We start from the raw sequence: 106737 nt of genomic DNA, 5'->3' as shown, positions 1-106737 counted from the left end.
ATTTAATATTTATATTCCAAATATTTCAGTATGACTACATATATCAGGATGCATTAAAGAGTAATTTATGCACAACTCCCGCAGAAAGAGAATAACACTTGAAGATCCCTGTACTATTTCCTCAGTGGTAACTTTTATATACATGCAAGGTTAATCCAATTGGACTAGTCAACATCTTTATATGAAAAACAAACCCTCTGCTTTCCATTTGGTAACTGGTAGGGTAGGAAGTACTCTTCTAATGAGAATGATAAAACGCTAAGGAAAAATACCTTGTTCAGTGTATGTAGAGAGAGTGCCAAACACACACCAGGAATCTCAACTTCTTAATGTTACCTCTTCCATTCTCAATCATCTGAGATAGTCATTTGGCACTGCCCTACTCTCTGCTGTTCTGAAATGTCCCAGCACGTACTGGAGCGATTCCATGAGTCATAGGAGCAGAGTGCCTGTCTTAGGACAAAGGTAAGTTGCGCTTTATTCAGTTCTGTATGAATATTTCTTCTATAAATTACAAGTGTGTGAAGTTATTTTTTAATTAACCAGTTGAACTATGACATCTAAAGGCCTCATCTTTGATGATGAAATGGGGAAGATGACAAAATTAACTTTAGTCAAAAAAGAAAGCCTTCCAGTAAGTAAGAGGAGGAGTTTTACTTTCACATAGTTACAGTAAAGTATGCAGGAGGAGTGGTTTAAAAGCAAACTCTCCAAGAATGGCTGTTGGCACCCTTAAGCAGGCTGTGTGCTCTGTTACTAATGTAAATGCCAGTGTGACTGCCTGAGAACAGTGTATTTGGACATCTGTTTGAGTAAGAAGTTTTTGGTAGTGAGAGTTTCATGACCAAGAGATGGAGAAATCAAGGCCTGGCCAATTACAATTGATTGAAATCCTATCGCTTGTGTTCCATGCCTCTATTGACACTCAAAAGTAGATGCTGTTTAAAAATATTTCATCTTTTATGTTGGCCCTGTGGTGTTGCAATTCAGAATCAAAAGGAAGTGGTGCTCTGTGTAGTTAACCAATGAAACTATTTGAACATTAGAAAACTAAATTCTAATAAAACACTTTGTGCTGCAAGACTTTCAGTCTTTGTAACTTTAAAGTAATAAATGTTTACTTGGGATAACGGGGAGAACATGACAGTCTGAGCACACTCTTCAACATGAAAAATTCCAACCCTAACCAGAGAAGCAAGGTGTGAAATGGTCACATGGAAAGAGCTGCCAAGGGGATAATGCTAATTTTGAAGCCATTGGTTAAATTTGAGAGAGAAGTTTAAGACAGATACAACTCTTTAGGAATCTGGAATGTATGCAGAAAGGAAAAGCTTGCTAAAAGCTAAGGAGCTACACATTCCCTCAACTAATAAATACAATACAACCTGATTGTTACCTATACATTTCTGAAAACCTAGGATGGAAATACAGTTGGTAATGTGCCTATGACGTGGTCATTTTTTCTTGAAATATATACCAGAAATGGATGTCGGGTTTTTTATGAAATCTAAGACAGACACCAGCAAATTTGTTAAAGATGCAGAATCACGTTTAGCATCCTTCATCAGGTCACTTCACCAATATGCACTTAAAACTAGTATTACCTGGGGCACAGGGAGATACCTGGGATAAGCTGTTCTTTTGGGGAGGGTAGAGTTAAGATCTAAATGAAAACTGTTCTTCACTTGCAATATGGCAACAACGCACTTTTAAGGCTGCAATTTTTAGCTATGAATATATATGTCCAAAGACCTAGCTTAAGGAGGTGCTGCATCTGAAAAACACGTTGCCACACACACTGCCACGGTGAATAGCTAAGGAACGAAATCTGGTATAGAAGGGGCGGGGGGAAATCGCTCGTAATGGGTTTAATTAAGAAATACTGTTAAATCTTTCTCTGTCCCAACAACTTGATGATAATCTCAGTTTCAATTCTGAAGTCTTCCATTTTCCTCTTTCCACAGTTGGTGTCCCTAGCTCCTACTTTTACTCATTTATTTTTCGTTATGACTGTAATGCAGTTACATTTCCAAATGACAGTGTGACTTTCTCATTTTCATCTTTTTAAAATTAATATAAATGTTCTGAATGTTCACATCTTGCATTTATCTGCATTGGGATGCCATTGTCCTGTAAAGTGCAAATTTTAAAAATACAATTGGCAAAAAGATTTGATAGTTTTACAGAAAGATTTGCTATCTCAAACTGTTTTCTATTTTCATCTAAATGACTGGGATGCTATCTTTGTAATTCTTTAAGGTCATATTTGTGAAATAAACAATACATGAAAGCTTTCCTGTCATATACACTATATGTAGTCTGGAGTGTTGAGCAAACTCGGGTTCCTGAGTTGTAATAACTATCTCCGTATGGTATTTACAATTTTGAATGTGTGCCACTACCAAGATAATAATGCTGTACAATTTTGAATGGTGGTAGTTTCTGTATGGCAGTCCAGCTGAACTATTTTGATGTACTGCTTAATTTTTGAATTTTATTTTTTAAGTTGTATAATTTATTTTCTTGCAAAATAAAAATGTAATTTAAAAGACTACTCATTTAGCAAGGTATTTTGGTGTCTCACCCTACAAAATTTTTAAGTTGAATTCAGGTGCTGCTCCTAAAATTGCCACTGTATGTATGAAATTTGCCTGACTTCAAGTCCCAGCAGATGTTATGATCAGAGTAATTAAAAAACAAAAGTGGAGACTTTAAATTCTTTTCTTGGTAAAAATTTTTACGAATGTAAGATTATATGTAGAGCTATTTAGTCTTCTGAATTCTATTAAAAGATGAGCTGTAGTCTTTCAGTCAGTGTATCAAAGCCTACCATGCCAAAAGTGGCTGGGAGTTGCCTAACTTAGTTTATGGCATTTTTAAAAAGGTTATGTTTCTGCAACTCACAGGGATGAACTTGGATTGCCTAATATTTTGGTTGATTTGTCTCTGAAGTGATTTACAAGGTGCATCACTGAAAGTTACTGGTGTTGCTGCGAGGACCTTCAGGGAGCTGATCCTGCAGTAAATTGTGATGTGGGAACAGTCACTTGCCTGAAGGAGTGCTTTTAATGTAATGGCTTTTCTTCTCTGATTGTTCTTGCCTTTTAATGTGAATCTCTTTTTACGTTTCAACTCTGTTCTTTAAGTGCACCAGCTAACCATCGGTGTTTTATGCTCTCTGGTACATGCAGAGTTTAGAACTATTTGTATGGAATAAACAGCTATTTTTGAGTGAGTGCTCAGTACTGTGCATGGCAATTGGCCAACTGGCAGTTCATGTGGGAAGAGTTTGATGGCAGGTTGCTATTATTTCCAAACTTTTTTCCCTCTGTTAGGGCAATATATAGTCTTTCCCAATGATTTTTCAGGAGAAGTTGTTCTCTAGAAGCCAATTATTGCAGGAGTTCCTTGGCTGAATTAACTCTTACCCCTGTAAATTGATCACAGTTTAGGTAGAATCGTTGACGTAAATACAAAAGGCTTAACCTGGTTCATTCTTCTAATAAAGTGAGAATGTGGCTTTATTTTCTTCTTTGCTTTACCTGTCAACATGCAATCAGAATTGTTTAGGCTGGAAAAGACCCTTGGATCCAACTGTTAACCCAGCACTGCCAAGGACACCACTAAACCATGTCCCTGAGTGCCACATCCAGTAAGTCCAGGGATAGTGACTCACTTCCCTGTTTTACTGCTTGACAACCCCTTCCATGAAAAAAGTTTTCTTAATATCCAATCTAAACCTTCCCTGGCACAACTTGGGGCCATTTTTTTGTTACTTGTTAGAAGAGACCAACCCCACCACCCTTGGCTGCACCCTCCTGTCAGGCAGCTGCAGAGAGTGCTGAGGGCCCCCTGAGCCTCCTTTTCTCCAGGCTGAACACCCCCAGCTCCCTCAGCTGCCCCTCACAGCACTTGTGCTCTTGATCCACTCCCTGGATATCTCAACATCTCTAGGTAGACATGGTGCCTGGCATTTGATCCTCATTTATTTTAGTGATGGAGATCCACTCTGGAAATTCAGTTGGATACTGTGCTTCAGCTCCTGCACAGCCTTAAACACCTGTTAGAAAGAACAGCTGGAGTCATGAATGGCAGCTGCTGCTTCTTCCCTCTGTGGATCCAGGGCATGGCCAAAGCAAATACCAGCTGCTGAGCTAAGCAAGAGCAGCACTTTTTAATAGTCTGTGACTGGACATCAAAAGTGACCTTGAAATTAGTACATCATAGTCAGTCTTGGTGAGAAGAGATGATGAAAAAATTAAATAATGTTAGCAGGTTATATCCCTGAAAAAGAGCTTTATACCGCAGGTGTAAAGGCAAGTTAAATGAGAATTTTCTAGGTTTTGTTCTACCTGTTTTCAGCATTACTTATTTCTGAAAAATATCTTCATCCAACCTGGATGTTTTTGCTATATGGTACATATATATTTTCAGAGTAAAACCTTCAGTTTTTCCTGAGACAGTATTTATCAGTTCCTATGTTATGTATGGTTTGAACTTGAAAACTGTGTCTAAATCAAAGGCTTAGATCACCTTAGAACATCAGCTACTGAGAGTCAAGGAAGCAAAGGAGTACAAATGCTTCCCTCGCCAGTGCCTGTCCCAATCAGCCTCTTGCCACATGTCTGGAGAATCTTTGGATATATATGGAAAGCAAGAAATATTTTACTTTTGAGAGCAAAGTGAAATCCTCTCTCACAGGCAAATGAATGAGATGTAGAACAGAAAATCGATTGAAATAGTTTTGACAAATGTTAGTTCTACAATATGAAGATCAAATAGTTAAAAAAAGTCAAGGTAGCAAATGGATGTTAACAGGTTGTTGAAATACTCTTGCTTTCTACTGCTATATCCAAAGCCTGGTTCTTGGCATTTTGGGGTACAAGTGGAAGGAAAGGTGCTAGTAAATGCTTGTTTATGTGACTGGCAGACCTCAGCTCTGGGGAATGCTTCATTCACTTGTGGGTTATTCTAGCAGTATGTTAACTCCTTCAGGGACTAAAAAAAGTGGTTGAGGAGAAGAGACGGATCAGAAACAAATAGAGAATTGCTTGTCCTAGACTGTGTGCTCCAGCACAATTCAGAGAAAGTAATTTTGTGTTCTGAACCTCCTCTGAGATACAAAGCTGGCGACCAGGAAAGATCCAGGCTTTTCCTGGCCTAGCTCTGTGCATGGTGGAGAGACAGGGTGAAGAGGGGCACTGTCAGGCTGGCAAACAGCTGTAGAGATTTCGGGCTGGCCTTCCAGCACAAATGCAGGTTCAGAGACGAGAGAGCGTGCGGGGAGAAGGCGCAGTGCAGCAGGGACCGTGGGACCGGGATGGGCAGCCTGAGCTCAGCTGGGCTGAGCTGCGTCAGTCACTCCGTGCAGGCAGCTGCTGGGACCCTTCTCGGCCACGCTTCAATTCCGAGCTAACCAAGTCCGGGGTTTATGCCATGGCCAGGCAGGAAGGGGTTTAGCGGGAGTTAAGGTGCTGACTCTTCTGAAAGCAGCACTCGGCTGCAGCACAAGGGCACGCCAGGCACAAAGCGTGCCGGGCTCAGCCATACTCGGCGCTTTCATCGCCACGGCCTTGTCGTGCGCAGGATGTTTCCGACACGGGATTAAATGTCCGCGGCTCAGGTCAGTTTAACCTGCAGCGCGGGGCAGGCGAGGGCCGGGCCGAGGAGGGGCGGTGGCGGACAGGACACACCCCCGGGGGCTGGTTCTTTCCCGCAAGGATTTTCCAGCTGTCTCCATGCGGTTCGCTACCAGTGACTTTCCTTCTCGGCGCGGCATCCCAGGCTGTGCACCCCGCGCCTGGCCCCCGCGCGAGAGGAACGCGCCTGGCGCTGCGGAACCGCAGAATCCGTTCGGTCAGAAAAGACCTCCGGGATCACCGAGTCCAATCCGTGACCCAGCCCCACCGTGTCACCCAGACCGTGGCACTGAGTGCCACGCCCACTCTTTCCTTAAGCGCCTCCAGGGACGGTGACCGGGCCGCCTCCCTGGGCAGCCCGTGGCGATGTCCGATCCCCTTTCCCTGCAGGAATTCCGCCTGATCTCCAGCCCGGCGGGGCTCCGGCTGCGCCGGTCCCGCGCACGCGGCACCAGCGGCCCTCGGGCACCGCACGCGCCAGCCCCTCTGACGCCGCCACCCGCCTTCCGCGCCAGGCAATGGCAGGGGCGGGTGTTGCACCGCCCCGCGCCGCGGGGCCAATGGCAGCGGGCAGGGGGAGGGGCGCCGCCGGCTATAGGCGGGGGCGGCGGCGGCGGTGAAGGTGACGGGGGCGCCGGCGGGAACATGGCGGCGGCAGCGGGGGCGATGCTGTGCGGGCGGCGGCCGGCAGCGGGGCTGCTGCGGGTGAGGCGATCCCGGGCCCGGCTTTACGTTCTCCCTCCCTACGCAGCCCCAGGCCCGCCGCCGGGCCCGGAAAGGCTCGGCCAAGGTCACACTGCCCTGCGGCGGGGCGGCTGCGCCCCCTCCCCTCACCCGTGCGGGAACCCCCGGGCCGGGAGGCGGCCGAGCGGAGGGAGCGGGCCCCGGGCCGGGCGGGGGTGAAGGGCGGCCTCTCCCGCCCCGCAGCGCCGGGCCCCGCACTGAGCCCGGCGGGACCTTTATCCGCGATCCTGAGCGCGGCTTTTTCCGCTGTCAGCGCCGCGGGTGCCGAGCCTTGCCCGGTACCGCTACAGCCATGGCGGTGTCCCGGCCGGGCCGGGCCTGCACTCGGCTTGGGTTCCTCTAATTAAGCAGTGTGCAGATATAAATTTCCACCTGCGGCTGTTGTTTCTCAGCCGGGCAGTGGGATGCTGCTGCCCCAAAGCCGGTGTGGCTGGCGGCGCTGCTGGCGCTGTGGGGGCAGGTGCTGGCACCGGCACGGCGGTGGGAGCTGTGCTGGGAGAAAGGAGGGCAGGTGGATCGCATCCGAATTGCCATATGCCAAGCTGGAGGTGCCATTTTACCAGCTGTGGAAGTGGGTCCTTCCTTCCTTCCTTCCTTCCTTCCTTCCTTCCTTCCTTCACGACAGAGCGTGAACACTCCTAGCAAATGCCAGCTGCACTTGGTAAACAATTGTCTGGTTAGTCCAGTTTAAATTTCAGGCCTTGTGCAGTAAGAGTATTTATGGTCGTATAGGTATTTATTTTACTAGGCTTTGTTTTTTTGGCTCTACCCCATGGAATCACTGCTGTTAAAGCCCTCTAAGGGACATAATTCTTTTTCAGGGAGAAGTTTTAAATTAAACTTCCAGCTGGCTATTATAACTTGAGCTGGGGACAAAACCAGGACAAAACCGGGACAAAAATCCCCGAACAAAACAAAAATCAAACAACTAATTCAGAACAGTAAAAAACTCCATCTTTTTGTTAGTTGAAGGCTGGTAAATGAAGAGGAGAAACAGGCTAAATTTTTGTGTTGAGACACAACCAGAAGGCATTGTGTAATTTATAAAAATTTGGTGTTCTTTTGGTGTCCTTAAACAGTTGTTTTTAATTAGTATTTATTTAGCTGTAATTCAGTAATTACAGATAGAAGGCCAGAAGTTTCCAGTGTGCTGAAATGTTGTCTCAGGAAATGGCTAAAGAAAGTGGTTTAAGCCACTAATGGAAGGATCATTCTGTTAATATGAAATAATGCCTACAGATATAATGTTGTATATTTGCACTGCTTAATTAGATGGAGCTACTGGCTGGTGAATTAAACTGCTCAGATAATCCCTTTTTCTTGGTTTTGTTTTATTATCCTATCTTGGTGTGGTGTTTTGAATATGATATCTTCATTTTTGTTTATAAAACACCAAGGGAGTGGGAGTTGTAGATGCAAACTGCCACTATTTAGAAGCAGTGGAGTTAGTGGTAGGAATGAATGAACAAAGTCCGGGGAAGCAGACAGAGGGACTAGTAAACTTTTTCAAGATAACAGCACTCACCCCTGGCTTAGATATATGCTGTAGGTGTACATAACAGACTTGGACAAAATGAATTTGGTGTTGTTTTTGAAGGAGTATTTGTTTATTTTTCAGAAAACATTTTATCACAGATGTTATGGTGAGACTGTACTAGACTACACTTCTTTGCAAAGGCATGTTATGATTTTTTTTCATATTTTTCCAGTGTTTCTTAGATACTAATTTTTGAAATTATCACTTCTATGAACATGGGTACATTACAGAATGAAACAGTATGGCACTGGCTTTCTTGATGTGAGATTCTGAGGCCTTTCTTGTTTTCAGGCTCTGAAGTACACAAGCCGTGGCTATGCATCACAGCGTACTTTAAATGTAAGTATAAAGCACTCTCTGACTAGTCAACTACTAGTTTAGATCTGTTTGCTAATCACTGACATTTTTAAGAAAATCATCACAAAAAAACTGGGTTAAAGACAGTGTCACTTGTGCCCAAGCCACATTTTACTGCAAAACCTGAAATAAGTCAGATTGCAGTTTATTTTGGTTGGCTAAGTGTGGGACAAAATTAGAAGTGTGTCAGCTGACGTAAGCTTCGTGTAACTGTCAAGCCAGAATGGGAAAATACAGCTGATATCAACTGATCCCTTTGAAATTATTTGTGTTTCCTGCAACTTGCTATTACAATGTGAAAGGTGAGGACAAGTGTGTTACTGTCACTGATGATGAAGAGATTACAGTAATAGACAGCCCTTCATAGTTTTAAACAAGTATTGTTTGTCTTTATTTTTTTCCTAGTGTTTTCTTTCTTTGCCTGTCTGTGTAAATGGAAAAACCCTCATGACCAGGCCCTGTAAAGCTTTGTGATTAACTTTGACTGAAACCTCAACAGCTGGAAGCAGTCATTGCTGCTTATTGACAGCTGTCAGGGGCAGCCAGAAGTCTGGCATGTGCATCTTTTTGGTGCCAGCTTCTCATGCTGCTCTCACAGGGTTATCAGGTGCACACGTGGATGTAGCACTAAAGCTAAGAGTTAAAATAAGAGTAAATTTACTACTAGCATAGGGCTGGATGTCATAAACTGCTGCTTGCACGTTCTGCTGGCTCCTGGGCTTTTGAATTTATCCAGGGGTGGAGACTTCACAACCACTCTGGGTAACCTGTGCCAGAGTTCAGCCACACCCCCAGCGGAGAAATGTTTCCTGATGTTCAGTGGGAACTCCTTTGTGCCACTGAAAAGATTTTGGCTCTACCTTCTTTGCACCCTTCCTTGCAGTATTAATATACTCACCTCCATGGTGAGGTGCTGCAGTTGAAGTTCTCTGTGGCACTTCAGCCACTCCTCCTTTGGTGTCACCAGCAAACCTGCTGAGGGCGCACTGCACCATCATCCAGTTCACTAATGAGGATGTGACACAGGGCTGGACCAGTACTGATCCCTGCTAACTGGCCTCCAACCAGACTTTGTACCTCTATCACCACCCCAGCCTGGCCATTCAGCCCTTTTCTATCCCCCTCACCATCTGCTTGTCTAGCCCACAGTTCATTAGCTTCTGTATGAGGATTTTATGGGAGACAAAGGTGAAAGCCTCACTGTAGTCCAGGTGGGCCATGTCTGCTCTCCCCTCCTCTACCAGACCAGTCACTTCATTGTAGAAGCCTGGCAGTTTGTCTGAGCATGGCTTCCCCTTGGTGAATCCCTGCTGATGACTCCTGATGATTTTCTTGTTAGTGTAAATGTTTTTTTAGGATTAGTTGTTTCATCCCTTTCCAGGGGTTAAGATGGCTCTCACTGACCTGTAGTTCCCTGGGTCCTCTTTCTTACCCTTCTTGAGGATTGGAGTAATGCTTGGCTTTCCTCCAGTCCTTGGGCACCACACACAATTGTTGTGACTATCTCAGCATTATTGAAAGCGACCTTAAAAAGTCACCTGCCAGCTCCCACAGAACTCATAGGGGCATCTGGTCAGGACCCATGGATTTATGTATGTCCAGTTTGCCCTGACTTGTTCCTCTTTCACCAAGGGTGCATCTTCCTTGCTCCATCCTTCCCCCAGTCTCTGGAGCCTGGGATTCCTGAAGGCTGCTCTTAGCACTGAAGACTGAGGCAAATCAGGCATTCAGCATTCCGTATTTCAGCCTTGTCCTTTGTCACCAAGGAGCCCCATATTTTCCTTGCTTCTTAGGTGCTCATGGAAGCCCTTCCTTTGCTTTTGACATTCCTTCCCAGATTTAATTCTTGGCTTTATGACCTCATCACTGCATGCTCAGACTGTGTGCCAGATTCTCAGTCCCTGTTTCCATCTCTTGTATGATTCATTTTTGTGTGAGTTTTGGTATCCATCCTGGCATTTTTACCCAACTTACTGCTCATTGGAATGGATTGCTCTGGAGCTTGGAGGGGTCCTCTTTGAACATCAGCCAGCTTTCTTTGTTCCCCCTTTGCTCCAGAATGTTCAGGATTCTTGCAAACATCCTCAATGCCAAGGCTGAGCTCCATGCACTCCACCTGTTCTGTCCCATAACGTGCAAGGCCTCTCCTCTGCCCCCTTGCCTTGTCTTCTTGACCTGTCCTTCCTGGAGAGCCCTTATCCCTCAAGGCAGCACTGCAGCCATGTGAGCCATCTCACACAGCTCCATGATCCCAAGGTTGTAGCGCTGCAGCTGCACACCAATCTCCTTATGTTTACTCTCCATGCTGCACACATTAATACAGATTTTAGTGCTCTGAAACACTTGCAGGGTGAAAGAGAGGCTGTGGCCTCAGTGAAATAATAACAAGTAGATATATTTTAAAAATACTGCTATATGTGTGCAATTGTGAGAGAAATTGTGACTTTTACTCTGTTCTTCTGCACTTAGGAGGTGGTGATAGCAAGTGCTGTAAGGACACCTATTGGATCTTTCCAAGGGTCTCTTTCCTCACTGCCAGCCAATAAACTTGGTTCCATTGCAATTAAGGGAGCAATTGCCAGAGCAGGTATGCATACACATTTTTTTTCCTGTGACAAAGAAAACCTTAAGTAGCTTGGTGTCTTTTCAATGGCTTGGTAATGTAAAAAACGTGCAGCATCCTGGATTTTTTTGCTCCTGTGGCATTTTTAAGTCTATCCACAAAAGCCATTTAAGTAAAGTTGACTGTCAGACTTTTATTCAATCTGAATTAAGGGCTGCTCCTAGGAGCAGAATGTAGCCTAGGGGTATGTGTGCTATTCCAAATGTGATTGAACGTGGTATTTGGTTTGTTGGGATGGGTTTTCATGACATGTGTAAGCTGATGCAAAGGCTGCTTGCTGCTGAGACCAGTGGCCTTTCCTTTCCCTACCTGGTTTTTATGTGGGTGCATGTACCTGAAGGACAGCCTTGTCAGCCTTTTGATGGATTCAGTCTAGCAAAAAAGGTTTTTTAGGGAAGAGGAGGGTTTATACTACAAGAACTTGGACACCAGGGCTGTTACAAGAGATGCAGCAAGAGAGCAGACCTCTGTGGTGGCAGCTTGCTGTGGCCTTGACTTGCCCTTGCTAAACAAACAAAATTGTCTTTAGACATAATTCTAGCACAAAAAAAGTTTTGGACATTTAACTATCCATGGAAATTGAGCTTCTCAGGTGATTCGTAAGACTTGGAAATGTTGACTTCAATGAAATAACTGCAGCTTGTCCTGCAGGGTGACCGAGGAATTATCTTCTGGGGGGATCACCAGTTCACCATGCTCCATGAATATGAGGGTAGAAATCTGGAATACACCCACTGAGGCCTGGGTTCTGTTAGCATATGTGTTGGATGTGGCAAGTTTTATTAGTCTTTGATAGAAAACTTCAATGGGAACTTTTGTCAAAAGGATCCTGAATCAAAACAATTTTGTTTTGTAGGAATCCCTGCAGAAGAAGTGAAAGAGGCTTATATGGGCAATGTCCTGCAGGCTGGACAAGGACAAGCTCCAGCCAGACAAGCAGTTTTGGGTGCAGGTAATCCTTCTCTTTGCACTGGGTTGAAGGTTTTCTGTCTTTGTGTAGCTGGGATCTACTGGGCTGTGAGTTAAAGCAGAGTGGTGGGCAGCCCTTTGTCAGGACAGTCCATGGATGCTTTTTGCCCTGTGATGGGTGAAGGGTGCACATTGCACTCATGCAAGTGGGATGTTATTGCCTAAAGTGTTTGCAGTACTGGAGACCAGGCTGGTAATTCCACAGTACTTTACATTAGTGATGGCTGCTCTGAATCTTTCACAAAACAGTGTGTTTTCAGTGTATCATTATTCTTAATTCTTACTGGATAAAGAGTCAGTGAGTTTCTTTCAGCTCATGACTATGTACAACTCATCTTCCTGTGGAGTCTGGAGCTGACACTGGAAGGATTCACTGTATGTTAGCTATAACATGAAAGTTATTGGGGTGCAGAAGTTATGTTCTTCTCCCTTCTTCTGTAGGGGTGGGATTCCATACCTTAGCTTGTTTCTAGGTAAGACTGTAGGTCAGGGAGGAACTATGTACTTTCTTGGATCTGTTGTACATTTTTGAAGGAAAAGAAACTACTTCCATGTTAGGCAAAGTGATAAATATGGCTCTTTTCATTCACAGAAATACGCAGTGTCTTGAGTTGGAGGGGACCTTAAAGATCTCATTCCAGCCCCCCTACTGTGGGCAAGGACTCCTTCCATTAGACCAGGGTGCTCAGAGCCCTGCCCAGCCTGGCCTGGGGTCTGTCTTGTTGCCAGTTGCTAAATTCTGCTGCTTATTTATGCTTTTTCAGCCTTGGGTGCTGCTTAGAGGCAGAGATCAGGGTTTTGGGAACAGGAGCACTTCTGGAGTCCCTTCCTTGATCTTCCATTTCCTTGCCTTTCCCCTGATCACAAGTCACTTGTTGGAAGGGGAGAAACAACAGGGGTTTCCAAGAACTATGAATAAGTGTAGATAAATTGCCTTGGCAGGCTAAACAGTGCAAGCTGGACATCCTGGGCTTAGATAAAAACCAGTGCCATATGAAATATTGCTGAAACACCAATAAAATACTGAAGTCTACCCTCCAAATAACAGCTGTACAAACTTCTCTGACTCAGGTCTGCCAATCGCCACTCCTACCACAACTGTCAATAAAGTCTGTGCTTCAGGAATGAAATCAATCATGATGGCAGCACAAAGCCTGATGTGTGGGAGTCAGGTATGTGGATTTTGTGCTGTTCTGTGGAAAAAACCACACTGTTAATGTTGTATATCCTGTCCTACCAATAGCTGTGCTCTTTGATTAGGGATTGTGTTTTGGCTTGGGATAATAAAGCTAATTAGCAAGGGCTTGTTTTGTTTTGTTTATGCAACCCTAATTTTATAGTTGTTTTAGTATGTTTGAGTTCAAAACAGAAAAGAAAGTAAATACTATAGTTAGAAAATTCAGATGTATTTTTAGAGCTGAAGAAACAACGTGGATTGTTTGGGGTATTTATCTCATCTCTCTACCCCCACCCCACCTACCAGCCCAGCCCCCAGAATATAATTAAGGGAATTTTCAAGCTTTCAGTTTTCAAAAGGTGAAGAAATTTTTATGTACTTAGTTTTTGGTGAGTTGACTTTCAGACAGTGTTAACATTTAAATGAATTAAATACACATATTCAAGCAATGTTGTTTCCAAGTACACTAAAGATCTTCCAGGCTTATTTATTGTTTTAGAAGAAGCAGAATTTATTGTTGGTGAATAAGCTTTTTCATTACAGAGTTTGATGAAGGAGAATTGCTCATCTCTGTCAACTTTCTTACAAGATTTTCTGTACAATGGGAAAAAAAGTTCTGTCACTTGATGGGAGGATAGGAGAATACATCATTTTCAGTAAGCCATTAAATGCTGTGCAGCAAAGAATGTGGGAGAAGTGTGAATGTGAAGAAAGACATTCAGTTTTGTTTTTAATTCCACACCCAAAGCATTTTGGCAGCATCTTTGGTTCTCTGAAGTGAAAATATGATCAGTTCAATTATATATTTTTTTGGCTTTAAAAGTAAGTGGCTCATAAGCGAAGAATACTTTTCTGTGTGTGTTTAAAACAAAAGTGTTTAAATTTTGATGTGCCTTCTGTGGAAATCACAGTGTAACTGGAGTTAAGCAACTGCTTTATTGCTTTGGCCTTGCCCTGCAGAAAACAGCACTTTGTCAGGGGCCTGCTGAAGTTGATGGAAATCTTGTCACCAGACTTTGAACCAGGCCCAGCATGTCTTTGTAAACAGCTACATTTGGATGTAGTCATTTATATCCAATGACTTCATGAGAGTGGTTGTGCCTTTGGTTGGTTTGACAGATGTAGGCCATGAGCTCTGAATAGAAGTGGAATTTTCAGCTGAATTAATCATACAAACTGTGCTGCCAGTCTCAGCAAAATCAGAGACTCAGCCAGTTATTAGTCTCTAGAGCTATTAATTATGGGGGGGTTGGTATTGGTTTGTTTTTCCTGGCTGTGGGCTGTGAGGTATCTGTGGTATGACAGTGATGGTTCCCAGTGGCTTGAGTCAGTGTACACCATTATAGAAACAATTGTATTGGCTCTCTCTCCAGGTCTTTCACTTCATGGAATTTAAATGCCAGGGATTCTTGTTCCTCTAGTCTGCTGCTGCTTCCATATCCTCCACTGCCTTTCCAATATATCTGTCTTTTCAATAGTTTTGTCTCCAGCCTTCTTTTTTTTTTTTCTTTATTACTTCATGTCATGTTTCTGCCAGGTTGGATTACCTATCTTCAGTTGTTCCTGTTTGCTTTTTAAATGCATGAAGGGTGTTCTTTTTATCTCCTTCTCTAAGACTTCTGAGAAGTATAAAGTGCCCATGCTTAAGCTTTTACTAATGCTGTTCCTGCAAGAAGTCATGGAGAACACACTGCATGATTATTAATTTCATCTTGTTTCCTCTGGGCAGGATGTCATGGTTGCTGGTGGAATGGAGAGCATGTCCAATGTTCCCTACACGATGAGCAGAGGGGCAACACCTTATGGAGGACTAAAGCTGGAAGACCTGATAGTAAAAGATGGGCTGACAGATGCTTACAACCATATCCATATGGTAAATATTCCTGCACAGTGCTCATGTATCAACCATAGATAGACCTGATGCAGATCTGAAAAGCTTGCTTACAATTGTTATGAAACTGCTTCCTCTAGCAAGCCTGGAAATGAGGAGGAAAAAAGTCTTCCATTTCCAGGTTTCCTGCAGTGCCAGCCCAGAATAGCAGAGTAGTTTGTAATTACCTGTTTCTGCAGTCTGAATAGCCTAAAGCAAGGATTAAGAGAAAAATTAATTCTGCTACTGATGGGTTGCTGTTGCTCCATCTGAGGGAGGGAGCCATCAGGTTGCTTGGTGTCTGTGAGGATATCTGCTCTGAGGGATCCAGCAGCTCATGTTTTTCCCTCCCCCAGAGTACATATCTCATATCTCCTGTGGGAAGGTTTGAGTCGGCTGGTGTGCTTACTCATCAGCAGGGTAACTTAAATTGGACAAACAAGGGCAAACTTTGGATGGGTTTGGAAAACAACTGATGCAAAGGCAGTCAAGAACAATCACCAGGGAAGAAAAGTTTAAAAAGGGAATGGCTGCTTTCAGCTTATGAATATTTCTGACTTTTACCCAGTGGTAATTCACAGCTGTAGGGCATTATTGATTGATCAGTTGGTGTTCTTTCTGGGATACAGGAAAATGTGTCATGAAGAATATTTACTTTGATCCATAGATCTGGTACAGACCTCACTTGTGCATGATTTATTCTTTTTGTTCTCTAGTGCTTAGGCTATGTGTGAATGTTGAAACTCGTTCCCACATTTCAGCTAAAATGGATTTTGAATGTGAGGATTTTATAGGAATCTAAAGGGTGGCTTTGATAGTTCCCTCATATGAGGAAAAATTCTAGCAGTTGGTTATAATACACCAAGATTTAATAGATTGGGACAGTATGTTGGAACCTTTTGTCTATCTTATAGCAGATGTAGGTTGTTTAGAAAGCCTTGACAGTCTGTGTGAGAAAATACAAGAAAGTCCATAGGATGGCTTTGGGAATTACTCTTGTCTGTGTTTTGGCAATAGCCTAAGTTGCTGGTGCTTTGAGGTTTGAAGACTTCAATTTCATTCATTGCATAGAAGTGAACTTGCTTACTTGAATAACTGGAGGGACACAATACTAAAGGGTTTTGTGTTGATTCATTGAGTCTTCCAATGGAATGAGAGGTGGAACAAAACCTTTCAAGGGCAAATCCTTCCAGTTGACTGAATGTTTTTTTTTTTTAAATTATCACTGGGTATTTAGACAGTGATGGTAATGAATTGTGAGTATATAATTGCAATCATGATTTGCCCATATAAAAATGATTTGGTTGTTTCGTTCTACTTATTTCATTACAGTTATTAGAAAAAAGGGATACATACTTTTATTTCTGCAGTTTTTAGAGTCTGAAGGCCCTGTGTGTTGTCCTGTTTTTGTAATCTTTGGAATAGACTGGGTAATAATAATGCAGTGAAAACACTAGGAAAATGATGTGAACATGTGGTACTGTGGGTGAAAAATGATCTTCAGTCTCTGAAGATGTCAGCCCTAAGCACTTTGAACTTACTTTTGCATGCAGTTTAACTGAAAAAAAAAAAAAAGCTTTATAAGGAAAGTTCGTTTATGGCTTTTGTTAATCTGGATCCAGAAGACATTTGCTAAATCTGACAATTATATTTGAAAACCAGAAGTTGCTATTTGTTCATGACTGTAAATCGGAAATGGACCCCAAGTATTAGTCACATTCAGTTCTGGAAATCTGCTGGTTGGGGTTTTTTCAGTTGTAGTTGAGCTTTGCATCTTCAGGAACACCAAACCTAACAGGCCTGTTTTCCTCCAAGGGCAACTGTGCTGAGAACACTGCCAAGAAGTTCACTATTTCCAGAGAGGAGCAAGACACTTATGCCATAGGCTCTTACACCAAGAGCAAAACAGCCTGGGACTCAGGAGTACTGAAAAATGAAATAGTTCCTGTCACTATTTCAAAAAAAGGTATTGTGGAAAGGTGTGATGAGATGAATTTTGTTTCTTATAGAAAGCTGTAATTTGTCTGTGTTCAGTGCAAATTAGATTGTTTAAACATGTGAATCTCAGGAACATTCATTTTGATCACCCAAGAATTTTCTGTTAGGCGGACTTTCTGGTCAACAGCAGTGACCTGTCATCTGGTTTTTGTTTTTCAGGTTTTTTTCAGTGTTGCATACAGTATCTTTTTCTTTTTTGGTCTAAGTGAAGGTTAGCTATTGAATTTAGTTATGGCTTAAGGACATCTATTTGTATCTATTTGTTTTAATTTACATTAAAGATAGGCTCTTTGTCCTTTTTGTTCAGCCACTGGGAAGTATAAATGGATTTTCTGCAAATGAATTTGATTAAGGAATAACTTTTTTTTTTTCAGTTCATGTAAGCACATTTCTTAATGTACATTTTTACATGCATTTGCACTTTTTTACTGAAATAAGTTATTTATATAAGGCAGTATTTAGTCAACTGTTCTACAGAATACTAAACCAAATCTGAATTTCAGGGAAGCCAGATACAGAAGTGAAAGAAGATGAAGAATACAAACGTGTTGATTTCAGTAAAGTTCCAAAGCTGAAAGCTGTTTTCCAAAAAGAAAATGGTAAATATTGTTAACAGAACTGCTTAATTTTGTGACAAGTGCAGGGATGCTTTGTCAGGGTGGAGAGTACTGTTCACAAGAGCCTGAATGCTCAACAACAGCCCTTTTATTTTTAAATGCCTGCTGAGGTGAAGAAATGTGCTGCACAACAGCATGAACTGGCTTGGATTAAAAGATGGTCCAAGAGCCTTAAACCAGTGAACACCTCTGTTTGGGACATTCACCTTAAAAAGAGTGACAGGTGGGTTTCAGTTTCAGTGGGCTTTGGTCTCTGCCAGGTGTAAACTCCTGTTGCTGTGCAGCTGTGGCTTTACAGAGTTGCCATTGCTTCCTGAATCTGTAATTGATAAACTTTCCTGGCTAAAACTGCCTCATTCACAACCCCTCCTGAGCTGGAATTCTGTGACAATGCCAGCAGTGCAGCTGCCATGGAAGGTGTGATCTAAGCTAGCATGGGATAAGGATACAAGTACCTGTGGCTGCAGTTGTTTCATCAAACAGGTATCAAAAATCAACTAATTTTTAGTTAACTCAGTGCAACAGGTTTCACCAAATGATTGAGACTTCATGGTCAGTGAACTCAGGGAGACACAATCCTTCACAGGATATACATGAGCTGTTTTGCATAACACTTTCACCTCTGCCTAAGGAATGCTTTTCTTTCTCTAGGAACAGTTACAGCTGCTAATGCCAGCACTCTGAATGATGGAGCAGCTGCTTTGGTGCTGATGACCACAGATGCAGCCAACAGACTGAAAGTCAAACCTTTGGCACGGATAGTAGGTATGATCTGCCTCACCTCTAGGAAAGTCCTGGAAAATACTCCCATAGTGTGCGCTCAGGCTGGGAGTCCTCTTTGGCTGGTTACTGGCAGTCCTGTTATGGCTGCATCTTCCCAGCACAATCCTTGAAACTTCAAGTGTTACACCAGCAGACTTTTGACCATAAACAGAATATTCTATATATAATAATAAAAATCTGAAAATGTTATTGTGTGACTTACTTAGGGCACTACATTTTAGATGCAGCTATTTCATAGACTGTGGTATTCAGAATTTCTCTATCTTGGCAGTGCTTGCTGCTTGCAAAGAAAGAAAATAATGTATGGTAAAAACACAAGGTCTTCAAAGACTTTTTCTGATTTTTTTTCATTTTTCAGCTTTTGCAGATGCTGCTGTTGATCCTATTGACTTTCCAATTGCACCTGCATATGCTGTTCCCAAGGTAAGAATAAAACTGAGTGGGTTTTGGAAAAAAAAAGCTTCCCTAGCATTCCACTGTTGGTTCATCCTGTCTCAGTGGGTCTTCTTGAATTAGGAGTGAAATTTTAATGATAATTTCAGAGAACAGATGTTTTGCAGAGGACCAAGGCTAGACTGCAGATCTTCAGAGTTAACAAATTTCTCACACCTATTTTGAAGGGAGTATTGTTCTGTATTGCTTTTAGCAACTTTTGTTTACACCTTTGAAGTTTTGCAGCTTGTATGGCCAAAAGGCAAAATAAGTATGATTGTACATGGGTAGACTCGTTCTAAAAGGAACTGAAGGGAAGTGTATGGTGTGAGGCAGCACTGGGTCATTTTAAATGGATTTTCTGTAGCAGCAGTCTTAGTGTTATGTGATGGAAATGCATCCTTGAATGGGCTGCTCTCCATTCTTTCTTTGGTGAAAACTCAAGTTTCTGGTTCAGTCCCTCAGTTTTGCTTTTTCCCATCTGACAAAAAGGTTCCTAAATGTGAATTTGTGAATCACACTATGGGGAGCCTGAGTCACTGACTTCAAAATAGACCTATTATTTCTTTAATTAGTTTCCTAATTTTTTCATAGTAGTAATTATTTTGTATTATTTCTAGATTCTGAAAGAGACAGGCCTGAAAAAAGAAGAAATTGCAATGTGGGAAATTAACGAAGCATTCAGTGTTGTGGTGCTGGCCAATATTAAAATGCTGGACATTGATCCACAAAAAGTAAATATTCATGGAGGAGCTGTCTCTCTTGGACATCCAATAGGGTAAGCAAAATAAGCTCTGGGTTTGCTCTGCACAGAGGCATTGTCTTCTAGGTAAATGAGTTTTAAGCAAGTAAGAGTATGTTTGAATTTAATCCTTATTATTGATTTGGTTGTGGGAGATGTGTTCCCTTCTTTGAAAGAGCTTTGCTGCATGTAGAGGTACTCTGTAATATACAGGCTGGCATGGAGGTGATTTCTTTTTCCCAAAGAAACTTTATCTATACATACACAAACAAAAATGCCATGTTGAAGAACCTTCCTCTCTAGCTCCAGTGCTCAATCTGTACTGCAGAGAACTGCAGACAAAAGGATTGTTTCAGTTTTTTTTGTTGGTGCTATGTTCTGCCAATGTCCCTGTGTGTAGGTCAAATTAAGAATTTCCTTTAAACTAAGCTATGTTCTTTTGTTTTTCTGATATCCAGAATGTCTGGGGCAAGAATTGTCGTTCACATGGCGCATGCTTTGAAACCAGGACAATATGGTCTTGCAGGAATCTGCAATGGAGGAGGAGGTGCTTCTGCAATACTGATACAGAAGCTGTAGCCCAAGCAGCATGAGAAACACAGCCTTAAAAGCTCTCTGATCAAAATTGAGTGGTAGCTGTTACATCTTATTTATCAATCAGTGGATGAATTCTGTAACTGCTATTTTAAAATTTCCTAAGGCATCAATGATTACTGATCCAGACAACTGGCCCTTTATTGCTTTATCAGTTAAACTTTTTATACAGTACAAGTAAGCAATGTCAAATTTTAATTTTGGCTTGACATCTGACAATAAAGAATGTTAACTATGGCTCCCTCTGTCACTGACTTATTTCTTAAAGGCCCTTGAAAAGGAATTCTCTTGGTAACCCCCAGAGAGCTGCTACTGGAAACGGCTGTTTTCTCCTAAAAGTCATTTGCAGTATGACAGCAGCTTGGTAATGAAGATACTTTTTTCTTATGAAAGTGATGGATAATTCACATCTTCATTAGAAGCAGAGTGCCTGAGCTGAAACATTGTGGTGGGTATTGGATGGCCCAGGCAAGAGTTACCTTCGGTCTCAAACAGCAAATTAATTTGAAGTGTCACCATCACTATTAAGCATTTTCTGCTTCAGACAGTTTTGGTGCTTGCCTGCCCTAGTCCCTCTGACAATTGCAATTAGAACCTAGTGTTTAATCCTGGACTCTTAATTAAAATTAAAAACATTAAGCAAGACAGACAACTTTTTATTAAAACAAAAATATTTATTCAAGCTGTAAATGCTATGCAGTATTTAGTTACTGGATGGGTTTAATATAAACATCTACTGCATAATCTTGGTTCCTTAGGAATCCTTGTATTGTATCTGAAACATTGCCCTGTTGCTGTACAGATCTCTTTCAAGAAAACTTGCAATTTTTTTTTTTAAAGATGTCAACAATTTGAGAACAAGAAATACCAGTAAAAAAAATTCTGTAGTTTTGGAGAAAGGTGTGCTCATTCAGCCAAATGTAGGCTGAGCTCCTCCTGCACCCCTTTTGGAGAGTTTAGCTATGTGTAATAGCTATGACAACCTGTATGTTAAACAGAAAAATGAGATGCAAATCCTTCCATGTCTGGCTAAAATTTTAAGAGTTAGATAATACAATTTCTCAGCAGTACAAATGAAAGGTGAGGGAATTGACTTTTACATTAGAACACACTGTAATTCTTGTTTAGCTGTTGCTTCAGTTGAAGTATTCATACTGAGGGATGACCCCACACAAAAAATATGTTGCTTAAAAACAGCTTTTGCATTTGAATGACATTCAGCAGCAAATACTGTAAACAGAGAAGGCCTGTACAAATTAAAGTTCTTTTCCGAATGACTGGCTGGGAAAAAGCTCCACCAGATGAGAAATGCTTTTTGAGGTTTTACTGGCCTTATGGTTAGCTATTGTTATTTTTGTTCTTTTGTTCAAAGCCTTACAACATGGGCTTGACAGTGATGAAATGACAGTGTGAGCACAGTTAGAGCTGAATATTTAAGTCGTTCAGATTCAACAAAACAATGAGAAGTGGCCAAGGTAGCTGCCCCATCTTAGAGTGGTGAGTGACAAACACCACCTTTTCACAGACTGGCTGAGTGCTTCAGAGGGGTAAGTAGAGAAAGCAGCAGAACACAGACAACGTGGTCTAACAGGAAATGTACAATCTTTCTTACATTTCATTTACACAAATTTACAGTTTTGCAATTTAAATGGCTCTATAATTATGCAAGTGCTTTTTCAAAAATAAACATATACCAACTCAATGATATTTACACTTTGCAACCTGCTTCAGAATCAGCACGACCTTGCTATAAAGTGAAACTTCAGTGCACTGAAAGTGCAACTTGCCCTTTAGAGTTAGCTTCTCTTCCCATGCAAAACCTCAGCACTGCTCCACTGAGCTTCAGATGGCCTCACTTCAACTTCTTTTTATTCATTCATCGTAATGCAAAGACAACAAGAACTTGTCCACATCCATTCCTGCTGGAAAAGAATTTGGGAGCTTCTTCTTCTGTAGGAGAGGAAAGTAACAACTGTTAAATACAACGAATCTAGGGGAACTGACGAGTCGGCAAGCATTCTTTTCTCCACCCACCCACCCACCCCTGCACAAATCTGCCCCAGAACTCAAGACACTGCTATGTGCCCTTCCCATGTGCCCCCCTCTATGAAATAGAGCATTTTCCAGTCTCAGTGTTGCAGGAGCATGCTAGAAGTATGGGAATTATAAAGTTATACTGCTTTTTGGTTATTTACATGCAAGGACACCTTTTTGTGTCTCACACCTTGGCTATTTGCCTTTAAATCCTCAAATCCAATGGTACTAAACAAGGATTCAAGAGCAGCCTGAATTCTAGTAAGGCCTACTTTGAGTTTGGCTTAATTCCTACATTCCACCTAAAAACTTGGAATTTAGAAACTCATTCATGTTTTAGGAGAAATAACGTAATTGTCATTGATACCTATTTAGAGAGTTAGTAGGAGTTACTTGTATGTATCTGAAGACTAAACCAATCTTCAAGCTTAGTTCAGAGTACGCTCAAGAGGCAAAGTTGGAAAAACTGAAAAAGTCTAAATAGGATGCCAGGGATTTGCAATAGCATCTCTGAACCCTTCCATTACAAACCATACACATGAAGGCACCTTATATATATTTAGAATTTTAACTGGAAGAAGTAGATGTTTGTACTTGCCTTGATTTTCTTTTTTTTGCATGGCGTTGGAGAGCTCTGAAGCTCTTTTCTATTTGCAGAACGGGAATTTCTCTCGCCCTCATTCAAGTCCTCGGGTTTCCTTTTCTTGACGGTGCTCCTGAGAGCCCTGAACTGCTGGGTGTTGTCCTTGAGGGGGGTGGCGGTGCTCGTCCTGGCGATGGCGGCGCGCGACAGGATCATGAGGGTGTGCGCGGCCATGCTGACGCTGTTCTCGCTGCCCGTCTCGCTGGCGGGGCTGCAGGCGGGCAGGTCGGGCGTGGCGGGCGGCACCATGATGCGCGGCGTGCCGCTCTCCTCCGCGAAGCGCCGGCACGTGGGCGTGCGCACGCTGTCCGTCGTGTCCTCCGCGTGCCTGTCCCCGACCCCTGAGGGCGTGCGGGGCACCGGCAGCTCTCCGTTCTCGGCGGTCTTGGCGGCGGGGCTCTGCCACTGGATGTCCTGCAGCATCTCCACACACTGCTTGCCAAAGGGGCTGGACAGGCCCAGGCCTTGGCCGGAAGCTTTCGCAGCTTCTCGCTTGGGCTCCTTCGAGGACAATGCCACAGACACCGACGATTTGCAGCTGCCAGCCCCAGTTGACAGCGACCCCTGCTTTTTGTTCAGCTCCTGTACCGAAGCAACTGTCTTCTCATTCCATAAGGCAACGCTCTGTTGGCCGTTTGAGAGTTTGGCAGTGTCCTGGTTCTTCTGCTTTTCATCAGTGTCCCTTCGTAGCTCATTTTCTTTGTTTGCTGTCGTCTTGTGGAAGGGATCTAACGAAAGCCCTGCAGCTGCCGCCTTCCGCTCGGGCTGTGGCTCCTTTGCAGACGCGCCTCTGTTGCTGCCAACTTCTGGCCTACACAGAATTCTGGGCAATGTTTTGTCTTTGTCTCTCTTTGGTACCTGTGCCTTAGCAGAGGAGCACGCAGAGTCAACAGCAAATGAAGGGCTTTCGTTTCTTTCTTTCTGGGATGAGCTCTTAGGAGGCTGAATTTGGGTGCTTCCTCCTGGAGTGGGTAGGACATTATCAAAGCAAAGCACTCTCCTGTGACTCTCACTCTGTCTGGGATTTGAGCTTGTGCTCTCTGCTGGTGCAACAGCTAAGTTCTCTTCCACTTTCCTTCCTGCCTCTGCACTGGTAAGCTTGTCGCAATTTCCAGCCCTGAAAACGAGACGAAAACATTTCACTGATGTGTTTATTCTTACTAGGCAAGTTAACTTCAGCTGGCTGGAAGTCCCCACCCATCCCTCTGAAAAGCTCTCTCCAGCCTAAATACAAGTATTTGATCAACAATAAAATACACGTATTTTATCTTTTATAAAGACCAAGAGTAAGGAATGACAACTGCAGAAAGCTCAGAGAAGGCTTTCTTGGCAAAAAGGTATCAAACAGAGTCTGCACACTGAACAATTAGGTAGGCTGGGGCTCTTCAGCCTGGGAAGAGAGATCACAGAGGGAAAATGCAACAGAGCTCTGAAGGAAGCTCACAAAAAGGACACTATCTGCTGCTTTTCTTCCAGTAGGAAAACTAAGGGCATGAAATAACACTGGCATTAGGTTCAAAACACAACAAGGACACTGAACACTGCATGTAACTAAACCTGGGAACTTTTTTACCTTGGGATATTGGTAGTTTACTTGACTTCAAAAAGAAACTGAGTGCATTCATGACAGGACAGCCCCTCCCAGAATACTACTTATGGCTCTGGGATCCTTGGAGCTGAAATTCCTAAGAGGCTGCCAGAATATATTGGACAATGTAATCACATGTGTGCCTTGTACTCTTCCCTATGCACTTGCTGTGCATGGGGGGGACACTGAGCAGGACAAAAAGTTTCTGGTGGGCATCTGGACAACAACATCCAAAGTGCCTGGGGTGTGGTCTCCACCTGACAACCTGCCCCATCATGTGAAAAAGCCACCACTGCACTGAGGAAAGAAAAATGCTTCTGCTCTGTCAGCTCATGCCGCTGTTCTGTCTGTGCCCTCTGCCTGGCTTATGCTGCATCTCCCTGCACACCTCCCTCTATGATTTCTAAGAGGAAAAGTCAAGTTTTTGGGATGCTAACTTGGTACCTTTGAAATGGCAGAAAAGGTCTGAGTGGTAGCAGCTTGTTGTATTTCCATGAAATTTGAGATGAGACAGAGGATAGAAAGTGGAAATAAGAAAATACACCTCTTTGCAGGGAAGATTTTGCTCTCTTTGCTATGCAAAACATACATCTAGAGATCAATTAAAGATAACAGAAAGCTGAATTACTGAAGTGGTATTATCCAAGATCTTGCTTCTGTGTTTTTTTTAAAAATCAGTACTTTTTGCATGCAGGTATATGGTATAACTTGATGTATAGTTGGGATTTTTTAATAAGTTGACTTTAATGGTCCTGTTTTATCTCCACTTTTCCAACATTTTAAGTGAGCTCTAAAGAGGTAGTTTTTTTTAAGTATGTGATATTTTTCCAATAAAAGATCATTTCACCTCTTATATTTAAATTGAGCTTCTGATCTGCTCCTACACTGTTTTGCTCATTCCAAAATCCTTTTCTTTCAGAAGTCCATTAATGGTGAGGAGAGTTACTACTGCAGCCTTGCTTCCTTCTCTCATTTGCCCAACAGAAAACTAGTGCCTACCCCAAGAAATTAAGTTATTCTCATCAACATAAAGTTAGCATGCTGTTGTCCTCACCTTGCATTCAGTTCTCATTTTTAAATGATCAAGCAGAGTTCTGATCTATACAGCTGAAATACAGATGCAGAACCCAATCTTATACACTCTACTGGATCTCTACTGGAGGTCAAAGAGAATGAGACTACACTACAAAACCATGAGTACCACTCATGTGAAAAGAAGAAACAAAGGTTTTAGTCATTTAAATCTCCCAGTAAATGTAACAGGCAATTCTCCTAGCTTAGACTCTGCTCAAACTATTTTTATTTGACAATTGAGACAGGAGACAATGAAGACAAAGCTGTACAAAATTAACACAGAAACATTGACGAGACAATTCTAGCACAGTCCCAGCACACATCTGTATGGATACTCCTAGCAGACAGGCAGCAAGAAAGGGGGTACTGCTCATGCCACTACTAAAAAAAGCTCCTCTCTTCACCAATACTGGATAGAAAAATTCACAACAAGAAAAAGAAAGCAAGTTTCAATACTTAGCACTACTGACCTCTGTGTTCGAGGATTTGCATGGCTCAAAGGCTCAGCTACACTTGGTACCAGTTTTCCTGGAACAAGAGATGAAGTGTTAATGAATGATAGGTAAATAATTTCACAGTTTAAGTGCAATGACATTTCACCTGACAGAGAACCAATAAAGAAAAGCCCAGCAACAAACTCCACAGTATACTGTAACTTCAAACTTCACTAATTAGTAGACCAGCAAAGGTCTCCAACTAAGAACAAAGAAGAAGCTTGCTGCCTACACTTGGATAACGCACAGCCCTGCCAAGACAAAACAAACTACCCTGGACTTCAAAATGCACAGTGGGGATTTCCACATAGCAGGAAATTAACTCAGGGAACTCTCAGCTATCCATCAGCAAACCAGAATGCAAGCAACGATACAATCCTAGATTTTATCTTAATTTGAAATTTCATTCTATTTTCATTTTTATGTGCAAGCCTACTCATTTTTAAAAAGGCACATAAGCTAAAGCACAAGTTTTCCTTATAACTCCATGTTTCTATTTTCAATTATTTTTCTATACCCCTTTTCAACACTGAGAAAGGAACATAACTCCAGTCTTATTACAATTAACGATTTAAAGAAGCAAGGTCGCAATGAAAAGAATATACAGAAGCATATGCCTGAAAGGGCAAAAGGAGAACAGGTAGTAGAGTGTATTTTTTATATAAACATCCAACACTTCTAATAAATATTTTTCATTAATAAAATTTTAGAACTGCTGACTCTTCTAATATCTTCATTACTATGTGGCTTGGTTCCAATGGCAGCAGTAAACTACTTAAAACCAACAAGATGAAAAATAACCAGAAACATAAAGAAAAGTAAACTTCTAAAACTGCCTGAGAGTCTTGAAACATTACATTTTGGAAATAAGCTTGATACAAAAACTGGAATTATGTCATATGTTGGAAGTTCTCTGTAAACTGCCCAAACAAGAGTCACTAACTGGAGGTACAGACCTCTCTCATGACAGCCCAGCAGCTGCCAGGAACAGAAGCAGAGATATTTATAAAACTTTTTTTTACTTAGAACTGACTTGTCCTTAGAACCCTCTGCTTTTCTTCTGCCCCTCTCAAGAATGCAAGGCAGGCACCTGTAGTATTCCTGTTTCTTGCTCCAGGAATCTTCTGTGATTTGGGAGGGATGGGAAGCTTTGGGACACTTCCATTGCACACTGGATTAGCCACAGGCATGTGAAGAACCTTGAAAGAATCAAAATATCCTATTACAATTTACCAAAGCACTTCTTATCACTGCAGCTTTAATCTTGAAAATCTTTATTTGTGATGTGCTACCTGGCAGGCAGGTGCTGAGAACGTATTTCCATTCTGTCCTACTACGGAGAGAGGTATCATTCCCACCATTCCTTGCAAAACTGGCTGCACTGGAGATGCAATTATAATGGCAGAACCTAAAAAATACCAAAGTGTTAAGATTGTACAGAAACTACTACAGAAAATACTTCAGTAAAAAGAAAAGCTTCTTAAAATTATTGTGGTCAAAACCCGTGGCAAGAACAGCTCTGGATTTTTACAAAAACTTCACTGTTCTTTGCTATAGATCACTACTTGAAAACAGGGTAAGCACCAGTTTTATTTTTAGTTTATAAGGCATTCTTTAGTTAAAGTCTGTTTTCCTTTGTAAGAGGTAGCTCAAAATAAAGTATGATAAACCTATCTTAACATTTAAACTTTAATTTAAAGTGATTTATAAAAAACAGTAAAAGTAACATTAAATATCATATTTAGCTGCCAGATATATGGAAATTATAAAATATGGAAACTATCCTGGCACATTAACTGAAAAGTGGAAGAATATTTTCAAAAGTGAAAGGAAACTGTTCCTCTCTCTATGACAAAAGCATTGAAGGTAAGAGTTACATCAAGAAATCAAATGGCAGAAAAGGCTGTCACCCTAAGACCTTGCATGTACTGGTCTCTGTCCTCAATTAAATGACTACACACAGAAATTCAAAGGTAACTGCAAAAAAGTTCATAGTTTTTGAAAGAAATCTAAATGTGGTGATTATAGCTGGTTTATAGCTGTTTTTTCATTTCAAAAAGCACTCAAGATGTTTATTGCTGTAGTAATAAAAATGCTTGTATAGATATTAAATCATGGAAAGAAATAATGTTACACTTTCATGTTTACTTAAATATACTTCTAATGCAGACTAGGTTTTGAAATATGAAACAAAACCAAGAAAGTGACTTGGGAAGGACTAGATACATCTACCCAGTTATCTACACAAAATAGGGATACCTATAACATAGAGCATTGCACTTATAACTGGAATCTTATTAAAATAAAAACCTGTTTTATTTAGCCAAAGTAATGGAATCCTTTCCAATGTAAACCAAAGTATGTTTACTACATCTAATGCTGCTAAAATTGTATCAGTTCAGCTTCTGAAATATGAAGCTTTTTTTTTATTCAAAGCAGCCTGATCAATGACTTCTCATAGAGGTAGTTTTATTTCATTTCTACTAGCAACTAATATACTAAAAAAAAAAAGTAACTCCTGGATATTTGCAAGTGGCAGACAGAGCAATTTAAAAATGGTTTTACTTTCAATGTTTACTTAGTGGAAAAACAAAAATACCAAACACCACATTTTCAGTACTTTTCTAATAATGAGATTACCCTGTGGGAAGTTTGGGGAGACAGTCTGGTTTGCTGGAAATGTATTGCTGGATCTGGGAGGAGTCCGCAACTGCTGTACAGCTGGAGCTTGGGAGGCCAGAGGCATAGAACTGCCAGGCAATACAACCACATTTGATGGTGTTACAGCTGCACCCAAGGCTGCTGGATCAGTCATACACGTGGCTATGTAAAGGTTGCTGGAATTCCCAAAAGCTGTGCTCGTGGCTGGCATCAACTGTATAAATCCCCCTTCGTTGGAAAGATGAGTTGAACTTGCAACTGAAAAGCCAGAGCAGTCTTCATTCTGAGTGTTAACCGAGGTCACCACAGGATCCTTAGGTCTAAGCACGAGAAGATTCTGCTCTGCCAGAGCTGAATCCACATTTTTTTCTGTGTCTTCCGAAGTCAGACATTTGGGCAGGCCTGGGGTTTTGGCTGGGGATTTGGCTGGAGATGACAATATTATAGTAGGCAAATTTTCTCCTGTGATGCTGGAAACAGCATTATTTAACTCTGTGTCTGATGCAATGAAGGGATCATCACTGATGATGATCTTGAGGGACATTATATTAGAAGGATCAACATCCATTGGTTGACTACTAGAAGATACACTGCTTATACTTTTGGCCTCAGTACCTGACTCCTCTGCTGAGGATGCAGTTTCAGGGAGAGGAGAGTGGCATATTTCAGAGGTAGTAAGATTGTTTTCAGTGGATACTACAGAAATGTCTGTACATGCATTATTACCAGATGAGAAATATAAATTATCAGTGTCTACTTTTGTAGAAGATGAAGGTTCTTGCATCTCCCCTTGTGTTCCCTCTGTGTTTGGCAGTTCTGAAGGGAGGTTAAAATCTTTCTTACAAGGCTTAACAAGTGTATGCTGATCGCTTGAGTAAGTTTTGTTAGATGTATCAACAACTTCAAGCTGCAGCTCTGTTTTGTCAAGATCTGTGATGTCCACCACAGATCCCGCAGCACAGTCTGCCTGTGTGCTCTGGTCCTGATGGTTAGAGGGGTGGCTGGAGTTCTCTGAAACACCAGGCAAGGCATCTGGATCACTGGTTACAGTCTGTTCATTTCCTATATCTGCCAGTGGGCTAGAAATGGAGGAGTTGTTTCTTCTCAGCAGTGCACTGTGGCCAGGGCCCCCATCAGAAGGGCTTCCAGGAAGTCTTTTTTCAGACAGTGATGTATCTGGTGATAACGGACATTTACTTCCTGAATCAGTTTTGTTTTCACCAGCTATAGTATCCTCTGCCACTGAAATCAAAGGAATCTGTGGAGTACCAGAATGAACGTATTCTAAATTAGGACTACTTTGAGAAATATCACTTGGTGGGCCTTTTTCAATTTCCATAGCACTCTCACTTTCAGATACTAATGTAGATGACTCTTTTGTAATGTAAGTGTCTGCACACTGCTCGTTACAGTTGCTGTCAGAACTTGGTCTCTTGTTAGGTTCAGTCAAATCAGACACCGAGTCAAAAGCAATTTCATGCTCTCTGATATGTTCAGGGGTAATGGCTGTAAGTTCTTCAGTCTGCTTCCTTGGTCTACAGTTTCCATGCAGCTGTTCACTGGATGGACTTTTCTTAGCCATATCATCATCGTTAATGTTGGTCTTCAAGGCACATGATACTTCTCCTAACTGAAAGCCTTTACAGGATAGTGGTTCTCTAGAATTATCACCTGCAAAAGACAGAATAAACCAGTTCCATAATTTTTAGAGCAGATGATCCTTTTAGAGCATTTTAGAAATAACTACTAGTTCAGTGGAAAACTATTTCCTATGAAACTAAGTGGGAATAATGTTACTCATCCTTACATTCAAGTTGAGTGGAATATATATAAAAAACATACATAAACTAGATAATCTGGAAAATCAGTTTGCACATTAGTAGTAAGTACATACATGTAAATATCTCAGGTCACTACATCAGATTTCCAGAAGCACAAAAACCATCTCATGATAAAAACCTCTTGGCTCTACTGCTCATATACTTTCACTAAATACCTGCTACTCATGAACTATTGTTAAGAATGGTGGAGACAAAGTAACATCCCCTTTGTCCAGAGTAAGACTCCTTTTGTATATTAATTAACAGATACATTACAGAATAGAGATAAAAGATTAATATGGTTAGGTGTAAAATATTCTCTTTATGTGTTCCCCAATAGACACTGCAAAGTATCCATTTATTGACATCCTGCTTGCACTAAGGAGCTTATCAAGTACAATTTTAAAGTACACTGATGGGATTACTGTCAAATGTAATAGATTGAAACTTTGTAACAGGACAGGTGTATCTGTATGTTCACACAATGTAGAAGTCCACATGGATATTACCAGTGAAAAAATAAAATTCCGAAATGTACAAATTGTCTGAAAATATTTTCATAATGAAAAGTTAACAGAGAAATCTTAGAGGGGAAAAAAACCCAAAACAAAACCATACATCTGTTAGTTTCTTCTGTTCCTAAAGAACTTCCAAATGTTTCCAGGCTATCCTCAGCCACCAGGATTTCGTTCTCCACTCCATTCCGACCAGAAATACCACCAGGTAAGTTCTTGTTTACCTTGCTCTTTCCTATTTTCAAAATAAAGCATGAAAAATGGTTAAATATGTAATTTTCTACATGTATGTCATCACTACCTTTTAAATGAACCAGAGTGTAAAGATCTCCTTATGGTTCATGTGAGGATACCCCTGAAAATTTTACAACAGCAAACAAGTATAAACTATCATCCTTCAGAGCTGGAGTGTCTAAAAAAACAGCAAGAAAATAATCACTGAGCCAGCACAAACCCAGAATATCAGCCACAGAAAAATGCTGCACTTACACACAACTTTATAGCTGTGTATAAATGTATCTAAGAATCTGATTCTGTATTAAGGCATACCAATGTCATTTCTCTGGCAAGAGGCCAGCTGAATTCCTTTGCCTTGTCAAGCAATGCTTGGGAAAGCGCATCATTCTGGATGCTTTACAGTAACAGCACAAGTGAGTACAATGTAGCCTACCATAATCAAAGCAGTCAAACAGAGCCTGGAAATCTGGATCTGATTCTGTCTGCTCCAGAATGTCCTGGATAGCCTCTTCTGACATGTGAATTTCACCCTGAGAAAAGACGCGAGATACAGAACTGTTAGTTACTTCCACAGCTTAAAAAGAAAAATAGACAAGAAGCGTTTTCTTTGCAGGTTGTTTTTAGTTCTATTACTTCTGCTCAGCACAGAAACAAAAAGAAAAATGCTGGGAACATTTCTGCCACAGATTTCAAAAATCTTAGTGATTGAAGTTGAAGAAATGAGGTTCTCCAAAACCCAAATATGTCTGTCAGACATCACCCCCACCATGTGTGTACTGGAGTATTCTCCAAACAATGGCCACCACTAACCAAAAAGGAGGACTAAATCTCAGGCTACACTGGAAGCTTATGCATGTGGTATGGATGCTGTGAGCCTGTACCAACAAACCACTGGTTTAAAAAAATCCCCAAATTAATCCTAATTTCTTAAGTTTGAATATATTATATATCTAGAAGCCAACACTAAGTAAATGGAAGTTTTATTTCATATGCCAATTACATGTTCTATGTTACAGCCTCCAACTACTTCTCTTTGTGGAAGGCATTTTGGAAAGCACAGCTACATGGGACAGTGCTCCAAGGTTCCTGATTCTTGTTCTGTGGCAGCCCAGGAATAAAATGAGTATCCAGTACATACTCAAGCAATTAAATACAAAGTTCTCCTGCCTTTCTGGAGACCCTCTAAGCACTCTCCAACCTTTGATACATATCTCCACCTTCAAGGGTGGATATTCCACGTCATATCCTTGATTTTGTCTCAGCAGCTCCAACCAAACCAAGAAGCTGCTTTATTTCTGCTCAGAAGAGTGAATACAGCTTTGTAGCTCTGTATTTTGACAACTGACCTAAAATCACCAAGCAACAGAAGAATAGCATTTATAAACCAGACACCTCTACTTCATAAACAGGGAACTGCCTCTCTCCTGTCTTTCTCATGAAGGCTATGAAATTTCCCTCATTAGAAGTCTTTTTTAATTCTATGATTGCCAGCTTGAGACTTACAGAAAAATGAAGAGAGAACACTATAATTATGTTTAATTTGTAGAAGCAGAACACACATTTCCTTCAAAAGCAAGAAAATACAAAATTTGAAGAAAAAGTATCATTATTTAGGCTCAAAAAATAATTTCTCTTGCTATACTAAATGATTCATGGTTATCTTGGAGTAAATCACAAAATCAGACCAGATTAAATGTATTTGGAGACAGCAAGGTATTTTAAATTTTTTTTTCTTTAAGGCTATTGATTAGATCCCCAGTCAGAAGCTGGTAGCCAATTACTGATACAAAAGATTGAGTGAGAGGCAGAAGTTCTCAAATCCAGCCTGAGTGTAGGGTGACCAGTTAATTACTGACAGAATCAATCCCACTCTCTTGGCTTCAACCCTGCTACATGCTTCTGCTGCCTTGGACAGGCATGGGAATGAATTCAGAATGCTAAACTGGCACAAAACAAGCTCCTGCAGAACACCAGTGTGCTGCCAGCTCAGCTCCCTGACCCTGCCCTGCACCACACAAGGTCAGAGTTCACACCTCTGCGAGGGGAGCTGCCCCTGCACAGAGGGGAGCATCAGGGAGGCTCAGCTGTGCTGCAAACAGAAACAAGAAAAGAAAGGATAGAAAGAGGAGAGAATATCCTCAGATGTCAGAGGTTTAGCATAGGTCCATCATTCTCACATGCCTGGGCCTAAAAACAATGTGATCAGGGCAATCTACACCTACCTGAAGTCCAAGGATTTCATCAATTGAAGTCTCCTGTTCTGTGGGACCACTGTCTGTCTGTTTAGGGGCCTGAGCAACACTGCCATCACTGCAACACATACATCATTAGTTCAAAAGTCAAAAACAATTTTAATAAGAATACATATTAAGTTTAGAGGTCCCTTTTATTACCTCCCCAGGATTTTGTTAATGTTTTCAGCGAGCTTCTCCTGAAGAGATTTGCTGCTCAGGATCTTTTCTCTGGCATTTTCAATAACCAGTTGCTGGAAAACAGTTTTGAAGTGGTCAGGTTTCTATTTTTAACATCACAAGAAAAGGAGCAAAAAACATCACAAGAAATTTTCTGACTAACCAGTAAAAAATAATTTAAAAATCAATTCAAAGAGAGAAGACTTTTATAACAGAGAGTCATCTGTGACTGCATTACATTGCTATGAAAATCAACCCAAAACATTCCTGTGCTTCTACTCCCCCGAAGGACAGCAAGGCTTAATGTGCCTTCTGGTTTCCATTCTCTGAAGAATTACTGTATTCTGACAGCCTACAGGTATCTTAGCAAAGCAAATAAACCAAGAAAAACAAAACTCTACATAGCCATGTCAACTTTATGAATTTAGTACACACAAGAGCTAGTTCAAATACAAACCAATACATTTATCTTTTAAATGTAATTTCTGTAAAACACAGGAAGAACAACATGTTAAAGATTAGTTCTCTTGAGTTTGACTTTGTTTCTTAAGTGTAAATACCTTCTGTAGGCATATACTCACTGGGAAGTTACCATCAATTAATTCTTCTAGGGGCTCACTTTCTTTTTCTACTACTGCTTCTTCAGAGTCCTGAGAACTTCTAGCTGCTGAAAGAGGTCCAGATGTTGCAATGTTTTTCCTCTTCTGAGATTCACTGAAACATTCCAGGCAATTTATGACACAGTTTATGAGAAAATTGCAAACAGTAGACCTAATGGTGAGTAAATCAAGTGCTTCTCTTTAGCAAACAAAAGATCTTAATCACTAGAAAATTAAGTACATATTGAAAATGCAGTAAAAGCTGGTACCTGTTTTACTATCTCTTATGCATCTATTGTGTCTGCCTTTAGAGAAGTTATAAATTTAGAGATTGTAGGTAAACAGCTCAATGGCAAACTGAATTCCATGCCCACTATTCAGCATTTACTGCCCCTCCACTACCTGTTACTCTAACTGGTGGTATCAGTTAATGGATCCTAATTAACGGCAACTCACAATCAGATTTGGGCATTACCACTGAAAACAAAGACTTCTCAAGGAGCACTTATTTTCAAAGAAGAAAACAAATCTTAAGTTCTGTAAGAATTTAGTTGATAAATAGGCAAAGTAATGTTTTTATAGGAGACAGAGTAGGCTCTTCTGAAAACATCTATCGGCAGGGGCACTAAAATTACATTTAAAAAAATCAAGACAGATTAGGAAAGACTTGGGGAAAAATGGACATCTGAATCAGAGAATAAAAAATGCAGAACTAGTATAAAAGAAGTTTTTCACACAACTTCTAGTGCAAATATTAATATTTTTCTGACTAAATTTACCCAACTCAATAGTTTTATGAAGTTAAATGCACATTTTTATCAATATTAAGAATTTTAATAATTGAAAAGGACATTTGGAAGGAACACCAAGTCTCAGCTCCAAGATTATTTGCCTAAGTCTAGTAGGGGAGTAAAGACAGTGTGTACCCAAAGAAGCCTCCTATCAGCCTACTGGTAAGCTCTTTGACTTCCTTTCCTCTGTGAAACAACAAACACTGGCCCACCTCAGCAGATCTTACATTTGAAACACTCCACCACGAAAGAAAACTTACACTAAAGGTTAGGACACTGTCTAATTTCTAAACAATTAAACAAAAAAACCACCCAAAACCAAGCAGACATCCCTGTTTACCTTTTTCGCCTTCCTGGAGAAAGCAAGTTTGAATGAAGCTTTCGTTCTTGTGATGTTGGAACCTGAATGTGTATGAGACCTCCTGCTTTATAGAGGGAAAAAACAAACAAAAATAGAAGTCATGATGCCAACACCTTCTCCAGTGACACTGCTAAAGCACTACATGATCTACATGTTTCTTACTATGTTCTAATCAATTCCTGGAAAGTCATACAAAAGAATTTGGTATTATCATGGAAATGAGGACCAGTCCTTTTAAACATATCCTGAACTAGACATCCACTTAATGTGGATCATCCCTATCTGATGAAACAAGTTATTTGGGTGAGCATGAGAGCACAGAACAGAATAACTACAAATTAATGCAATTCTGATTTCTGAACTCACATTGGCAAGCAAGTATGCAAGAGCCATCTCTCTTTTGGGCACTTATTTTCTTTTAATCACCTGAACCAGTCTGGAGAGCTGGAGAACAAAGCATGAATTTTCTGGAACTTTTTGGTGGAAGATGATTAGCCCTAATTTTAGAAAACTTCCATTGATAGCCATAGATTTTTCACAGAAAAATAAGGTTTAAAACTTTTTGCAACTTACTGTTGATCTTGTTTTCTTGAGCTTGTGATTGGTTCACAAACAGTGTACTCAGTCTTGCCTGTGGCATACTTTGATTTATTGCTGGCCTGTGAATTGCTTGAGGAGGCACAACAGAAGAAGAGGAATTCTGCTGCCCTGACTGATGGGCTACTGACAACAGTCCTGAGTTTGCAGGAGCTGACTGCTGAAGCATTCTCTGTCTTTTCATTTCTACAATTCCACTTCTTGTACGTACTGGAAATAAAGACAAGATGAAAACACAAGATAAAGGAATTTTTAAAAATTGCTGATATTCACACAAAATCTGTTAAAAAAAATCCAAACAATGGAGCACCACCCAATCCAGTGAATCTCAAATCTGGGAACAATCACTATCTGTATCTCACACACTCTTTTCTTATACAGTACAAATGCTACAGAGAACAACTTATTTTTAAGTAAACCAATTTTTCTTTGTTGACAGCGCATTTTCAGCTTTTGTAATGAAAGAAACACCTTTAGATACAAAGTGTGTTTTTATATTTTAGTTGGATATATGTTTGTATATATAACAAATGCTACAAGACTGTAATATGTTTTTATGTTCCCCTCCTACAGAAATCCAACCACGTTATAATTAGACCAGCTACAGTTTTAGTTCATCTATGAACCACAAATTAAGTCAGCAGTTTCAGGAGTGAAACAGCAGTTTTTAAACCTTTTAACCATGGAAACTTCCAAAAAAGTTTTTTTTTTTTTAGCAGAGAAAATGCTATAATATAGAATTTATGCCCCTTGCAAAAAGCTCAGCTTTTCTTATTTTCCTTTCCTGATCATTAAAGTATTTCACAGACCCAAATGAAGACAACAGACAGGCATTACTGACAGCTGCAGAAGGCCCCAATTTTTTGCCAAAACAGGTAATTTTAACATAAAACCTACTGATCCCGTGGAATTGACTCAGTTACTTACTCCTCTGGTTAGAAGAAAATCTGAAATCTGAATTCTGCATGCTCCTAAAAAATAAAGCAAGTGACAGAAATGAATGGAGCATAATGGAAGCACTCAGCTACATACACGGTGTGACACTACCTATCTCGTGATTAATGTCACTCTGATCCTAACCACAAATTCCTTCCGAAAAATCCATTGATTGCTCTTTTTATTCTTTCCAACAATCATCACAGATCCTTCAAGTACAGCTTACTGTTTCATTTTTGATCAAGTAACCACAAAGATATCAGATTCTAAATGAGTCATAGTATATTGTTTTACTACAAGAAGATCACACGCTTACACTAATGCCGTCCTTATTTGCTAGCCCCTCCTTAAAATCTTGAAATGTCTGCTCAACTATCAGCTCTAACATACCCATCTTTCTCACTGTCTCTAAAAGGAAACAGAGAGTTAAACCACTCTCATACAATGATAAGGGGAGTTGGTCAACACAGGGACTCAATCTCAGAATGAAATATTACTTTCTTGATTTCAACACTACATTACCTGATCTGAGAAAGTGTATAGTCTAATTTTTTCCACAGAGATGACATCATTGCTGGAACCTCATTTGTTGTTTCTGAAATGAACCACAAAAACAAACTGACGCCCAAAACCAATATATGCTGAGAGAAAAGTAAAATCACAAAATAATTATTATGGAGTGTTTCAGACATCATCTAACTTCAGATGCCTAGCTGCCTTCTTAATGTTCTATTAGTTAGAGAGTCCTAACTCCTAATTTAAAGAATTCAGATTGATATGGACACAGTTCTGGTTTAGAAGCCTTGATGAAACAGAATTAATGACTATAATTCTTGGTGGAATTTGCACATGGTGTTGACTCCTCAGCAAACACATGCTAACCTAACCCATGCTAACCCCTCCAACTCACTTCTGGAAATGGCATTCATATTCCCAAGTCACTTTTGTGCCTTTGAATATCATAACCTGGCAGACAGGCCTTTAAAAGTAATAGTTTATTTTATGATATGACCCAAACAGGTAAAAACATTTGGTCTTTCTGAAGCACAGAACATTAGAAGTGTGATGGAAAAGATAAGTAAACAGTTCAATTTACTAAATTTTTCAAGATGCCAAGTCCAAAGCATTTTGAAGGAAGTACATCTGTGTTTTAGCTACCATTTCTGTCAAAGAGAGTGTGAAAGGAAAAAAATGTTCAGAAATGTTCCATGTATAATTTTTAATACCAAGCACCATTAAAATATGATAATACAACAGATATCAAAAACCTCTAAGATTTGGAAACATTCATAGGCTTGATAACTAATTTAAAAACCAGCAAATGCTTTAGCTCTGCCTACAGTATTCATACAAAATATTAAGTAGTTCTGAAACTATTTTAGTTAATCTTAAAAACAAGCTAAGATATATGTCACACCATAGGACTCCTCCTGATTATTTCATGGAACCACAGAATACCTTAGGTTAGAAGGGATCCACAAGGATCATTGAGCCCAACTCCCTGCTCCCCACTGGACTACCTAACTCCAAACCATGTGACTGAAAGCATTGTCCAGATTCTCCTTGAACTCTGACAGGGCTCAGTGCCATGAGCACTTCCTTGGGTAGCCTGTTCAAGTGACTGACCACTCTCTCAGTGAAGAACCCTTTCCTAAGATCCAATCTGAACTTCTCCTGACACAGCATTTCATTTTCCTCTCATTCTGTTGCTGGTCACCTGAGAGATAAGCACCTCCCCATCCTATTGATAGTATAAACAATAAACAATATAATTTCACAAGGGTAAACCCATACATTTTGCACATTTTATTATATCTCTATGCTTTTGAGATATAAAAATGCTCACAATTGAAGTGAAACTATATGCTAGCACATGCAAACTAAGATAATCAATTACTTTTCCTCACTAGATCTAGTGGCTGTTGGCTGTGTAATTTGGTAACCTTCAAATTGTAGCCTAAATGGGGGATTACTCTTAGACCATACACCTCTTCCTCAAGGAGGTCAAAAGAGATAAATAAAAATAAAACAACACCTCATTCTGAAGGCTTACCTTTTGTTTTCATGGCTACATATTCATTAAGAATAGTTGTCAAGTTTTTTCCACACAGCGACTGGAAAAAGAAAACAACTGATCTTAGAATTTTCACTAAAAACTTCTGCTTCATCTACTGTAGCACATCATATTTAATGAGTTCTTTAGCACTCCACACCATGCTGACCCTCAGTACCAGGGACTGCACTTGGGAGAGAGCCATCAATGGATTAAAATCCTCTTATGTACCCAAAATGTGAAGTACTCTATCTCAAGGCACAACACTGGTGGTTAGAGCTGTCTGACCTTCACTCACCTTTTTTATTATGGAATAAACCCATGAAAAGTAGATGATAAACAGCATGATGCTCATTAGTCTCTTACTGATGAGCAGTAACTAATGAGTACATATCATTGTAGAAAAGAACATGCACTAAGATGCAAATGTGAAGGAACCTCTGTCTGAAGCAAAATTTTTAACAGTCACACAGAATTAACCTTCTTATCATGTTTACTTGTCCTGTAATTTTAGCTTACACAAAGATAATTAAATTTTTAAAGTTACCACTATGCTGTCTGTACCTTCCTCTCTTGTTTACTAGTGGGAACTCTACAAGACATGACAAATAGAGCCCCTTATTGCAAGTATTTGAGCTGCAGTAAGAATTCTGTCTTACATACTATGATATCACTTTGATGTGAATAATAGAAAAAACATTTCTACTGTGAAAAGGATGATTATAAAAAAGCTTTATTAATCTGGATAACCTATCTACATTTAGGTTTTCTAATTTTTGATGGCCACAGCTTGGTTCTCAGCTCCCTAACACCAAAGTACAGATGACTGAACACTTGTAAATGAAATAAATTCAACAGTCTGTTTTGAAAAGGTGCATCAAGAAAGTGCACCTTGGATCTCAGAAAAAACTTCCACAAATTTTGAATACTGTGGACAAAGTCCCAGACCATGAAATTAACTAACATACTAGAAGAATGAAACAGAAAACATGAACAGGACACACACATAAACACTAAAAGTTTGATACACAGCAATACCTAAACCCTGTAATTTGCACAGTGCAGTAAAAATTCCATTTTGTATATTTGTTTAAAATGCAAACTATCTAATTATGCTCTAGCCCTACACATGTATCTACAGATGTAGCTGCACACTATTCATGCACACCCAAAATTCTGCCTTTCACTCAGAACAATGGATATGATACTGAACAGAGAGGCTGAACACAGTTTTTGTCAATAAAGTTTGGCAGACTCAGGCAAATCTGAGGTGCCTTACCTAAATATTTACAATGTACCTGAAATGGAACATTATTGGCTGCCATGTCTAGAACAGGAAAGTGATCTTCATTAAATTACAAAAGCAGCCTTAAAATCAATAAAACCCTTGTAAGAACACCCTTCCATAAATCAACCTCAAAGCTGTAAATGCAGACTAAGCATAATATGCTGAAACCAATCTGCAAATTCAGTTTGCATATTTCACACTTAAATGTTTAAATGTTTCTTAGTAAGCTTAAATACTGGAAACCAAATAACTGTTAATATCATAGGATGAAAAACACTAAACAAATCAAATATCAAACAGTTTAAGCAACATTTGAGAATTAATTGTTACAGTGAGAAATCCCCAATATTGTTTTCCATGGATGCAAGACAATTTAACTTTCTGCTTTGCAAATACAAACTCACCAGCAAGCAGGCTGGAATAAAACCATCTTCTGTACAGTGCTCTGCATATTCTTTCAAATCTGAGCTTTCCAGAATAAACTGATGGCAGGTAGCTTGAAGATTTTCCTGTTGCAAGTAGCCTGCAACAAATCAGATAGAAAACTTTGCCATTTCATTCATTACTTCTGCTCAATAGGCATCAAAGCTGGATACAGTGTTAGAACAATCAGATAAAAATTTATATATAAGAAAAGAAAAGTTATGTTATTTTGAAAATATGTAAGTTCCTATCAGATATTTAACAGTTAAAACCCAGAAGAGCAAAAAATAAAGATTGGAATTACACTGTATTTACAAAGTATTCAAGATTGAAAGTGAGGCAATATGAACAAATTTTGGTCTATCTTTAGTACACACAAGAAAATAAAAGTTCTTGGCTCAGAAGGCTGACAAACAAACCCTCATATGGGCTGAACCACCCTACTTGATACTCCACCAGAAATCTACAACATTTTGTTAATAGAATGCATTGCTATGAGAGTAATTCTCCATACGTTGTACTGTTTGAAAAGAGGTAAAACCTGTACAGCTGCTGCAACAATGGATAAGATTTATTAAAAATACTGGCATTTTACAAAAACTAGTAACAGAAAAAGGTTTTTTCCCTCCTCACTTACAGTAATTTTCATTTAGGATAGATGTACTAAATGCAAATTGTGCTCTCTACACCCTAAGACTCAGTAATTATCAGCACAGGAAATGTACTGACAAAGTTTTTTCCAAAATTCCGTTCCTCATCAAATATATTCTGCTTTAATCAATATACCCTGCTTTAATCTTCAAACACCTTTAACACTAAAAGATAGAAATGGACCAATCCTAATGAAGGATTTTAGAACAAAGACCCACAAAGAAAAGGTTTCTTCTTTCTTGCTCTTAGCAGAGCTTAGCATGGAATGTTTTAAGGGTAAGATAAACCATGTGCCCAGTTAAACAATGCAGGACATATACATTATCTATTTCAATGGACCCCCAAAACGGTCTACCTCAGTTCATGAAGAAAAATGCACCCTTTAAGTTTAAAAGAAAACAAGTATCTTTCAGCAGATCTGAATACAGCTGAAGAAAACAAATAGTCTTTCCAACATGCAAGCCTTGTTCAAGTCTTCAACAAGTAGGCAAACTTGAAAGTTAAACACAGCCTGGGAATAACCACTGTGAATTTAATCACAATGTATGAGCAGGCCTATCTGACAGAAAACATTAGTGGGATGGATAAGGAATATCTTATTTAATCTTTCAATTACATTTTTCTAGAAAAATCTCAAGCCACAAGTGGCTGAATGTGTATTTCTCATAAACACAATGATATCTCCCTGCTGTCCAGGGTAGATGGGGTATGAGGCTCGGTGGAGCTCTGATCTGCGCTGGTATGGCTGCTCTTACAATCAAACTCACCTGAACACCAACACAACAAGCTGCAATTTTTCTTTCTTGAACCTGCTACTACAGTATCACAAGGGATGGCTGAATGCTTGGGCACGTTTTACACACACCAATTTCCTGGTAATAAAGCATTCCAAAGGCTGAATATGCCTCTGCAGCTGGCCCAAAGTGCCTGCGCACACACTGTATAATGACACAGGAGTATGTGATCCCTAAGGTTGCCAAATCAAATTAAAGGCACAAAAAGTAATGTATCTTTTGAACATATGGAAATTCTTCAATATTTTGTTCTACCTTAAGAAATGTCTAACCCATAGGACACATTCACTCTATCAAATAGGAAAAGATAAATGTCCTTATGCATGTTCCTGTTCGTGAGCTCAGCTTAACATTTAAGCTTTGTTTCTTGAACAAATATTCATCAACCTTCACATCACCAGAAAGATTTTGGGGGGAGCTTGAGGGAGAAAGATGGAAAAGCTGCACTGGGAAGTCTGTTTACCCACTGAAATTTAGAGATGCCTCACAGAAGAGGAATCCCTATTAGAGAACAGAAATGGTTACAAGGAATATCCTGCTCTACACCCTTAGGTTGCTCAGAGGTTTCCCAGACATGATGCATGCTCCACACCACAACAGACACAAGATAGGATGGATCACTCTCAGTGTACATGATGCCAAGATTGTGTACTACATCTTCAAGTCTCTGGTAAGCACATAAGAAAAACATTCTACCTGGAAACTTGTAATTTCACCAATCTTGCTTGGAAGACTGCAATGAGAGATCTCACTTGTATGAATTCAAATGTTCTTTTACAGTCCATAGAGCTTCTAAAAATCCTGTTACTTCACAGTAATAAAAAAACTGCATCTCTTACTAGCCTGTTTTCTCAAGACAATAGCAAGTAGCATTTCAGGTAGTATTTAAAAAGAAATTGTGCTGGGGGAACACTGAAGAAGATATTAATGGCTTTGGATTTTAAAAACTGTGAACAACTGAAAACTGAATCTCACAGGGCAAGCTGCCAGGAAATCTTGGCAACCTGTGCCAATAGGTTCTTACTATGTGTGGGACTGAAATATGTGGGTCACATTTTGCTTACCATCGATTTGCTCTCACCTTCGACAGGATCCAAATAATCCAAAGCATTAAGTAATTTAAAAAAATCACTGTTTGCTGCCAGTGTCCTGAACACACTTATGCTGTGCTTTCCACAGACTCTGATCACGCCTGAACTTTTAGTGCACCCTCAAAGGTGAGCAAAACACAGCCGGAAAGAAAAACCATCTGACCCTTAACGCAGCCTTCCCTGGGATTTCAGGTCACCCTCGGACTCCTCCTGAAATCAGGAACTGTTCAAGCCCCGCTCAGCAGCTCCCAGTCCGCAGATGGGCACCGGGGACCACCACGTTTCCTCGGAGCCGTGCAGAAGCCGAGCCCAAGGCACGGCCGGGGAGCGGCCTGGTCCCTCAGCACCCGAATCCCTCAGGAGCCAGCTGCGCTCGCTCCCCGGCAGAGGCCGGGCCGGAGAGCGGCGGGGCCAGCCCAGGGACCGCCCGGTACGAACCCCGGCAGTGACAATCCCAGCCTGGGGGGACCAAGAGGCGCTGCCGAGGACCAAGGGCGAAGCCGGCTGCGTCCCGCCGCGCATCGGGCGGCTGACAATGCCCGGCAGAGCCCTCCCGGCGCGGCCGGTGGTCCGCGCCCCACCCGTGCATCCCTCCGTCCCTGCCGGCTCACTCACCCAGCACCAGCCGGGCCACGTCGGACGGCAGCAGCATGGCCCGAGGCGGAGCGGGGCACGGGCGGGCGCAGCTCCCCGAGCGCAGCCGGCCGCCCCGCCACCCAGGCGAAGGCGCGGAAACTCCGCCAGCCAGCGCCGCGCCCGGCCCCTTCCGCCGGAACCCGCCGCGGCCGCTCATCCGCTTCCAGGTCCGCCCGCAGCCGCTGCTTCCACACGTGAGCCCCGCTCGGCTCCGCGCCGCGCCGCCGGGAGCGGGGCTGCGTGCGCCCCGGCCGAGGTGAGGGGCCGGGCCCGGGCGGGGCGGCCGCGGCCCCGGCTGCGGGTGCTGAGGGGCGGCTCGCGGGCCGCGGGCGCCGGCGCGGGGGGCGGCGGCCCGGGGTTGCCGGGGACCGGAGCCGCCGCTCGGCGCTGCGGGTCTGCCCGTGCCGGGTCTGCTCGCAGCGCCTCAGCCAGCTCCTCTCCTCGCCCTTCACGGTATTCGGTCGCCTGCATTCCCCTGGGTCGGTCATGTAGCGCGTGAAGGTGGCCGCCATATGGTAGTTAGAAAACTGTGTAGCCAGGAAGAGAAGTAGCGGATTCATTCTTGGGAATTTTTCACTGCTTTTGTTATGGCTGTTGAAACGCCAGTAGGTCGAGGGGGCTGCCTTCTTGAGTGCCCAGGCCCTACCCCTGTTGCCACAGTTTTCGACGAAGCGCATCAGAAGCCACTGGTGTTCAGCAAGTTTCTTTCTGTTTCGTTTCCAGCAAAAGCATCGGCTCTGCTGGGTTGGGTTATGTTTTGTTCCAGTGCCCAACCACCAGAGGGACAGAGAGTAGTTGAGCATTGGCACATGCTCCCAGGGAAAAGCTCACAGCGCCAACTTTCCAGAATGCAAGAGCTGTTTGGAAACACTTCCAGGCATATGGTGTGATTCTTGTGTCCTGCACAGGGCCAGGAATTGGACTTCGGGGGTCCTTGTGTGTCCCTTCCAACTCAGGATATTCCATGGTTCTTGGAGTTAGTAAAAGAGCATTTAATTAAGTACAGTTGTACAGTACAGGCAGCCTTCACACTTAAAATGTGTAAATACAGTGTAATTCCAATCTATATTTTTCATACACATCTATCAGTCACCAAATCTTTGTTTGTACTTAGCCCCAGCCTGATCTTGATTGAAGCCAAGGAAATAGGAAGTAATGAAATAGGAAATAAATGCAGTCTAAGACAGTAGATATTTTAAGTTTTACTTAATTAAATAGCTATTTTTATATTCTCATGTAAGCACTCAAGATGCAGTGCTGTGCATCATGAACGCCTGTTCTCCCTTGCTTATTACAGCAGCAGCATGTGTTGGGAGTTACTTCCAGCTTCTGTGATCTGTCTTTTCCAAACAGGGTTTCTCTTGGGTCTGCTTTAAGGGTGTAAAAGTAGAAGCATGGCAGTTAAATAGAGTGACATGGTTGTGATCTGCAGCATCACAATTTTATGTACTGCAAGGTCTAGCTAATTCCAACCTCTGTCAAAGAAGGGGTGTAATTTTACGTGATCACAGAAGGAAAAAGTTGTTTTTTCATGCGACTGATACTTAATAATTCTTTGACATGTTGAGTCCCTGGGGATTTGTCAATAGATGGTGCATACCCATGAAAATGTACAATGTGAGAGAGCATTTTCCAAGTGCTGCCTTCTCCTGGCAGTATCACATTAAAAGAGCTACTGAAAGTTAGTGCCCCTTGCCAGAATGTATTTAGCTCTGTCATTCTCACTATAATTGTCCTCCCTATTGTCTGCCCAGCTCTACTCAGCACTCACAGAAAGGAAGTCAGAGTTATGTGAAGGGGTTTTCTGCAGTTATTCTGTGACTGTTGTCTGTGGGAACAGATTGCATTCTTGACATGAAACTGCTTCAGTTTTGCAACCAATAAGACTGACCAGGCCACAAATAAGCTTTTCCGTGAAACATTGAACATCATGGTTCTGTTTGATACTGGACTTTCAGGATAGTTTTTTTTACTTGGCTGTGTAGTCAATAATTACTGTTTTACCCATTTTTCTTCTGTGTGCAGATATAAATGACTCTTTAAGCTGAACCATGAGTCTTGCATTACACGATCTGCTGGTTTGCTGTCGTCGCCTTGAAAATGAGAAAGCTGTGGAGCGAAGGGTAACAAGTTTTCTTTTGGGCAGTGTACCTCAAATAACAATGAAGGGAATCATAAACAATTCTTCTTCTTGTAATACATTTTCAGAAGGAAATTGAAAATTTCAAGCGACTTCTCCGTGATCCTGAAACAGTTCTCCAGCTGGACCGGAATTCTGATTCCAAACAAGCAAAGCAACTCAACTGGGATGCTGTATTTAGGTAGTTCCTTGGTTTTGTTTGTGAATGGTCACAATTTTCCTGAATGGGACATCATTCTTTTGTTTGTTAGGGCTATTTTAATGCTTATCTTTTTGTATGTTGATTTAGACTTCTTGTCAGCTTATAAGCAAGTAATTACTTACTTTAGTCTCCAAGGGAAGTAGATTTAAAATGGCCAAAAGTGCCACACTTATCCCTTACAGAAAACTGCTAGGAAACTCATTAATTGGGTAGATTCTTTTACTTGCAAAAATAATAGTTGCTTTGTTCTATGGAAAATTATTCTTCACTTCTGATTTTCAGTCTGTAAGGTGGATTACAGGTAGCTTTGTTAAAGTTTCTTGTGTTGCTGAATTGCTCAAGATACAGTAGAAGGACTGTGGCATGTTTATAGGGGCTGATCTTTGGTACAATCCGCTTCAGGTGTACTTTAAGATTGGACTAAGCATGAGTGTCATAAGTTCTTACATCAGCTTCAGCCAATGTTAAATTTCATAGTAGAAGTTCATTTCATGTGAATTATTGCTTTTCATTGAATGGGTTCCTGCTTTCCATGATGTTTTTTCTAATTTGACAGCATTGGAATAGTTTTTGTTGTACAGGTATACCAAAAGTTTCATAAAAAGTGCTTGATAAATTTTATACATTGCTTTAGAGATAGTACTATATTAGGAATACACAGGAGGAATACAAAAATAGAGCCTCTAAACTGAATTCAAATAGAAAGCCAGAAAATCTGTAGCAATTACAGTGACAAATACAGCGAAAAGTTTAATTTATTCATAGATCTAAAATATAATCCATATATTAACTTCAAATTATACGGAAATAGGAATTGAAGGCTTTCCCAATAAAACCAATGATAAGTACTTCTTATTATTTTGTTTTATAATGTTGCAGCATAAATAAAAATACTTAGCAAGGCTTTTTTTCCTAATTTTAAGTTGCATGTTTAGCACTGGGCAAAGTTTAAATGACAGTTTGGTTCCTACTCCAAGTTGCTTTTGGGTTATCTTTAAAACTTGCATCTCCTTTTATAGACTCTTTTCCAGTCATGCTTGGACTGTAGTGTATTTCAATTGGGTTTAGTCCTTGATAATTAATTAGAATTGTGAGAAGAACAGGAACTGGCATTTCAGCCTAAACCAACATTTTTTTATTTTGCTTCAGTCATAAATGAGCAGGTCCTTGGTTTAATCTCTCTTTTATTTTTGAAGCGTCTTGCAGAAATATTTCCAGAAGGAGCTTAAAAACCTGCAGCTGACAAAACCAAATGCATCTGCTTCAACTCAAACTACAAGACAGAAAAAAATACAAGAAGTTGGAAGCTTGGTCAAATACTTCATCAGATGTGCTAATAAACGTCAGTAACATGCATTATCATATAGAGCTACTGGTTTTGTTTGGTACTTTGCTTTCAACTTTGAATTTTAACTTTGAAGTTACCAATATAGGGTTCATCATATTTGCTTCCAGATGTTTGCTATTTAAATATCTTAATGTGAATCTGTCACTTGTACTCCTTATCTGTCCTTTTTGATGTTCACAGTGCCTTTTTCTAATTACTCAATGTGTCTGTAACTGATATATCCTCCCACTGGTAATTTATATTTTAGAAACAGTTTAAGAAAATATTTCCTCATAGAACTAGGAGGAAGTTTGGGTGTTTTGTTGTTTTGTTTTTTAATTAGGTAATATTTACAAACAATTAATTACAGATTTATTTGGTAGAATTTGAGTTAATTAAATAATCTCATGTTGTTTCTTCATATAGGAGGAGCCAGGCTGAAATGTCAGGAACTTCTGATTTATGTCGTGGAAATTATAAGAGATCCAATAAGTTGTGCTGCTTATGGTTCTGACTGTAGTAGTATACTCCTGAAGGATATCCTATCAGTAAGAAAATACTGGTGTGAGATATCCCAGCAGCAATGGTCAGGTAACATTTTTTAACTTACTTAGAAATGTGTTTCCTTTTGTAGAAGAATGTTTTAGATGCGTTTTAATTTGTTTGATGTCCTGTTGTGTGAGGTAGTGCACAAAATATGGAGTAAAGTGGTGTCAGCCTCTAAGGGCTTACACTTGAAGTAAACAAAGCAGCAAAGTTTAGGAATTGATTTTTTTTTTCCTGTGTACTGTTTGTCTATTCTTGCTGAAACATAAGCACTTCTGTGCAGTCAGGTCACATTTCCATGGTCTGCACAGGTCAGTGGGAGAGAGCACAGGCATGGAGAGCCAGTGGGTTGCTGTGTGGTGGTTTCTTTAGGAACATGAAAGTTAGCTGAGTGTGGATGGGCAAAACTGGGAAGTGTGGCAGAAGTGTGGACATTAGATTGTAAGGAGCACAGTGGAATTTGGTTACTGAGGTGAGGCAGGGCTGAAGGCCGTAAATCTAGAGCAAGTCAGACTTTAATCCAGTGAGTGGAACAAGTTGTTTTTATTAAAGGAGGGGTATATAATCTTTGTAAAGGTTACTATAACCTTTTCTAGTGATTCCACCTTAATGCTTGCTTATAACTCTTGGGGTACGTCAGAGAAGTCAGCTTTTTTATTTATAAAATCAGGGATCTGTTGCCGTTGAAAGTAAGAACATGGATTCCAGCTGTTGACCTCAGAGTGGTGGTCTCTGTATCTTTAATGCAATATTTTGTGTCAATATTTTTTAATATAACCCTCTGTAATATGTATGTTTATAGTTATCTGCATTCTTTTTTAATACATTTGCAGAGTTGCTGACCCGGTATGGCCATTTATACCTCAAACCTTCTGGAAGCATTAATAGAGTATTAGTGGCTAGGATAATTCACACACTTACAAGAGGGTACTGCTTCCAAACTGATGGGTTGTGTTCTGACATGCTTGTCTTCTTTTCAAAAGCAATGCAGTCTGCAAGGTACGTTGCAAGTGCTCCTTTTGTATGCTAGAAAATAACTTATATTAAGTACTTGGGATTAGACTTGAGTAATAATAGGTGATACTTCTTCAGATATATTTTCTTCTGTCTTTGAATGTCAATTAAGGAACTTCTCTAAAATACAAATGGCTTCTACATTTATTAAGCAAATACTGTTCTGAATGTTGTTACTTGCTAGAATTTGCATTTAAACAATACTTACGAAAATAAATAAGATTATTTCTCTTGGAAGTTTGAGTGTTAGGTTTGTGTTACAGGCAGGAGAAGAATACTGCAGGCCTGGATCATATTGTTGGAGCAATGAATATCTTCTGTAACAAGTTTGCTGACAACTGTCGCATACGGATTTGCAAAGTAGGGGAAGAAATTTTGCCTACAGTGCTTTACATATGGACTCAGTATAGACCAAAGGATTCCCTGAAAGAATCAATAATTGAGTTATTTCGTCTCCAAGTTCATATTCATCATCCAAAGGGTGCAAAAACTCAGGGAAGAGGTACAATGAAAAGCTTAATTTTTTTAATTTTTTTTTCTGCATGTGGTTGTTTAAATTATTATGTCAACTCTGAATTTTGATGCTGAGTCTTGGAAACATTAATGGTAGTGATGATTATTTTTCAGTAGTTTTATGCTATGGGTTAATACTGAGTGAAAGTGAAAAGGAGTTTTCAAATTGTATCCACTAAGACCATATTAATTGTGTTAAGTCCTTTAAAGGTTGAGGCATCTTTTAATCAAAAGGTAGTTTTAATTGCTAAATGAAAATACTAAGTCTTTGGGGATAGGAAATAATAATTTAGATTGGGTTTGTATTGGTGTCTTACCAAATCTATTTAAACCCAGAAATTACTACTGTTGAATGAGGCTGACTTACACTGTAAAACTGGTCAGAGAATATAACTCAGTAATTATGTTTGTTGTGGTCTATTTTAAGTCTAGCATAGTTTTTTTATGCTTTGTACAAATCTATCCATTACCTTTAACTCTATTCTTTCCAGTTAGATGAGGACTTGTTTATTAGAAACTTAATTCCTACCCTAATTATTTCTGTATGCTGATTAAGTTCTCTCTTAAACTTTTCCTCTTTTTACTTTATCCGTTCTAAAGTATAGAATTTGCTTTTCAAGCCTGCACTTGGTGAGCTTTGTTTGCCTTACTCAGATTTTGTCTGTATTTTGCATTGCCTAGGTAGGTTTATGTATTGTATTGAGTGGGTGATACATGCTATCTTTTAATTGTTTTTGCATGTACAGGTGCATATGACTTAACAAAGTGGCAAAGCATCTTACATAACCTCTATGATCTGCTGGTGAATGAAATAAATATCATCAGTAGCAGAGGGAAATATTCTTCAGGCTCTCGCAATATTGCTGTAAAGGAAAATTTAATTGAGTTAATGGCTGATATTTGTCATCAGGTAACATTTTTATTTGAATACGTGATTGACTATACTGAGCTGTATGCTTTGCTGAAGTATTCATAACTTTTGTCTGTGATGTGTTGTGTTTTGTTAATTCTATACAGTTTAGAAATGTATTATACTGTATTTCACTTGTGTTTCTTGTTAGCCTGTATTTCAGTTAACTTGTAAATACTGCTGCTTTTTTTTCCCCTTAATTTACATGCTTTTAAATTTCTCTTTATGAAAGGTTTTTACAGAGGATGCCAAAGTCCTGGAAATTACCCAGTCATATGCTGTTTCACAAAGAGAGCCCAGTGAGGACACGGCACCAAACAAGCGCAGGAGGATTGAGCTTGGCTGGGGGGTCATTCGAGACAACATGCAGAGATCCCAGAAGGATTTTGATGTCATACCTTGGTAATAACATCTTTACATGAAAAAGTATCACTCCAGACATCTTTTTACATTTAATGTTCTCCTGAATATGTTGTGCGTTTAAGTTGGGTGTCTGGACATGCTGTGATTATATATCTAAGCAGTGAACTTAGAATGTCAGAGCATTTGGAAAGTTGCTCTAAGCTGGCTGTGTTGTGGTACAGTAACCATTAGGAGTTTGGCCATTTTGGCCATAGTTCACACAGTTTTCTGTAATACCTGTTCTGAAAACTGTTCCAAGGCCTGGCTTCTTACCTTGGACCTTGATTGAGTGATATTTTGTTTGCCATGAGGGACCTCTGAACTGTAAGAAACTGTTAGTGATAGTGAGGCTACATGACTCTTTACAAGTGAAAATGGTAGAAATACTGGATCTTCAACTTTTGATAGTAAACAAATCACCTTAATACTGTAAAATGTAAATGAGAAATGGCAATTGAAGAAGGCTTTGTTTGTTTGTTAATTTATTTCTGAAAGTGCAAATTTCTGTATGTTTGGTATTAATTGCTTCACTTTGTGTTTTCAAGGTTACAGATTACAAGTCAGCTAATATCCAAGTATCCCATGAGTATTCCTAGCAGTGAGCTACCTGCCTTACTTAATGTCCTTCACCAGTTACTGCCTCAGCAGCGCCGAGGAGAAAGGACCCCCTACGTGCTGAAGTGTCTCACAGAGGTGGCTTTGTGTCAAAACCAGAAAACTGATTTGAAAAGCACCCACAAGTTGGAGCTCCAGAGAACCTGGGCAAAGATCTGGACTCTTACCATTCGCAGCATTAGCCTTCAGCAAATTGAAGTGGAGAGCTTTGGGCTGCTTGGAGCTATGATCCAAGGGAATCTTGTTGTAACAGATAAAGAGCTCTGGAAGATATTTTCAGGACCTGCATGCAAACCTTCAAGGTAAAATGGAATCAAGGATAGTGTCCTGTGTCTGATTCACATTTCTCTTTACTGTGTTACTCAATATTATTGTTGTTGTGACTGTATTTCTGCTTAAGAACTGCACACATTTGTGTTCTAAGCAGTTGAAATTATCATAAATATGTAAAAAGACTGAAAGCAGAGGCAGAAGAGGCAATCATCTTCACATTTAGAATATACTAAAATTTTAAATGGACAAAAATTTAAAGATCTGACAGACAGATGTTGATTTTTTTGAAGTTAAGCATGTTTTCTTCTGTATTTTTATTCTGAAATAAGTACTCTGACGTAGTCTTTTAGATAGGTAGGAAATGTCTGTAAAAGCCAAGAGAAATGAAAACGCAAAGATTTTAATGAAGGAGTTGACCAGTGTGCATACTTTTTAACTTGCTTATGTACTTGATGCTTCCAGTGCGTGCAGAAATACTCACTTTGCTTTAGAGTGCTAATCAACAAATACCACATGGTTTCTCACAGATCCCCTGTTCCATTTTTGTTGCAGTTCTGCTGTATGTTGTTTATCATTAGTGATGTCTGCCTATTCAGTGCCAGAAAATTTGGACATAGGAATGGAACACAACAGTTCTGAAAGAAATCTGGGTTCTGTGTTAAGGGAGGCAATAATGAAATGGCTTCTGTCCAGCTGCTTGGAGGAAGAAATAGAAGAATGTGCAGAGTTGCCTCCTGTGCTCCTCAGGTAAAGTTTTTGTGGCATAATTTTACATGTAAGCTCACCCTGTAACACAGAAAATTTTGCAGAGAAAAACGTATTATATTAATGCAGAATTCTGTTATATTAAAGCTTAAGCAGAGGATGTAGGGTTTTTCAGCTTCCTGTAGAATGTCATTCTGGGGATATAATTTGGTTATCTGTCCATATCATGGCAGATATGTGACCTATGCAATAGAAATCTTCAGTGGAAACTTAAATTTCTTTGAAGATACCCTGTTAATCTGGTCAGTGTTTGTGTGTGCTTCACAAATCCCAAGAGCTTGTCTGATTGCAAGAAAATCTGAAAACATTTTCCTTCTTACAGTGATTTTCCTCATCTTGTATTACAAAAAATTCTTGTGAGCCTTACAATGAAGAACTGCAGAGCCTCCATGGTCTTTTTCCAAAATGATGCTAAATGGTATGTTTTTAAATTAATCATTACAGGTACTTAAGCTAGGAATGCTGCTGCATCTCTCATCAATGCTTCGGACTATATCCAGTTTCCTCTTAATAAGACTAAAATGTGTGTAACTTGTTCTGAGACAATATAAGACTTACCTACTACAAGTTAAAAATACTAGTTTCAGCGGCTTTGTGGATGTCTGCTTCAGCTGTGTCAAGTAGGCTGAAGTCAGGGACCCTGACACAAAGCAGATGCTGCTCCATAATTGCAGGAGAAGGCATGATCTGTGTGCAGGCTTCATGTTTCCTTACAGTTCAGTTAGAGCTGGAATGGTATTGTCCATTCCACAGTGAAAGTCATGTCAGAAGTGACTTGGTCAACCAGGGTTCAGAAGCACAAAAAGCTAAAATATTTTATTTTGCTTTTGTATATTTCCTGTATTTAAATAATAGTATTTAAGACTTTTAAATTATATACTGGCTGCTAAAGTAAAAACTGTGTCTCTTCTTCAAGTGAGCAACATGTGCAAGTGAAAGAAGAAAATAATTTTTCTGATGTTGAAGAGCTGTACCTGCAGACTACATTTGATGAAATGGATATTTTCACTAACTTTGGAGTAAATGTTACAGATAAAAATGTGACTGGTTCAAGACTTGTCATCAACCAAAATCTTAGGGAAACACTGGAGAGCTGCCTTTTAGCAATGTCAGAAAAGCTTTTAAGCAGTTGTGGTCCTAAGGTAAGTTAGAAATTGTTGTTACATCCTTACATTTGTGCTCCCAAACAATCTATTTCCAAGGCAAATTGTATGGAGTCTGTGTTATGTGGTGATGAACTGCTGGTATTGATACTGTGTATTTGATTTAGTCTAAGGTGGTTGCTGCTGAGCACCTTGTCCGATGTGTCAGTCTCTTGGCTGGCGTTCTGGGCTGCTATTGCTACACTGGTATTTTTAAAGAGGAGGATGCCTGTAAGTCAGAGTTGTTCCAGAAAGCTAAGGTAAGCCCTAATGCATTTGGGACCTATTAAAGATTAAATAAAGCATTGAATATTGACTACTTCATAAAATTCTGTTTGTATTGGCACATTTTCAGGGCACAGGTGTCTCCTCAGAAAAAGGCAGGTTAGAGAGGTTTAAATAAGTTTCTGCCGCTGAAAGAGAGGAGTCACTGAAATTCTGTCAGTACACCAGCTCGTGAGTTTTGCAGTGGAGATTATTCTAAATATTGATACATTTCTGAGTCACAGCTTTCCAAAAAATGGAAGTCATGGACTTGTAGATAAAAGACTAATTATAGGAGAGCAAGTCCTTTTATTTGTAGGTCTTTTATTCAGGAATTTAAGATAATTTGATGGTTTAAACCAGTATGAAGACCGCTATTGCTATTATTTTTATTAACACTGAAGTGGTTCCTGGCTGAAACACAAAACATACACTGTATGGAGATGTGCTGTATTTTTCTTTTGTGATGAAAATATTAATGTTTCAAGCATGCCTAAACCATGTTTTTGTCGCTACTTGAGCAAAATGAGCACAACAAAAATCACGGAAAGAAAGTGGGTTCATTGATGCACACTATGAATATCAAAGCTGTATGAATGAGAATGTATGAATGAGAACCCTTTCCTTTTGTGTGTGTAATGTGTGTACTGTGTAGGTGCCAGTGTATAGGGGCATTTCAGTGGGGTTTTCTAACCATGTTGTATTTTTGCTAGTCTCTCATTCATTATGCTGGAGAAAGCATTTCCCAGTCTAAAAACAAACTAAATGAAGATACCCAGATCAACACACTGAGGACCTTGATAATGCAGTGTACAAAATGTTTGTGCAACTGTACCAAGGTAAAGTTTGTAAAGGACTTTAAATTTCTTTCTTCATTAATGAGATCAGGAAATTGAGTATATCATACCTTTAATTCCTGCAAATAATTAATTAAGCTATCTGTACCTCTTGCTTCCTTACAGAACAGTGCTAATAAGATGCTGTCTAATATATTCCTGCGTTTGTTAACATCAAAATTTATGAACGATCTGATAGATATTTGCCAGAATCTGGTAAGTACATTCTGTCTGTTTCTGAATGCAGTGCTCTTCTGTGAGGGGATTGTTTTTACAGCACAGTAATCTGGAGGCAAATCAAACAAGATACATATTACTGAAAAAAATGAAATTGAAATACATGACTTTTATAGAAAATTCTAAACAGAATCATTTCTGTTTAGCATTTGAACACATGCTTAGGGTAAAAAGAAGAGCAGATGGATAACATTTGATCAAGGTGAACATTCCAGCTCACATTAAAAAACAAATTTAGGCTGTTTTTCATGTTTTTAATACTTTCTTGCAGTAGAGGTGTATACAGAAGAATTCCATACCACTGGATGGTTAACATTAATGCACTTGTAAAGGAGCAGGGTTTTTTGTGTTTATCATGTATTAAATCTTACTGTAAATTACTCCTTTCCCACTGGGAAAAGTGGAAGTGTACACATCATTGCACAATACTTAAAATTTCTCTTTGGCACATGGTTCTGTAGTCAGGTCTAGGTAGGCAAATTCCTGCTTTTCAGATGAGGAAGAGCTGGGGGTTTTGCCATGTGTTAACTTGCCATCTGGTAGGGAAAGCAGTAATTAATTTGCCCTCAGAAAGTCACATGCCTCCTTTTCATTTCTTTCTAATTATGAAGTATGGTGAGAAGTTCATGAGTCTTACAGAGAGAACTGTTTTTTTAAAAACTAACACTGTCCTTGGCAGAATTTAGAATGCAGAGGTGAGTATCTATCTGAGGAGGCTTCTGTCCTAAAGAGAATAGTTCAGACAGCGTATAGAAAACAGGTTTATCACAAAGAATGAAATTCATCAATTCTGTGTCACCCTTACTGTCTTCACCTGCTCTAGTTCACTGGAAAAATGCAGTGTCTCTCCTTGTGCTATGTCTGTGGTGTTTCTTCTGTCCCTAAAAAGCAACTGTAAAAGGCTGTGGTGTTTTTGTCAGATGACAGTTACTGGAAAGCCAAGTGTACTGGGAGAAGTGGATCTCAGGAATGATCCTGAGGAGAGTATTATGGAAGTAGATAACCAGGCATCTGATGGTTTGTTTGATGATCATTCAATGACAGACATCAGTGATACAAATGAATCTGGTGACATGCAAACTGTAACAGGTAAGTCTTTTCTACCTCCAGACTACTTCCAAAAGCTTGTTTTTGCAAATATCTCTGCTTGAAAGTTACTAAGGTATAAAATTGTGCTGCATTATTAGTAGTTGAAGGGTAGTGGTTGAACCAGGTACTTTCTAAGCAGTTATAATTTTCATCAATGCTTTAAAGATGTTTAATGAAGTGTTCGCGCTCATTTAGAAGGAGTCATTTATTTTTAATTTTATAAATCAAATAAGGGAAGAAGAGACACTAACTTTTTCAGAGTTGGACAGAAGTTTTGGCATAGAAAAGACTAGAAAACGTGTCTATAAAATGCTTGTCTCTCATTATATTGTGCTTCTTTATCTTAAAAATAGTTCTATTTAACTTTTCTCCTTCTCCTGATCAATAATTCTTGACACTATATCTGGACCTTCAGAGGGAGAGGAGCATAAATCTGTCTGTTTATTCCTGTTAGGAGCTACAAGTACTGATGTTACCTTTTGTTTTAAATTCTTACTTAAAATGCCCTAGCTGCTCAATAACAAATGAACACAAAGGTTGCTTGTACTCTATCTTTTTTGAGAACTTATATTAGTTTTGCAAAGACTTAAAATATTACCACCTCTTCTATTGCCTTTGGAGAAGGATTTCTTACATGAAAACCTTACTTCCAGGTGCTTTGAGCCCATTAGCTGAAGAGCAGTTGACAAAGCAGGATTTACTTCTCCTTGAAATTGTGAGGTTCTTATGTATTTGTGTGACCACGGTCCGAGTTCAGACACTGAGCTTCCGCGCCTGCGATATTCGGAGGAGGCTGCTAATGCTGACTGAAGGCAGTGTCTTTGACAGCACCAAGCCACTGCATCTGCACATGGTGAGGCTCAGGGGCTTTTACAGCAGACCCACTTCTGTAATTGTACTGTTACTAAATTTGCATAGTCTTCTCAATTGCACATTGTCTTTCTCCTGTCATCACTCCCCTGGGAAGACTTAAAATGGCTCCATTTGGTGGTTTTGAAGGGTGTGGAAGTCAGGAAAACAGCAGTTCAAATTTGTAAGCCAGAAAATGAAGAGTTGAGAAAAAGATATATCTTGCCTTTATAACTAATTATTTGTTAAAGAACTAGAAATAGTCTCTGCAGTAGATTAATATCTATGGCTTAGTTTACAAAGGCACATTTTTTTTTTACTGCCAGAACTAAAAGTTTGATGATCTGTATTGCTGTGTAACAGTGTTTGCATGAAAAGATGACAAGTCAAGCATGCAGTTGCTTATGATAGGTGTCTTCCTGCATGGTTTTGTGTAAGACTTAACAAAAAAGTTCCTAATTTTTCTTTTTGACTACTTATTCTTCCAAGTACTGTTCATCATTTTAGTTTTGTTTGGGCTTTTTATTCCATTCGAGTTTTTTATTCCACAGTATTTGATCCTGTTGAAGGAGCTCCCTACTGAAGAACACCTCTTGCCTGCAGTCGATGTTGAGATGCTTCTTAAGCCTCTTTCGTAAGAAGGAAACTGTTCAGCATGTTTTACATCTATTTCAGGGGATATTTGGTGGCTTTTTCAACACGTTTTTTCTTTCTTTCTTTACAGTACTGTGTGTTCTTTGTATCGTCGAGATCAAGAAGTTTGTAAAGTAATCCTAAATAATTTGCTCCCTATAGCAGCAGGGTTGGCCCAGTTCAAAGAACCTGCTGAAGAGGCAGGGAATGCCAAAGGACAGTTTTTGACAGTTGTTGGAGCCTTCTGGTATGTTACTTAATGCAGGAGTCTGTTGGACATAAAATTTTTGATTTTTAGTTTTTATCTTTGCTATCAGTAAAAAGACTGTAGTGCTGTCTGTGTCTTGCTTGGGTTTTTTTTTTTTTGTTTTTTTGGTTTTTTTGTCTTGTTTTTGTGTACTGTGGAATCTTTATGCAGCATTTAACTTCTCAGATTTTCTGTGTCATGCTATATTTGTAGCAAAAAGTTAATCCTTAAGATGGTACCAGAATAATAAACACTACACTGCTGTATATAAACAAGGACTGATCCTAGGCTGAATTGTATCAGTAATTATGACAAGGGCTGAACTTCAGCAACCCAAAAAGAATACTGTCTGCAATTACCAATAAAAATGTCAAATCCTCCCAGACATGCCCATGGAGCACAAAAGAGTCAACTGTGAGCAGCAGAAACTATCTTGCTGGACTGTTTCTCAAAATTGTGGACAACTTTTTCTGTTAATTGAGTATTCCTTGTTTTAGGCATTTATCTCAAGGAGGGAAGTGCACGGCATCAGTAAGAGTGGCCCTTTTAAATTGCATGAAAACCCTGCTTGAGGTAATCCCCGATTTTCTGACATTCATTAGCATACTAAATATTTATTTAAGATGTACTTAAAAACAGTGTGTAAATATCTTTTGCATATTGCAGTGTATCTTCTGTACATTTTGAATCACAATATTAATTTTCTTCAGGTTGATCCTCATTGCAAGTGGGCAATCCTTGATGTGAAAAATGAAGATCTCCCTGTGAGTGATGCTTTCCCACATTTCCTTGCAGACAGTCACCATAAAGTTCGAATTCTTGCTGCAAAGTCAATTAACAGGTGATAATATAGATATTGTTTATTTCTGTTTGGAGGAATAATGCTTAATTTCACTTAACTGGATGTCACTTCTGCTACTGCATAGCTGCTCTTTTCAATACCTCTGGAACTGCAGTCTTGTCAGAATATAAAAGCCTATCAAATTTTGTTGAAGTGTTCCAACTTTGCATTTCAATTATTCTGTGATGTGAGAGATTGATATAGAAAGAGAAACTGCTCTATAAGAAAATAAAGAAAAATCTATATAAGGCAATTGAGACAAAAATAATTATATTCAGAAAATCAGAATCTTACTGGTATGCACAACATACAGTAATTTTTTGGTGTTATTCTTAAAATCATTGTTCTTTTTTTTTAAAGTTTGTTTCAAGATGTGACACAGAGAGATTCTTCTGGAATGTCAAGACCTCTTCCCCTGAAGCTTCAGCAAAAGGCTTTTGAGAATGCATACCTCAGAGTTCAGGAAGGAATGAGCAATCTGGTATACCAACATCTAGTCATTAGTTTTTGCCTAGTTTGGATGTTTTGAATAAAATTACCTATAACATCATCATGTTTAGTTTTCTGAAAATACTAATTCTTCTGGACTCCTCATAATCTGAGCTCGTGAAACAAAGTGATAGTCAGGGAATTCCTTTCATATCCAGTCACTCAGAGTTTTGCTCACATTTGAAGTTTGTAAATTTGTAAACTGTGCGTTTTAGACTTCTCTTCTTTATCATACTATTTGTTGTTGGCAGGTTCAGTGCTGTAACACTTAGGAATTGCAGAAAAATGTAGCCCAAATAATCTAGAAAACATATAAAAATGAGTAAGGAGCTGTGTAAATTAAATAATGTGCTTACGCAGTATAAAACCAGATTTGTAAATTTCAGAAAGATCATGTTTCCAGTGGTATGAAGAGCACAAAACTGAGATTTGCTTCAAAATTTGAGCTATTCAGAAGAAGCTTGAAATGAAGGAAAAGTTACACTTTGGTGCAGTGACTGGAAATACAACAGTGTGATGCAGTACTGTAGAATTTCTTAATTTTTCTTCTAGTGTCTTTCAATTTTCCCCCTTCCTTGCTACCATGTAAAGTTGTCTAGTTCATCATTTTCCCTCTTTTTCTGTCATGCTATTACCTACCTGCATGTCATCTCTCTTCCCTTTGTCTGCTGTGGCCTTGCTGCTGAGGCCTCCTCTCTCTGTCATCTTTTTCATCCCTCTGTACTGTCACCTCCAGCTCTTTGTCATCATCTGATTTCTGTGTTGCTTTGGGTCCTTGTTCTGTCCCCTCAGCTTGGTGGTGTCTGTTAGCTTTTCTCCTTTCACTGCAGTTTCTTGTAACTTTTATTTAAACTCATCACTTGTCAACACAATGCCTTAATAGGGGGAGAACTGCATTTAAATAGCAAGGCAGTTCTTCCCTATGTGCCTCAAGGAGTTAAAAAAGGAGACTTGACTTGTTCAGCAGTATTGATGTCAGTGCCCTTAATTTTAGATTATTTATGCTGATTTATTAACTAGGAGATTGCTTTAACAGAATATTTGCTCAAGGTCTTCATGATTTCTTATTGTAGGTCAGGGGTGATGCAAGTCCCGAAGATCTTTTGGACAAACAGAGTAATGGAAAAGCAGTTTTGCTGATGCTTATAACCATGGTTCTGTGCTGCAGCCCAGTCTGTGAAAAGCAAGCTCTGTTTGCTATATGCCAGTCTGTGAAAGAGAATGGATTAGAGCCTCACCTTGTGAAAAAGGCAAGTCTGATATTTCATTTAAAATTTAGGTTATAAATTAAGGTTAGGTTAAAATTAGAAGACTACCAGATGTTTTGCTCAGTATTGAAATTTGTTAAATATTGGAAAGGTATAACTAATATGGTACTTACATTACTGAATTAATTTGTCTTTATATTTAATGACTTACATAGAAATAATAAAATCATGAAAGGCAATTGTAATGGCAAATCTTGTATGTTCAAAGCACAGATCTGAAATACAAATAGACTTTTATATGCTGAATATTGCAGATCTCATTTTAAAAATTCATTCTACCCAGAGGAAGCAAGTTTTCTTATGTGGAAAATGTGTAAAATAAATGCAGTGTATTGGAAGATGGTATGTGTCTTGTGGAATTCTATTTTGAAGTTCACAAGAGTGTACTGAAATGATTGCTGCTTATACATCAGCCTTTCATACCAGGCATTTTTTAAGTGCGCATGTTCCTTTTATCCTTTCTTTCTATTCACTGCTTGCTTCATGTTTTTGCACACAGTCTGTACCCTGCAAAATGAGTACTGGCCATCCTTTCTTTACTCATACGGGTTAGTTGTAGTTCCTGGATTGCACTCCAGGGTCTCCTGAGATATGGCAATACAAATGCTAAAATGACTTATGCTAAAGAGGGGCTGAGTTAGACAGATATTCATTTAAAGGCTGGAGGGTACACATGGAGGTGTAATATTTTCAGTTTGCCATAATACCATCTACTCTCTATGTTATTTTTGCATTATTAATTCATGCATTTCAGGTTTTGAAAAAAGTGTCTGACATTTTTGGCTATAAAAGTATAGAAGACTTCATGACATCACATTTAGACTATTTGGTGATGGAGTGGCTGAAAATAAATGATACTGGATATAGCCTGGCTGCTTTTCCTTATGTTCTTCTGAACTATACTAGCCTTGAGGAGTTCTACAGGTGAGTTTGCTATATGATGACAGTATTATTTAGATTTTATGTACAATTATGATACAGGGTCTCAAGTTGCTGAATGTAGCAATGCATCAGGATTTTGTTGTAAGGTGATGTATTGAGAATATTTGAAGTGTATTCCAAGCATTGTGTGTATTATATTTATGCAGGTAAGATTTTTCTTTTTGTGTGTGTGTGTGTGTGTGTGTAGCAGCAGCTAAACAATGATTGGAAGTTTAGTTATACAGTAGAGAAATGGTATTTACTATGTGATGCTCAAGGTTTTTTTAAAAAGTAATTTAAGGACATTTTGGAAATGTATTTACTACATGTAGGTCTTGTTACAAAGTTTTGGTTCCACACCTGGTGATTAGAAGTCAGTTTGAAGACGTGAAATCACTTGCCAACAAGATTGAGAAGGACTGGAGAGAAGTTCTGGCAGACTGCTTTCCAAAGTTACTTGTCAATATCCTCCCATACTTTGTGTATCAAAGCCACGAAAGGAGTGAAGTAGCAGAGCAAAGAGAAATGGCTTCTAAAGTCTATGACATGCTTAAGGATGAAAACTGCTTAGGAAAACAGGTATCCATTTAAAATATGTAAGTTGAGTTTTATGGTGTTTAACAGAACCAGAGAGAAAAATGTATATATTATGTAAATAGTTCAAATTTATAGGTGCAAAAGTAATATTTTATTAAATACAAACTAGATGAATTTTTATCCCAAGGATTTCAAGGTGCTGTTCAATAGAAACTTTAGGCAGAAAGTTGACTAAAGCATAATTTTTTTCATAATGCAGTAATTTTTTTCCATTCATTGTACAGCCCTGAGTTTCTCTGCTGTATATCTGTCACATTTTCCTCTTAAAATATTTTGTTGATGCTTTATGATGAGTCATCTTCTCCAGAGGCAGACTGTATGTTCAGAACTAGCAGTAAAGTGAAACTTTTTTTTCTATATACTGTAGGAAAGCAGATTATTCTACCTGTTGCTACCGTAGAGAAACTTAACCAGGCTTAATTTATGAATGAATTATATGTCATGGATGATGGAACAAGTAGGGAATCTGTACTAGTAGGCTTTCTCAGAAGCCAAAGAAGTCATTCTGTCTGGAATACATTTTTCTAATACAATGCTATTTTTCTTCTTGTAGCAAATGGACAATTTATCTCACAGTAACTTGCCAGAGATTGTGGTTGAACTGTTGATGACTTTACATGAACCAGCTGGTACCACGGCTGAAGAGGGGTGTCATCTAAGTAAATACATAAGGTGTGTACTTGCAGATTTTCTAAATGCTGAGTGTGTTTGTGTAACATTGTGCATTAAAATGTGCCCTTCAGGCGTAAGAAGAGGTAACCCTGCAGCTGAGAGGGTTGATTGTTACTAGTAGTGATAAATCATAGTCATACCTCCTCAGGTGGTTACTCCCCAAGGTCAGGATGAGAAGCTCTGTAACGTGGAATCTTTCTTCACTCAAGGTGACCAGTTGTGGTGGTGTTCACAGGGGTCCCGGGATGAGGGAAGAGATGAGAATCTTGACTCCATGTTTCAGAAGGCTGATTTATTATTTTATTATATTAAAAGATAATGATCTACTAAAACTATGCTAAAAGAATAGAAAACAGGATTTCATCAGAAGGCTAGCAAGGAAAGAAATGGAGTGATAACAAAAGCTCATGACTCTGAGAGTCCAAGCCCGCTGACTGTGATTGGCCATTAATTAGAAACAACCAACATGGACCAATCAAAGATGCACCTGTTGCATTGCACAGCAGCAGATAATTATTGTTTTTCTTTTCCTCTGAGGCCTCTCAGCTGCTCAGGAGACAAATCCTGGCAAAGGGACTTTTCAGAAAATATCATGGCTTCACCATAATACTCCAGGCAATGGAAGGAATGAGCAGTGGGCCAGGGAGTGCTGTTGTGTGGCATTGAGCTGGACTGCCACACAGTCACTGCCAATTGACATAAGTTGGCACTGCCAGTTGACATAAGTTCAAACCTAGATGGACTGCCCTCTGTAAAATTGGTCAGATTCTAGTCTATAAATTAAAGTGATTTAATGGTTTTTAATAACTTGAAATCACAGAGAGGGAAAGTGAACTGTTTCTTAGTGGTTCTGGCAGTGGCAGCTCTTGTCTTTGGTAAGGAGATCGGTTAGGCAATGCCAAATAAATTCCTAATTAATAGAAATAGCCTAGTGTTAGAAATATCTTCATGTTCATTACCTTTTCTGTCTTTGTTTTTATCCTAAAATATCCATATTTGCATAAACAGTTTTCCAGATTTTTATGTTCAGATACAAACTTTTTGGAAAAACGTTGCAATTTGTAAAGTTCTTGAAGAAGATACCTTTATTGTAAAAATAGTTAGTTGAAAGAGTCCAAAGCATTTATTGGAAAATCTGGCAAAAGTTAAATAGCTGAGAATTTAAAAACTCTTCAAAGAATTTTTCTGCAATGAGTTTATTAACAAACTGTGGTGTCTGCTTGTAAACAAAGCTCTTTTTAAGAAGGAAATGGTAAGATTAAGAGTGATGAAACTTAGGTTATGTGCCTTTATTACTACCATGATGCATTTCTTTTCTTCTTGAGGTCCCAGAAAATTTCACTCCCTTGTTTTTCCTCAACCAAATTGTTCCCACAATTACATAATGCAGAAGATTTAGCCATGAATTGTAATTAGATTTTTGTGCTAAGTACCTTAGATGAGACAAATGTGTGGGTTTTTAACAATATCATCTCTCAAAAAAAAAAAAAAAAGTAAAAGAATGTATAGAAAGTACAGTTTTGAAAGCTACAATAGAGAAACAAGAAGCAGATACAAAATAAGATGCATGTCACTTTCCTGGATGGTTTTGATGCTTCTTATTGAAAGCAGGTGTTTTCTAGGAATTACTGTGTTTATTCATCAAGACTTACTATATTAAATACAAGTGGTTTGACTTTTGAGAAGAAAAATATAAATTTCTTTTTTATTCATTTAGAGAATTGGATCCTGCTCCTAATCCTCCTCATTTTCCATCTTATGTGATTAAAGCAACTTTGGACTACATTAGCAACTGCCATAAAAGCAAATTAAAAAGTATTATAGCAGTTCTTTCTAAAAGCCCTGTAAGTATGATGATGTATGATGTAAGAAAATGATGAATTTATTTCCTATAGAATGCAAAATTTCTGTTATGGGTACCCTTTAGTTAAATTAGACATTTTCACATTTTCATCATTTCTCTATGTGAATCAAAAAACCAGCCTTAGACCCTTTTCTATTCATTTGTTTGCCTCTTGAAGTGGAAGATGTCCTAAATTCAGGGACTGAGTTATGTGCACTATATAATTATATTACTTCATTAATTATTATATTATGTATGTAAAACATCTTATATAACTGTGTAAATTATGTAATTGTATACATTATATAATACATATGAAGTAGAGTAGATTATTTTAAAGGTTTTTATTTTAAAATCTCTGTGTAGTAGTCACAGTTTAGAACGTGGCATATTTGTCACATGTTTGAAGAATGTTCTAAAATCATTATACTTGGTCAATTATACTTGTAACTAAATGCAGCCTACAAATAAAATATAAAATTTACTTACTTTTACTGGCAGTGTGAAAATTTTATACTGAGGGATATTTTTTTGACATTTGATTTTCATTTGTTAAAGCAAAATATGAAGACATAGGAAACTATACAGCCTTGCAATAAATCATAAATATTTTACTGTCTTCTAAGTTTGTTCCTTAGAAATGTATCTGTTTAAAGCTATACTGTTTTATTCCATATATTGTCAACATCTTCCTTTGCCTATCTATAAATAATCTAAAAATAGGGAAAAAAATTTCTAAACCATGTTTGATCTAAATCTTTTGAGTGTAAAAGTTAAAATTGCCAGCCATTTTTAAAATGTTACACTACCTGCCTAGTGTTTTATAAGTTCACAGTTTCAACAGTTGCAGCCTGATGTGCTGTGTCCTGTGAAATTGTGCATCTTGCACACATGAACATTATGTTTGAAAAAATACAGGTTGAATTCTTACCTGATGCTTTCATGGTTTTTAATTGATGTTTCTCTGTTGATAGACATTGCCATCATTGTTTGGCTTTCTGAAAAATGGGCATAGCATATCTCATGTGGGGGAAATAAAGAAAGGAAAATGAAGAGGTATATGGCTTATAGTCCTGTTTGGGGAATTGGTTTCTCTGTAGGTCTTTTGTTTGTTTAAAGCAATAAAAATAATGAAGCTATTTTGCCCATGTTAGGTTTTAAGTTTTTAAAGTTTTTTCTTGATATCTGTATTGACATTATGAATAATTTTTTGTGCTCGTATTTTATTCACTTTTAGGATTCATTCCAGAAAATCCTTCTAGCTCTTTGTAAGCATGCTTCAGAAACAAAAAACATGTATAAGAAACACAGAGTTCTTATAATTTATCACCTGTTTGTTGGTCTGTTACTCAAAGAGATCAAAGACAGTTTAGGAGGAGCCTGGGCTTTTGTCCTCCGAGATGTAATTTACACCCTGATTCACCACATCAACAGCAGGTAAACAAAGTAATTATCTCTAGTTCTTCCTGTCTGTGCTCCCTTGCTCCTGTAACCTTACATTCTGATATTGCTAGCAGATGTTAATTAACCTATAAAATTAATTATAAATTGCTAAAATTAAAAACAAAATTGCTGTTCTTTTATAATTTCAGAATTTAAACATAGAACTCTTACTAAAATATAGAATGTTTTGTGCTAGCCTTGTATTTAGATGTTTGCTGTATTGAAGGTTTTGTATTTGTAGTAGGTTATCAAATTGCAAAAATAAGCAGTGTTAGGAGATTTTGATGATGGGGTGTTTAGGAATTTAAATCATATGGGAGAAAAATTAAAAATGTGGGGTTAAGTGCAAAGTCAGCACATGTCAAATAAAGTGTGCTTATTGAGTTAATGAGTGTTGACATTTACATTCTCATCCCTAAGTACCTATAGCAAAGTGAGAATTGTACATGTTCTCTTAGCTTGCCTTCAGACTGAGAAAACTGGTTCACCTTCACCAGGTTGAAATTTAAGTGGGATTCTTACCTTTTGCATAAGAAGATTATAGATACTTTTTGACTTGAGCTTCATCTTGGGGTTTCCCAGACAGTTATTAGCCTACATGTCTCTGAGTTTATGTATAAATTGATTCCTCGGCTGGTTTGAAGCATTTCATACCCTTTTATAGCAAATGCCATTATTATGGCATTACTATTCTTATGTTGAACACTCAGCTGAGGCAGGGGCTGCTGATGCACTGGAGAGCAACACTTCCTTTCAGAGGGACCTCAGAATTCAGGTCAATAAAACCCTGAGAACCTGATCTGAATTTGAAGCTGACACTGCTTAAGGGAGGAAGCTGCACTGCATAATCTCCAGGTGTCCTTTATAACTTTTTTTTTTTTTTAACTAATAGTAATTTTAGGTAGAGGAGGATTCAAAGAGCATGTTTTCCATTTTTTCTGCTTCTATCAAGATTGTTCTGACAAGCAGTAATCTAAAACCCTTCTAGGGATTTTTTTTTCTTTATGGTATTTATCTTTTAACAAGATTTTAATCCATTTTCTGAAGTGATCAGTCAAATTCACTGTGTTTCTTTGTGTTTCCTGAGCTAAGTCTTTAAAGCTGATTCATTGAGTTGATAAATTTAAAGTTTAGAATTAATTCATCCTGACTTTATTATTTTTCCCTTATTATTCCAAGATGCATAAAATGTTGGTACTCAAGACAGTGCCAGTTTGTATTTCTTTAATTCCCTTTGTTTCCTGTGACAGACCCATGGTAATCAGGGACATTTCCATGCGCAGCTTCTCGCTGTGCTGTGACCTGCTGCATCATGTTTGCCACACAGCAGTTACATGCTGCAGTGATGCTCTGGAGACCCACCTTCACGTTATTGTGGGAACCCTGACACCTCTTGCCATGGACCAGTGTCAGATTCAGGAACAGGTAGTTTTGTGGTGCTGCTTATGCCTTACCTGTTAGTTTTCCAGTTCATGTTCACTGTTCTTAAGGCTCTATCTGTACTTGTGTTCAGTTTTAATTCCTTTTTCCTATGCTTTGGAGATTTATATATAAACTATATTTTGGATGTAATACTATGCCTTTAGTTTTTTTAAATGCAATTTCACTTCTGGTACTTGTGTTTTGCCAAAAGCACATCAAGCAGCTAAGCAACTCCTTAAAAAACTCTGTGGATGATTTAATGGGAAATATGATGAAAACCTTTAGTACAAAGTGTCTAAAGGACAAAAAGGAAATTTGTGCAGAGAACAGATTTCAGTTGTTCAGCTATTTATTTAATAAATGATCGTTTTAAAAAAATGTATCATGCAGGTCTTAAATGGGAAACAAAGCAGTTTCTGTTGTGTGAAAAGCATTGTTTCCCCTCTGGTGTTGCTTTTTATGTGCATTCTGCTGGGAGATTTACAATTAGTAGCTGTAGGTTCGAAGAGTGTGCCTGTTGCACTTCAGTCCTCATGTTGCCTTCTGGCTTAACCTGATTCCACTGTACCATAGGCATCTACGTGGTTGCACTGTAGCCCTGTGCTGTGCTCCTTGTACTTCCAGTTCAGCTGGAGGGCTGTGCCAGCCCAGCTGAAAATAACCTGGCAGTCTTGTTTCACAGCTTCCTGACTGTGATCAGATTTACAATATGTCTGTGTGAACAGTTGCACGTGCACATCTGCAAAGGCCACGTGTCAGGGTATCCCTGGGCAGGAGCAAAGTGGGGAGGACAGAAATTTCTCTGAATTGGAGCTGATGTCAAATGTGAAACCTTCTCATATCCTACTCCTGCAGGGATGCCCACCTTCTAATGATCACTTTTCAGTTCCTTCTTTTTTATTTTTTCTTCTAGCATTGAATTGAGGCTAGTTGATAATTTTCAGGTAAATAGAAGTCTTCAAATAAAACCCCCATAATTTAGATTTAAAACTTCTCAAAGGTGCTTGGATTTAATATCCCGTTGCATTGATTTTTAAGTAAAGCATAAAGACAATGTTTTTCCAAAGAAGGTATGGTACTCCATTGACATTTATTCAAGTTGTAGATAGGTTGTTATACAAATTCTGCCAGAGTTCAGTGATTTGGGTGGAAAGGTATGATATATAGGTGTTTGTCTAAATTCCAAATTACCAGCACTTTAGTGAGAACAGAAAAGTCCTAATAACTCCAGAAATGCTTGAGTGCAGTGTAGTGTGTTGTTAAATCTTTGTGAATATCACAGAGATCATATTGGCCAGCATTTGATATCAGCTTCCTCAAAAGACAGAGAAAACTGCAGGCTGGGATAGTAAAAGCTTTGATTTCTGTTTGGAAGGAGGAACAGCAAAAATGCTCCACCATTTGAGAATGTATCTGTGATTTTCCCAAGCCTCCAATAATCTTACAACTTTTAAAAATGTAAATAAATTATCTTACTAGTTTAATGAAACTTAGAGAAATACAAACTTTATAACCTGAATAAGAAATACAGCTCAAAAACGTTCCTTTTTCTTTTTTGGTTTTCATTTACTTTTTATGTTCAGGTCCTAGGCTTGTTGAAATACCTGGTGATAGAAAATAAGGATAATGAATGTCTGTACCATGCAATCAAGTGCTTAGATCCTTTTCCTGAATACCCTGCTTTTAAAGATTTGCGGGCAACTCAACAGAAAATAAAATACAGTAAAGGACCATATTCTCTTTTGGAGGTAATTACATTTTAAAATACATCTCACATAATGTTTTCTGTAATGCAGACTTTCCCCAGAAGAAAAATTTTCTTACTATAGTTTAGGTTTAAATGAGACACATGGATTCTTTTATTGCTGATATCAGCCACGGAGATACTTGTAGGTCTCCATTTTTACTTTGCATCCTTGTTGTGAACTTGCTTAGAGCCACTTCTGTACCTGAAGCCTTTACTTGTATGCTGTATGTGCTTAATACAGTGTTGTTTTGCAGGAAATTAATCACTTTCTCTCAGTTGGGGTTTGTGATTCACTGCCCTTGACACGGCTTGAAGGACTGTATGATTTACGCAAAAAGTTGGAACAGTATAAAGATCAGATGAAGGATCTCCTGAAAATTTTCCAGGGTACTGATGTCTGATTATGTGTTTTATTTCTTTTCTACCTGGTTTTAGGTGTTTAGTGATGTATGCTATTCTAATTTGACATGGAAGTATTTTTGGTATAATTAACAATGTAATCATATTATAATTTGACACACAGAGTAGATTGACATTTATGATTCATGCAACATCAAAAATATCTTTAGCAAAGTGAATTGTAAATTAATAGATGAGATGTTACATGATAGAGAGGATAAAATACCCTTCAGGCATTTGGCATGGGTCATGTATGGTTGTGAGTGACCAGGACAATGTAGAAGTATATTGATTTGTGGTTGCTTCATGCGTTTTCTTGTATATGAATCTCCCTACTCTTTTAAATGAAACAAAGCTTCAATTTATTAAAGGCATGTTAGAAAGTAAAACTCTCAGAACAAATAGTAGGATTTAGTTTAGTTGAATTTAGACACGTGCCAAGATTGTGTTTCAGCCCTCAGTCCAGACCCAGTTCCTTCCTAGTTTGGTTTTCAGATAATTGTGCCAGACCGTTTCACTTTTCTCCTCTCTATCATGTCTTCATCAGCTTGTGTGCATGACATGAAGATAAAACACATTGATGTGATTAATTGTAAACAAGTACAAAGTAAAATTTGGATAAGAATTGTAATGTTGTAAGGCTGTGGTGCCAAGTGCATTTTGGCCCCCACATCCCCAAATTTACAATTTTACAAATAACTCTCTTTGAACAGAGTTAGTGAAAGAGCAACAAGCTTGTGTGGAACAACTTCCATCAGAGGAGAGCCTTATGAGATTAGAAAAGAGATTGAGTAGGAATAGATAGAGCTGAATGAACTGGTGAATGGAATGATGAAGCATAGTAAGGAATGCTTACCACTTTTATCAGTACAAAAGCACATTAAATAATCTGGGAGCAGTTATACAAGAGCAACCATGTGATTTCTTCAAAATACATTCACCATGGCACATACTTACTATGAAGAATAACTATATAACTGACCTTAAAAGGAGTTGGACATATTTTATAGAGATTATTAGGTGTCAAAATGTGCTCAGGCAAACCCTGAGAAGTATATTCTCTTGCTTTGCTGGAGATCGACTGGCAAACTTAATGGGGCTTTTGCCCTATAATAAAATTCTGTTAAGCACTTACAACTCTATTATTCTGTGTATTCATTTTTCTAAAGATGTCAAGTAAGCATAAAGTCTGATTCTAGGTTTGTACTCCAATCAGTACTTTTTTTAAAAGTACTCTTTCTTGGGATTTTTTTCTTCCTTACACTAACAAATCATCATATGTTTTCCTAGACCATTTTGTTTGGAATGTTTATTTTAAAAAAAGACCTCCAGCAGGGAGCAAATATGTAAGGAAATACTCGTCTTGAGAGTTTATAATTTGGCACAGTTAGTTTGTCAACTGAAAGCTAATCAAATTCTTAAAATTTCCTGACACTAAGCCTAATTTTGAGGTATTCCTTGGGTTCAGATTTAGAACAGAATGATGACATTAACTTAAGGGCTGTCAGTGGAGCCACATAGTATGCCTTCACTATTTCAAATAACATTCTTACACCAACTTAAGCTAATACTTCATGTATTAAATTATTATTTTTGCATCAAAACACTGAAAATAATGGCGTAGGTGCATTCTAGTTTTGGGATTCTTTGGCTTATTCACATGCACACACATTTTTCCAAGCCATGATGAATAAGAAAAATCAATAATTTAGTTGATGTACTGTTTGATACCATCTTGCTTCAGCATTAATAATGCATATTGGCATTTGTAGGCAAAAGACACTGAAGCAGTATTTTCTTCTAGTAACTTCACGTTACAAATACACTGACATGCTTGGCATCTGTTTTTCTTTCTGAATGATAGAAAAGCCAGAAGATTCTGTAATAGTGAAACTGGTGGTGAGCTTGCTGCAGCTGTCCAAGATGGCAGTTAACCATACAGGAGAAAAAGCAGTGCTGGGTAAGTTAATTAGACCCACCAGTAAATCATGGCTGTCATTGCAAACACCAGACTGAAACTGTGGTTGTTCTCAGTGTTACTTCCCACTGTGCTTTCCTCTTCAACACACCTGCAGAGTATGAAGGAAAGAGCAGGGAAATAGATTTTGGATTTTTTCTAATGAACATTTAACATCCCTTCTTAAAAATTAGTTTCAAGGTCACTTTTTATTTTTTTCAGTGTTTTGATAAAATACTTTATCTGGAAAGCAAATGAGCATTGATACACATTTTAATGTAAAATGCAGATTAATTCTTACTGAATTTGCAGTAATAAATGTTTGGGCTCACACAGGCTTCTGTTTGTATTTACCCTACCCTTCAGGCATTGAAAATTAGTAATTCTGACCTTTTCCATTTGCCAGTTTCTGGCAGAAGCAAACATAAAAGACATATCTGATATAAGCTGGAAAATCCAGAACCATAGGCACTCCTAGAAAATTCAGTTATAAAGCATAACTGTAATATTTATGAGTCTTAAGCTGCAAAATTTGTTCACATGTAATTTTAATCATAAAACTCCTTAAGTGATTATTTATAAATGCTTGCTGCTTTTTACCCCATAACAGTCTCAGTTCTAAAAGTAGGGTGAGACCTTGTTTTAGTATGCATAGGACTACAGAAAGACTGTAAAATGACATCCATTTGCAGAGGCTGTTGGAAGTTGCTTGGGAGAAATAGGTCCCATGGATTTCTCCACCACTGCTCTTCAGCGGGCTGAGAACGCACTGGATTCAAGAGCAGCAGATTTACTTGAAGATAGAAAACTTCAGTGTGTCTTCATAATGTTAATTCAAATAAACACTGCTTTAACAGATAATTGGTGAGTACTTATTTATTTAGTTAACACAAAAGCAAAATAGGAGCCATTAAGTTGTACATTGTTCAGATCACCTCGGAATAACTCCCTGAAAGTGTTCTTAATACCAGCCATGTGCTTCTCCAAGGCTCAGATTATTTACCCAGTCAATCTTAGATATTTCCTGGAAATTCTGTAGTAGGATGCAAGCCAGAGAGTCTCCTCTGTGCTGTAGAGGGTAGCAGTGCTATGGAGTAAATACTCAGGCTTTGTTCTGTAAAAAAATATGCAATAGCGCCATGGATGGTGGAATTATTTATCTTGTGTACTTACAAGGGTGATTTTGAAAATCAAGTACCTGAATGAAATTAATGATAGCAATATTGTGTATGTTCTTTTTTCAGTATTGATGTTAGAGCTGCTGCTGTTTCCTGTTTGAAGAACATATTAGCCACCAAGTCTGGCAATGAATTTTGGGAGGTTTATAAAAGTAAAGCTGATCCCATGTTAATCTATCTACAGCCTTTCAGAACATCCAGGAAAAAGGTACTTGTGATACACCTTATATGCATAGCATGTGGAGTAGAGAAAAAAGAAATATCTATCTTTTTTAAAAAGTGAATTTGAAAAGATGTTTGAGGTAGGCTTTGATAAATGCCAGATTTGGCATCAATATAATTGAAAATCTGATTGCTTTTTTATGTCTTTCTCATTTCTGTTTTACCAGTTGCAGCTTTCCCTTCATGTAAGAAATTACAATTTTGACATTAGAAAGCTGTGTACTTTCATTTAGACAGACCATTTTTGATTACCTAATGGATAGTGTAATACTTTCTCAGGATTCCAGTATTATTTGATGCAAAAAATGGTGGAAAATAAATGAGGAAAAAAGTGCATAATTAAAAGTGCATAAATCAGACATTTCCTAATTTTCAAACTTTTTATTTGTAAATTAGATGTGTTGCCTAATGTGACCTTGTTGATGTCACCAATAAACTTTTAATTTTAATAATTTCAGATTTCCTTGCAAAAACTTACATTTGCATGAACAAAACTGATATTGTTATTCAACTGAAGGACCAGTAATAGTTAATATGTTTGAATGTGTGCATTGCAGTATGGCTTTTTAAAATGCCATAGAATTTTTGTTATATTTGCAATATGTATATTTTTCTTGTAGTTTCTTGTAGTGTCTGCTGATGATACAGAGGCTCCTTTAGAAAGACTGGATGACTCCAACCTGTGGATTCCTCTGGGGGAAAGCCATGAGACCTGGATCAAGCATCTAACTAGTTCAATCCTGGACAGTGGAGGTGTGAAAAATGAAGTTCTCCAGCTGATGAAGCCACTGTGTGAGGTGAGCTAAATCATACATTTTTACATGTATGTGTGCTGTCATACACAAAAAATGTGATTACTCATCTTGATAGCAGATAGTAATTTCTGCTATTAAATAATTCAGAGCCTTTGTGATCATATATTGTGGGTACTCATAAAATATCTCAAAAACTCTCAAAATACAGGATTTGAGAGAGAATTGCAAACATAGGAGAACTTTATATGGCTGCTTTAAGTGAATGCCAGCATAACCCTGTTGAGTGGTTTGTGTGTTTTTTCTCAAGCATTACATGTTTGTTTGGGCAGTTGTGAGTTTGGTTGTAACCTGAGAAAGGAATGTTTTTTGGTTGTCTTTCTTAGCAGCTGCTGTATATTATTATTTTCTAGGTGAAAACAGACTTGTGTCAAACTTTGCTTCCATACCTGATTCATGATATCCTTCTTCATGACTCAGAAGAATCTTGGAGAAATCTTTTGTCACTTCATATCCAGAAGTTTTTTACAGCCTGTTGCAAATTTGTCTCATCCTGTAGATGTACTCCAAATTCTGATTCAGGTAATGCCATAATCGTTTTGTTTCAGCTAAAAGAGGAATTCTGGTTGTGAAAAAACTGTCTTCTGATATCAAATGTAAGATGTGCACTTGTAGGCAGGCAGAATTTAGAAACTTCTGCCCAACTGATCTTTTTTGATGGAGATGCCAGTAATTTTGAAGTTGTTCATTGGCAGCACCCAAGAAGTATCTTCTGTCTAACTAATTTTTTTTATCCATAACTAGATAATGTTTAGTATTTGCTGAATTTAGGTGTTTTCTAATGTTAAATGCTGCAAGACTGAGTCATGGACTGTCTTTTAAAATGACTGATGGGCAGGTAAATTCCTCTGTTACTCAAACAAGAGCAATAAAAAGCAGTTTTCACCTGAATTTTCCCCTTGGAGAAGACTAACCCTTGCTTTAAGTATTGCCTAATATTTTTAATGGTCTTCTTATACATTCAGAAGATCTGTTCCATTCCAGCAAAATAAAAGGAAGTTGTAACCAAAATAACTGCACCAGAGTATGAGAAAGGCAGTAAGTTATTTTTAAAGAAAAGCACCATTTAAACAAGCTGTTTATGTCCTTTCCAATTAGATTGTGGTTGAATTTAGCAGAAATCTGTGTAAAAGGAAGATCTTTGTTGTTAGACACTGGGAATTGTACATGCACTTTTTTTCAGGATCTGAAATAAACACAGTAACTTCAGGTTAGGGTAGGTTTGTTTTTTGGTTTGATTTGGGGTATTTTGTGCGGTAGTTACTGTGCTATATCTTCTAACTCCCTTGTTCAGTGACAGATCATTGGAAAAAAGAGTCTGTACCATGTCTTGCAGTGTCTCTTTACTGACAAGTCATGCAAGCTTCAGGTTGCCAGAGAGGAAGGGGAACCCAGTTTTTACTAAGAATGGTATAAATAACCCTAATGATGCTAGGTGTATTTTAAAAAATTTTCTTGGATGCTCATTAGCCTGGACTGAAATTCTGGAACAGTATTCTTTCATATTTTTGAATTCAGATAACAAGCTCTTTCTACAACTCACAGATTTATGCTCAGATGTACAGGGTGACCCAAAATGTTCCAAGAAGAATATGAAGGGATTTTTCCAAGTTCTAGAAACTTGCAGTTAGTTCAACAATACCAGTGAGCAAATGATGAAGGCCCCTTCAAACACTGTGATGTTTCACAGAACCACCAGCACTTAGTTTGGAAAAGACCTCTGAGATCATTGAGTGTAACCTGTGGCTGAACACTGTCACATCCACTACACATTGCACTGAGTGCCACATCCAGTCTTTCCTTACAAAGCTCCAGGGACAGTGACTCCACCAAACCCTGGGATGTCATTCCAATGTCTAATTACCCCTTCTGTGAAGAAATTTTTCCTAAAAGGAGTTCTACACAGGGAATCTTACTGAGGCAATAAAAATAAAATAAAGAAAAATAAAGAAAAAAAGGAAAGACATGCAGAAGCTTTAAATGGAGTTCTCCTGATGAAAAACTGTCCTGGTAACAAAAAAATCCCCCAAAACCATGAAGTAGCACACAGCTCATTGTATGGCAGATTGTTTACAGATGAACTGGAGATGCAGTAGCCAACAAAGCAAAGATATGTTAATTCCAAAATTGGAGTGCTAGAACATCAGTATTTGAAGCAAAAATTTTAGTCATCCTCAAGGAGAATCTGTTATCCTGTGAAAACAAGGAGAAAACTCTTCCTAGAAAGTCTAGATAAATTTTATTCCAATCCATCAGGATCCAAATGGGATAAAACAAGCAGTTAGATGTGGGAGAGTCAAATGCTTCTGAACACATTCATTTCTGTTTGTTGGAACACAGAAAATGCCCAGATAATTTTTAAATGTGGCTTTTTCTTTTTTAGAGGAAATTGCTACTTCTGCACCTTACTGTAATCAAACCTTTGCTTGTGTGCTCCCTATTTCTTGCTTCTTATAATTGGTAATTCAGAAATGACCAGAGGAATGAAGAAATTATTAATCCAAATACCAGAACACAACCTGTAGCTGCCTGATTTTTTTTTTTTTAATCCAGAAGCAACACATGGATACATAGATTGTTTGAAAGTATGTGCCTGTATGTGGAAAGTAGGGGGTTTTGTGTAGCCATACACACTCTATGCAATACAGTAATTTAATAAGAAGTATTTATCTGACTTTGGAATAACTTAGATAATGGAAGCCAAATGGCAGAAGTCTGTTACAGAGCTTTTTGCAATGACGTTAGTTTATCTCTGAATTCTGTAAGAAGAAATAGAATCCATAAACTAATAATACCAAGATAATTTCATCAAATTGTGGTACAAATTACTATAATCTCACTAACAGTCATGTAAGGAGAAGAAATACATTTTGTGACAGCTATTAATTTAATTTTGGAAATGCAATTCAAGGATGTTTTTGGTTATTTTCTTGACTGAAAATTAATTACTTTTTATTTTGTAAATGGATGTGATATGACAAAATTCATTATATTTTTTCCTTTGAAATATACATCCCAGATCAAGAAACCCATAATTCTAGAAGTTTGGATAAAGTATCTCGACGAGCCATGCTTGCTGTTGTTGATTACTTGAGAAGACAAAAGAGGTGAATCCAAGCTTTTCAAAACATTGCCCTAATTGAATTGTGACTGTTCAAAGATCTGTTGGTGCTCTAGATTAAAGAAAAGGAACATGGTAGAGAACATGTTGCTTAAAAGAAAAGATATAGTGGTGACCTTGCATTTGTTACAGAAGTGATACGGCTACCCTTAAAGGGTTCTAACTATGCTGAAGGAGTTTTCTAAACCCTTTTGTCTGATGTACTTCTTGTAGTGTGGGTTTTTCAGGAGCTAAGGTAAAGTTAGCCTTCGGAAAGCTGTATAGTTGATACTGGATTAATTATGTTTAATGCTGGATAAAAGATCTGTTACAGCAATATTAAAGTCTTTATTTAATCAGATCTGTTTCAGGTACAGTTTTTGACGACAGCTTCTGGCTAGATCTGAATTATCTGGAGGTTGCTATAGCAGCACAGTCTTGTGCTGCTCACTTCACAGCCTTGCTCTACGCAGAAATCTACGCAGACAAGATAAATAGGGACAAGCAGCAAAAAAGGTAGAAGGAGGAGTGCTGTTTGCTGACATATCTGGTAAAATGAATCATGTTTTGTGAGTCCCAGCAATGTGTGTTTTGGTTTTAGTTATATGAAAAGTCAGGGAAGCTTTAAAAATATTCCATAGGTGTGTATATGAACATGGAAAATATTTCAGTCCTTGAATGCGATCCAAGCCTCAAAAGAGTGTCATGTTGACTTGTAATCAGAAACTTTTCCTAGTGCTGTTGGTGCAATTACAGCCAAAAATTAATCAAGGGGAGAAAGTAAACTCAGAATGATGACCGGAATTCTGTGAATAGAGCTAAATGGTCCTTGTAGGAGCTTGTCTTCCATAACAGACAATTATTTTTGTTTTCTGGCCTAGCAAGATCAAAGTATAGAACTAGTTTAGGTTTTGTGACAAACCACAAAGTAGGAAATATAACAAAAGTTTGGTTGTATGCACATAGATTAATTTATTGCTTTTATTGCTTTTATTCTTTCACAGAGGAAAGAACACTTCAGGCATTCACAAAAGCAATTTGATTTAATAAAAGATTAGGAATTACAATGTGTGTGTTCTCCAAAAAAACACCTTGGTGTTAAAATCCTTTGATGTGGATATTCCCAGCTCAACTGATCACTTCCTCATTCTGATGGAGAGCCATACTGAATAACCTGGGAATATCATTATCATAGTCTTGCATTTATTGTTTGTGCCCCTTATTTCTTGAGTATTGTCTCAGAATTTCTTTAGTTCTCTATAAGAGATTTCATATTGAAACATTTCTTTTAGATCTTCTTTTAAAGCAGCTAAGAGTTTGACATTTGAAGAGGAAAGTCAAAGAACACCTATTGCTACCTTGAATGAAAAAAGTAAAGAAGAAACTGGCCTAAGTTTGCAGGTACTTGTGTGTGCTTCCTAATCTGAATGCAAATGGTCTTGTATAATTATAATTAACAGTAGGTTTCATCTGAGCTGAGGGTAGGTCTAGTAGAGTTCAAAAAATGTGTTTTAAAGTTCTTCTCATATTTTAATTCAAAGTGAACTCAGACAAATTAAATTGAGTATTTGTTCACCTGAAACTAACTAACTGTCAAGTCTGAAATCACAGTAAAGCAGGATTTGATTCCCAAAAGAACTGCCTTCAGGGTGGTAGCCAGCCACATATTTTTCAGTTTGTTTTGTCGCAGATATATATTCATTAAAAATCAGCAATTGATGTAGAAGTTGTAATTATCAAAACCAAAGTAGTACCATCTCCCTCAGGTTTATTTGATATATCAAATCTGATCCAGTAGCCTTATCTAAGTTACTTCTTTCCATAGGTCATTATTTCAGGACTGTGCTTGTATAACTTTTAAGATGCATTGCTTAGTTGGTGTATCTGATGCCATTTACTACTATTGCCTTTTGCTTTTCAACTAGCCCACCTAAGGCCCAGCTCTAGGTCTTTAAAAAATAAATTAGCGTTGAAAGTAGGCCTGAAGAGTTTGGCTAGACTGCATAACTTTTTTTTCCCTGTCATGATAGCAGGCTCAGATACTATCTGTAAAAACATTTATAAACTGATGTGATTTATGTAAAGCTGGTTCTAAAAAATAGTTCTTTGTTTTGGTGCATATTCTAGGACCTTCTCATGGACATCTACAGAAGCATTGGAGAACCTGACAGTCTTTATGGCTGTGGTGGAGGAAGAATGTTGCAGCCATTGGCACGGTATAATTTATTCATGTTCTTATGGTCTTTAAAGGCATTGCTTTCATTTACTAGTAAGGAACTTAAATTGAAAACTTCTTTTTCACTTACAACAGGATAAGAACATATGAGCATGAAGCAGTATGGGAGAAAGCCCTTGTAACATATGACCTTGAGACAAGCCTCTCTCCATCTACTCGCCAGGCAGGAATAATAGAGGTAATATTATTTTGTAAGAGGAAATTATTGTAAGAAGTGATATTCATCATATTGAGTCATTTGCAGTGAGTCCAAAATTGTTTTAGGACTGAAAGTTATCTCTTTTTTCATTAAGTCTAGTCCATTATCATAGGCATCCAAACCGTGGATATAATACAACTCAGTATTTGTTCTGAAAACATTAAGGTTCTTAGTCCTCCTGTTATTCACCCATAATCCACATCATGGGTAATGAATTTTGTGAAATCCTTAAAAATAAGTATATTCAATATTATTCCAGATTTAGGCCAGCTCCTAAAATGACAGGATACAGAAAGTAATGTAGTTGGTTATTTTTGCTATCTCATTCTTAAACCACTCCACTATGAATGACTATGTGATTTTTCTGATACAGTAGATAAAAAGAATTGATGTTGTTTTTAATCCTTAATATGCTTTGCCTTTTTAGCCTAAAAATGTTTATACCAGTTCTATAAAAAATGTAGCATAGATGTATGTGTGTTTCCCCTCATTTAATTTTCTTATGATACTTTTAATTTCTTGCCACAAATTATTTAGTATCTCTGTTAAAATTCCATTGCAGTTGTCCTTCATAGTGGCTTGACATGTAATCTGGTTAATTGGTCACAATTGTAAAGATGTTATGGCCTTCAAACAGATAGGAGTTATGGGAAATCTTTTCAAATCCTCATCAGGAGAAATAGTTCATTAAGAAGTAAAATTCATTTTGACTTGCCACCCAGGAATGATGGCATGGAGAAATGTGTGCTGATAGTTAATTTGGTAGTTAATTAATTTTCACAGTGTGAAAAATTATTTCAAAAAATGCCAGCCACAATAGTAATAAAACCATTTTCCTGGAGTTGCAGATATCAGTAGTGTGATTGGTAGTCTTACTAAAAAGTTTTCATTTTACCTGTAGAGTTTAGAAATAGTCATGGTCCTGTCTTTCCTGCAAAGGGTTCTTTGTTTTCAAAAGTAAAACAAAGCCCTTAAAAAATACCAGTTCAGTTTGATAAAGGAGGAAAATAAATTTTGAGTCATTTTCTTAATTCCAGGCTTTGCAGAATTTTGGGCTTTCCCACACTCTTTCCATGTACTTAAAAGGTCTGGAACATGAAAACACTGAGTGGTGTGCAGAACTGCAGGAAATACGATACCAGGCAGCATGGAGGAATATGCAGTGGAGCCACATCTCTTCTGTCAAGTAAACACCTTATCTTTTTGCTAGTTCTTTAAGCAAAAGGCAATGGGGTCAGATCCAAGCAAAAAAAACCAAGATCAGAACATGGTTTCTGTAAAGCAGGTCACCTAATTCATCTTAATCATTGAACTGAAAAGCAGTGTTTTTCAGTTAGATTTGTCTTGTTTGAATGCACATAACTTTTTGTTTTCCTGGGAAACTGTACACAGGTGATTCTTCTTTTTGATTGTTCGTAATGTTAAACTGAAATTTTCCATTTTTGATTCATATAGTACTTGTATCTTAAATACAAGAGGGGGATGGAGAGAGCTTTTACTATCTCATTTATAAGAAAATGGGAAATATTACACAGTAAGCCGCAAGAGGTTATCAAGTCCTGGATATGCAAACACCAGTATTGATTAATGGCTACTGTACAACTAAAACTGTTTGTCACAAAGACAAAATTGACTTCTTCATAGAGAAATAGGTTTTCATTTTATTCTATGTTAACTTTTGTTTTATTTGTTAGAGATGAAGCAAGAAGTCCAGGGTACCATGAATCATTGTATGATGCTCTTCAATCTTTACGAGATAAGGAATTCTCTGCTTTCCATGACAGTCTTAAAGATGCCAGGTAACATTGTATGCAAGTACTGTGACATTTATGTGCAAATACTGGGAGAGAGAGATGGACACAATGTGTGTGTTTGTAGTCACAGGTTATGTATAAAAGACTATCAAGGGATTTTATGAGCTCAAATAAAGGCTCATGCATAGAATAAAAACTACTTCCAGACTGCAACTCTACATTTTTTAACTTCAGTATGTCATCTGCATATGTAATTTGTGTGCTAATTGAAGATACATTTCCTGTACACACCCCTTACTTTGTGGACTTCTTAAGTGGATTCCAGTGCTGAGTGCACTTCTTTAGCTGAGCTATCACATGGATTTTGGAATTTCTGAGTCCTTACTGTGTTTTCCTTTATTGACAAACTTAATTTTTTTTTAATTTGAATGGTAGTGCAAAGTAACTCTAGACTGAAGAGTTTTGCTGTTTAAATTCTCTTCACTGTATGGAAACTATGTTATGGATATTTGGAATTACTAGCTGATATGAAATAAAAATAATCTACTGTTTTTCTGTTAAATCCACAGAGTGAATGAAGTAGAAGAGCTGTGCAAGGGCAGTCTTGAGTCTGTTTATTCACTATATCCAACCCTTTGCAGACTACAGCTAATTGGAGAGTTGGAAAATGCAGGTCTGCTGTTCTCCAGGTGATGTTTTAAGATTGTTTCACACCACTTCCTCAGTTTGCAGGATTTTTAGTAATCAAACATAGCACAAAACTTAAAATGACTTTAACAGATTTTATTCATCAACATTTTAAACTTCGTATTGAGAATGACAAGGAATTTAGCTTCACTACCTGAAGATAATTTTAGATTTTCTTTATTTCCAGACTGCCTTAGTTTGCAGTCTAGTTTAAGTTATTTGAAATCATGCCAATATAGTGTTTTAATTAATTGTTTTCTTTCCTTTATATTGAGTTCCCTCATACTCCAAGGTAGCAGTCATATCTCCTAGCTTCTGGTTTACTCAAGTAACTGAGTCCTCCTCTTTTAGTTTCTTTTCTAAAAATGTTTTCCATTTCCCTAATGACATCCATAGCTTTACTGAAAGCTGTTTCAGTTTGAATCATTTTCTTCATGAACCTCTATTACCATCAGTATTCTTCCTAAATTGTTAAGATTGCTTTTTAATCCCAGAAAGGTATTTATCTTTGTAGTGCTATTAACACTGAATTTTCTCTGCTATAGTTCTGTCAGTTTACTAGCTAATGGTCACCCCACAGTTTTTTCAGCAGCTCTGTGTTTGAGTGTGATTCCCTTTGCTGATGAACATTTAACACAAGTTTTTGATGTTTAATCAAGAATATTTACAGAGGAGTAGTTCACCTGAGTGTTGTTGTACTTCATGTTTGTTAAAGCTGGAAGGCTTCCAGTTTAGTGTGCATATGGTAACCATTTTGGGGTTTTATCACTATTTCTTGAAGTGTAGGTTTAGAACTTTCTCAGCAGTTTACTTTTTACCCATCTTGCATTTCACTGATATATACTGAAAATTAATAATACGTCCTTTTTATTTTGGGAACAATTGCAGATCTGTTACTACTCAGCAACTGAATGACATTTATTTGAAATGGCAGAGACAGTCCCAGCTTCTCAAAGACAGTGACTTCCATTTCCAGGAACCTGTCATGGCTCTGCGCACTGTAATTTTGGAAATCTTGCTTGAAAAGGAGAGTGAAAACACCAAAAGAGAATGTATTAAGGACCTCCTGACCAAACATCTGGTGGAGCTCTCTAGATTGGCAAGAACTGCTAAAAATACTCAGGTAACAAATTTCAGGAAAGACCAGGAACAGATGTTTAGTTGTTTTTAGTTTATAAAAAGACTTAATTTTTAACAGTACTAATGATTAACTGTATTCTAAGTTTATTCAGTAAATCAGTCTGAGACTTAAATTATGTGGAATTTATTAATTAATTGTATTTATGAGCATGTTCTTTTAATTTTGTTCGTAAGTGTAAGCCACTGAATGAGGTAGATAATACAGAAATGACATTTTTAGTGAAGAATGCTCTTCTAGCTCTGTTTCTCATTTTGGTGCAGTTTTGCATATCCAGCTTTCACTTGCATCACATGTTGTAGTGTTCCAGAGTAAAACTGCAGAGATAACTTCATTGCATCTATGTATTTAGTGTTGTCTTTAAAGCTTCATACTCTCAAAACACCATTGCACTGTGGTAAATCTCTTTCTGTGAATGGCTTCCTGGGATTTGCACTATCAGTGGTTTTTTCAGTTGCTCATGCATTTAAGGCCCAGGGTCAGCCTTGGCTTGTTCTAGGTGGTGCATCTGGATCAGTAACTACATGAGAATTTACAGAGCAGCAGAGTATTCTCCAAGGACCTCTACAGAAATCAGTTCCAGATAAATACAGAACCTGAAAAGGTGTTTAACACTTCACATATGCAAAACTAAATTAAACTTTGTTTCACTATTTGCTATTTCACATGTCACTATTCATAAAACTCTTTTTATGAATAGTGATGAAATCAGTAGAACAGCGCTGTCTTTGATTTCATGAATTAGCAGAGACAGTTTACTCAGTGCCTCTGAAGCTGTTGGGAGAATAATTTCAGATATTTTTGTCTCATGCCTGCCCAGCCACCAGCACTGTGGCAGTGAGTGTTCTGTAAAAGCCTCAAGTTTGTTAAAAGCACAGTTTGCTCCTTGTGCTGTCATAGTCATACTAAGTAGTGAGGATGGTACTTTACCAGTGATATGTCTGAAGATGCAGGCATGCTAAAGAATTAGTATATGGTGGTGCCATTTTTATAATTCTTTTTCTGTGGTCTGTAATAATGTATGTAATGCATGTAATAATGTAATAATAATTGTTAAGCTGTAAACCCATTAATTTGGTAGGTACTGATTATAGAATCCCTTTACCTCCAATTTAAAGTGTTAAACAGAGATACTTTATTTTAGAGTTTGTGAGGTTTAATTCCATTCTATTCTTGTTGCAAATCAGGATTTTCTGCAAGTATGTAGAAAAATAATTTCACGTCTTTGCTGCAAATAAATTTTTTATTTGGATGGCCAGACTATGCTGCACAAATAGAGAAAATGGAGACAGTGCCTAAAAACAAAACTTGCTGTGAGGTACAGATATTTTACTTAAAGAATTGTTCATTATTATTTTTCCATTTTCAGCTTCCAGAAAGAGCTATGTTTCAAATCAAACAACACAATCCAAATGGAAATGGAGTTTCTGAATGGCAGCTTGAAGAAGCTCAGGTTTTCTGGGCCAAAAAGGAAGAGAGTCTTGCACTGAATATACTTAAATCAATGATAAAAAAATTAGATGCAGATTGGTTTCAGGTATGTATTACATAATGTCTTGAACTTACAGGAATTAAATTATTTAAGATCCTAATTCCACTCTCAGAAGTTTTCCCTTAGATGAAAATTGAAAGCCCCTCTGCAATATTAAATACTAAATCTGGGTTGTACTCTCAGAATGTCTGAAAGCAAAAAAAAACTGCGTTAGCAAATCTCATTAGGGATTTTCAAAGAGATCAACACCACATGTACATGTCTTTCATATCCCTTTTAAACAGGGATGGTGACTCCACCACTTCCTTGGGCAGCCTGTTCCAATGCTTGACAGTCCTTTTAGTGATTAATATCCAATCTAAACCTCCTCTGGTGCAATTTGAGGCCATTTCCTCTTGTCCTACTGCTTGTAGCCTCAGACAACAGACCAGCCCCCACCAGGCTGCACCCTCCTGTCAGGCAGCTGCAGAGAGTGCTGAGGGCCCCCTGAGCCTCCTTTTCTCCAGGCTGAACACCCCCAGCTCCCTCAGCTGCCCCTCACAGCACTTGTGCTCCAGAGCCTTCCCCAGCTCCGCTGCCCTTCCCTGGACACGCTCCAGCCCCTCAATGTCTCTCTGGCACTGAGGGGCCCAGAACTGAGCACAGGATTGGAGCTGTGGCCTCAGCAGTGCTGGGTACAGGGGGACGGTCCCTGCCCTGCTCCTGCTGGCCACACCTGGCTGAGCCAGGCCAGGATGCCATCGGCCTTCTGGGCCACCTGGGCACACTCTGGATCATGTTCAGCTGCTGTTTGCCAGCACCCCCAGGTCCTTTTCCACTGGGGAGCTTCACAACTGCCTGGGGTTGTTGTGACTTGGTACTTACCTTGTTGAACCTCATACAGTTGGCCTTGGCCCATCAATCCAGCCTTTACAGATTCCTCAGGATGATGTTTGTTAAAATATGGTCTACAAATACTTGACTAGAACTTAATTGTGTGTACCACTGTGGTAAAAAAGCCTTTAAGGCCATACCTTTGCATTTACCTATGATGGCATTCTTTGAGAATTTCAAAGCCATTTGCTTTTAATCCATGTATGTTCTTAAAGAATATCACTCTTCAGAAAAGCTGCATTATTTTGGGCCAAGTTTTCTGTACATGCCAGGGCAAAATCAAGAGTTGTTGCTCTTTTGATTTTTGTAATCTCTCCATGAATCAGTTGATGAGGCCCTCCAAAAATGTTGTCCTTTCTTACATTTACCGTGTCCATGTAAGGAGAATTTGTGTTTTCACAGCCTGTGATGTTCATGTACGTATTTCACAGTCAGTGTTGCCATCTTGGTCACATGGTCTTTCACATGTACCCTATATTAGAAGTATTTTGCAAATTTATCCTACTCTGCAGTTAAAGCTGAACATCCAGTCTGGAGAAAAGTCCTTTGGAAGCATGCTCCATCATCTTCCCATAACACTTTATTCAAGTTTCCATCTGTCTGAAGAATCTGATAATCACACATTGTTTTTGTGGTTCCTGGCTGTTGCCTATGGAGTTGTCTATGGTACTTCAGACCAAATGGGGATATTTATACAATACAATTCTGAAAACATGCTGTGAATGTTTAAAATTTTTATGACATTTTGTCATTGGTTTATTCTGCTTTTGATTGTTCAAGCTATCAGGTATTTTAAAATGTGCATTCTCCTTTTGCCTTACATAGAATGTGAATGTGATTTAAGGTTATTGACTACTGTAGATGTGGATGGAAAATGACTCTGTGGATGCATTATGTGTAATAGGCCTCAGTGATTGAATTCTGTTCAGGGTTTAAAGGCTTTAGAAATTTCCTACCTCATATGTAAAAGATGTTTTTGTTTGATGCCTCTCTCTCTTTAATTTTTTTCTTCTAAAACTTGCATTTTCAAAGGTCGAGAATGATCCTCACCTGAAATTGATGTATACAGAGTGCCTGAGGCTCTGTGGAACCTGGTTAGCTGAAACATGCTTGGAAAACCCTACAGTCATCATGCAGAAATACTTAGAAAAGGTGCATCCAGTCTTTGAAATGTACTATCTGTGAGATAATGCTCTGTTAAAATATAGTGTTAAAATGTCAGGTAGATTTTTTTAGTGCAATCTTTTTTTTTATTTATTGAAAATATGGTTTCTTATATAAATATTATGGTTTTACATTGTATTGTGTAACACTGTAATCTTGTTAAAAGTTCAGAATATGGCTTTGTAGAAATCACAGTGCAATGTCTTTTATTGGCTTAGAAGTGCAGTGATTACCACTACTAGTCTAGTTTCCCTTTCCTGTTCCCTATCCCTACCTCTTCCTTCTCAGGACAGGTTATTCACTCACCAGCTTTTTAGTACAGCATTGCATTTCCACAGAATCAGTCAGGTTGGAAAACACCCCTGGGATCATGGAGTCCAACCTGTGACCCAACTTCCCCATGTCAACCAGACCATGGCACTGAGTGCCACATCCAGTCTTTCCTTAAGCACCTCCAGGGATGGTGACTCCAGCACCTCCATGGGCAGCCAACTCCAGTGTCTGACCACCCCTCTTGTGAAGAAATTCTTCCTAATGTCCAACCTGAGCCTCCCCTGATGCAGCTTAAGGTTAAGGCTATGTCCTCTTGTCCTGTTGGTTGTTACCTGGGAGAAGAGCCTGACTTCCCACCTGGCTGCACCCTCCTTTGAAGGCAGTTGTAGACAGTGATAAGGTCACCCCTGAGATGCTGCAAAGTCTTGGTCCGTTGTTTCAAAGTGCTGTAATTTTTTTGGTTTTAACTTTTGGCCAGTAATAGAAATGTTTGTATTAATATTTGCCCGCTCTGCATTTCTTTATTTCACACTAATTTATGAAACTCAACATAGTTGCCTTTCTCTGTTGCTATCTATATGCTTTCTTCACTCTGATGATTTGAATCCATGACTTGCTTATATAATTTCCTTTACTTTTGGCACTTTTTGGACTGTCTTCCATTTTTTTTTCTCACCAGCTTGTGATACAAGGCTATAAGACTGTTTTAAAACGTCATGCCTTGTTACTGTAAAAGATAAAAGCATGGAAAATTCCTGTATGGCTATTAAAGCTGTTTCATACAGGATAATATTTTTTAAATGTTTGCACTGAAACATTTCTCAAAGATTAAATTCACTTAGGAGAAAGATATTCAGCCTGTTAGATTCATTTTGTATGCATATTTATTCCATCACAGGCAGTATTAAATAATCTATTCAAGCAGATGACCCTTTGCAGGGAGGGATTTGAACAAGATGAGCTCCAGAAGTCCCTTCCAGCCTCAACCATTCTGTTTTTCTGTGAGAACAGAGTTTCATCAAGTTTTATGCAGCACTATTTATCTGATTATTGATCTTACCTTTATTGTAACTTCTCCTTTAGGCTGTGGAAATTGCTGCAAGCCACAGTGGAGACAGCAGTGAAGAGCTGAAGAAAGGAAAAATGAAGGCTTTCCTCTCCTTGGCTCGTTTCTCTGATAATCAGTACCAGCGGATTGAGAATTACATGAAATCATCGGAGTTTGAAAATAAGCAGGCCTTGCTGAAGAAGGCCAAGGAGGAGGTTGGTCTCATCAGAGAGCGTAGAGTTCAGACCAACAGGTGAGCAATAAATGGAGACTGGATACTCTGGAGCTGTCACAGGCTCCAGCTCTACTCTCTGGGCAACAGCTGCAGCGTGGGTCACCTCTCTACAGCTGCATTTTCCCTCCTCCACAAAGCCGTGGTCAGATCCACAGTGCTGCTTGTGAATGGTTTCTGAACTGTGCCTGGACATGGTCTAGGTGTGCGCTGGATAGCGTGGGCCAAAACTAAGCCAGGGACACAGTGTGGATGATCATGGCCTGGAATTCATGTGATTGCCTGGATCTGTTCAGTTTATTTGACAAAAATGTTACATAGTATAAATAATGAGTTGGCATTTTTCTCTCTTCCACATTTAGTGAGAGAGTAGAATGAAATTTAATACAGAATTCTTAAAGACTTAATAAGAGCACCTGCAAGTGAGCAGAAAAGGATGAACTTCAGCTACTGGACACTGAAGTCGTTACACAAATGATCTGTACTGGGTATTCACATTTATACCAATATTGAGATTAAATCAAGAAGACAGAAGACAGGAAGTTTACTTACAGCAGTGAGTCTGTGTGCACATACAGTAAAGGAGTAGCTCCCACCATACAGTTTCTTAGTTGTTTATTTTACTGTGCTTGTACATACAGAACAACTTTAAAAATGTTAAAATAGTGAGACCTAGGGAAGGCCTTGCTGTAAGTTGATTAATAAATAATTTGTTGTTTAAACATGACATCTGTTCGTGTAGATACACAGTGAAGGTTCAGCGAGAACTTGAGCTGGATGAAGGGGCAATACAAGCCCTGACTGAGGACCGCAAACGCTTCTTGTGTAAAGCAGTGGAGAACTACATCAGCTGTTTACTAAGTGGAGAAGAACATGATATGTGGATATTCCGACTCTGTTCCCTCTGGCTTGAAAATTCTGGAGTTGACAGAGTCAATGAAATGATGAAGGTATATGTTTGCTCCCTTTATTTCCTAATGCTTTGGCAAATAAATAGCCATCTTCTCCCGTATTTCTAAAAGACAAATTATGTAGCTCCTTAACTTTTCCTGAAAACTTTCTTTTTTCAGTTGTCATTGCTTATCAATTAGTTTTTCATCAGTGAGATCTGTAGTCCTCAATGCATATTAATTTAACTTTAATTAGCATTTTAATTTGATAAGTCTGTATGATTAAACATATGTCATGATCGTTTACTGCGGTCCCCTTGTTCTTCACATACCTTGGAATCTACCCATCTCCAACATCCTTAGGTACATTATTCTTGTTCATATTATATATACTTTCAGGTGAAAAGCCATGAAAGGTAGAAGAGAAAATAGTACTCCTATGAAGGACCTGCAACATTTAGGAGACATGGGTCAGGATGATATGATACCCACTGAATTGCTGCTTGATCAGACAGCTATGATAATTCTTAATTTAAAATTATTATTAGTATTAGTATTAGTATTATTAGTATTATTAGTATTATTAGTATTGCAGTTTCTGTTAGGTTTAATACAGCTAGTTTAGTTTAGTACAGCTCTCTAACTGAGTTTTCTCTCCTGCAGAAAAACGCACAGAAGATCCCTTCATACAAGTTCTTGCCTCTGATGTACCAGCTGGCTGCTCGAATGGGAACCAAGATGATGGGTGGTTTAGGATTTCATGAAGTTCTGAATAATGTAATTTCTGCTTTTCTTATCTAAAGATACCTTGACTGGCTTGGTAGTGCCTACTTCTAAACAATATCCACCTTCCTCTGAGCAGTTACAGCTAAACAAGTTACATTGGTGATAAGGGTGTATTAAAAATGAGTAATGCCAAATCAGTATGGTGGGGGAAGAGGATTGGGGACTTTTTTCATTTCTTAACTTAAAAAATCAACTTTATTGATTTTCTTGTAATATAAGAGTAGTTTTATGGAGTTATAGAAATGCACTTTGAATGTTTTTTCAGTTGTGGAAAAGTATTACCTTTTATTTAATCTTAGGAACCTTAGAAGTTCAAAAGAAATAATAATGTTAATTAAGTATTTTTTTTCTCTTCTGTACTGTTTTCAATAATGGGATCTTTTTCTTTTGTTGGCAGCTATTGTCTCGAATTTCACTGGATCATCCACATCATACTTTGTTTATAATACTAGCTTTGGCTAATGCTAACAAAGATGAACTTCTCACAAAACCAGATGCAATAAGAAGAAATAAGTTAATTAAAAATGCACCGAAAGAGATCTCCCAGCTTGATGTGGTGACTACAAAAACTTCTATTCTATTAATCACATTCGATCCTTTAATTTTGTTAAAAAATGAAAAAACCCAAAACATGTAGAGGGGTGTTTTAGTATAGAGCTCATTAGCAGACTTTTGTTAAGAAGCAGTAGGAGGGAAACAGTACTTTTAATAATTTAAAAACCCCTTTTGTGCATAAGTAGGTAATTATTATTGAAAGAAATCATTACAGGGTTGAGGAAAATACGGTTAACGTTTTGTGCCACAAATAGCCCTGATTATTGCAGACTCTTGTGATAGATATCCCTGGTGTGTCATTCTGTAAAAAGGATTTTAGATGCAAGAAAGACTTGAGTGGCTTTATTGTTGAAAGTACATACTGAATTGGATATTTTTTCTGCTTTGAGTGGTAACATGTTCCATCTAAGCAGTTTGCCTTGTGCATCTTTTGGTCCATGTTAAAAGCCATGCTGATAGGTAACACTGAACTGTGGTTTCATGATAATGTTGGTTTTGCTTAATTTTTGTTTAACCTGTCTTTGGAATCATCCCACATCTAAAGTGTTGCCCCTTCTTTTCCCCATTATTATAGGCCTGACATGGTTGGTTGTCATTGTCCTCTTACCCCCCGCATACATTTTTTTCACCACATTTTTTATGTGGCTTTTTTTGGCCTTTCTCTCACATCTGTAGTTCTTTTGTGATTCCCCCCCTTAGGATTGGAGTTATGCTAAAGTAAGTCTCTCAGAGCCAGGCACAAAAGGAATGCATGGACAGGTTTCTGTCTTTTGCATACAGGATTTTTCTCTTCAGCTGGGAGAAAATAACAGAAGCAGGCAGATGGTGGAAGAACATCTAAAAACCTGTCTGTCCTTTTTCTGAAGAACTCTTGCATGTCTTTTGCGCTTTGCCTGGACAGGTTTGCTCCCTCTCCATTGCCAATAATATTTTACAGTACTCATTATCTCAGATCAGACAGCACAGAATTTTTTCTTATAATTATTTCAGGTCATCTCACAAAGGGCTGTCCATTGCTGGAATTTGCTCTGTTTTCATGGGACATATCTCAATTGTACTTAATTGACTGCATGTTATGATGCATCTTTAATATTAAAAATATAGTTTACAAGATCTGATCTTTGTTTTCCTTGGGTTTTTTAGGACAGAATGGAAGCTGCCAGGACAATAATGAATATTGTAAGGAAAAGAAGAGCTCCTATGGTTAGAGACATGGAAGCACTTTGTGATGCTTACATCACATTAGCAAATTTAGATTGTACTCAGTGGAAATCTGAAAGAAGTAAGTCTTATGAAAACTGGTTTGTGTTTTAATAATGAAGATAGGTTTTATTTTCCCAGATTAAAAAGTGTACTTTAAATACTGATGTTTAGTTAAAAGAGGCAGTAGCATTGTGTCCTGTTTTTGATAGATCTATAATGTAGTCTGGATTAAAAGTCATAGTAATTACTTGCACTGTAGGGCTCAGACCCTTAGTACAAAACTCCAAAAATCACCACAGTTGTCCTATGGTCATCTTCATCAGTAAAGGCATGCAGTGAGGTTTTGGGTCCCAAAAGCGATGTAGGCTGGGTTTTGTCAGTTCAGGTGTATTTTATAGCTCTGAATTTAAAAGTGTTAATGCCTCTTAATTACAGAAGGAATAAGTATTCCAGCTGACCAGCCAATCATTAAACTGAAGAACTTGGAGGATGTTGCTGTTCCTACCATGGAAATTAAGGTGACTGAAGTTGAAAAAATACACACTAAAGTCCCATCATCATAGAACCATCTTCAGGCTTTTGTAATGGCAGTCATGTTTTCATCCAATTCCCATGGTCTTTCCAGGTCCACCTCTGGGGATACTTCCTTGTCAGGTGGGAGGTGCAGGCTGAGATGGTTTCCTTAGAAGACCATGATCCCAGGCATTGTGTGTGCTGGATAGTGGTTTATTGTACAAAGACAGTTTGGCACTGTTACCTCTGAGTAGTCTCTCATTATCCAAAGGTGGTACCATAGTGAGCTCCCTAAGTCACCTAGGGGATTTGGGAGTGGGAATCTCCTGTGTTGTAAGTGCTAGCTCAGAGTTTCAGGGAGGCAACTGAATGTCACAGAAGGTGTGAGAATTAATAGCTGTGCCTCTTCTGCTTTCCTGTGCTTTTACCATTCAGTAATGGGCAATGATCCATTCCCATTGCCTGGATGGGTGCACAGGAACTCACCTTTTGATACCACACACTCCACCTGGGAAACTGCACAGTTTCAGGGGCATAGAGTTGCTTTTTTGACCAGCATATAAGTTGAAATGTTGCAAGGCCAGAATTCCTCCCGTTGAAATCCCTCAGGCTATGTCTATAAAGCTGAATAAGTGAAGGGACTGCTTTAAGGTATTTGACTTCAGAAACCAGAAGTTGCCACCCATGCTAAATATCATCTGTTTGTAGGGCTCCAGTTGGCCCCAGTTGCTCCTTTGTGCAACTGGATCATTCTTTTCTTTGCCTTTCTTCTCCTCCAGTACAGACTGACTGAAATGGCTGCAGCTCTGTGATGTGGCCTCCTGGGGCAGTGCTCCTCTGGGGCACGAGGGTACAGGGGGTGGCTGAGGTATAGATCCTGTACCCTGCAGCAGGTTTGGGATTGTGGATTTGGTCCTTAGATTGGTCTAAGCCTAATGCTCCCCAGCTTTTATGTGAGCAGTTTCTTGGGACAGTGCTAGCTGGGACATTGTGACACAGTTTGTTTAGTGGAAGTCTGCAGTACCATGTCCCCTCTACCAATGAGGTGAACAAGGAGGAATAAAAGAAAAAAAAAATCCTTTGCTCAGCATATTTTCATAGCCTTTGTGGTATTATCCTTGTAGGTGATAGAGTGCTCTTGTTAATACTTAGCATATAGTCTGCTAATGAGGTTTGCAAAAAACTTATTTCTGCTTTGTCTGAGTGAAATGGAGGTAATATTTACATTCATTTTAACTGTATTTTTAATTTCAGGTGGATCCCACAGGACAGTATGAAAATTTGGTGACAATAAGTTCGTTCAAGCGAGAATTTCGTTTAGCAGGAGGCATAAATCTGCCTAAAATAATAGATTGTGTAGGATCAGATGGTAAAGAAAGGAGGCAGCTGGTTAAGGTGAGTTCTGTCAGAGCAGACTTTTCACACTTCACTGTCAGTTTCCTTAGTTGAGGAATGCTTTAATAAATGAAATTGTGAAGTATTACTAAGTAATATAATATAAATAATAAGTAATTATATTAAATATGTTTGTAATTCAGCAGTGCATGTAATTAATATCTAGTAGCTTACCTGACAACTACCAGACTTGCCTGGTCATGTCTCAGTTGGTGACCTGAAGTGTTCTGTAAATAAGAACCATCAACATATTGTGTTAAATACCTCCTTTCTTCTTCCACATAAAAACAGTATTTGCAATTCAGAGACAATCAAAAGCATGCACATAGAAGTAAAGATCTCTAAAAAACTTTATTGCTTCTTAGACTCAGCTGATTTCATTCTCTGAAAACAAACATTGGGCAGTTGCTGGGAGAATTCTGTTTTGCTGTTAAGTATGGGTTAGTTTTGAAAGCTTTAAAGAGTAGCATGAATCACCAGATCTGCATCCAACAATCAGAACTGCAGTGCCAACTGATGCTGCTTCACCTGTGTGCTGACTTGCTAAATAGTGGTGAATCAAATACCTGTTTTTTAAAAAGAGAACCATAAGACATTTAGGTTGATAGAAACCTGAATCAAATAACATCTGTCAAAAAAAAAAAAGTGATGATTTAAGTTAATGATGGTTCTGTTTAAGCAGCTGAGCACTAACAGAAAACCAAATACAGACAAAAAAACAACTGTTAATTACATTTTATTGCAAGTGATTATTGTGGAAAAGTAACTTGTGTTTTGTGCAATTTTTAAAATAATTTTTTTTTACTTGCTGAGCAAAAAATGGACGCTGAGAAGTGTTTTTCAACAGCTATTTCTGTTTATGCTGAAGGGACGTGATGACCTGAGACAAGATGCTGTCATGCAACAAGTTTTCCAGATGTGCAATACATTGCTCCAGCAAAACACTGAAACAAGAAAGAGGAAATTAAATATCCGAAGATACAAGGTAACCCCGAACACTAAATCTTCTCTGTGGCAGTAGAGAAATAAAGCATTTTCCCTCTTCTCCTCTTTTTAACCCAAATGCAATATAAAAGGATTTTTAGTTATGGGCTATTAAAATAGTCACTGTGCCTTCAGGTATGGAATAGGCAATATGTTTATTACAATTTAACTTTTTTCAAATCAATAAAGTGAATTTATTGATGCCTAATATATATTTAAATACTCTTCAAAGATTTCTTTATATGAACTTTTAATTGAAAAGAAATTAGGTAATACAGTGTCATTAAACTGTAAGTTGCTAGTCATTAAACTTGAACATACAAGTTTGTTTATGAATTCTCATTAATTTGCCATGTGATATTCCTTAATTAGCAATTAATTCTAGTCTTTCAACATTCCTTACAAATAAATCCAGAAGTCCCATCTAGGGTCTTTCATGCAGAATTTGAACTGGGTTTTTTTTGGAATTGGGAATATGATCCAAATTGTATTGGAATCAGAATTGGGAATAGGAATTGGGAATAAGAATTGCAATAAATTCTTATTGTGAATGCAGAAAGTGTATTTAAACAGGAACTTTTGCTTCCTCCTTTTATGTACTTGGCATTATAATAATAGCTGTGAAGGTGACCTCTGAATAAGTACTCTCAAAGTATAACCTCTTCTCTTTGACAAATGAGAAATGGGCACTCTGGAATCTCTAAAGGTGCTTATCTGAATTGCTAGTGTGGTTTTAAGAATTCTCAGGTATAGTTAAAGTCACTTTTGGAATAATTTTCAAGTAAGACTCAGGTTTCTATGTGTGTAAAAAATGAACAACAGCAAGGAAAAATAGAATGGGTGAGAAAAATAGAATTGTGAGATATAGAGACTTCCATAAGAAAAAAAAATTGAAGGAAACAGGCAGTAGCTAATCATTACATGTCTAGTGGAAGGTTCATGGGCTAGGGAAAAATTGCAATTATTAGGTGAAAACATTTGTGTGGATTTTTGTATATGTGGTTATTTAGAAGATATATTGAGGTGTCAGCTGCATGGTTTGGCCTTCTTTGTCTTTTTAAACAAACAGAAATGTGCACCCATGCTCTGCAGAGTGTGTACTCACAGTTGAGTGTGTATAGCCTTCCCCCATTTATAATCTCCCCTCTGTGGTTTTGCTTTTCCAGGTGGTTCCCCTTTCCCAGAGAAGTGGAGTTCTGGAGTGGTGCTCAGGAACTACTCCCATTGGAGAGTTCCTTGTGAATGCTGAAGAAGGAGCTCACAAGAGATACAGGCCAAAGGATTACTCCAGCTATCAATGTCATAAAATAATTCTGGTGAGTCCAAATAACTTGAAAAAACAAAACAAAAGCTGATTCATAATATTTACTGGGGGGAGGGGGGTGGAATTTACGGAGAACTACATACTATAGCTTTGGTATATCTAATAATGAATGTGACCAGTGGCATGGAATGGATAGATATTTAAACTTTTAGTTCTGTTCCACAGATCATAAGTTTATGACTTTAAGTTTATGATCATAAGTTTATGATAAGTTTCCTCACCATAAGTGTACAAAATTGCAGTCAAGTGTAGCTGTTACTTTATATACCCATGATTGTGCAAGAATCTGTTTCCTTTCAAATTGCTATCATAGTAACAGGATAAAAGTGTATTTTTATGCTTGGTGGAGCATTTGCATGGGAATCAGTGAGGATAGGATGACTTTCTCACAGTGACATGAGGCCATCAGATAAGCAGAGGTGCCAGAACAGAGTGCAAAGAAAGAAGTGTCTCTCAACAAGATCCATTTATCTCCACATGCCTAAAAGACATGCAGCTGCTGCATCAAGGAAATAGGAGTGGTTTTTCCCCATGTTTTTTAGCCTCTGAGTTGTGTATAAAAATAGAATTGTTTAGTAAGACAGATAGTTAGAGACATTAATAATTGCTGCAAAAAAGACAATAATTCTTAGCTCTGACAGAGAAAGAAGTGACAACAGCATTTGATGGAGGGGAGGTAGGTAGAAAGGAAAGAAGAGTTCATTTCCTTCTGAAGCAGTTGGTCATGGCTAAAATGTTTCTTATTTGTTTAAAGGATGCCCAAAAGAAACATTCTGAAGAGAAATACAGAATCTTCATGGAAGTCTGTGAGAATTTTCAGCCTGTGTTCCGGTACTTCTGCATGGAGAAATTCCTGGACCCAGCTGTGTGGTTTGAAAAGCGACTGGCATACACTCGCAGTGTGGCTACATCTTCTATAGGTATTGCATTAATTACAGTGCCTTTTTAGGTTACACAGCCTAAGAGTTTCTACCATTTCAGACATAGTGGCTGTCCTGCTTTTGCGGCATGTCAAAAAAGGCATAGTAGGGGGCAAAAAAGGCCAGCAAGAACATCAGCATTATTTTGTAATTAAGATTTCTGATTTGTTCCTCCACACCCCCATTTTTGCTGCAGAGGGAAGAATGAAAATCTGCTCCTCTTTGTTTATATAGTGATTTGTTTTCTTAGATTCCGGTACTTTGGGTTTTTCAATCTGATTTTATTTCTGTTGTTTTAGTTTAAAATTTATTCCTTTCATGTGTAGCCTCTGATGCTTTGATGCTTTAGGTGAATTGAAAAGCTTTTACTGTCTTTGTACTGGCATTATTATCCATGACTGAAATGGTTATTTAAGCTTGGTTATTAAGCCTTTGTTTTCCCTGTCATAATAAAGAAAAAGAAGTACTTAAATGTAAGTACTGTGGATTCTTTTCTTGATGACTCAGTTCTGTACTGAGTCTCTGGAAGACATTTGTTAGTAGATTTCAGAAATTGCAGTAGATCCCATTTTAGATGGTAACATGTTTGTGCACGCCCTTTTTACTGAAAAAAAAAAGGTAAATCTGCAGTTTAATACAATTCAGAGGAAATATTTTTGTAGGAAATACTACTGCTGTCATGTCCATCAGCTAATAAAAACATTAAAGGTGTAAATTGCAGTAAGGGAAATGTAGTTTGGAGGTTTTCTACATTTAAGGATAGTAAAGCACTGAAATAGGCTTACATGAAAGGTCTTTCCTATAATTTGGATCACTGGAGATTTTTAAAACTGACTTGGACAACAGCTGTTTTGTTGGAGGGGGTTGCTAATGTTAGTAATAATACAAAAAAGCTGATTTTATTGTGCACTTGCTTTTAATTTTTAAATTTGTTTTGAAAGATGCAATATTATTTGATAATCTTTGATCTACAAGTAGAAAATGGGGAAGAAATATGTGGAGCAGATAAAACAAAGCGCATCTGTATGAGAATAAACGTTTTGCAATTTCATTCAGTCAGCATTTTCTTTTTGGATTTGTGGAATGGTATTTGCTCTTTCCCTAGTCCACACTATATATGGGGGATGAAATATTCTCACAGTAATCTTTCTTAAGCTTTCTGTGGTTTTTATGACATGGTTTCAGCACTTACATTTTTGTTTCAGTTGGCTACATTCTTGGACTTGGAGACAGACACGTTCAGAATATCTTGATAGATGAACAAACTGCAGAACTGGTGCATATAGATCTGGGTAAGTAGGACAGCAAGAGAACCTTAATTTTTCTTTACTTTAACTTTTTTTAAAAAAACTTTTATATTCCTTTTATTTAGGGGTTGCTTTTGAGCAAGGCAAAATCCTTCCCACACCAGAGACTGTTCCATTTAGGCTAACCAGGGACATTGTGGATGGAATGGGCATCACCGGCGTGGAAGGGGTCTTCAGGAGGTGAGTGCTCCTGAACTGCACAGGGGTGAGGAGGCAGCAGAGTACTTCCAGCTTTTGATTGTCACATGTTAAATCGTTCTGGTGCTTGAGAGGGGACTCAGATTTCTGCTGGTAACACCCAAACCTAAATCCTGACCTTTAACTCCTGTGTTTGTATTTATATAACCAGCTGCAAGCTCATTTTTGTTGCTCAGTGTTTCATACTGTTCACTTGCCAATGGGTTAATGTCATCCTCTTGTGGAATTCAGGGAGGGCTCAGTTTCCAGAGGCTCCATAGCTAAATGTTGATTCAGAATGATTTTTTTTCCCATTGTTACTGTGTATTTCTTTCACAGCTATACTATATATTTGGAGCTGTTAAATGTCTTTGAACCAAAAACATTTGTTTTGACTCTAATTTCTGTTTAGTTTTATGAATTTAATTTGGAGTATTTTATTCCCTTTTGGATCATATATTTTATATTACTTTGTAAGTGCAAAATCTAAATCCCATAATAGATCTGGACTGCAAAACAGAAGAATCCTAAATTAGTTGAGTTTCAGTAAACCTCCATCCTACCTGCTGTGAATGACCCAAGGGATTCCTAAATAGCAGGACATTTCTCATTCCAGACTTGGATGATGTTTGTGAAGTAATGCTTGCAATCCCCAAATTTCATGTCTTTAAAAAATCACATAGTGTAGGTGTTGTCTTTCTAAGGCAGCAATTAAGGCTAATAAGTAGCTCCTAGTACACGTTTGTCCCATGAAGGAGCAGTCACCGCCAGTTCTAGTCTAAAGATGATGCTGTCAAACTCACAGTTTGCTATTACTTCTGAAACTATGATACAGAAAAACTTGACTTGTTGGGCTCCAGCTGAAGTAAATGAGTATCAAAGGCAGTGGTGCAGCTGCTGTTTCTGCCTCAGCCAGCCTGATTTGTACTTAACAGTTCAGGTGTCCGTGGTAAACAGGCCCTTGGCCGTGAAAGTGTTCAGTGAACTTTGGTGTGTGTGTTCTCATCCAGAGGTAGACAGATCCCAAACCCTCTTTCACAGGAGTCCCTGTCCCATAGGATAGTTTGGCATTCCTTCCAGGAGCTTAGTTTGCTTGGGAGTGAATGCAGGTAACCACTTCTGTACCAGAACTCATTGGGGAGATTTCAGAAATTGCTTACACTCTGGCTGCTGGATCTGCTCATTTCATGGGAAACAGCCCTACCAAGATTCTCCAGTCCCAGAGCAGCCCAGCACGTGTTTTCATCCAGCCAAGCACTGCTGCCACTGTGGCACACCCTAATAGGCAGTGTTAACTCAGTGGTTAATCCTGCATATCAAAATATTCCAGACAGTGAAACAGGTCATCCCTTTCCACAGAGAAATAACAATCAGTGAACTACACAGTCTTCTCTTGATTTTACATGTCTAAATTTCTCTTCTTTTTTTCCCCAGGTGAAAATATCAGAGAGGTTAACTCCTATGTTAGAAATCACACTTTAAGTAGAGCACAAATATCCATTATTTAAACTACAAAAATACCATTTCATCTTACCAAAATAGCCTAAAATACTGTAAAATATTTTCTAGATGCTGTGAGAAAACAATGGCTGTTATGAGAAATTCTCAAGAAGCCTTGTTGACTATTGTAGAGGTAAGTATTTTTTCTTGCCTTTGGATAGTAACCTGCCAGAATGTCTTCAGTTTCTTGTCTTTGTATGCATCACTGCACCAGATACTCATTTAGAGTGTTTTGTACTGAATTAGAACATAGTGGTGTTGATCAGATTTGTTAATTCATGTAATCTTTGATAAAGCTGTAACCAGTTTGCATTTTCTGTGGAAACTGTTTCCTTCAGGCAGTTCTCTCTCTTGAACACCTACATGCTTCTAGCCATAGTGCAACATTCCCAACAGGAGTAATAGTGATTCAATTAAATCCTCTTTGCATAAGTCACAAAGAAGAGAATGAAACTGATTTTTGAAAGCAGGTTATACTGTGCATTAAAAGCTAATGATTCTCTTTGGTGCCTAGCAGTGTATTAAAAAATTCACTGCTGAGGTGGGACTGATGGCAAAACTTTATGAAGCATGAACCACACAAAAACCTGCAAGTGCCCAGAGGCAATGTTGTTGGATAATTTACTGACCAATTTAGCCCAATTCGACTGATTAAAAAAAAAAAAAACCAAGCCAAAACACTCACCCTCCCAATATTGTGGTTAGTGTGAGTGTTTCCAATAGTGCTAGGGCACTGAACTAGCTGTAATTAACAGCTGAAATTAAAAAGAGGTTTATTTCCTCTGTAGGTGCTGCTCTATGATCCTCTTTTCGACTGGACCATGAACCCCTTGAAAGCTTTGTATTTGCAGCAGAGGCCGGAGGATGAGGCTGACATGAGCTCTACACTTGGTACTGATCCACAAGAACCTAAAAGAAAAGCCAGGTGCAAGATTTTTTCTTAGCCTCCTCTTGCTGCACTGTTGCCTTGCTTTATGGTTTTCTCACTGGATGTTGTTCATGTTGTTCAGGATCCATACCTAGAGCACCTCTTTCTTTTTTTTTATTCTGCCAGCAGTGATGACCAGAGTTTTAACAAGGTGGCTGAGCGTGTTCTGATGAGACTCCAGGAGAAGCTGAAAGGTGTTGAGGAGGGAACAGTGCTCAGTGTGGGAGGGCAGGTGAACCTCCTCATCCAACAGGCCATGGACCCTAAAAATCTGAGCCGTCTCTTTCCCGGATGGAAACCCTGGGTGTGACTTGGAAGGATCCAGCACGCTTTTAGAAGAAACCTATTTTTCTTTGCACTACGTTTTCTAACATTTCAAACTGGTATTTCACAAAACTTATATCAAGAGCAACCACGATGCCTTACATATTAGCATTTGGTGGATGGTTTGGGGTTTTTTTTTTTCAATAACCTGTAACTGAGAAACATTTTTTATTCTGCTTAGCTTCATCCTGCAGTCTAAACCACCAAGCACTGCTTTGATGTTCCTTGTGACCCACGAGGACTTTGCTTGGGCAGACTGGATGTGTTGTGTTCTTAAAACATGAGATTCATCACTGCTGTGTATCTGCTAAAATGCAGGACTCCTCTATCTGGTAATGGTGACGTGACTGAGTAAAATGGATGATCCAAAAACCAAGATTCATGATATAACCACCTAAACTACATTTCCAAAAGGGGGTTATACTTTAATTTCACAGTGAAAGAAAAGAAAAACAGAGAACCTCATATGTAATGAATCAAGGGGTTTTGGGGTTGGGGTTTTTTAAGCTAAAGCTTGTGTATATAAATGACAACTTTAGGTCAAATAAAATATGCTGCTTTTTTTCTGTTGTAAATTAAATTTATGCTGGTACAATAAAAAACATTTAGCTTTTGTTGCTCTGATTTCCTTGACATATTGACCATACAATGAAACTTAGTGTATTGGAAATGCCTGTAAAAAAACCAGTCACTGTATTTGCAGTAAACACCTCTCAGAAACACTGAAGTTGTATTCTGAGCACAAAAATCTCATTCTGAGTGCATGTGGTTTTACAGAAGACATTGCTCCTTCTTAAAAGTAAAAAATCAGGTAGTCAGTGAATATGGATAATTAGAGAATCCATTCAAATAATGGTCTAACTTGCATAGTTAATAAATCTTCCCAAAGCATCTTTATATTTCAAAATAGGAATAAAGGTTGGTGTACCCTTACATTATCTTAGTTTACATTTCATACAGTATTGTTTTTACAGCAGTATAAATGAAGAACTCCTGTTCCAATCAGCATTTAGTGTGGTTTTATTTGTATAGTGTTCCCACAACTTTTATGCTATAAGATATTGTCTGTATAGCAAAATGAGTCTTTTGTAGTGTGTTTTCATGCAGCTGACATAAATTTCTGTTGATCCTTGTAACCAAAAGTGCATCCTGGCTTTTTTTTGTGGGGAGGAAATACTGTCCAATGATCTGTTTGTTCTCTGAAAATTAAAGTAACTGACAGAGCCCATGCTCTTTGTGTGAAATTTAAAGGACACTTAGGAAAGGGAGAAATGTCTTATCAAGCAATGGCAGGTAGAAAAGGACTGAACAAAAAGTCCTTTAAGTATTTTTCTTCATCAGAGACTGTCCTGAGGTGATCTATAATGTTAGTGTATTCCATATCTATCTGCACCCAAAAATTGTTACTTTCTCTTATAATCAATGGAGTATTTTTGTACATTATATCCTCAGTAAAGGGAGAGCAGATCCTGCTTTTATGTGATTTTTTTTCCATCTTGATACAGATCCTTTAGATTCTCATCAGTTGTTAACTCTTCCATACAAACCCAGCTTTGCCTCCACATACACATTCCCCAAACTACCTCTGTCTGTGGTAGGGAGTCTTGAGATTTCCCATAGAGATAGATTCTGATTTCTAGAAGACCAAATGCTTAGTGGTAGGTGTTTATCAAGCCACTGCAGAGAAAATAGTGGCTTTGGAAATTCTGTCCAAAAAGTGCTCCATACAGAGTTGAGGCTGTATAAAGTAAACAACTAGTAAGGCAGTTGTACTTTTCATGACTCACCTGGAATGTCCAGACACCTTCCAGTCATTGTACCCCTGAGCTCACCTTTGCCTGGACACTACTGTTGGATTTGGGCCCATCAAGCCAAAGGAAAACCTGAAATTACATAGTTAAACAATAGCTGAAGCTTGTGGTGTGCACATTCTTCAGCATGCCTTCCCAACCCACTGTCCTTTTAAGGGAATTTAGCTTCATAAATTTTATCAACACAATCAGTCATTGTTAGACAGGGACTTGCACTTTTTCTTCAAGTCTCCAGCCCTGCTTCCAAGCCCTTAAGCATGGCATGGACGTTCTGGATATCACTTATCAATAATCAAGATGTTCTGCCTAAATGAGTACCTCTCATGGGCAGCTCCCAAACCAAATGTTTTCATGGAGGAGAGACTCTTGGAGTGCCCTGACCTGTGTTCAGACAGCTGGCACGTCAGGACTAGACCAGTACTCCTTGGTTAAGATTTTCATTCCACAAAGTTTGCCAAGATACCTGAAATAGCTCACACATTATATAAGCCTTTAATTGGAAAGTAACATCACCTTACTCAAAAACCAAAAGTTAAGTCAGTTACTCTAATCAGACATAAAAAAGGAAGCAATGTCTAACCAACCTTGCTTAGTATCTCTGTCTTCACATTGGTTTGCATTTCCTTTTCCTACCAGACTCTTCACCCACAGCCCAGTGTATACAAACACTGTTGAGCCAAACCCCAGGCACTGCTGTTCCCTTTTGCACCACTTCTGAAATGAGCTCTCTGACAAACCAAAGCTGAGAAAAAGCCAAGTGGTGCTGCCTGAAGCTGAGCCCATAAAGTTGGGGATGTCTGAGCAGTGTGGGATATTGGGGGTCCAGCTTGCTTGAGCCATGGCCCTCGTGCTCCCTCACCCTTTGGTATTGAGCAATAAAGGCAAAGACTTCAGTCAAGCAAAACCCGAGGTGAATTCCAGAGTTCTTTAGGGCTTAGGGCTGATGCTGCAGACAAGCCCAGTGGTTTGGCTTCATCTTCCCTAAAAGCAATACTGACTGTGACATCCCCTCACAGCATCCTGTCCTGAGGAACTTCTGTGTTGTGAACTGCCAGAAGTAAAGCAAACAGCCTGGGACAGAGAAAGAGACCAATCACAGTCCAGAGGGGATTATTTTACACGCAAAATGTATTTAAGTAAATGTTACTGAAACAGGCTAAAGATTAAAAAATCCTGGTAATAAAAGCTAAAAATAAAGGATCAGTTTGTAACAACTTTTTCAGCTTTTAGTATAAAGTATGAGCATTAATTCAGCATCTACTGTGCAGAAGCCTTGAGCTGTGCGGTGAAGTAATGCATTCTGAAAAACTAAATTATTGCAAATGCATTTTGAGCAGGAGATTGGCATTGGTGTTTATAAACAGCAGAGTCCACTATAAAAGCAGCTGACAAACTGACATTTGGTTTTTCAGTCAGGCAGTGCTTGTTTAGTCAGCTTTTCTGCTGAAATTGGAACTCCACATCACAATTGGAATAGAGAAGATATAAACAAATACTATAAAAAAATAAACACTTAATATTTGTATCCATTGGAAAAAGGTCTTTCTCAGAGAAAAAGTGAACTTACTGGTCTTATATCTGGTCCTGATATGAATTCTTTTTTTTTTTTCTTGAAAGAGAGTCAAAGCCTCTGTTCCACTAAAGTTACACTGTAGATATGGATCGTATTGTGACTTAATAAACTGGAAGTCTAAACAAGAGTGGAAATGCTAGTAAATATATAATTTACATCTTTAAAATTCCTCTATATGCATACCTGCTACAAATCCTTATAAAACTAACTGAAAACAACAACAAAAAAATCAAAGCTAGAGACAGTTCTATTGTGCTGCAGAAATGGAGATATAATGAAATTAAATTTCCTTAAGATGGCACATCTAACAAAGTAGTTTCTGTAATTATCTGATATCAGTGCTCTGAGGTTTGAGTCTTTTTTTTTTTACTTAATAATTTCCAGTTCATATTTTTCTATAGTTTAAAATAAAAAAATATTCCTCACAAAATAAGTTTGTTGGCAGGTTTTTTTTCTAGACAACAGCAAGCCCTAAATTACATCAAACCATTTCAATCATCTCAGTGGAAAGGAAAGGAGAATCTGGGTCTTTATATGATTTTGTTTTGGTTTTTAGACTTGCCTCACTACCTTAATCAGTTTATTATGTTAACACACCTATGCATTGCATAATGCATAAGTAGATCATACACACTAAGAGCCCCTTGGCTATGTCAAAACACAGAAACTGATGCCCTATCAGCACACAGCTGTCCTACCAGTGTAATTAAAGCCAGTGTTAAATCAATTTATTTAGGTCTGTGAAAAGCACTGTGGGTGCAAACCTCCATGTGACACACGTCTCATTGTAATTATCTCTTATCTGTTCACCTTAACTCTGCCATTTACACACAAGGTCTCGTAAAGCACTGACAACACACGAGGGATTGTGTTAAGGCAGACATTATGTACAGAAAGATAAACACAAACCTTTGAGCCTCTGCTTCTCCTCAGGATATGCAACAATTACTTCAAGCAAAAGTGTCCTGTCATCATTCAGCTCCAAATTACCAGCTTTACTTTATGTAAAACATGGAAGTCAGCCTGTGGGCTCCCTGTTTCTCACTGTTCTTCTCAACCACTTTCCTTCTCACTCCTACACAATTTTCTGAGTCTTTGTTCTAATGGTTATAAAGTACAATTTTATTTTTTTATAATTTCAAAAGCCCTTACTGAATGTGGCTCTCAGGCTGTCCCTCCCCTGCTTCACTCATTGCTCTCTGGTTTCATTACAGCATCTGCACTACAGCTGTAGCTGAGGGGTCTTTTTATACTTTCTTGCCATGAAAGAACTACTCATCCCTTAATTATAGGCATGATTGAAGCCTTTAAAGTTAAATAATGCTTTAAGAATTTGCATGTCTACAAAACAATTTCAAGGAACTAATATGATTGTATTAAAAATATTTTTACATTTCTGTTGCATTTTCCAGTTACTCTTTATTAGAAATATGAGTATCTCAGTACAGGAGTGATCCAATTGACTACACACCAAGGAGTTAAATGGATTTCTTAACTGGAGGAGGAGGCTGTTACAACATGTTCTCTATATAAAATAAGTAATTTACTTTTATTGCTGGCTGTCACAATGCATTTAACATATCCAATTTATGAATAACTCATTATTTTGATATTGGTCTTCCAAGTCTCTCTATGAGGTAACTAGAATTTACTGAAAATGCATTCTCATCCATTTAGAAACTGCTTCCTTGCTGTAGAGTTGCTCAATTTTTTATGATTTATCCTTGCAGATTCAAGAAAAACAGCTGGTTTGTATTAAAGATTTACAATACCACTCCCATGTATTGATGTATGGCCTTTGTCAGTATTTTGGGGTTTTTTAACAAGACATTATTTCCTAATATTGGAAGTGTTAAATAGAAAGAAAGTGCTGCATTGATTGCAGTCATTGATTAATTGCTTCTCTCCAAAAAGTACAGTCAGAACCAAAATAAACTTAATTCTAAAATAATTAAGTGCACAGGCAGTGGTGTTACAATCTTGCTTAACAAATCCCTATGCCAACAATAAAACACAATAAAACCAGTTAAATCCTTAGAGTAATTCAAAAGTATAGATGTGCCTAATGCTTCATTTTCCTTGTGTATAATTGAATTGAGGTATACTAATGATATTCTGTGCATAACCCAAAGTTAAATAAGGAGGGAGAGGTTTGAGACAGAAATCAAATCATTATAGAAGACAAGCAGAAATTTGGTGAAAATGCCAGACATCTGGGCAATAACCTAGCTTCCTTTCAGCAATTTCAGGTGAGGCAGCCATAATACTTAGTTAAATAGCCCAAAAGCATCAGATATTTACATAGGACTATGATTTTTCATGTTATTTAAAGACCAAAAATCAAGAGACAAGCATTTTATGCCTAAATCAAAGCAGACCCATATAGTTAGATATTTCAAGTAAAAGAAAATTTAAGCACCTCATACCATTTTTCAAGTCTCCCTGCAGCACCCAAGTCAGAAGCCTACACTCCACAGGCTCCCTCTGTGGCTGCCAGAGCAATTTTACAAGAGCCAAGACATTAATTGCCCTGCAGAGATCCCAGGTTCTTCCTGCTGACTACAGAAGAACTTTGAACAACTCTTCCTGATGTATCTCTGCCAGGGGACCAAAGACAGGTGGAATAAATCTGGCCATTAAGAGTCTGCCATAAGAACATAAGAATCAGGTGTGGCTGAAATCAACAGAGAAACTAAGATTGAGCTGGGAAAAAAAAAAAAAAAAAAAAAATCCCCCTGTGGTTTAGTAAAACCAGAA

General features: G+C 38.4%; 3 protein-coding genes across 5 annotated transcripts; 2 read left to right on the top strand and 1 right to left on the bottom strand.

The window, feature by feature from the left end:
• The first annotated feature begins 6255 nt into the window (after nucleotides 1-6255).
• Nucleotides 6256-20319, top strand: ACAT1 (acetyl-CoA acetyltransferase 1). Its single transcript, XM_058043076.1, has 12 exons — nucleotides 6256-6344; nucleotides 8212-8259; nucleotides 10747-10864; nucleotides 11757-11852; nucleotides 12941-13041; nucleotides 14776-14919; nucleotides 16732-16882; nucleotides 17418-17513; nucleotides 18183-18296; nucleotides 18673-18737; nucleotides 19367-19524; nucleotides 19947-20319. The coding sequence occupies exons 1-12, from the start codon at nucleotides 6285-6287 to the stop codon at nucleotides 20065-20067; spliced, it is 1272 nt and encodes a 423-aa protein (XP_057899059.1). The 5' UTR covers nucleotides 6256-6284; the 3' UTR covers nucleotides 20068-20319.
• Nucleotides 20007-43847, bottom strand: LOC131095358 (protein NPAT). Of its 3 annotated transcripts, none has more exons than XM_058043053.1 (18): nucleotides 43759-43847; nucleotides 40589-40707; nucleotides 38897-38957; nucleotides 37366-37438; nucleotides 36835-36878; nucleotides 35884-36117; nucleotides 35290-35374; nucleotides 34141-34273; nucleotides 33542-33633; nucleotides 33371-33458; nucleotides 31582-31678; nucleotides 31015-31146; nucleotides 28556-30247; nucleotides 27208-27323; nucleotides 27006-27114; nucleotides 25892-25949; nucleotides 22711-23876; nucleotides 20007-22029 (listed from the first exon to the last, which is right to left on the bottom strand). In XM_058043053.1, the coding sequence occupies exons 1-18, from the start codon at nucleotides 43793-43795 to the stop codon at nucleotides 21959-21961; spliced, it is 4407 nt and encodes a 1468-aa protein (XP_057899036.1). In that variant the 5' UTR covers nucleotides 43796-43847; the 3' UTR covers nucleotides 20007-21958. The 3 variants fall into 3 exon arrangements, with proteins under 3 accessions (XP_057899036.1, XP_057899045.1, XP_057899051.1); XM_058043062.1 differs by having other exon boundaries at nucleotides 35290-35371; XM_058043068.1 differs by having other exon boundaries at nucleotides 21955-22032; nucleotides 22715-23876.
• A 106-nt stretch (nucleotides 43848-43953) lies between these two features.
• Nucleotides 43954-102040, top strand: ATM (ATM serine/threonine kinase). Its single transcript, XM_058018248.1, has 63 exons — nucleotides 43954-44035; nucleotides 45805-45902; nucleotides 45988-46100; nucleotides 47318-47463; nucleotides 47875-48039; nucleotides 48828-48993; nucleotides 49272-49510; nucleotides 50268-50431; nucleotides 50664-50833; nucleotides 51379-51750; nucleotides 52274-52468; nucleotides 52809-52904; nucleotides 53403-53628; nucleotides 53757-53888; nucleotides 54606-54731; nucleotides 54855-54944; nucleotides 55886-56054; nucleotides 56708-56907; nucleotides 57455-57537; nucleotides 57628-57783; nucleotides 58281-58356; nucleotides 58494-58624; nucleotides 58985-59105; nucleotides 60187-60363; nucleotides 61136-61305; nucleotides 61635-61881; nucleotides 62453-62571; nucleotides 64289-64415; nucleotides 65652-65851; nucleotides 67108-67282; nucleotides 68863-69027; nucleotides 69281-69413; nucleotides 71290-71385; nucleotides 72075-72246; nucleotides 72627-72768; nucleotides 73403-73579; nucleotides 73948-74116; nucleotides 76614-76701; nucleotides 77055-77210; nucleotides 77987-78095; nucleotides 78822-78910; nucleotides 79006-79108; nucleotides 80167-80315; nucleotides 80824-80928; nucleotides 81453-81572; nucleotides 82459-82693; nucleotides 84078-84245; nucleotides 86106-86225; nucleotides 87594-87811; nucleotides 88533-88740; nucleotides 89344-89457; nucleotides 89864-90022; nucleotides 91165-91303; nucleotides 91660-91742; nucleotides 92992-93132; nucleotides 94001-94117; nucleotides 95283-95432; nucleotides 96195-96360; nucleotides 97566-97652; nucleotides 97733-97847; nucleotides 99414-99477; nucleotides 100133-100269; nucleotides 100402-102040. Exons 2-63 carry the CDS (start codon nucleotides 45831-45833, stop codon nucleotides 100580-100582), a joined length of 9198 nt encoding a protein of 3065 aa, XP_057874231.1. The 5' UTR covers nucleotides 43954-44035; nucleotides 45805-45830; the 3' UTR covers nucleotides 100583-102040.
• Nucleotides 102041-106737: the final 4697 nt, after the last annotated feature.

The sequence above is a fragment of the Melospiza georgiana genome, chromosome 2, assembly GCF_028018845.1.
Source record: "Melospiza georgiana isolate bMelGeo1 chromosome 2, bMelGeo1.pri, whole genome shotgun sequence".
Classification (NCBI taxonomy): domain Eukaryota; kingdom Metazoa; phylum Chordata; class Aves; order Passeriformes; family Passerellidae; genus Melospiza; species Melospiza georgiana.
This window is presented reverse-complemented; position numbering and strand designations above follow the sequence as displayed.

Excerpts from the sequence above, each read along its gene's own strand:
- ACAT1 (XM_058043076.1), top strand. The coding sequence starts at position 6,285 with ATGGCGGCGGCAGCGGGGGCGATGCTGTGCGGGCGGCGGCCGGCAGCG. Across the intron at positions 6,345-8,211 it reads CGGCAGCGGGGCTGCTGCGG|GCTCTGAAGTACACAAGCCG; the intron begins GTGAGGCGATCC and ends TCTTGTTTTCAG. Across the intron at positions 18,297-18,672 it reads ACCTTTGGCACGGATAGTAG|CTTTTGCAGATGCTGCTGTT; the intron begins GTATGATCTGCC and ends TTCATTTTTCAG.
- LOC131095358 (XM_058043068.1), bottom strand. The coding sequence starts at position 43,795 with ATGCTGCTGCCGTCCGACGTGGCCCGGCTGGTGCTGG. Across the intron at positions 38,958-40,588 it reads TTATTCCAGCCTGCTTGCTG|TCGCTGTGTGGAAAAAACTT; the intron begins GTGAGTTTGTAT and ends TTCTTTTTCCAG. Across the intron at positions 35,375-35,883 it reads TCAAGAAAACAAGATCAACA|CAGGAGGTCTCATACACATT; the intron begins GTAAGTTGCAAA and ends CCCTCTATAAAG.
- ATM (XM_058018248.1), top strand. The coding sequence starts at position 45,831 with ATGAGTCTTGCATTACACGATCTGCTGGTTTGCTGTCGTCGCCTTGAA. Across the intron at positions 59,106-60,186 it reads AGGAAGGAATGAGCAATCTG|GTCAGGGGTGATGCAAGTCC; the intron begins GTATACCAACAT and ends TTCTTATTGTAG. Across the intron at positions 78,096-78,821 it reads AAACTGGCCTAAGTTTGCAG|GACCTTCTCATGGACATCTA; the intron begins GTACTTGTGTGT and ends TGCATATTCTAG.